The sequence below is a fragment of the Notolepis coatsorum genome (genome assembly GCF_963971535.1).
Source record: "Notolepis coatsorum genome assembly, chromosome: 1".
In the NCBI taxonomy this organism is placed as follows: domain Eukaryota; kingdom Metazoa; phylum Chordata; class Actinopteri; order Aulopiformes; family Paralepididae; genus Notolepis; species Notolepis coatsorum.
In genome coordinates, this window is record NC_140165.1 from 25,173,246 (window position 1) to 25,275,885 (window position 102,640).

The following is a 102,640-nucleotide window of genomic DNA, read 5'->3' on the forward strand; positions in this document are numbered from 1 at the left end:
TCGGTACTTTTGAGGTACCGAACCGAAACACGTCGGTATTACCGAGTATCAATTCTAGTGAGATACAAAAAAAATATAATTTTTTTTTTTTTTTTTTTTTACCTTTTTTTTCATGTCAACGTTCACACAAATAATATATGCTTACCTAGGATTTGACTTGATTCAACAACAAAGCAGTCGGAGCAATGGCAAGCCGAAAACTGTCAAAATTGTAGTTATAAGTTTGGATTTTTTTTTTCACGACTGAGGTAGGGTAAATTACATTTCTTGAGACTAAAGTACCGAAAAAAGGTACCGTTGGGTACCGGTATCGATTCACATCGGTTCAAATGTGAAAGGTACCCATCCCTAGCTCCTATTGATCAACAGTGTCAGTCTGGTTGTACTGGGCGGGCAGCTCCTAGTGGTCAACAGTGTCAGTCTATGGTTGTACTGGGCAGCTCCTAGTGGTCAACAGTGTCAGTCTGGTTGTACTGGGCAACTCCTAGTGGTTAACAGTTTCAGACTGTGGTTGTACTGGGACAGCTACTAGTGTTCAACAGTGTCAGACTGTGGTTCTACTGGGCAGCTCCTAGTGGCCAACAGTGTCAGACTGTGGTTGTACTGGGGCAGCTACTAGTGGCCAACAGTGTCAGACTGTGGTTGTACTGGGGCAGCTACTAGTGGTCAACAGTGTCAGTAATGTATGTGGTTGTACTGGGCAGCTCCTAGTGGTCAACAGTGTCAGTCTGGTTGTACTGAGCAGCTCCTAGTGGTCAACAGTGTCAGTATGTGGTTGTATTGGGCAGCTGCTAGTGGTCAATAGTGTCAGTCTGTGGTTATATTGGGCAGCTCCTAGTGGTCAACGGTGTCAGTCTGTGGTTGTATAAAATATTTGGCAGCTACTAGTGGTCAACAGTGTCAGTCTGTGGTTGTATTGGGCAGCTCCTAGTGGTCAACAGTGTCAGTCTGGTTGTACTGGGCAGCTCCTAGTGGTCAACAGTGTCAGTCTGGTTGTACTGAGCAGCTACTAGTGGTCAACAGTGTCAGTCTGTGGTTGTACTCGGGTACCCATTATCATGTCGAAATACTTCCCAAAGGTCAGTAAATACCACGACCACAACACCAGAGGGAGTTCCACAAATCATGTGCAACCCAGATTCGGCACAAACAAGGGACTAAACACTGTATGCCCTGAAGAAGGCAGATAGAGAGGCCGAAACATGTTGGTGTTTTTTTAATGGTTCTAATATGAACTAAGCTATTTATTAAAGCCTTTTTTATATACAAGAAGAGTGCCTGGAACTTCCTTATTTTTATTCAACTGACTTCCCTCATCCAAGAGCACCTTCAAAAAAAACACTGGATTCACACCACAAAGACGCTGCAGCCCTCCTTCTTGTTCAAGAAGGGACTAAACACGTTTAGAAATTATGCTACAACAATGTGGAACGCCCTACCCACAGCCGTAAAAAAAATTGAATCCCTACCCACATTCAAAACCACTCTCAAAGAGCACCTACGGGAGGCTGCAATTCGAAACTGGCCACCGTAAATGTCCAAACCCCCCCCTCACACCCACCCCCTCCTAATGTACAGTCTCCTCACCATCATATGTATATATTTTCTGTTAGGATCTCTGGGTAACAGTACTGTATATTTGCATATCGTATATGACTGTATGTCATGTATGTCCCTAATGTCATAATTGTCATGATATCATGTATGTTGTGTATACATAAATGTCATTATGAATTGAAAATGGGGGACCCTGATGTAAACAAGACAAATGTCTTTCTCTGGTCTGCATCCCCTTAACAATTGTGTGTATTGAGCCGTACACTATTGTACCCATTCTGCAATCTGTTAAATAAAGTTTTTCATTCATTCATTTCATTCATACTGATACTGGGCAGCTACTAGTGGTCAACAGTGTCAGACTGTGGTTGTACTGGGCAGCTACTAGTGGTCAACAGTGTCAGACTGTGGTTGTACTGGGCAGCTCCTAGTGGTATAGTGTCAGACTGTGGTTGTACTGGGCAGCTACTAGTGGTCAACAGTGTCAGACTGTGGTTGTACTGGGCAGCTTCTAGTGGTCAACAGTGTCAGACTGTGGTTGTACTGGGCAGCTCCTAGTGGTCAACAGTGTCAGACTGTGGTTGTACTGGGCAGCTACTAGTGGTCAACAGTGTCCGACTGTGGTTGTACTGGGCAGCTTCTAGTGGTCAACAGTGTCAGACTGTGGTTGTACTGGGCAGCTTCTAGTGGTCAACAGTGTCAGTCTGTGGTTTTACTGGGACAGCTCCCTGGTGTGAATATGTGGACCTGTGTGGATATTAAACAGGGCACTGGTGAAAAAGAGCATGCATGCGAATTGGCCATTGGTAAGTAATACAAGTAAAAGAATACATAAATGGTCCTCTCCCACAGCCTGCTAGTGCTACACCCTCGTTTCCCCTGCCCTCTTCACAAGCCTCCTCCCAAAATGTCTTCCTGTGAGCACTTCTGCCAATGCCTATAGATCTGGGGCTACTTGCCAGTACTAGTGTAATCCATGCAACATGCAATCAAAGGTTCTTTATACCATTTACTCCTATTTTATACCATTTTATGTCAACAAATCTGAACTATCCCTTTAAGCAGATAGATAGATAGATAGATAGATAGATAGATAGATAGATAGATAGATAGATAGATAGATAGATAGATAGATAGATAGATAGATAGATAGATAGATAGATAGATAGATAGTAAAAACACAGTCATTCTGGACTTTACTATACCAGCACTATGGTGATTACAATTGAACCATCCCCAAATCTTGGACCCATCGGAAATGTGCAGATACAACAGTATTAAAATGATTGCTCCATTCATTTGTAATACTCAAAATCACGATGATTTTCATTTGTGATTGTGAGTAAGTAACTGAGAACATAGCCTATAAGCCTGCTACTCTTTAAATTGAGTAATTTCCATCACAATTACTCTCAGACCACCTCAGGGATATTTCACAGAAGCAACAGTTCTAATGTATTTCAGCACTCTCACCTGCTGTCTAGACTGTCTGCCTCTCGGAGCCAATTAATTATATAGTCAGAGGTCCGTCCTCACATTCAATTAATGTATTTAGAAAGAGACACAGTGAAAAGATGCCAAGAGTATAGGATGTTTGTGGGTTGACGACTTTCACAAGTCAGTAGGCTATTTGGTGTATTAAATAAAAATAAATCGATCTGTCCAAATACTTTTCAGCGCCCAGAAAAAGTCGAGTAGTTATTTTGTTGCTGCTCATTACTGTTACTGTCACTCATTCTACAATTTAAAGGCCCAATCAGTGTTCCAAACGTAAACAAAATTGTAGCCCCCACCACCACAAAATAAATGTATTTAAAAAACGAGACATGTTTTAATTTCCTCATTTCGGGGTAAAGGGTTTATGTTAGTAATGTTTGGGGTAAAAATATATCTATATTCCGATTTATTCTACAATGGGTACAGTTTCAAATAGCATATTTTCCACCTAGATCAAACTCTTTAAGAATGTAAGTGGATATAGCCTACAACACACATTGATAAACACAGATTTGGGCTTTAGTTTAGTCTCATATTTCTATTGTCATTCATTTCAAAGCCACAGCAATACAAGTTGCTCAAGTCAAAACACTTCTGAGCGGAAAGTCAAACGACTTGAAAAAACCACGTCTGAATTTGCCTGTTTCACTAACCTCGTCTTCTATCTTATATGGTCAAATGATCTTGTGCGTTATGTGCTAAATTCACCATCTCCAATCCGACGTGCCAAATCAAGACTATAATATGCTGAAATATTTGGTTTAACGACGCTTACCTTGACAGGGGGGGGAATAACCTATAAGTCGACGAGAAATAGGAAACAAAGTATCTCAAAGCTTTCCACGAGACAAGTCTCTATAGTCTGCGTTTGACAGTAAACTAATAAGTACACTGTACTAATGCAGCGTATTAGACCCAACTGCACTGGAAAAAGAGACGCGAGAGAGAGAGAGAGAGAGAGAGAGAGAGAGAGAGAGAGAGAGAGAGAGAGAGAGAGAGAGAGAGAGAGAGAGAGAGAGAGAGAGAGGTCCTGAATATTGTGGAGCTTTCTATGACACGCCTTTCAGTTGAGTTTGGCACAGCGGGGCGCATCCCAGCGACACTGATGAATAATATCTGTAGTATGATTTAGGAATTAGGATAATATAGGTTAACGTTACAGGATATAATTGTGCGATGAGACTGGAGGCAACAACAATAATAGCATATTGTGTGTATATTTCCGTGGTTAATAATAATAATAATAATAAAGTTCTGGATTGAATCTGGATTTAAATTGTGGATGGAATAAACAGTATGTATGTGCAGGTGAGGGTCTGATACCCTATGGGTCCTAATAATTACTCGGAGCAGGGTTATTTATTAATATTGTATTAATATTATGATATTATGGCGAGGGGGGAAATGCACCTTCGTTTCGTTTGTTTGTCATTCGTTGTTTCTCTTGCCCCCTCAAACGTATTGTACCATATAGCTTTATAAGTTAGACCTTATTTCCCCTCAATTTCAATAATGCTTGTAACCCTACCTGGGTTCCATCCTAGAGGCAAATCTTTCATGTGACAAAATGGCATCCAATGTAATAAAAAAAGTCAACCAACGAACTAGATTCTTGTACCGGATCTCCTCTCTGGTAAACAAGAATACCCTGAAGACTCTGGCAGGAGCACTCATTCAAGGGTACTATGACTATGCGTGCACCTCATGGTACCAAAGCACCTCAAAGGCGCTTAAAACAAAATTACAAACATCACAAAACAAACTGGTCAGACTACTACTTGACCTGAACCCCAGAACCCACCTCACCCCTGCCCACTTTGACAACCTAGGATGGCTTAGAGTAGACGACAGAGTACAGCAACTTGCAATGGGCCTGGTCTACATGATACACTATACGACCAGGGTGCCCATGTACATGTCAAAATACTTCCCAAAGGTCAGTGAATACCACAACCACTACACCAGAGGAAGCTCAACAAATCATGTTAAACCCAGATTCGGCTCAAACAAGGGACTAAACACGTTTCGCAATTATGCCACAACAATGTGGAACGCCCTACCCAAAGCTGTAAAGGAATGTGAATCCCTGCCCACATTCAAAACCGCCCTTAAAGAGCACCTACGGGAGGCTGCAATTCGAAACTGGCCACCGTAAATGCCCAAAACCCCCACCACCTCCTAATAGACAATCCCCTCCCCGCCGTATGTATATTTCTCTCCCACCCACCCACCCCCTCCTAATGTACAGTCCCCTCCCCATCATATGTATATACTCTGTCAAGATCTAGGGGTAACAGTACTGTATATTTGAATACCGTTTATGTCACAAATGTATCAGTACTAAATACCTATATGTCCCTATGCCATAAATGTCATGTATGTTGTGTATGTCATAAATGTCTATATGAATTGAAAATGGGGGACCCTGATGGAAACAAGACTAACGTCTTTCTCAGGTCTGCATCCCCTTAACAATTGTATGTATTGAGCCGTACTGTATTGTACCCATTCTGCAATCTGTTAAATAAAGTGTTCATTCATTCATTCATTCATTCATTCATTCATTCACCCTCTTACCATGTTTCACACTTGTTCCCCCTGTAGGGGAGAACGGGGGACGTTGTCACACTTTTTACTCTAGTGTGAATTGCTCATTATCAAAACATCTTTCAATAGTCCTTCCTACATTAAATTGAAGCTTAAGATGTTGGCTTGAAATGTGTATCCCTCTCATTTTCCAACGTATTGTAACAAAGAGTTAATCACCTATCAAAGACACTCTGACACATTGTGACAACCAACCCCATCATGGGGATGGTTGTCACACTATGGGGTTGGTTGTCACCATTTGTTTTAATGGGAACATCTTAAAAAGAAGACAAGAAGGCAGAACTCAATTTGAAAGTTTAATTGCATTGACAAGTTGACAAATACATAACTTAATGCATCTTAACATGAACATAAACAGGAACACATCTTTAGGCCATCCTAAAGAAAAAATAAGAACACTCATTCACTTGTTACAGTGATGGCAAATGTAGGGTCTGAGCACTCCATGTGACAACAATGCAACCCCAAAGAAAATGTGACGACCAACCCCAATTGGAATGTCTTGATAGCATCAAGGCTAACAGCCATCTAACAACTAGTTAGCTAGCTAACAACAATCTAAACTATAGCTATCCCTTCACACTTTTTAAGGTTAATAATTGTTTCATTATAAAACAATTGTGTAAAAGCCTAGAAGAGAAATACTGAGGAGCGGAATATTTACAAATGGACATGAAAAACACAAAAAGCCCGCTCACCAAATTCAGCTGTTTCACTCCAAAGATGACAATCTAGGTGAACTCTGACCCCAATTCTGGACATTTAAATACCAAAGTATGGGAGACAGGACCCTCTGGTGGTGAAATATAATGAATGTGACAACCTACAAGTGTGACAACGTCCCCGTTCTCCCCTACTAGATTAGATGTAAATGTATTGTCATCATCATACAGTACAAGTACAGTACAACGAAAATAAGTTTGACATCCAACCAGAGTGCATGTGCAATAGAAATATACAATGTACAGGTGAGTATACGGAGTATATGAGTACTACTACTGAGTAATAGTGCTATCTATCTATATAAGTCATTCATAGCCAGTAGTAGACCAGTGGTAGAGTATATAGATATAGTATATACAGGTATGTAAAACGGGTTATATTTTAGGTTTGTACAGAAATATGTGGATACTTAATACATAATAAATAAATATATGGTATATACAGTAAAGCATTATTGTACATGCTATCATAGCAGAGTTAAGGATTATGCTATATACTGTAACCAGGGCCGTTTCTATAGCTTTTTGGGGGCCCTATGCGAATAGTTTTTTGGGGGCCCCTATTTTGTGAAACTATGGTGGGGGGATTCCAAACCCTTTAAGGCTGTCAATCTATTAAAATATTGAATCTGATTAATCGCATGATTGTCCCCGGAAAGTGGTGTTGTTGTCCAGCAGGGGGCACTCTGTCCTCTGGACTTGTCAGTAACAATGCCCCTGTTACGGTGATAGGGACACCGTACAGCTGCGAGCGCCGTCCTTCGGATGAGACGCTAAACAGAGGTCCTGACTGAATTAGTTGAAGTCGTTCAAGAACCCAGGGTGCCTATCGCAAAGAGTAGGGGGTTCCCCCAACGTTCCTGGCCAAATCAGTAACCAATCAGGTCTCTGACATCAAGGCCACCTGTTACTACACAGTTCAGTATATCTGTATGTCTGTATGTCTTGTGTATGTCATAATTAAATGTACTGATGAATTGAAAATGGGGGACCCCGAAGACGAAAGTATTTTTCTGGTCTGCATCCTGTTAGCAATTGTTTTGTATTGAGCCGTACTCTATTGTACCCATTCTGCAATCTGTTAATAAAGTTTTCAATCAATCAATCAATCAATCAAAACCTAATCATCCTGTTGTGTATGGACGTACCACGGTTACGTGGTGACGTCATTGGAGCTGACGCTGCGCGTGCACTCCAGAGTTTGCAGACTGAGAGCAAGCGGCGTGCTGAAGCACGAGAACAGAATATACAATAAAAGACTATTGTTTAAATACTGAGTCGTTCTTAAATGAAGGGATACTAAATATCTAACAATGGCGACGAGGATGAACTCCGAAGAGTAGTTATCACGGCGTTGAGAAGAGAACATGGACAACGTGCCGAAGTTTGAATGCTACAACGAGCCTGCTACACTGGGACCGAGGTGGACCAGGTGGCTAATGGCGTTTGAGCTGTACGCTGATGGAAAAGGGATGATTCTTTCTGTCGGTGTGGACGCCACAGTGAGACAGAGAAGAAGGGCCATGCTCTTACATCATGCAGGTACAGACGTACAAGATATATTCGCTACATTGCCCGACGGGGGAGGACCGACGGACTATGCTAAAGCTGTTAAGGCGCTAAATGACTACTTTGTGCCACAGGTAAATACTGCGTTTGCGCGCCAGGCTTTCTACCAAGTATCACAGAAACCAGGTGAAACTGTACAGCAGTTTGTGACGAGGCTTCGTCAGGCTGCTAGAGACTGTGCATTTGCTGCGGACATTAGCAACCAAATAAGGGATGCGGTGCTGAGCAGGGGCACGTCGGACTATGTACGGAGAAAGTTACTGGAGGAACCACAACTTTTGCTGCCACGTGCGTTAGAAATAGCGTCGCAGTGTGAAAGAGTGGAGCTGCAAATGGCGGCGATGAAGATGAGTGACGGCGCTGAGGGGAGAGAGACGGTGAACCGTGTCTTCAAGAAAGAGGGCCAAGTCCAAAAGTGGAGACCATCGCCTCGTGGAGATCGTGGAGAAGGAAAGGAGAAATCCAAATCGGATAAAGTGTGCTACAGATGTGGACACGGGGATCATCTGGCCAACGATTCTGCATGCCCTGCAAGAGGACAGACATGCAGAAAGTGTAATGGAAAAGGACATTATGCCAAAGTCTGTAAATCCAAAGGTAAAGAAAGACAGACTGTGAGATGTGTTGAAACTGAGGATCAGAACACTGGGAACAGAGACTATGCATTTGTGGTTGAAGATGATTCAAATACTGAAAGGGTCACATTTGACGTAGGGGGAGTAGATTTACTTATGTTAATTGATTCAGGTGCATCAAGTAACATTGTAGATGAGAACACATGGAAAATGCTTAAGAGTAAAAATATTAAGTGTGTTTCTACCAAGGCAGCTAACAAACCGCTGTACACATACTCTTCCAAGGTGCCTCTTCCAGTATTGGGTATATTCAAATGTCATGTTAAGGTGGGAAAGTGTGACACTGAAGCAGAGTTCACTGTAATACAGGGACGGGGGGAGCCGCTGCTAGGCAGGAAGACTGCTATTGAGTTAGGTGTACTGAGGGTGGGCACAAACATAGCAGCAGTGACAGAAGCTAAGTCTGAAATACAGAGGCAATACCCCAAACTGTTTAAAGGTGTTGGTAAACTGAACACAAAGCAAATCAGTTTGCATATTGATGAGAGTGTAACACCAGTGGTACAACCCCTGAGGAGGGTGCCATTTCACCTGAGGGAAGCAGTAGAGAAGAAAGTAAATCAGCTGCTAGACATGGACATTATTGAGAAGGTTGAGGGACCTACACCGTGGGTTAACCCTGTTGTAATTGCACCAAAAGCTAATGAGGACGACATCAGGATGTGTCTAGACATGAGAAGAGCTAATGCAGCTATCATCAGAGGGAGATATCCAATACCCACAGTGGATGAGCTATTACAGGGAATGAACGGGTCTGTCATTTTCAGTAAACTGGATTTGAAATGGGGATACCACCAATTAGAGCTCACACCAGAGTCCAGGGGTATCACTACGTTTGCAGTACACACAGGTACCTACAGGTACAAGAGACTCATATTTGGAGTGTCATCAGCTAGTGAACAGTATCAACATGAGATAGCCACCGCTACAGCGGGCATTGAGGGGGTAGAAAATATATCCGATGACATAATTGTTCATGCCCCAGATCAGGAGACTCATGAAAAATGACTCCATGCAGTTCTGAAGAGACTAGAGGACTGTGGGCTGACTCTAAACAAAGAAAAGTGTCAGTTTAACATGGACAAGTTGATTTTCATGGGCATGTTACTCTCACAGAAGGGCATAGGCCCCACCACAGAGAGGGTGAGAGCAATAGCAGAGGCACGAGAGCCTGAGAACGCCTCTGAGACCCGTAGTTTTCTGGGCCTAGCAGGGTATAGTAGCCGTTTTATACCACAGTTTGCTAGCATATCAGAGCCACTGCGGAGGCTTACCAAGAAAGACACAGCTTTCATATTTGGGCCAGAGCAAAAACAGGCATTTAGAACGCTGAAAGAAAAGCTAGCTGAGGCCGGCACTCTAGCATATTTTGACAAAGATGCGCCTACTAGAGTCATAGCAGACGCAGGACCAGTAGGAATAGGAGCAGTCTTAGTACAGCAACAGCAACAGGAAATGGTGCCAATATGTTATGTGAGTAGGAGCCTGACTGATTGTGAAGATATTCACAAACTGAAAAAGAAGCTCTCGCCTTAGTTTGGGCGTGCGAGAGGCTGCACCCATACATATATGGTAAAAAGTTTGACCTAGTAACAGACCACAAGGCGCTGGAGGCCATATACAGTCCGACCTCTAAGCCATGTGCCCGTATTGAGAGGTGGGTGCTGCGGCTCCAACCATATGAGTTCAGAGTAATCCACATACCTGGAAAGGACAACATTGCAGATCCACTGTCGCGACTACTGGGAGAAAGCACGACAGACGGGAACCACAAGCACGGAGCGGAGGAATACGTTCGGTTCGTAGCCACACACGCTACGCCACGAGCACTGACTACCAGGGAGGTAGAGGAAGCCTCTGCAACCGATGAGGAACTCAGTGACCTGAGAAGGGCAATACAAAGTGGATGTTTTGACAAATGCCAAGTGTATGCACGCATTGCATATGAATTGTGTATAATTGGACAGTTGGTGTTGAGAGGGACACGCATTGTACTGCCACACACACTCAGAGACAGAGCCCTGGAGTTGGCTCATGAGGGACATTTGGGGATTGTTGGTACGAAGCAGCACCTCAGGAGTAAAGTGTGGTGGCCAGGTATAGATAAGGCAGCTGAGAAGTATGTGAGGTCATGTCACGGATGCCAAATAGTGTCGAGGCCTGATGTGCCTGAACCCTTGAGACCTACAACACTTCCAGATGGGCCGTGGCAGGACTTAGCCACTGACCTACTTGGTCCATTACCGACAGGACACTCGATATTAGTTGTAATAGACTACTACAGCCGGTATTACGAGTACGATATCCTGCAGTCGACCACTGCTGAAAAGGTCATTAACAGCCTGGAGAATATCTTCAGCAGACATGGACTACCTATTTCCATACGGTCAGACTGTGGACCACAGTATATGTCTGCCCAGTTTCAAGCATTCTGCCAGGAGAATGGAATTGAGCATGTGAAAACCACACCCAAGTGGGCACAAGCCAATGGGGAGGTGGAGAGACAAAACGCTTCACTGATGAAGAGGATTCGCATCGCACAGTCTGAGGGGCTGGACTGGAAGAAGGAGCTACGCAAGTATGTGACCATCTACCGGTCTATTGATCACTCCACAACAGGGAAAAGTCCTGCAGAGCTCCTGTTCAAGAGAAAGATCAGAGGAAAGCTCCCGGACATCATGACACCAAAAAGAGACCTGGAGGTCAGAGACACTGACGCCGAGAGAAAAGGAAAGTCAAAACTGTACACTGACAACAAGAACAGAGCAAAATACTCTGATGTATCAGTGGGAGACCAAGTCTTACTCAAACAAGACAAAACAGACAAGTTTACAACAGCCTTTGACAAGACACCACACAAGGTCATCAGTAGAGATGGGAACAATGTGGTTGTCCAATCACCAAGTGGAGCGACCTATTCCAGGAACACTACGTTCGTCAAGAGGTACTACACAGAGGATCCTGCTCCACAATCGTCCAGCAAGACTCGATTAACATGGACTGAGGGTGAGGAGAAGGAAAACACACCTGACACAGAGGCCGAAGCAGAGACTCACACTAGGGTGTCCACACCCAAAGCCACACCGCCTATGGCTAGGTATGAGAGACCCCACAGACAGACCAAAATGCCTCAGAGATTGATGGATTTTGTCATTAAGTGAAATGAGCCTGTCTGGCACACACACAAAAAAAAAAAAAAAAAAAAAAGAGTGGGTGCCAGATATTGTTATGTATTATGTGTTATTATTCATGCTCAATGATATTTACATGCATTCACTAATTGAAAGGTGGAGTTTTGTTCATGGTGAACATTTGTTTATTTTTGATAACAGGTAACAGAATTGAAGGGTATCCTGTAAGTGAAAAAAGAAAGTAATTGAATTCACACACATTTCTGTATGGGACCTTGGAGTTTATGTCCTAGTAAGGAGGGGATGTTGTGTATGGACGTACCACGCTGTTACGTGGTGACGTCATTGGAGCTGACGCTGCGCGTGCACTCCAGAGTTTGCAGACTGAGAGCAAGCGGCGTGCTGAAGCACGAGAACAGAATATACAATAAAAGACTATTGTTTAAATACTGAGTCGTTCTTAAATGAAGGGATACTAAATATCTAACACATCCCTCCCCCTTAATTGGCTGATATCAGTCCCTGTCTCCTGAGCCGTTCAACCATTGTGTAGTGTGATGTGTGCCTGGTGCCAGTGTATGGCAGCCATTGAGCCTGCATAGCCCAAGGTTGGGTGCTGCCAGTGGTGGTGAAGGAGGCAATTTCCACCCTACATTGTGGGGAGTGCTTTGAGTGTCTAGAAAAGCGCTAAATAAATATAATGATCATTCATTCATCATTCATTCATAGACACATAAAAACATGTAAAAGTGCCTTTAGCTGAATATCTAGGTTAATTATAGTCCCCTTTGAGCCATGTATTTAGGCTGAACTTGAATCTAACAGCACTGTTCACTAGGATGGCTATTCTGAGGGGTTTGATAAGGATGATGTCATAACCCCTCTACCAGGAAAGAAGACAGGCGTGGCAGCATGCGAGAGAGATCCATGAACATGGCCAACAAACGGAGTCGACCGCTGGGTCAGAAACAACGGTCAACAATGGTCACTGCTTCTCCACGCTACATACTATTAATATCCTTTGGTTAACATATTTTCTCTGTTTGGATTTCTAAGGCCATCTTCTAACATTATACTCTTTAACATCATATTTCGACAGTTGTTTGATGACTCTGCTTCGTTGATCACCATGATCTTAGAAATTGGCATCGTACCTCCTCCTACGTTGACTTTTGAGCCACTTTGTTCGAGCTGGTCGCTGTGTCTCTCCATCTCTCTTTTTTTTTATCTACTTTTTCTCCCCATTTTTCTATTTTTCTCCCATCCCAATTTCATATTGTCCAATTCTACCCACCCCTGTCTCGAATGTTGTTAGGCCATGCCTCCCACAAGCCGGCTGCAATGTGGACGAAGCCTTGCATCACGTGTCCCCTCCGGTACTCGAGGAGGCAGCCGTCGCATCTTTTCACCTGCACAGCGCGATCTCTCAGCGGCGAGGGTCTGCGTGGGAGGGACACGCCGCCCCCGTCGCTTCCTGATTCTGCTGCGCAGGCGCACCAACCGACCTGTAGGAGTCGCTGTCCACAACGTCTGATCCCCACCCATCAGCTTTCCCACCCCTAACACTGCCAATTGTGTTAGTATGAACGACCAGCCAAGCTGATGGCAATGCGGAGAGCTGGGCTCGAACCCAGCGTCTCCTGCATTGGTGGCGAGCGTCTTGCCCAATACACCACCTAGCCGCCCTGAGGGGCTGTATGTTAATACTGATTAAGTACTAGGAACTAATGAGGGGCTGTATGTTAATACTGATTAAGTACCTAGGAACTAATGAGGGGCTGGATGTTAATAATGATCAAGTACCTAGGAACTAATGAGGGGCTGTATGTTAATACTGATTATTACATGGCGTTTTAACATTCGCGAAAATGCTTGATTGTGATTGGTCAATAGCGCTCGGTTGCCCATAGCAGCAGTCAGTTATTTTTCGTCAGTTATTTTTCGATAACTGACCGCTGTCAGGGGCAACCGAGCAATAATGGCCGCTGTTCACAGCCGGAGCAATCAAGCATTTAGATCGCAGTCATGAAAGCTGCTGAGCATATGCACAGCTGCACTCATCAGTGCAAGCTGCCGGCGATGACAGCGCGGAGCCACAGAACAGAACAACTGCGTCTGCATTTGATCTCGTCTTGTCGATGGTGTAAAATGAATTAGGTATATTGTTAGTAAGTGGAGGGTAACTAACCCTGTTTCTACACTTCTACACATACAGCCGTCATTGTCGCAAAATAATTGACCTTCACTGTGTTTAGAACACCTCGGCGAGGCGCCTCGGTATTCTAAACTCTGTGTCGGTCAATTATTTTGCGACAATGACGGCTGTATGTGTAGAAGTGTAGAAACAGGGTTAGTTACCCTCCACACATCCGGCACTGATGCTATATTTCCTCTCTCATTAAGAGTTGTTCCTATGGCGGCTGGGTGGCGCAGCGGTCTAAGCGCTCGTCACCAACGCGAGAGACACCGGTATCGAATCCGGCTGTCAGCGTTGCCTCCGGCTTTGGTCGGCAGTCAGCGGGAGGGAAGTCGATGGGTGGTAATCTGGTCGTTGTAAACAGCGACTCCTACAGGTCGGTAAGGGCGCCTGCACAGCAAGGACAGGAGATGGCGAGGGTAGTATGAGCCTCCCACACGTTACACCTCGCTAATGAGAGTCCACGCTGGCAGGTGAAAAGATGTGGCTGGGGTGCTCCAGTAGCACACCATGTTACCACGCTGCGTCGCGGGACTCCGTGCTGCGTCACGGATCTGGTTGACTCCGAGTTCGATTCCCGGACTCGCCGTCATTTGCCGAATGTCTCCCCCTGCTCTCTCTCCCGTTTCACCCTACAACTGTCGGTCATGCTTGACCAGAAAAGCGATAAACGCTAAAAAATAAAGTTTAAAAAAAAAGAAAAGATGTGGCTGGCTGACTCCGCATGTATCGGAGGGGACATGCGATAGATTCTTCAACCCTCCCTACGACCGGCCAGTGGGGGGCACATGCGAGCAACGACCAAGACAGGGGAGGGGGGAATTGGCACGACTAAATGGGGATGGGAGAAAAACAGAAAAAGAAGGAGAAAAAGTGGATAAAAAAAAAATAGTTGTTCCTGTCATTGAGGAGTCGTTAACAGAGCATGTGCTGGAGTGTCTGCCAGCAGTCAGGGTGAGGCGAGGCCTGCGGGGCGCTGGGCAGAAGTGCAGGGTCTGCCCCCGGAGCTTTGACCTGGGCCAGTGGGTCAGAACCCTACCCTGTCATCACAAGGTAAAGACAGGGTAGAGATAAAGGAGCACAGGTAAATATAGGATAGATATAAAGGAGCACAGGTAAATATAGGATGAGTGATCACCTTTATCCTGCGATGATACATTTCTATCCTGATGGGAGTGGTCTCTTCTGAGGCCTTGGGCGCGGACCGAGCGTCCCTGTGCGTTCCGCAAACAAGACGCCTGGCTCATTAATTCCTAGGTACTTAATCAGTATTAACATACAGCCCCTCATTAGTTGCTAGGTACTTAATCTTTATTAACATACAGCCCCTCATTAGTTCCTAGGTACTTAATCATTATTAGCATACAGCCCCTCATTAGTTCCTAGGTACTTAATCTTTATTAACATACAGCCCCTCATTAGTTCCTAGGTACTTAATCTTTATTAGCATACAGCCCCTCATTAGTTCCTAGGTACTTAATCTTTATTAACATACAGCCCCTCATTAGTTCCTAGGTACTTAATCATTATTAACATACAGCCCCTCATTAGTTCCTAGGTACTTAATCTTTATTAGCGTACAGCCCCTCATTAGTTCCTAGGTACTTAATCTTTATTAGCGTACAGCCCCTCATTAGTTCCTAGGTACTTAATCATTAGTAACATACAGCCCCTCATTAGTTCCTAGGTACAAAGGTATGAACATCATACTACATACTGGTGGACCTTACTGTTCAGTACATGGAGTGCAGTATGTGTGACATACTACCTACAACATACTTGGAGGCTTCTGGCGGAAGTGGGAGAGCAAACACTGGAGGTTCTTTTTGTAGGCTCAGCTTGGCCGGGTCAAACAGCGGGCGAGTTCTCCCACGTGTCCGTTCCAATCTGGCCCGCGGGGCCCCCGGCTGAAGAGAGCTGTGGTAACCGGACCCAGACACCGAGACGAGGCCCCCGGCTGAAGAGAGCTGTGGTAACCGGACCCAGACACCGAGACGAGGCCCCCGGCTGAAGAGAGCTGTGGTAACCGGACCCAGACACCGAGACGAGGCCCCCGGCTGAAGAGAGCTGTGGTAACCGGACCCAGACAACGAGACGAGGCCCCCGGCTGAAGAGAGCTGTGGTAACCGGACCCAGACACCGAGACGAGGCCCCCGGCTGAAGAGAGCTGTGGTAACCGGACCCAGACACCGAGACGAGGCCCCCGGCTGAAGAGAGCTGTGGTAACCGGACCCAGACACCGAGACGAGGCCCCCGGCTGAAGAGAGCTGTGGTAACCGGACCCAGACACCGAGACGAGGCCCCCGGCTGAAGAGAGCTGTGGTAACCGGACCCAGACACAGAGACGAGGCCCCCGGCTGAAGAGAGCTGTGGTAACCGGACCCAGACACAGAGACGAGGCCCCCGGCTGAAGAGAGCTGTGGTAACCGGACCCAGACACAGAGACGAGGCCCCCGGCTGAAGAGAGCTGTGGTAACCGGACCCAGACACAGAGACGAGGTCCCCGGCTGAAGAGAGCTGTGGTAACCGGACCCAGACACAGAGACGAGGCCCCCGGCTGAAGAGAGCTGTGGTAACCGGACCCAGACACCGAGACGAGGCCCCCGGCTGAAGAGAGCTGTGGTAACCGGACCCAGACACAGAGACGAGGTCCCCGGCTGAAGAGAGCTGTGGTAACCGGACCCAGACACAGAGACGAGGCCCCCGGCTGAAGAGAGCTGTGGTAACCGGACCCAGACACCGAGACGAGGCCCCCGGCTGAAGAGAGCTGTGGTAACCGGACCCAGACACACAAACAAGCCTCATAGCTTAGAACGAGCGGCCTGGTAATAAAAAAAAAAACACCCGAGAAAGGAAGACTAATACATCTTTGTTGTGGATATCATCGTTGTTATTGTCGAAGGGAAACACCAAGTTAAGAATTCCCTGTATGTTATTTCCAGGGGGGTAAAGTACTTGCATAATTGTACGTTGTAACTTGTTACAATACTTAAGTACTGTTTTGGGGGATTTGTACTTTACTCAAGTATTATTAGGTTTGTATACTTGTACTTTTACTCAATTACATTTCAGAGAAGAAAAAAACATACTTTTAACTCCTTACATTTAAAATGCAGACATACAAAGTACAAATCTCGCAGGTCCAACCATTTAAATGTTTATTTGTTTCTCTGGCCGAACTATCGTTAACGTTATTAATCCTACAGCCGCGCTTTATTTAAAAACAGCCAATCAAATCCCCATCAACGGAAAATGAACCCGCCCACACCCATGCTGATTGGTCCTTGTGCAAGACTAGAATCTTTGAATTAAACACCTGCTATCAGAAGAATACAGTCAGAAAACAAGTTTTGCTTTTACTTTTTAGTACTTAAGTACATTTAAAAGTAGAAACTTTTACTCAAGTGTGTTTTTAGCCAGATACTCAGACTTTTACTTGAGTAAGATTTTGAGACGGTACCCATACTTTCACTTAAGTATAATTTCTGGGTACTTTTTACACCCCTGGTTATTTCCAAGGCCAAGTCAAGTTTAATACATTTTAATACAAGAGCTACTCTCTCTCTCTAAGCCAAAAAACGGAGAGGTCAGGCGCAGACTTGTGATGTCATCGGCTATAAAGTCTGGAGCTGCTCCATTGACAATGAATGGGAGACTAATTTTGTAGAGGGAATGTTTTTTTTTTTTTGCCTAGCTTAGCACAAATTAATGGAAGCGGATATGCTAGCTGTTGGCCAAAAACACGTCCCAAAAACAAAAAGTTTTAAACTAGGTTAGTGGTCCGTATCCACTTCCCTTAATTTGTGCTGTGCTAGGCTAGCTTGCAGCTGGTTTTCTACTGAAATTGGTTTTGCAGGAACTGAAAGTTGGCCGAAATTTTGGAAAACTGTACCCCATGTCTGAAGTAGATAACACTGAGAAAACTATACTTATTTAACATTAACTCATTCTGCGCCAGTCACGAGAAAAGTCATCGGCAACTGTTCAGCGCCAATCACGAGAAAACTCTGGTTTTAATCGTTATTTTGCTTTTATTAGCTATATCCATAAATTTTTCATCCATCCAGCCTGATGTTATCATTGGAAATGGGTCTGAGCTCGCAAAAGGGCAAATACCGCCGCCTACGCCTCCCAGCCGGTATTGCACTCTTATTAGAAATGGTGTCGTTTATTTTCTGGGCCGATCTGAGCCGTGCGGGCGGGGTTTAAATACTCCGGCAGGACGAGCGTTTACAACTATGCATCTATGCAACTATGCTGCCCCCCCCCCCCCCCCTTATGCAATGCCGGACAATGTGGGACGGACCTCCACGAGCAGTATTTGGAATGGCGATCAGATAATTGGATAATTTTTTTTTCATTACATCAGAGACCAGGGCCCTCATGCATCAACGTGTTCTACGCACAGATCTGTGCGTAACCCGTGCGTACGATCATTTCTAAGCAAAGAGTGGGATTCATCAACTTCAACTTGAACTTGACTTCGTGCTTACATCTACGCACATTTCGGACCTGGCGTACCTCGCGCCCAGTGGTAGAATATATTATTACAACAAGGAAATGAGCTTCTGTGCATAATAACACTGGATGTTCTATGAACCGTAGTTCATTATAGTTCATTGTAAAATAGCAACAGTAGTGTAATTATGGTCAAAACCCTATAAATAGCATTTGGAATAATAGATCTTTCTCTCAGAATGAATGCAGCATGTCATATATGTTACGATTAATTGAAAATGGGGGACCCTGATGTAAACAAGACGAAAGTCTTTCTCTGGTCTGCATCCCCTTAACAATTGTATGTATTGAGCTGTACTGTACTGTACCCATTCTGCAATCTGTTAATAAAGTTCTCATTCATTCATTCATTCATGGTTTATATAGCGTTATCGGAATATACGGGGTGTAGGCTACTGACTGACTGCGCTCCGCGTAGCTTGATTGATTGATTGATTGAAAAGTTTATTAACAGATTGCAGAATGGGTACAGTACAGCTCAGTACATACAATTGTTAATTGGGGATGCAGACCAACTTTCGTCCTGTTTACATCAGGGTCCCCCATTTTCAATTCATCATAAATCATAAAGCTCAACTCGTTATTATTTTGCGCACAGACCGCCGAAACACGGGAACGTTTTGATTATATTTAAAAGGCTTTACGTTAAACGAAACAAGTGGAATTTCGAAGCTGTAAGCAGAATAAGTCATATGAATATAGTGTTCTTCCCCCTTTTTACTGTACAAGAAAGAATAGAAAACGCATTGCAATGACACCATGCAGATAGTGGACAGACTATATGATGGAATTCAAGTTCATGTATTGAAAGGCAGGATACATCATACATGCAGTGAGATTCATTGTTCTTGTATATGCTCTCGTATTATATTGTTTATATAGGCTACCCAATACTGACATCAAAATAGATTGTAGTAGTATGCCTCTAGAAATCATGCAGCAGGTAGAAAATTGACGGGAGATCCATCGCGATTTGGAATAGAATTGAGGAGAACTTTAATCCGTGGGTATTAATCAAACAACACGGGAAAAGGCAGTCATATTCCAGCGCGGTCTTTATTAGCCGACAACAAAATAGATGCCTCTAAAAATCATATAGCCAATCGAACACAACTAATAAAGGCATTCATATTGTACAGCACGGTTATAATGACACACAACACAACCAACGCCAAACAGTGGTCAACGAACGGTCTTTATTAGTATTTTGAGCTGTCCAGGCAGAATTGCAGCAATGGTCTTAGGGAGCCGTTGATATCTGACATCACCGTTTACAAATCCGCCTTTTATTTATCCACCTCCGTTACGAGGACCTCCACCTCGGTGTCTGTGTAGTTTCTCTTTTTCGTTCGCTTTGCCATCCTCCAACATTCCACGCACAGGGATTCCCTCATGGTATTTGAAGGGGAGGGCCTGACCATATTTGGTTGGTCGGGGCGGTTTTGGTATGCAAATACGTGAAAGCGTGCACGAGCTGCGGCGCAGGGCCAAGGTGGGATTCATCATGACAGGTGTGCGTAGAGCCTGCTTACGCACGTGTGATGAATGCCGACTTCCCTGTGCGTGCGCTAGTTCTAAATTCCGTGCTTACGTGTGGAAGTAGGTCAAGGTCAAAGTCCACGTTGATGAATGAGGGCCCAGGTAAGGACTCTATATATCCAATCTTGCGTTGATCTGATATTTCTTTCTACCACGATCGAAGCCGTCTGTGTGGACTGTGTGTGGCTTTTTACCGTTGCCTGCGGTGGGGGCGAGCGCCCTGCTACGAGGGCCATTTCATGTATGCACGAGGAAGGATAATAACGATAATCTAGCGTTGATGTCAGGAAGATTCGATAATCAGGCGAAAAATGACGTGATAAGTGTATTCCACTAAAACGCTATTATCGCGTCTTTTCCTGGGATTACTAAGAATCACCAAAACTATACTCATATTCAAAACGGTATAAAACGGAAATGTACGGATGAAAAAACAATCCATTTTGTGCATGTTGACTGGAAGCAACTCACTGACAATCGACGGGTGTATTAGACCCATAGCTATAATATAAGATATAAACCACTCGCAAATTTCGCAGTCTCCCCATTGATTAAAGCAATGGCGTTCTAGCGCCCCCTGGCGATGATTGAGTTAATATTATTTCTGTTTACAGTTTTATTTATGTTGGAATTTCTTTTTAACGGCGTGCATGTGGAATACACCGGATTGGATAAATGACTCTAGCGTGACATCTAGTGGCCGATTGTTATCTATAGCAGCACCTTTAAGATTGTAGCCTTAAAATTCAACATTACTTACAAGTACAACAGTTTAGAATGAGAACACCTGTGAACCATGCAGTGGTATCAAGTGAGTTTATTCATTTAAGTGCACAAAAAGGCAAGACTAAGAACACTACTCATTACAGAGGTAAAACCAACACCCATTTTGTAAATATGAAAGCCTCGTAACGCTCAATGACTACAAACACACACATTTGAAGAAATATACACTACATCATGTTAAAAGTCAACACAAATACATTCATCGAGACCACTTTATTATGTACCCTTAAATGAGAGGTGGTAAAATAACGCATACCTGTACAGATGTGTTAGAAAACTACGCAACGTGGCTTAAAACTGTTTTGTGTGTGTTTTTTTTCTTTCTTTCAAAACTCCCACAACACACTTGTGTGTATCCGTTTGGTTTGGGATGACACCTCTGGCGTCGTTTCAACAAGTGTGAAAGTAACACCGGGCCTGGCTCTCTTTTGAAAATCACTATTATCGAGCCGACGGGTAGCAAAAAAAAGAAAAGAAAAAAGATGTCCGCAAAAATTTGGGCCTATGGTCCCACAGTACTATGTTCCCGGACGAACCCTCTACTACCAGAAGACAATAGGTTGGGTGTAATTGGCTACCAAATTAAGAGAAAGGAGGATACAATCAGATACAAATTCATAAAAAAATGAAATGTGGGAACATAGGGCTGTGGGAACATGGGGCCTAATTTTTTGCAAAAAAAAAATCTTAGAAATGTGGGAAAATAGGGCTGTATGAACATAAGGCCTAATTCTGAGGAAAAATCATAGAAATGTGGGAACATAGGGCATCATTTTGAGTGAAAACAAATTCTTAGAAATGTGGGAACATAGGGCTGTAGGAACATAGGGCTGTGGGAACATATGGCTGTAGGAACATAGAGCTGTGTGAACATAGGTTAACCGTCTGTAGTGTGGTAGTGAAATGGTTAACCTTCGGTATTGTAGCCGTGAAAGGGTTAACCCTTTGGTAGTGTGGTAGTGAAAGGTTAACCGTCTGTAATGTGGTAGTGAAAGGGTTAAAAGAGCCAGGACTTGATGCTCCTGAGGTGAAACTGTGATCCGATGAGGCAGACTTGCCCCCCCCCCCCCCCCCCCCCTCAATGAAAGATAAAAAATGGTTTAGTCTCAACTGGAACTGTAAAAAAGACTAACACAGACGCTTGGAAAAATGCAAAAAGAAAATAGCATTGAAAGGACAAGCGGTAACTAAAACCTTTGTCGTTGTAGCGTCGACATATTGAAAATGTATACAATTGATAGGCATCTCATCAAACACATGGATGGTGTCCTGTGCTTTGGTGGACTAAGGGCTAGATCCACAAAGAATGGATTGCACGGTGCTAGTTGCACCCTTACTTACAATTCATTATGAATTGAAAATGGGGGACCCTGATGTAAACAAGACGAAAGCCTTTCTCTGGTCTGCATCCCCTTAACAATTGTGTGTATTGAGCCGTACTGTATTGTACCCATTCTGCAATCTGTTAATACAATTTTCATTCAATCAATCACCGCGCAGATTGATTGATTGAATGAAAATTGTATTAACAGATTGCAGAATGGGTACAATACAGTACGGCTCAATACACACAATTGTTAAGGGAATGCAGACCAGAGAAAGACTTTCATCTTGTTTACATCAGGGTCCTCCATTTTAAATTCATAATGAATTGTAAGTAAGGGTGCAACTAGCACCGTGCAATCCATTCTTTGTGGATCTAGCCGTAAGTGTGCTGTTGAAAGACGGACCGAAGGCCTCACAGGCTCATGCGGACATGTTGCACTTCACCACCAAATCCTAGCCAAAGTTGTCATTTACCCTTTCACTGCCACACGACAGCCGGTTAACCCTTTCACTGTGACAATATAGAAGGTTAGCCCTTTACTATCACACAACCGCAGAGCTAATGATGCTAATGATGGAGCATCGCCGTCGGTTGTGTGATAGTAAAGGGTTAACCTTCTGTCGTGTGGCAGTGAAAGGGTTAAAGGAACACGCCCACATTTTTGGAAATTAGCTTACCGTCTTCTCCAGAGAGAGAGACGAAGATAGATACCAGTTTCCTCTCTGTGCGTTCAGTAGAAAGCTATCTGGCTTCACGTTAGCCTAGCTTAGCACAATGAATGGAAGCGGACATGACCGGTTAGCCTAGGCATTGTCCAACTAACACCTCTCCCGAAGGCTAACCGGCACTGTCCACAGAGAGGAAACTGGTATCTATAATTCTTGTCTCTCTCTGGAGAAGACGATAAGCTAATTTCCCAAAATGTTGGTGTGTTCCTTTACGTCCTCTTGACGTCAACACCAGAGGTTCATGTGAATTATCTCCAATTTTCTGTGATGCAGTGAAAGCTGTTACTCAGAGTATATGTACGCTTTCATCTGTATTAATATTCTTTGAAACATGCATAGGAAGGGATCTATCATCTAAGATGAGTATTTTGATAATATTTCAAATATTTTGATAAACGGCGTCCCGGGTGAGAGACCTCATTCCTTAGGCGTGTGATGGCATTCTTAAAAGGGTTATAGCTTATATTAATTAAATAATTACTTAATTTAAAAAGAACAAAACATGTATGCTATTTCTATAGTCTATGTTGGCCTAATCCAGGTTAATTACACAACTCACTGCCAAAGCTCAGAGAATTTGAAAGACTTAATCCACAATCCAAATATAAACAAAAGGGTAGCCACAGCACCAAAATAAAAAAAGGCATAGACATGTATTCATTACATATAAGACTTCAATCTTCCATGGTGAATAAGGATCGTTCAAAACATCAAACTAACAGCTACAAAGAAATACGTCATGTTGTCTCGTTTGACTCCCACAGTAAAAAAAAAAAAAAAAAAAAGAAAGAAAAAACACAAAGGTTCTTTTTGGACACAATAATCACATCCATTTTCATGCATTCTAGAAGAAATGTAGGGTTTCATCCTGACTTGAATAAGGTTTCATGACTTGGCAAAAATGATAGACGAACATTAGAATGTTTTGAATTGTATTGTATGTACTTGTCATCAATGTACTTATTCCCAAATCGCTGACCGGTCCAGGACTATAGTCAACCACGCTTCACCTCAGTCATATCAGTACAAATTCTGTATTAAGCTCAAATCGCAAGATTCTTTATAAATTAGAACTTTTAACTCCCAGAGTGAATGTGAGTAGCATCTTATGCCATGAGTTGTCTCAAATTCTTTTTTAATTGTTACTTTTCTGAATTGACTGGGAGCGCATCCCTGCCACAGTATAATGATATTTCAGGCGGAAACAGATGTTAAGACGGAAGTCAGGTGTGAGAGGCTACGTTCACACTGCAAGCCATAGGCTCAATTGACATTTATTGCTCAGATCAGCTGATCATTGTTTGGCTGTTCACATTATTATTATTATTATTGTTGTTATATATATTTATTTTTAATGTGGCCAATATCAGATTCCAGTGTGAACTGATCACGCTCCTGAACTGACCCACGTGCACAAATGAACAATAACGAAGATGGATGTAAACATGCAGGACAAGGAAGTCACAGTTTATGTTTTAATCTATAAATTGATGTGCAGTGGAGGCCGGCTAATCTGTAAGCAGATAATGGGGGCGAGGAGGAGGTGAAAGAGAGACATGCCTTTCTATGCTTTCAAACACAGACCGGTTATGATACATCCCCTCAAGTTTTGCTCGTACAGAAGTATCACCTCAATTTTAATACTTATAAAGTAAACACTTCAGTGACCACCTCACATCACAGCCGTCTTCCATGTCTGTATTCACCGACTGATTCCCCGCCGGCACAGAATTGTGATGAATGTCAATCTAGAGCAGGGGTCTCAAACTCAATTCACCTGGGGGCCGCTGGAGGTAGAGTCTGGGTGAGGCTGGGCCGCATCAAATATTCCACAAAAAAGGGTTTCAAGTATTTTTTTCCCAAAAAAGTACAACTGATCCAATCTTCTCAATCTTTAGCAATAACATTTCAGAACATGAACAGTTCTTCAGAACATGAACGGTTCTTCAGAACATAGGCTTCTCAGTGGTGTCAGTGGACTCATCCACAGCTATGGAAATGCACTGAATTTTTTTTTTTTTTTATTCTATCACAAAGCTGTTTAATCAAATCACCAGACAGTATTTCAGTTATTCTGGTTGCTGTGCTATCTGAGGGGAATTTGCTTTTGTTTGCCTTCAAACATGGTCTCCATCACTTCAGTCATACATTATTTTATTATGTAAGCATCAGAGAGAGAGAATGGCTTCTTGTGTTTAGCCAAAACCCATGCCACTGAGTGAGGACTTGGTTGCTTTTTCTCATTGTGACATAGATTTAACAATAATTCTGCTTGCAGCTTGATATGATGATTTCATTCCATTTATTTTTCTGGTTCTTAGCACTGAATTTTGAGGAAAGGTTGCATCAAAATAACTGTTTTGTTTCGTAGTAGCGTTTCAAATTGCCACTCTTCACAAGAGCTACCGTTTCTTGGCATATTAGGCTGTAAAGTTTAAACTTTACAGCACTGACAAAGTTGAACAAAGTGCTGTACAAGTCCCACAACATAAAAAAAATAAAATTTTAAACTTTGATGTCAAGTAGGGGGCTGCAAAATATCATCCAGCGGGCCGCAATTGGCCCGCGAGTTTGAGACCCCTGATCTAGAGTGATGTAAAAGTTGCATGAATTCTGACATGACTGTTCAGACTGAGGTCACATTGCAAAAACAAAACAAAAAACCTGTATCTGATTTAGGACCACATAGGAAAGTGGCCCTATCAGAATTGAACAAATGTTGATTCCATGTGATTTGTCCATGTGACATACAGTATGGGCAGAAAATAAATACATCTGATTTGGGCCACTTTTGCCTACAGTCTGAATGTAGAATTCATGTCCAGAGTTAATTATATATATATATATATATATATATATTTTTTTTTTTTTTTTTTTTACTTCTCCACTGTACTATCATTCTGTGACCTGTACCTGTATGTCTTCTACTACCTGTACCTCCCCTCCCCCTCCCCCATGCTGCTATGATGCCTGAATTTCCCCAAGGGGATCAACAAAGGAATATCTTATCTTATTAATTTTCTTTATATCAGGCAGTTATGGTGAGGATAAGTGCACTATACCTGTGACCTGTGTCCATACAGTTAATCAATCCTGCAAGCTGAGCACATTTAGCTCTAGTAAAATACAGAGTCCTATTCTGCAAGCTGTCATCACCATTCATGATTACTGGCAAAAAGAAGGCACCTCTCTGTAGAGAAGCTGTATGCCTTCAATTAGTATTTCTGTCCTATTGGTGTATGGTCTTAATTAAAAACCCTTGTAGAAAATGTATGAAACATTTATAATATAATGTCTGCGCTGAACAGAGGTTTTATATGATGTGCCGTTTTTTTTGTAAGAGGTCAAAGAACCTCAGCTAGTATGGACTTTGTGAAATCCGAAGCCTTAGTTTCCCGCAGTATCGACTGTCGCTAGTGAGACGGTAACCGCTAGGGTCCACCATTTGATGACCAAACAATTCTCTGTGCGTCACAAATTTGGACTTCCAATCCCAAATCCTCAACACATTTGAATTATTTTCACATTACCTCACACCTAATAACTCTTTCGATTACAACATAGTGGTTAAAAACAGAGTCCACTGAATCTACTTCAGTTAAGAGTTGTTTTTTTGTATAAATGGTTGTAGAAACGTCTTTCAAACACTATATGGATGACGTCTTACTACCGTAAAGACCACCGTTCCGGGGAGAGCTGGCTGGAGATCATCGTCCACTTTCCCAATCTTTAGCTTGGTCACTAAAGGCTTCAAATTTGACCACGTTGATATTATTAACTTACGTATTTGAACTCTCATGGGGTGGCAATGCCAGCTTTAGAGCCTAAAAAACTCTAGCCAAATCTAAACATGCTCCCTTGCGCCCCCTGTGGGTTATGTGGTGATATGAGTGCTTCAAATCCAAATCTAAAAAAGGTACTATTTTCAATTGTAGCACAATGTGCGTCAATATCTCTAAAATAAATAAATAATTCACTTGGAAATGCCTAAATACATTTCACTTTACTTGGAAATGCCAATATATCAATTTCCTCTGTACCAGCCTGTCTACCACCATGAGAGAGCTGTGGCTAACTTGTGGCAAGGACCTCTGGGATATTGTGTTGCTCTGTACTGTTGCATTCCACCGGTGATGTGGAATGTTTTAATCTGTCATAGACCTTGCTGTACTTTTGCCAGGGGATATGTTAATTATTTGGCAAAGTCGTGTAATTACATTAATTCAGCAACAACGATGCCTTTTATTTAATTTAATTTCCATCCGTTTCCGTGGCCACTGTAGCTGGTTTGGGGGGGCAGAGCTCAAAAGAGACAAAATGGTTAACTGGATCTAAAATTGCAGTCTCAAGACGGTGGGTGGCTCTTTAACTTGGCTTGTTCAGGAGTCTCCCCTCTCGGACGTGCTTGGTGCTTCTCTTCTCCGCCCTATTCTTCTCTCTCACCTTCCTCAAGCGGCGCGGAGGCGGGGTCGCCGTCTCGCTGTCCTCCTGAGCACTGGACGTGTCCATCCCGTCGCGCTCCTCTGGAATGTTGGGAATGGCCCCGCTGCTGCCGTCCAGGATGTTCCTCAGGTAGGGGGGGTCCTCGGGCGTGCAGGTGGCCGTGGTGCCGCTCTCGCTGCTGCTCAGGTCCTGCTCCTGCTCCCCATAGCGGCCTCCTCTGCCGTGGTGCGGGAGGGAGGAGGCCCTGGCGGAGCGCCTGTCCGCCTCGCCGCGGACGCTCTGCTGGGGCTCGCTCATGTCCACGCCCGAGTCCAGGCTGGTGTCGTTGCTGCTCGGGGGCCCCCGCTGGCGGTGCCGGAGCTCGATGATGGAGTGGCGGCACCGGGCGGCCGGCTTCCCGTCCAGAGACACGAACCATGCCCGGGAGTGGGATGAGGAGGACTTGCTGCCCCGGGTCAGCTCCAGCAAGGTGCGCTCAGAGATCCCCTGGAGCTCTCCCGGCACCCCACGCCCCGTGTTAAAGGCCCCCATGCCCGCCGCCTCGTTCAGAGTCCCAGGGACAGAGACGGAGGACTCCAGGAGGCTATTGTAGCGTTGGCCGTAGTGTAAGCCTTGCCCCTGGGGGGGCGTTTCTAGAGCCAGGGGCTCGTCTTGGCTGCTCTGCTGTGGGTGGCTGCCAACCTGGGAGTGGTGGTGAGGGATTTTGGGGAGGGTCTGGTTGTAGGCGTCATTACCTGGCTCTGAATGAGGGTCATTGCGGGGGAAGGTGGCAGACTTGCAGCCTGACACCTGCTGCTCCTGCGTGCTAAAAAGCTCTGGGGCCTGAATGATGGCCACTGGCTGGTTGTAGATGTGAACCAGCTTGTCTTGGAAGAACTGGTCAGAGGCGAGGTTGGCCCGGTTCTGCTCCGACCTATCCCGTAAGCGAGCCACCTCTTCGTTGTTGATGTAATGCGCCTGGGGACCTTTCATCCGATCCGAAGAGATGTTCTCGTAGAGGGGGGCCGCCGTGCGCCCGCCAGGGTCCTCCACGTAGATGTTGTAGTTGGCTTGATGCCTCGGGGTGGAAGAGGGGTCACACTGGATGCCACGCGACGCCAGGCCGTGGGCCCGATCCGCGGAGTAGAACACCGAGCCCTCTTCCATGTGGGTCGACGTGGTCTGGTCCTTCTTCAGAACCGTGAGTTTGGAAAAGCGTGCTCGCCTCCTCCTCCTCCTCCTGGGCTCCCGACGGGAACCTCTGTGAACGAGAGAAGACTAATTCATTGGCCGCTCTTATATAAACAAAACGTGTCATGGAACGGGAGTGAAAATAACCATTTGAATGTTAAAATAAAGATGACAGCGTCCAGAAAGTTGACATACTGGACCATTTCAACAACTTCGGGGTGAGTGTTTTGCCAAATAAGTGGCCGAAAATGTATATTTAGCTATTACAGAATCAGAATGCGTCCGAGTAAAAGGAAATTATATGACATGGCGTCGCTCGACGGATCTTTCATCTCACATTCATCTCACTATACATTAAATTGAACGGCTGTGATATGTAGCTAGCATAGCGTTACATATCATCACAGCAGGGGACCAGCACATGCATGACTATTTGCAGCTGGTCACTTTAATTTAGTGGAGCTGAAGCTGAATCATCCCTCAGGGTAAAACTTCTAGATATTGAATAATGAATAAAGACAGAAGCATCATGCAGGTCCCCAATGGTTTGATTACCATTTCCCGTTTAATGCCAAGGAAAAGATATCGCTTCATGTTTATCACACCTTGTTCGGAGGCGCGTTGCTGTGAGTGAATGTCTGTTCTATATACCATAAACGTTCATTCATTTGATCTCAGACAGCCCCTTCTCAATCTGGCACCAATCCCTCCTCCCGCACAGGGGGGGGGGGGGGGGGGGCTGGTGTAGGTATGTTGATCCCTTAACATTCCGTTCGCACGTCGCAGCACATTCGCCCTCGTCTGTCGGCGTCACGCTGTATTATTATTGTCTATCAACCAACACATCGGTTGAAAGCTAAAATGGCCAAACAGCCAACGAGCGTCAGTTTAGAAAAAGCCAACTGGTTTTTCTCTGGCATAAGAAGACTCGTTTGACAGCTCCTGTGCGTGCCAATGCATTGGTGCCAATGGCCATTTTGGATAAACATACCTATCTATACATACCATGAGAAAAATGTGTAAAACACTCATTTTCTGTGGTATTGTTATCAACTTTGGACCTGTACTAGATACGACATCAGGCTATGAACCCATTGTGTTTTCCAGCTCCTACCTCTCAGCTGGAACTCTTTTGCAGGCATCGGTTTGCAAAATAATTCAGACGTACCGTAAGTAAAAAATGCTTTTATTTCAGTGTGTTCAAACTAGAGTTGTTCCGATACCGATACCAGTATCGGAAATGCCGCCGATACTGCCTAAAATGCTGGTATCGGTATCGGCGAGTACCCTCTAATTCTGCGCTCCGATACCATATGACGTAATTTATCAACAACACTGCGGTCTGCTGAGTGAGCATTATAAAACAAACGTGTTTTTAACCGACCGTGAATTAAAGTGTCAATGCTGTTTGACATTTTAACAGCAGATACTTTCTTAAATGCCATCCTCCCGACAGAGCGGTGTTGACGGGGAGCTCTGATGGGTTCGCTTGGTGGTGTTATTAGCATTGAACAGCTAACCGAAAGCTAGCGTTTTAGCTTGGCTAAAGTTGGGGCTATTCATAATCCAGCAATAATGGCTGCAGACCTGCAAGCAAAGTACAGCAAGTTGGCAAAGGAGTATTCATTTCACATTTTCACCAGTAACGTTAGTCTTTCCATCTACCGGTAGCTCATGCTAGCTAACCTAGCTCACGTTAACGTCGTCATTGATAGACCACCTCACGTACACAATTAATGACATGTTGCGGACAGCCATATCGGTGACAATGTTTAGCTTTTAGTGCCAAATGATAAGAGTCTGAGGCGGAGTCTCAAAAGAGAATGTTGAATATTTATTGCGCAAAAATCACAACACAGCCTCTGCTACTTAAACGGAGTATACTCGTTATTTGATCGTTATTTCTTTTATTCACTATTTCCATTCATTATCCATCCAGGGAGCCTGGTGTTATCATAGGGAATTAGTCTGAGATCGCAAAAGTCCAATACCGCCGCCTGGTGGGATGCGGCCGGTATTGCACTTCCTTTGAAACTCTGTGTATTGGTGGCCAGCTAATTGGTGCAGTGGGCAAGGCGCTCGCCACTAACGCAGGATATGCTGGGTTCGAGCCCAGCTCTCGGTGTTGCTTCCGGCTTGGCTGGTCGTTCATACTAATACAATTGGCAGTATTAGGGGGTGGGAAAGCCGGTGGGTGGGGATCGGACGTTATGGACAGCGACTCCTACAGGTCGGTTGGTGCGCCTGTACAGCAGAATCAGGAAGTATCTGGGGCAGCATGAGCCTCCCACGCGCTACTCCTCGCCACAGAGATTGCGCTGTACAGGTGAAAAGATGTGACGGCTGCCTCCTCGTGTACCGGAGGGGGCACGTGATGCAAGGCTTCGTCCACATTGCAGCCGACCAGTGGGAGGCATGTACTAACAACGTTCGAGACAGGGGAGGGAAGAATTGGATAATACGAAATTGGGATGGGAGAAAAATAGAAAAATGGGGAGAAAAAGTAGATACAAAAAAAATAAACTCTGTGTATTGGGCTGTGCGTCGATTATATTGGTCCGGGCGGACTTTTCTAATAACGTGAACCTAGGGCTTCACCCGATCGCATTGAATCGTTTTCGGGACCCCCGATTCATTATGCTGTGGTGGCCGGGTTATGTCGTGGGCCAAATGGACATACGATCTACCAGATGGCAATCAAATAATTGGAATATTCTTTTTGGAATCCCACCGGCCACATGTAAGAGCAATTTAACATCAATTTCAGCTTGATTGTGCCTTGTTTTCATAGCCATCACCCTGATCAGCGTATGTTGTTGTACTAACGAATGCCGTTATTGACAACCAATTAACACTTTAACTGCCGGAAGACGCTTTTAGGCGTCCTTCCCCACCATGCTCAAGTTGCCGAAGACGCCGTAACTCGTCTTTGATATCAATATTTCAAAAATCTGTGATCGGAATCATATTTCCTTTCCGGGGCCCTGAGACACAAGTGTGATCTCCTCTCAATCCTCTAGCGGTTCAAGACCGCCATCTGGTGGCCGATCGGCAGATCGAAAAAACGGATGTTACCTTTAACCCGGTAGGACTCACTCCATATGGGGTCCGGGCACTCGCTAGTGTTAGAGAGACTCAGTCTTCACACAGTGAACATCGATCGCTGCAAATAACTCGAAAAAACAACATGATTTGGACGTATATATTATTATACAACCTGGAAATGGACCGGATATTTCTATATCCCATAATAGGAAAATGTCTGTTCCACGCTCATCGCCCAACGGCGCGAGGAAGATACGGTAAGATTCAGCGTTATTTTTCAATGTGTACGATACTAACTGCTATGATGAACATTTGACCCACATTAGATGAATGGTATAACGCTGCCCACGGAATTATAAACGCCCCCTCGGCCATCCGATCAACATCAGATTACGTGTAGTAACTTCCAGAAGTCCGTCCAGTTGGATTTTTTTATATCGCGCCGATTGCTATCAAACTGTATTTGATCATCAATATAATGCATTTGGGGCTATAAATCACGTTCTGGAGAAAGCTGCAGAAAGAGATGAAAACATACTTTAGATCATATTTTAGTATGAATATGTGAATGAAAAAGTTTAACGTTCATACACCCTGAACAATACATATAGGACATTGAATGGGCCCTAATAATGGCAATTTAGCAATAGAATTTAAAAAGTTATAGCCCTGCAAAGAAGGGGAACTTCTACATAGACAAATAGAGCTGGCAACCTATGGTATATCATGAATTTAGCCTTAGGCAATCAAAGTGTTAATCAGAAACGACCCCTCCCCCCCTTTCATGCATTCATGATGAAACATAATTTATACAATGGCATGCAAGTTTCTTGATTCTGATTGGCTGAAACAGTGAAGTTGCCGGTTGTTATTTAGTATAACACACTCCACGTGACCCCAGATCCCTCCCACAACCGAATTACTTTATTTGTTCTGTCTGAATCAATCCGCCATAGATAGAAAAATGGAAGTATGAATAGCTTTTAAACGAATCCTCCAAAAAAGATACTCAACTGGAATATGTTAGTTCGTTGCATACACATGGATTATGTAATTAATTTGTCATGACAAAAATCGCACATTTCCGTTTTATACCGTTTTGAATAAGAGTATAGTTTTGGAGATTTCTAGAAAGAAAAAAAGATTCCGCGATAATAGCCATTTACTGGAATAGACAAAACATGTTGTCATTTTCTGGCTGATTTATGAATCGTTTTCAAATAAACGCTAGATTATCGAGAGTATTTGTGTTCTTATGCACGATACAAAAGCGGGCTGAAAAATAATTTATTCGTGCCGTGCTCAGCGCCTAACGCCACACACACACGTTGTGAACGCTGTGAAAAAAAACTCTGATTAACACAAAACTGGTAACATAGAGTCCTTACCTCAGATCAGATGTTCTGCAAAAAGATGAATCCAATTCCTGATCGCCATTCCAAATATCGATCGCGTTTATTGATCCAATGTTATACTCCGAAACACATAATCCACGCTGCTTCCAGTTCCCTCAATGAATGCACTAGTATCAGGTTGCATGCCCCAGAAGTAAAATGTGGACCGGAGTTCTTTTTTCTGATGCAAGTCGACTCCAATCCAATGATGTGCAATACCATCCGGGAGACGATAGGAGGCGGTATTTGCCCTTTTCGAGCTCAGAGCCATTCCCAATGATAACGTCAGGCTGGATGGATGAAAAATGAATGGATATCGCTAATAAAAGAAATAGCGATTAAATAACGAGAAAACTCGTTATTGGCACACAACGCATGGCGAGTTAGGACAAGAAATCTCGTTGTTGGCAACCAAAGTGTTAAGAAGCACAGTGAAGTTACCGGTTGTTATTTGATTGATTGAACATTTTATTACCAGATTGCAGAATGGGTACAATACAGTACAGCTCAATACACAATTGTTAAGGGATGCAGACCAGAGAAAGACTTTAGTCTAATTTACATCAGGGTCCCCCATTTTCAATGCATCATAACATGACATGCATGACATACAGTTGTTTAAGAAGCACAGCGAAGTTACCGGTTGTTATTTGATTGATTGATTGATTGATTGAACATTTTATTACCAGATTGCAGAATGGGTACAATACAGTACAGCTCAATACACACAATTGTTAAGGGGATGCAGACCAGAGAAAGACTTTCGTCTTGTTTACATCAGGGTCCCCCATTTTCAATGCATCATAACATATATGACATACATGACATACAGATAGACAGTACTGCTACATCTATACATTTATGACATACCAGATTTACAAATACAGTACTGTTTGTGATACAAGAAGAGTCTAAAAAAGAGAGTATATACATTTGACGAAGAAACTGTACATTGGAGGAGGTTGGTAGGTAGGAGATTGGTAGGTGGGGTATTTCGTATAACACACTCCACGTGACCCCAGAACCTCAATGTAAATAAACCATAATCACCCTACAAAAACAGTACTGTATTTGTAAATCTGGTATGTCATAAATGTATAGACGTAGCAGTACTGTCTATCTGGGTTTAACATGGTTTGTGGAGCTCCCTCTGGTGTCTACTAGTGGATCTACTTTCTCTGTGGATGGTTGTGAATAAATCTCCATTATGCTTCAATTACTGTGTGTTTATTCTATAGCAATAAGGTTGGGTGAATTCGGCCATTGTATAAAAGACATTAGACCACTTGTAGTCGTGTGTTATAGGAATTAGATCATGCCTAGGGGGGTCTAACGACCCTCCGCTGCGCGTCGGGCCTAACAACCACCCCTAGGCATGATCTAATTCCTATAACACACTCCTGTGCGTGATGTAATGCTTAAACAGATCATATGCATTTGAATTTTTAATTGTAGCATGTGTAGGGACGAAATGCCAATGGATTTAATATAATACATGTCGCAGGCTATTACTAGCCTCCCAGGAATTACCCTAAACCGCTCTAAAACCATACTTATATTCACCACGGTATAAAATGGGAATGTATGGATGGAAAAATTATTTCTTTTTCACATCTTGAACGATAGATACTTGGTGTCAAATGGGCCATAGTATTGCATCCATAGCTATAATATAGAATATAGTTATAGCCCTGCAAACAAGGTGACTGACTCCATTGGTTTAATGCGTGGCAGCGCATAGCCATATCCCGGAAACAGCGTGGCAGAGAATGAGTTAAGGTGTCATTTATTTTGTTTACATAATGCACAATAATACATATCTAAATGGTTCAAACCTACCTACCTTCTTTTTTTTAAGTAATAGTCAAATGTAATTTTAGGCCAATTTTAACAGCCCTAATTTGCTGAACTATTTGCAGCTGGTCCCCCGCTGTCCATATCACAAAATTCATGACTAGTGATTTTACCACAAGGATTTCTTACCCACAATGGCACAGCAACACAGACAGAAATCCAATCACTATGGCCAACGTTCCTCCCAATATCCCCACCAACAGGTAGGAGTGGTATGATATGAAATCCATAGAGCTTGCATGCCCCATGTAATCTGGTTAGACAAAGACATACAAATAAATATGACATGATTACAAGCCCATACAAGTGAGTAATGATGAATGACATTGGTCACTTGTAATCCTATTATAAGGTATGAATTAGGGATGTCCGATATTATCGGCCGACCGATATTATCGGCCGATATCGGCAGTAAAATGTGATATCGGAAAATATCGGTAAAAAAAAATGTTTTTTTTTTTTTTTTTTTACATTTATTTAACCTTTATTTACCCAGGCAAGCAAGTAAGAACCAATTCTTATTTTATTTATTGTCAAAAGTATGCATGTTGGTTTAATTCAACAACAAGAGATATGTAATGTTAATTTTGACTTTTTTAATTATCATATTTTGCACAGATAATGCTTACATTTAGAAAGCCTTTTGAATGCATCCAGTGAAATTATTAATTACCTGAAATTATTCTGTTTTTTTGGGGGAAAACCCTGCATATATCGGTATCGGTTGATATCGGTATCGGTATCGGTATCGAAATTAAGAGTTGGACAATATCGGAATATCGGTATCGGTAAAAAAGCCAATATCGAGCATCCCTAGTATGAATGCAATGATTATAACAGGGTATCTGCAGGTTTCAACAAGTTCATCTTTTTCACTTAAACCACGACCATACTAGCAAAATAAAAACCACATAGCAACACTGAACTGGGCTGCACTTGCAGCATTTGCATGCCAATTTTTATTATTGCGCGTTCCATACAAGTTCTCGCCAGACGCACCAAGCTCCAGATAGCCCCGCAAAAAACAACAACAACACCAACAACAACAACAACAACAACAACAACAACAACAACAACTTGAATACAAAAACATGTAGTATATTTAATATTATTTAATCTCCAGACAGCCGGGCTGCCCCCCCAAAAATGTAATACCTGTGCAAATGAAATGTAAGACTTTATAATAACTTTTAAGGCCTTAAATTGAGTATTATGAATGTAATACTTTGTAATACCTTTTAATAACCCACAGATACCCTGTATAACATATTATGACAACTGAGTGGCGCAATATTCTATTATGTTTATAGTGTATTATGACTATAGGTAATATAATACACTATGATATTTGCCTGTAATTATAGAGTTATGATACATAATCCAAAGACATCATGATAAACATCATTGGTACCGTTATAAAACAGTATACCAGTCTGCATGATTATTACTCATTATATTGCATATGTGTTATAACTATCTGTACGATTATAATGCTTCATAGAGTGTTTTATCATACCGTTGGGTGAGTGCAGGGGGGCAGCGATCCAGTATCCCAGATGAGATGCTGTGTATGTCCAGACCAGGCGGTCGCCAATCAGCTTCACTATTCCAAGACCCTGATTCTCCCAGGCCCCTACAGGTGTCAAACAGGGAAGAAAGACTGTCAGGTTTTAAACTGTGTAGGTAGCAAGCAGGAAGAAAGATTGCCAGGTTTTAAACTGTGTGACCATCTAACAGGGAAGAAAGACTCAATATTTGTATCGTTATTACCTGCATTTTTTTTATTTAACCTTTATTTAACCAGATAAAAACTCATTGAGATTCAAATCTCTTTTACAAGTGACCTGGCCAAGAAGGACAGCAAAAAAATTAGTTTCAAACAAAAACAAACATTAAAACATTCAGACAAGTGAGCTCATGGTTTTAGACACACAGTTCCAAGGAAAGAAAATATGCTCTGTCAATTAAAACATGTACAGTTTCCTATATGGTCTCAGATTACATGGTCTTCATCATATGATTACATTAATTTAGAGTTACCGTAATGGGCCTCATGCATGAAGCGATATAAGAACAGATTTCGTTCTTAACTAGCATTTCCTCTTACTTTGTTCTTACCTGGGATTCAGCAAAGTTTTCTTATTGTTGCTTTTTTCTCAGGCAAGAACAAATTATAAGAGTGGTCGAGAGCACTCTTACCGAAATAAGAAATTCTTACCCCAAAACAATAAAATTAAAAAAAAAAGCCTACCATTGGTTAATTGCCCCCAAATACGACTTTAAAAATACAGAACTTTTCAATAATAATAATAATTTCTTTTTTTTATTTCTTTATTTTTTTTAATTATCTTTCCCCCCCTCCTTTTTCCGATTTTTCTCCCATCCCACTGTTAGTCGTTATGCCAATTCCCAACCCACTTCCTGATTGTTGCGCGCACCCCCCCCCCCCCCCCCCCCCCTACTGTTGGTCCGAGAGCCCTTAGACTGTCACATGCTTTCCTCCGACGCATGTGCAGCCAGCCGGCAGCGCAGATTCTCACTGGGAGAGTGTAACGTGTGGAAGGTCGCACTACCTCTCTCCAGATCCTACCCTCGCTGTGCAGGCAGCCCCGACCGAACTGTAGGGGTCGCTGTCCACAACGCCCAGGACCCACCCACGGCTTCCCTCCCCCTAACTCAGCCAAACGAGTTAGTATAGCGATCAGCCCAAGCCAAGGCAATGCGGACTCTCCGGGAGTCGAGACCGCAGCCTCTTGCATTGGTGACGAGCACAATCTCCGCTACGCCACCTGAACGCCCAATTCTTATTCTTATTGCGTGCGTTCTGTCTGAAATGGATTATATATTTCTGTTAGAACAGTTATGCTCTGGCCGCCCAGGCCATTGATTGATTGAAGATTTTATTAACAGATTGCAGAATGGGTACAATACAGTACAGCTCAATACACACAATTGTTAAGGGGAGGCAGACCAGAGAAAGACTTTCGTCTTGTTTACATCAGGGTCCCCCATTTTCAATTCAAAATTACATTTATGACATGACATACAGATATGCAGTACTGTATACGTATAACGCATATTTAGAGGTTGTCTATATCAGTGGTTCCCAAACTTCTGTTTTATGCGGACCACTAGATTGTTATCAAGAACATTTGCGGACCACCTCGTATGCAAACAGTAAAACATAAATAAATAAACAACTGACTTAAACCCAGTAATACACAAGACCCTCTTCTTGGACCAAGTAGGTTTAGTCGATAATCCAATGTACAGTTACCCCCACCCCGCCTACCCATCCCCCCCACCCCACCCACCCAACCACCTCCAATGTACAGTTCCCCCCCCCCACCCCACCTACCCAACCCCCCCCCCCCCCCCCCCACCTCCTCCAATGTACAGTTTCTACATCAAATGTATATACTCTGTTTTGTTTTTTTACTCTTTTTGTATCACAAACAGTACTGCATTTGTAGATCTGGTATGTCATAAATGTCTAGATGTAGCAGTACTGTCTATCTGTATGTCATATATGATGAATTGAAAATGGGGGACCCTGATGTAAACAAGACGAAAGTCTTTCTCTGGTCTGCATCCCCTTAACAATTGTGTGTATTGAGCTGTACTGTATTGTACCCATTCTGCAATCTGTTAATACAATTTTCAATCAATCAATCAATCAAGACCCGCGTCGCGGGCACTGCGTTCCGTTCTCAGAATGGATTTGAGAGAGATGCGTCATCCAGTTTGACTTGGAGCACCACTGTACTATGCGCACTGCCAGTCATCAGATCAGGCTATATATGCGGAGATATTCAGACTCTAGATCTATTTGCAGAGCCAGATGAGTGGCAACCTGTGCGATTGGCTCTTGACAACGCACAGTCAAAGCCTACAGTACTTTGCTGGAACGATTCATTTTGCACGTACTGTATACAGTACGTGTGTATGCGCACACTGCGGGAGGTGGCCAGAAGCCGCAACTAGCCAGCAACTACTATTATATTAATACAGTCTATTCCACTCTATAGCTATAGGTGCTGTATGATGACAATACATTTGATTCCTATCTCATTTTGATCCATCGCAAAGCGCTCCAGCACTTGAATACGGCCGGGGGATCCGATGCAGACCCACGGCTCTCGTATTATAATGAGCCCGCGAGGCGTGTCTCTGTATGCAAATGAGTTGCGCGAGAACGCGCATCCAGTTTAGAATGAATGGAATTCACCATTCCAAAAACCTGGGTACACACAGATTTCGAGGTTAAGAACGGCTTTATGAATCTGGCGGTGGCTTTTCTTATTGTTCTCTTAACAGACAGGTAAGCAAGAATATAAGAAAAATAATAAGAGAGTATTGTTGAATGAGGCCCAATGTTTCCTGTAGTTTAAGCTCGTCTTGCAGGCTATTCCATGCAGATGGAGCAGAAACCCAAAAAGCCTGATCTTTCTAAGATCAGAATAAAAATGTGGGACCGTCATTAACAAATGGTCCTGTGATCGTAGCCCATAAGAACTTTGCTTTGGAATCAGAAGGCAAGACAAGTAGCCAGGAAGTTCACCTAAAATGGCTGTAGATAAAACCATACCAATGGCTAAGCCAACGTGTTGACAAAGAAGGCCAGTTCACTTTGGAGTACAATGTACAGTGATGAGTGAGGACTCTACAATTTGTAATGAAACATATAGCTCCATGGTACACTGTATCGAGCATATGAAGACAATGGGCAGATGCATTAATGTATAGCAAATCTCCATAGTCAAGAACGTCACTTCCACAATTTTCCGTCTGACATTATAAGAAAAACAAGACTTGTTCCTTAACACATTGGGTGCCACGCCCCTTTGCCCAGATAACCCCTTGAGTGCCAGCGCTTTAGTCAATGGGAGGTCGGGGATATTTGCAAACGCTTAAACTATATCTTAAATTAGGGCTATGGGTCTAAAACACCCCTCGCTTATCAATGACTTGCAGTCAACATGTACGAAACGCATTGTTTTTTCATTGGTACATTTCCGTTTTATACCGTTTTGAATACGAGTATAGTTTCGCAGAGTTCTAGTAATTTCAGAGAAATTCCGCGATAATAGCCCTTTAGTGGAATACACAAAACACGTTGTAATTTTTCGGCTGGTTATGAATAGTTTTCAAATAAACGCTAGATTATCGATAGTATATGTGTACTTATGCACGCTAGAGAAGCGGGCTGAAAAATCTATTATCCATGACCTGGTCAGCGCTAACGTCATACACGCACACACACACAGACACGTTGTGATCGTTATGAAAAAAACATCTGATTAACCCAATACTGGTAAAATAGAGTCCTTACCTCACATCAGATGTTCTGCAAAAATATTAATCCAATTCCTGTTCGCCATTCCAAATATTGATTGCGTTTATTGATCCAACGTTATAGTCCGAAACACATAATCAACGCTGCTGTGAGGGTCCTCAGTCAATCTGGTAACACGACACTGCTTGCCAGAGATAGGAAAACCCTGGACCGGAATTTTTTTCTGATGCACATGGCCGCGTCTATGCCTTCTACAACGCTGTTCGGTTTCCGGGTTCCTCCGATTGGCCGCTGACCTATGCTAGCACGCCCCCCTTTACACTCTCGCGCTGTGAAGCGCCAGCGGGGCGATGCAGTGGTTTCTCCACGGCTTCCGTGCGCCGCCGCCGGCTTGACTCTGTCCAGCTCCAGCAGCAGCGGCCGTCTTCCGCCGCCTGCGGTATCCTCCCTCCGAGGCGGCTCGTTCTTATTATTATCCCCCATTGTTCAGGTCGACATGGCACAAACACCCGTTGGAGGAGTAGTGGGGGAGAAGAAGAGGAATATTTTTAAATAGCAAGAATTATCGACTGGCAACTCTGTGCTCGTGAATGAATGAATGAATGAATGAATGAAAACTTTATTTAACAGATTGCAGAATGGGTACAATACAGTACGGCTCAATACACACAATTGTTAAGGGGATGCAGACCAGAGAAAGACGTTTGTCTTGTTTACATCAGGGTGACGGTCCCCCTGTTTACATCAGGGTGCAGCTGCAGCTGCTGGTCCTGTATGGAGAGAGGCACACAACAACAGACAGACAGCCGGTTTCAATCACTGAGCTGTCTGTCTGTTGTTGTGTGCCTCTCTCTCCATACAGTACCAGCAGCTGCAGGTATGACGAGCACAGAGTTGCCAGTCGATAATTCTTGCTATTTAAAGTATTATTAAAGTATTTCCACTCCATTCCACGATACCAGCGCCTCACCAGCTAACCACACGTAAGCCAACAAAAATCAGCGATCTTTGTACGCTAACTATTATAATGGTAAATCCCAATCACATTAGCATGTAAGCTAACAGAATCAGTGATCTTTTTGTGAGACTAAACTCTCCGCTCTTGGTGGTAAATTGTGTTGATGTTGGTTGTTTCATCAACAAATGAGGCAGAAGACAGTGAATGTATCCTTTGTTTATTGCACTTTGTTCTTGCTGCAAACAAATAATGAATGCTAATGTTAATGTTCAAGCGAGGTAATTTAAAGATGGCAGGTTTCTGTTTTGTGCAGGACGTTCCCCTGTATAGCAATGATAACGTAGTGACACGTTCAACCCTTCTGATTGGTTGAAATGGCATTCATGTTTGAACTACATCGCCACCTATTGCTTTGGCATTGTACTACATGTATATTACATCACTCGGTAGCGGATTTTACAGTTGCGTGAGTACGCGGTTATTTTTTTAAACCACTCGTGTGTACGGAGGATTATTTTTTTGAAAACCTCTGTCAAAAATACCCGTGATCGTATGGACTGGGCCCAAGCCAAGTAAATCGCTTCATCCGAGCACTTCGAAACACGTTCAGCACACTTGAGGCATATCTTGTGCCACTTCATGTCAGGGACCCGATCGACATCAATACTGGAAATTGCGATCAGATCATTGGAATATTCTTTTTGGAATAACCCCGATCAAAGGTAAGGACTATCTGACGTCAATTCCACCTTGATCATACAATGATTTCATATCGATCCAGCCGATCAACGTATGTAGTATTCAAAACTAATGCCGTTGCTGGCGATCAAAGCATAAAAAACGACCCACCCCCCTTTCATGCATTCATGATGAAACATAATACCTATTATATACCTTTAATTTGGAAATAGTAGCGTGTCCAGGCGAGCAACGTGAACGCTTTTAGCAAAATTCACATATCGCTCCATAACGCAATTACCAGGAATTAGCCAGGATCACTCTGAAACTATACAATATTCACCACGGTATAACACGCGAACGTATACATGACATTTTTTTTTCTTTTTCACATGTTGCTTAAATGCCTCGTTCAGGGAAGCTGCCCAGCAATAAATAATAAGTGTCATCTGCATAAAAATGGAAAGATGCTTTTGGCACATTTCCCCAGGCAATTTATATAAATAGTAAATAAAAGTGGGCCAAGCACTGACCCCTGTGGGACCCCATTTAATACTGTTAGGACATCAGAGGTCAGGACATCAGAGGTCAGACCATCAAACTGGGTAGACTGAGTCCTGTCTTTAAGGTAGTTAGCAAACAACCCCACAGTATGTTGAGAGAAGCCAGTATTAACAAGCCTTTTGATTAAAATAGCGTGGTCCAGTGTCACACACCACACTCCCTTTCTTACTGTTTAAGGCCTTTGAGATGTAATTTACAACTTTCGTAGCGGCCATGACCGCGCTGTGTTCTTTTGCATTGCTTTTACCCTTTTTCTTATTATCTGCATTGCTTTCATTTTTTTTTTAATAATTTTTTCCAAAAGAAAAGAGGCGTGGCTAACGCTAATGGCACGCATACCAGAGGCTAACTGCCTACGAAAACAGGCACAGAGGCACTGAAAGAGGATTTCACCCATCTAATGAACACACTAGACTAGACAAATATCAAGATGTATCCATCAGTGGACCAATTGCATGCTTTTGCAGAGGACAAGAAGCCTTCAGTCGACTCCTTCAAATTTTAAGTCGACCAATAGTCGACTAACGGCACATTTTGGCCAATCCTAGTCGACCATCCAAATCCTTAGTCTGGGACAGCCCTACCTGCCACACACCAGTGTTTAGAACAGGAATGTCCTTCCAGACTGTGAGATCCACAGCCTTGGTTGATGCGTGCATGCGCTTTTCCGTAAGAAAACAGCCGAGATGAATTGTTTGGTTTATAGAAAAGAGTATTTATTGTCATTTACTTGAAGCTTTGTTTAGCATGGATGGGTTCCTACCGGATGACGTGGAGGTGTGCTGGCTTATTCCCATTGCATGGAGTCCTGTTTCCAATTTCTAAGGTTTCAAATCCATAGCGCTTGCGACGGTCAAAAAACGTGTGGGCTGCATGCCTTGCATTCCAGTGTCATGTTTTTTACTAGCGCACAAGTCCATTGATAAAGTGAGTTCACACACTAGGGTGCTGTAATCACCGGTTCAAAATGGGCTGGACCAGACACGCCTCCACGTTGTCGAAGAAACACACATCCAAGTCATAACAAATAAAATATGTTATCAATCAAGTTCATTTCAAATCGTTTTCCAAACAATATTGCTTCATATATTTAACTAAATAAATAAATATTAAGGACTGAATCTGGCTCCAACACAGACATCAGTGTTTAGAACAGAAATGTCCTGCCAGACATCAGTGTTTAGAACAGGAATGTCCTGCCAGACACCAGTGTTTAGAACAGGAATGTCCTGCCAGACACCAGTGTTTAGAACAGGAATGTCCTACCAGACACCAGTGTTTAGAACAGGAATGTCCTGCCAGACACCAGTGTTTAGAACAGGAATGTCCTTCCAGACACCAGTGTTTAGAACAGGAATGTCCTTCCAGACACCAGTGTTTAGAACAGGAATGTCCTGCCAGACACCAGTGTTTAGAACAGGAATGTCCTGCCAGACACCAGTATTTAGAACAGCCAAGAACAGTAAATGTAAAAACATTTATGAACTGGTTATAGGGAGAAGCACTATTGTGTTATATCAGTTGAACTGGTTATAGGTAGAATCACTATTAGGTTCCGTCAGTTTAACTGGTTATAGGTAGAATCACCATTGTGTTATATCAGTTGAACTGGTTATAGGTAGAATCACCATTGTGTTATTTATATCAGTTGAACTGGAAAATGTTCAAGATTATGACTTGTTCCTACCGGTCTTGCTGTTGAAGGCCCAGGCTGGGACCGTGTCGGAGGGTCGGAGGTTGGTGCCGTCAGCCAGGGGCAGGCTCATCTGAACGGGACCCCGGATCTGAAGCTCCTGGCTGCCAGAATACAGCTTAGCACTAATGGCAGCCACCGGCTTCAGCTCAATGCTTCTGGACGCTGTACACACACACACACACACACACACACACACATGTAACATAGAGATAGGAACTGTGAGTGTGAAGCAGGACGTTGCTGAAATGTTCAGCGAACCTCAACCTACCCTAAAAGGTAAACAAATAAATTTATTTAAATTATACTTTTTTTTAAATTAACTGTATTTATGCCTAGATATAACCCAACTAACCACTTGTCAGGGACCCTGAATTGATACATTAAAGGAACATGCCAACATTATGGGAAATGCACTTACTGTCTTTTCCAGAGTCAGACAAGAAGATAGATACCAATTTCCTATCTGTGTGTTCAGTAGAAAACTATCCGGCTGCAAGCTAGCCGAGCTTAGCACAAATGAATGAAAGCGGATAGGGACCACTAGCCTATCTTAAAACTCTGGGAGAGGTGTTTTTGTCCAACAGCTAGGTTAGCTGGTCCGTATCCGCTTCCATTCATTTGTGCTAAGCCAGGCTAGCTTTCAGCCAGATACTTTTCTACTGAACACAGAGAGGAAATTGGTATCTATCCTCTTGTCTGATTTCCAATAATGTTGACATGTTCCTTTAATCATCGATGGCAACCTCTTATGTATGTATGTGTGTGTGTGTGTGTGTGTGTGTGTGTGTGTGTGTGCGTGTCTCAGAATTCAAACAAAATGTTAATTAGAAAAGGTTACCTACTACAGGTTCAAATATCATCATTCAATTCTTTTCTTTTATGAAAAGCTCACCTGCTTTGTTGCTGATGATACCTGGGGTGCAGTTGACACAGTCCTTGGCCAGGTGGCGCTGTGGTATGGTCAAGTAAGCCATCACCGAGGAGATGTTGGTCGCCTCCGAGAGAGTCAGGAGGTTCTTGGGGAATTTAACGCGAGGCTGGGAGGAGATATCTGTCAAACCAACCCAGAGTTAGCAGCTCACATCTGACCCACTTACTGTACAGCTGCTGCATTGACTGTATTCACACAGCGAACAGGGACTGTCCACCAGTTAAGGCATTCTGGAAAGATGTGATCCAGCAATTATCAAAACTCGTATCTTGGAATATACCAGTACACCCCTCTGTATTGCTTTTGAATGATGTTTTTGAGTTTGCAGTAAACCCACAGCTAAAGAGATTGGTTTTATCGGGTATCACAATAGCTAAAAAACTGATCGCATCACGCTGGTTTCAACCGGAAAAAATGTGCCGGAAAGTTTGGTCTCTTACATATCTCGATGTGATTTATCAAGAAATATCTACAGCAAGAATTCTGGGTCTCAACGAATCCAAAATGTCAATGTGGTTAGAAGTGGTGGAGAGAATAAAAGCTAGCTTATAATGGTAGTGTCTGGTTAGGAGTGAGGGATAATGGAGGTACTATCCAAGGAGGGGTCCGGGAGGGGGGGGTTCGAGCTGTAGCATATGTGTGTAGGGTTTTAGAAAATAGGTATTAGGGGTATATCCTGTATAAGGCATTTGTATAATTGTTAATTTCGTTGGATATACACTGTATACGGTAAAATATTATTATAGACTTTTTTTTTTGTCTTGTTTCTGTACTTGCATATAATTTTAGCCACCTTGACTGTTAGTTTCATTATGCAATGTGTGTTGAGTACTGACTTTTAATCATTTTTGTTTTGCAATAAAAAAAAAAAAGAAGAAAAAAAAAATGTATTTCTTGATGAATGAACAACACTTTCAATGCGAATGGTTGATTTGAATTTCAAGGACTTTTTAAGCACCTTATAAAAGAAATTGGCTGTTCAAGGAATTCCAGGCCTCGATAAAAAATTTATTGGTAAAAAATCAAGTACTTTAAGCACTTCAAGGACCTTGTGCGAACCCTGCCATCCTATCCCCAAAGTTCGGACTGAATTCGGCAAGCACTCCTTCATGCACTTTGCACCCGCTGCCTGGAATTCACTACAGAGCACTCTGGACTGAAGGAGCTCATTTATTTTAGAACATTTAAAAACATTGTGGGTAACTTGGACTATCGTTCTTGCTCCTGCTTTATATGAAAGGCCCCATTATCTATTGCTTTGACCAGATTGTATCTCGTTTATCTGTTGTTGATTTGGTATTGTTTTATTGTGTAATACAATTTTGTATTGTCTGTTTTAACTGTCCAAATTCGATGTTTTAAGCTGCTGTCTTGGCCAGGCTTCCCTTGGAAAGTGTCTCAATGGGACTGACCTGGTTAAATAAAAGCTAAATAAATGAAAAATCCTGAGCATGACATACGAGCAAAATGGCCACCATGTGAATATGGAAAATGTTGGGGGCTGTAACAGGTTTGGTTATGCTGGTAATGTTTGTAAAGATTGGAATAAAATAAGAGCTATATTAATGGAAGCGGATATGGACCACTAGCCTAGCTTAAAACTCCGGGAGAAGCTAGTGGTCCATATCTGCTTCCATTAATTTGTGCTAAGCTAGGCTAGCTTGCAGCCAGATAGCTTTCTACTGAACACACAGAGGAAACTGGTATCCATCTTCTTGTCTGACTTGTCTAGCTTTCTAACTTCAAACAGTGAAACAGTAACTTTTCAAGTAGCTCTCTAAGCTTCAAACAGTGCAGTAACCTTTCATGTAGCTTTCTAACTTCAAACAGTGATACAGTGTTTGCGGACGACTCGGCCCTGCTGGTCTGACAAGTTGCAGGTTGAAAAAGCCCTCCGCTCTGAACTCGGCAGAATCTGCACCTGGCTTGCTGATAACAAACTACCATTACACCTGGGTAAAACGGTTACGGAATCCATTCTCTTTGGATCAAATAGCAAACTCAGAAAGGCCAATGCCTTCTCAGTTACAGTGGGTGACAATATTGTCACAAGGAAAGATGAAATTACCTACCTGGGTTCCATCCTAGAGGCAAATCTTTCCTGTGACAAAATGGCAACCAATGTAATCAAAAAAGTCAACCAATGAACAAGATTTTTGTACAGGATCTCCTCTCTGGTAAATAAGAATACCTTGAAGACTCATGAAGAACAGGAGCACTCATTCAAGGGTTCTACAACTATTCTTGCTATCCTAAAAATAAGGCTACAAACATCACAAAACAAACTGGTCAGACTACTGCTTGGCCTTACTCCTAAAACCCACCTCACCCTGCCCACTTTGACAATCTAGGATGGCTTAGAGTAGACGACAGAGTACAGCAACTTGCAATAGGCCTGGTCTACATCTACAAGATACACTACACCACTAAGATACCCATGTATGTACCTGTCGAAATACTTCCTAAAGGTCAGTGAAGTCCACGACCAAAGCACCAGAGGGAGTTCCACAAATCACGTTCAACCCAGATTCGGCACAAACAAGGGACTAAACACGTTTCGCAATTATGCCACAATAATGTGGAACGCACTACCCACAGCCGTAAAATAATGTGAATCCCTACCCTCCTTCAAAGCCGCTCTCAAAGAGCACCTACGGGTGGCTGCAATTAGAAACTGGCCCCGGTAAATGTACAGTTTCTTCCCCTTCGGATGTATATTTTTTATGATCTCTTTTTCTTACGCAGTACCGTATATTTGTATGTCTGGTATGTCATAAATGTCTTTGTTGACAGAGTCACCTGGGGAGCAACAATAATAGGTTCATGACGACAAGGTCCTTCTTTAGCCTTTAAATCGGCGTGGTTTATTTCACATTGTATATGCACCATGAGACCTTGTCCCTCTGTGAGAGGTAGATGAGGAAGAGATAGAGGGAACAACCCCTTATAAACCCTCTTACCTGACGTCAGCTACAATAGCTACGTCTCCTTGCGCCTATAGCGCCTTCTTGTGGAACAGTTAAGCAGTTACATGCAATCATATATAACACATAAACTCAACAGTCTTGATGAATTGAAAATGGAGGAACCTTATGTAAACAAGACGAAAGTATTTTTCTGGTCTGCATCCTCTTAGCAGTTGTTAGTATTGAGCTGTACTGTATTGTACCCATTCTGCAATCTGTTAATAAAGTTTTCAATCAATCAATCAAACAGTAACCTTTCATGTAGCTTTCTAACTTTAAACTGTGAAACTGTATTTTTTCAGGTAGCTTCCTAAGCTTCAAACAACGTTGAGGACAATTTGATTATTCAGTTATGAAAATATAGCATAACATATGTTCACTTCTCTCAAGTTTAACATTTCCCTCCCCAAAACTACATTAAAGAAGGAAAAAGTGAGGTTGATCTTGGTACCTGGTAACTTTCCAGTGATGAGAACAGAGTCTTGGAACACCCAGATGTTGCCCTGGCTGTGTGGCAGCAGCAGTAGTGTCACTGCGGAGTAGACTGGGAAAGGAGACAAAGGACAAACGCTTTTAAAGGTGCTATAGATCAGTGGTTCTCAACTGGTCTAGCCTCGGGACCCAACATTTTCCTTAGTCATTAAGTCGCGACCCAAAATTTTTAACCACTATGATTTATGTAAAAAAAGAAAGTAGTAATACGCAATCTTTCAAAACATGAAATAAACACAAAAAAGTGCAACAAAAGTGCAACTATTGCTAAAAACCCAATGAAATAAAAGAATAATAAATAATATATGCTTCTTAGCAGATTTCTTAGCTTAACATAACAGACCTAAGTTTGGGGGAAGTAATGGGATAACTGGGGTTGCAACAAAAGTGCAACTAGGGCTAAAACCCAATGAAATAAAATAATAATAAATAATATGCTTCTTAGCAGATTTCTTAGCTTAACATAACAGACCTAAGTTTGGGGGAACTAATGGGATAACTGGGGTTGCAACAAAAGTGCAACTAGGGCTAAAAACCCAATGAAATTAAATAATAATAATAAATAATTATGCTTCTTAGCACATTTCTTAGCTTTACATAACAGACCTACGTTTGGGGGAACTAATGGGATAACTGGGGTTGCAACAAAAGTGCAACTAAGGGCTAAAAACACAATGAAATAAAATAATAATAATAATAATAATAATAATAATAATAATAATAATAATAATAATAATAATAATAATAATAATAATAATAATAATAATAATAATAATAATAATAAATATATCCTTCTTAGCAGACTTCTTAGCTTAACATGCAGGGAACTATTGGGATAACTGGGGATGATGTTTGCTCCTGACAAGAGTCTCAAAGTCTGGGGTGATGGTAGACAAAGCAACTCTGAGGTCATGCTCAATGTCCAATCTGTTCCTCCGCTTTGTCTTTAGCTGGACCAGAGCTGAGAAGCCACTTTCACAAAGATATGTAGTAAAAAAAAAAAAAAAAAAAATTTAACACACACATCCACGACCCACTCAAAATGGCCCTGCGACCCACTTTTGGGTCGCGACCCACCAGTTGAGAAACACTGCTATAGATAATTCAGCCGCCAGATGTCGCACTAGAGCACCAGTATGTAATTTATATCCAATCAGGTGCATTCCACTTATGAGGGGTGGAAGTAACAAATTGATAAATTAATGTGTAACCGATTAAATGAATGTGTAACCGATTAAAATGCAATCAAATAAAATAGTCACTTGATGAATTAGCAAATGATTGAATTAATTCAGAACAAAATTCAATTCAGTGCACCTCAATTCCATTCGCCACCACTTTCATAAATTGTCGTTACTTCCACCCCTCATAACAAACCGTTAACACTTTGATTGCCTAAGGCTAAATTCATGATATACCATCTGTTGCCAGCTGGGCGAGGGGGCGTTTATAATTCCGTGGGCAGCGTTATACCATTCATCTAATGTGGGTCATATGTTCATCAGATCAGTTAGTATCGAACACGGTAATATTACACGCTAAAACTCACCCCATTCTCCTCGGGCCGTTGGGCGATCAGCGTGGGGTAGACAGTTTTCCATTATGGGATGTCGAAATACCCGGTCCATTTCCAGGTTGTATAATAGTATATACGTCCAAATCATGTTGTTTATCGAGTTATTGGCAACGGATCGCTATGTATTGTGTCGAGCTCGAGTCCCGGGACCTATAGCGAGTGCCCGGAAGTAATATGGGTGATCACCACTTCATCCACATGACTTCCTGTTTGGCGCTTCTGCCGATCGGCCACCAGATGGCGCTCTTGAACCGCTAGAGGATTGAGAGGAGCTCAGAACTGTGTGTGAAGGCTGCAGAGGGGAAATATGATTCCGATCACAGATTTTTGAAATATTGATATTAAAGACGAGTTAGGGCGTCCTCTGCAACTTTAGCATGGCTAGGAAAGACGCCTAAACACGTTTTCGGCACTTAAAGTGTTAACGAACCGTTCAACAACAAAAGTGTCCTCGATTTGATGAAAGTGGTGGCGAATGGAATGGACCTATCTCAAACCCTGCCCTCTTTTCTTGATCCTCCAATCACAGCTGTCGCTTACCTCGGACTTCCTCGTACAAACAAAGTTAAGCGACAGCTGTGATTGGAGGATCAAGAAAAGGGGCAGGGTTTGTGGTGCACAGAATTGAATTTCAAGGTGATTAGATAAAACCAGTCTAGTTTATTTAAATGATGCGTTTGATTGTTATTTAATTTTATTGATGTTTTATTCAGTTTGGTTCTGAATTAATTAAATCATTTGCTAAAAAAAAGTGACTATTTTGATTTGATTGAATTTTAATCGGTTACACATTCATTTATCAATTTGTGTTACTTCCACCCCTCATATTCCACGTGGGGGAAATGCCAAGTAGGGAGGGGATACATTTACTCAACATTAATTTTGGACCCATATTTTTTTTATTCCAGATATAAAGGATTACTCTACAGAATTTTTTTAATCTATAGCACCTTTAACACCTGACCTCCATTAAAGGCCCTCTTTCATACTGCCGACACAGGTTCAAATGCTGCTGCAGACCCAGGATAAGATTAAAGGGATAGTAGTGATTATTCAAGCCGATATTTGACATTGAGAAAATCGGCAGATAATCAGCATTGGCCAATTCTTGAGACGATTTTTCTCTCCTTGTGTGTGTGTGTGTGTGTGTGTGTGTGTGTCTGTGCTTCAATACACCAAGCTAACTTGACACAATGTTTAATGAGAGATAGCAGTGGATTCACGGGACAGAACACTGTGAGAGTGAACCATTTAAAACAAGTGCCCTGCAGAGACAAGAGTGCACATCTATTTAAGCAAACAGAGACAATGCAGACAGATAATAATATTAATGTTAAACAAATGTACATTTTTAAGTTCAGATATTTTGTGTCTCATTTGTTATTATTATAGGCTAGCTGGTCCGTATCCGCTTCAATTAATTTGGTCTAAGCTAGGCTAGCTTGCAGCTGGATAACTTTCTACTGAACACAGAGGAAATTGGTATTCTTGGATCCTCTGTAATCAGCCAATCTCATCTCGTCATCTCCTTCGTGACTCTCCCCATCTGCGTTGTTTGTTTTCAATACTTCACATTGGCTGTCACACCCACGGTATAAGCCCCTGTTAGTACATCCGTAGTCAGAAGAAACAACACTGCAACGTGATCTCTTTCCTGATGTTTATTTTCATAAACATAGCTTCGTACGAGATGTAACCCATTCTGTAATGTCCTTGACTAAATTCATTATTCTCCACTGTCTCTTCTCTCATTAGTCCAATGGTTCTGAGGCCTTGTCATAGCCAACAACCATTCCCTGTTAGCCGAAGCTAGTGATGATGTGGCACTCCATTCCTCTGTGGTACTCCAAAGTCTCTGTGGTGTCTGCTCGCGTCTGCTCGATTCCACGTCGTGTCTTAATCTAACTTACCCCGGAAGGAACTCATGGCTCATAACGTTCTCCCCCTAGCAACGGGCCCCGCCCCCTCTTCTGGTTACTACGTGACACGCTACCATGGCAACGGCTGGTCACCTTTAACACACTAAACGTCCTCATCTATAGATGTCGAACTCTCCCCACAGCTCTGACCAAACCTTCCCCCACCTGCCTGTTATCTCCTCTGTTGAACAACTGGGCCGACGACGACCTTGGCACTCACACTGGCTGCCGGCTACTTTTAAGATCTATAGATCCGTCTGAGTAGATGCTGTCATCTACAGATATTTATTTACATTATATACACATTGAAAAACAAGGATTCCTTCACTATCTTCTTGTCTGACTCTGGAGAAAGCGGTAAGTGCATTTCCCATAATGTTGCCGTGTTCCTATAAGATGGAGCCTATGTGTCAAGACAGGGGCGAGACATTCCTCCCTGACCACATCCATCTATAAATGCTGCCAGAGCATCAGTGGATGCAAGCTTCCCTCCATCCAGTACCTTATACAACAGACAGTGTTTCAACAAAGCCTGTAGGATTATCACCCCAACCACAAACCGTGTTAGCCAGTGTCTAAGGGCCTGGACCAGCAGGCTCAGGGACAGTCAGGCAGTCTGCCCACTACTCACTGTACTGAGTCACAACAACACTGTGATTATTGTATTATAATCTAGAGCCACTTGATCAATGTTTCTGCTGATCCTTTGTACACACAATACTGTGACAGTTGTATTGTAATTTTGATTTGATTGAAGTTTATTTAAATTATGCAACAAACAACAACAAACAAACATCAAGTACAGATATAGACTTAAGCCGTTCTTAGAACAGGCTGTCATCCCCACCTGTCTGAAGAAGTCCACCATTATCCCTGTACCCAAAAACGACTACCACCCTGTAGCTCTCACCTCCATAGCCATGAAGTGCTTTGAGAAGCTAGTGAAGGGCTACATCTGTTCCTCCCTTGCCATCAACCTGGACCCCCTGCAATTTGCATATCGCCCCAACAGGTCCACGGAGGACGCCATAGCCCATGTGCTGCACACAGCAACATCACACCTGGACAAGAGGCAGGGAAACTATGTGAGAATGCTGTTCATCGACTACAGCTCAGCATTCAATACCATAGTCCCCTCCAAACTCATAGCCAAGCTCAGGGACCTGGGCTTGAACTACGACCTCTGCCCAGTGGGTCTTGGACTTCCTGACGGGTAGACCCCAGGTGGTGAGAGCAGGCAACTGCACCTACTCATCCATCACGCTCAACATAGGGGCCCCCCAGGGCTGTGTTCTGAGTCCCCTCCTCTACTCGCTGTACACACACGACTGTGTGGCACAGTCAGGGAGCGAAATTAACTTTTTGACTCACCGGCCAGTGGCGGGTAGATGGGAAGAGTCTACCCGCCAAGCATATTTCTTACCTGCCAACATTTTTTTGATTAAAAAAAAATATATATATATATATTTTATATAAAAAAAAATTGAAATAAAATATATATTATATAATCATACTTGTAGTTGTATTATCTGCGAGACATCGCCACCACGCAATAAGTCAAAATGCTTGCTATCTGCAAACAGCTCCACTGTCTGTGTGTATACTTGAGTAGCCTCCAGCTCCAGCAAGGATTCTCCGGCCCTGCAGCTAGACCCTATATTCAGCTAGACCCTACATTCAGCATGCAAGGATTCTCCGGCGATGCAGCTGGACCCTATTCATAACGTTACGGTTCCTTTGTCAAATCACATTCAACATGCCCTCAGCTAGAATACTCATTCAATCAATGTTATAAGACATTGATATCAGGAGCTATCTGTAGCTACTGCTAGCCCGGTAGATAACGTTAAGACAATTTAGTTTACTGGGACAGATAAGATCTAACGTGAGCTAGCTAAGCTAGCTAACGAGGGAACGGAGGTATTATGCACTCGAGTCGACTATTGCTGGAGCATTTGTTGATATCAGCAGCTATCAGTAGCTAGCCAGCTAGATACCGTTAGACAATGCCTCGTCATGTATTAAACTAAAAGTGAATAGTTGACTGGGTCATTGTTTAAACAGTAACGGTAGCTCAGCCCGCATATCGCAATGGTGGCGTTTCAGGAAGTAAACAAGCCAAATGAGAGCTTCCGATTGGTCATTTGCTTTCTTTCTCATGAAACCAGTCACGTCACTCTACTGTGATTGGACCGTTGACTTGAGTGCAATGTGGGACTTGTAGTTTTTTAACAATCTCGCGGCGGAGAAAAAAAAAGACGAGAGCGGCTATAATCTGTACTCGCACAATCAAAATAAGAGTATCCTTATGAACTACACGTCTACACGCCACACGGCGGGCAGCCCTCTAAGTGTCAAGCGCCAAAGGTAAAAACTGACCTCCCCTGGCGGGCGGCGGGCTTTAGTTTCGGTCCCTGGGCACAGTGGAAAAACACAATCATCAAATTTGCTGACGACACAGTAGTGGTGGGCCTGATCTCTGCCAACGATGAGAGGGCCTACCTGGAATCTGTCGCAGTGGTGTCAGGAGAACTGTCTCTCCCTGAACGTCAGCAAAACAAAAGAGATGATTGTGGACTTCAGGAGGTCGGGGGTCAGGGACTACAGCCCCCTCAGCATCGACAGGGCACCGGTTGAGAGAGTGAACAGTTTTGAGTACCTCGGAGTCCACATATCCGAGGACTTGACATGGACCACACACATTGACAGTGTTGTGAAGAAGGCACGGCAACGCCTCTACTTCCTTAGGCGCCTAAGGAAGTTCCAAGTCAGTCAGAAGATCCTTAAGAACTTCTACTCATGCACAATAGAGAGCATCCTGACTGGCAATATCACCTCCTGGTTTGGGAATAGCACCGCACAAGACCGTAGCAGACTACAGAGAGTGGCCCGTTCAGCCGAACGCACAATTGGAGGTGGGCTTCCCACTCTCCAAGACATTTACAACAAGCGGTCCATGGGTAAGGCTAAGAGAATAATCAAAGACTCCAGCCACCCAAACAACTGCCTCTTTGAACTGATGCGGTCAGGCAAGCAATACCGGAGTCTAATGGCAAGCACAGAGAGACTCAGAAGAAGCTTCTATCCTCAGGCCATCAGAATGCTAAATGACAATAACACTATGTAACAACCATCAAATGCACTCACAGCACACACACTCACTTTAAACAAACAACTCACTGCAGCACCCACTTTAGACACCTAAACACACTTTATATTTATTGGTAAAGGATTTGCACTACAACCCATACCTCATTACACCTTACTGTAAATTGTACCTAAATTGTACCTCATCCCATTTCTGCATTGTACTGTATATATTTAACAGTACAGTATTTACAGTATTTAGTTAGTATACAATATAGTATATTGTATTGTAACTCAGTTACTTTTCTACTCTGCATTGTATGTATATATTGAACACTTTTGTCTACGTACTTGACTTCTATTTTATACAAGTTACTATACTTATCTATTTTTATCTAGCACAATCTCTGGAGCAAAACAGAAAGAAGCATTTTATATAAAGGTATTCTGTACTTCTGTATGACAACTAATTGAACTAATACATGTATATAAAAAAAAAAACTAAACAAACACAAAAGTCTAACTCTTTTTACTCTCCCTTTTTACTCATCAGATCATACTTTAGTATGTATTGTACCCATTCTGCAATCTGTTAATAAAGTGTTCAATCAATCAATAAAAAAAACGAATGTATACTTTACTAACTGCTCTTTTTATTGTCAGACTTATAATGAAAGAATTTACTTAATAAACTTTTCTTTTTTGAATAATTCCTTATTAATATTTGCCAAAACTGTAGGTTACTCTGTATAGTTTCTCTAGCCATTTTATATGCATATATACAACTACATAGTACCATTACCTACATGCACATAATATACATACATACATACATACATACATACATACATACATACATACATACATACATACATACATACATACATACATACATACATACATACATACATACATACATACATACATACATACATACATACATACATACATACATACATACATACATACATACATACATACATACATAAATACATACATACATACATACATACATACATACATATGTGTGCATAAATAATTGAGTGCTATGCATGCTTATTTCTGTTGTCACTTTGCAGGCACTACATCCATACTGTTCTATTGTATTGTAATTTAGTGTTATTTCTATTTCCTTGTTTCTGATGTGTTTTTATTGAACTCATTGTATCTTGTTCATTGATGTCACTGCTGCAAGACCGAGGAGACGGGATAGGGTCCCTTTTGTGCTTGTAGGAAGTGTCGTGACAATGAAGATCTGAATCTGACGTGTGCCTGAGTCAAGGTACCAGCAGATGGCGCACCTGCCTCAGTCTGTGATCAGGGTACAGTTGCTTGGTTAGATAACACCAAAAGGGAGGTTCCTGGGATGATGCAGACACTTTTTCCTTTTTTCATCCCTCTTTCTCTCCCTCTCCCCCTCTCCCCCTCTCTCTTCCCCCCTCTCCCTCCTGCGTGATTCAGCTCACTGAGACAAGATGGAAACACAAACAATAGGGTCTGCCTACCCAGCAGCATGGGGCTCCCCCATAGGCCCCCCCCCCCCTCACACAGATAAAAACATCAACGTGGTCACAGATGCCCCCCCCCCCCCCCCCCCCCCCCCCACACCCTTTCATCAAGGGATTGATTCGATACGGGACAAAGAAAGCTTGTTGGGACACTATAGGATTAGTTTCAACCCAAACCTGACTCCTTGGCGACACGCACACACACACACACACACACACACACACACACACACACACACAGCATTGGATGTATTAACAGCAGAAATCAATCGATAAAAGGGCTGTAGCGGCCATATTGAATTAGGGTTTACAGCACATTAATACTGTGCATTAATAATTAATTATACATGTGCAACAGTTCTAAAATATTGTGTCTTCTTTTTTCTTTTTAACATTTATTTAAAGGTGCTATAGATAACATTTTATGTAGAGTAATAGTAAAAAAAAGTATTGATTAATGAATTTATCTTTAACACTTTAAGTGCCGAAAACGTGTTTAGGCGTCCTTCCCCGCCATGCTCAAGTTGCCGAGGACGCCGTAACTCGTCTTTAATATCAATTAGAGCTGCCGCGGTATTGATGTTTTCCTTACCGCACACATTTGCAAAATATTTCCTACCGCCGCGGTTATTACCTCACACACACACAAAAAAAAAAGTTTGAATGCATTTTTTTTGTAGTCTACTCTTTATAGCATATAGCCTGCCTCTAGTCTAAATGTCTATCTTTAGAGGATGACTTTGCAGCATGAATATTGTTTGGGATTCGGCATGCACGCATTCGTTATTAAAAGTGAAACACGGATTCGAAGTCTCCCCTCGGTGTCGCGAGCAGGGGTGGTAGCGGCGCGCCCGCCGGTTACCCCCCCGACCCTTTCTTCTTCTTATTATTATAACGTTACTACTTATGATTACAAAGGCATTCGATTTGTGGCATTAACGTTAGTATAGTTACACGTTCGTATTTACCGGACCATAGCAAGGCAAGCGTTACTCAATTAATATCTAAGTTCCTTTCTTTGCTCAGAGCGTGCCGAGTTGAACCCATTCTGCGGTCTGTTAATAAAGTTTTCAATCAGACAAGTGTATAGAACGAAGGGCTTTTATTATAACATTTTGTTGCAGTAAAATCATTATGCCTCGTTCCCTGAGGAGCGACGGCGTCGGTAATCCACTCCGGTCTCCGGTGGGAGCTAACGTACTATTAGCCATGTTGTGATGGCTGAGATTCAGGAAGTAAAAGCACTGCAAGATGCTCCAAGCATGTGACGCGTATCTCTTCTGACCAATCAGTGGTCTGCAGTGTTTCATGTGACTTTTCTGGTACCCAATAGGGTCGCTTGGAATCTCGACAGAGAAGTAGGGTATATCTGCAGAGCCGCAAGCCCAACGAGAGCGTAATAATAATAATAATATAATAAAAAACAGCGGTGATGCCGGTATTCAGCCCAACGCTGCGGTGGGCATGATGTAACAGCGATACCGCGGTAATACCGATACCGCGGCAGCTCTAATATCAATATTTCAAAAATCTGTGATCGGAATCATATTTTCCATCCGCAGCCTTCACACACAGTTCTGAGCTCCTCTCAATCCTCTAGCGGTTCAAGAGCGCCATCTGGTGGCCGATCGGCAGAAGCGCCAAACAGGAAGTTATGTGGATGAAGTGCTGATCACCCATATTACTTCCGGGCACTCGCTATAGGTCCCGGGACTCCATCTTGATACACTGGACATCGATCGGTTGCAAATAACTCGATAAACAACATGATTTGGACGTATATAGTATTATACAACCTGGAAATGGACCGGGTATTTCGACATCCCATAATGGAAAACTGTCTACCCCACGCTGATCGCCCAACGGCCCGCGGAGACTGGGGTGAGTTTTAGCGTGTAATATTACCGTGTTCGACACTAACTGCTATGATGAACATTTGACCCACATTAGATGAATGGTATAACGCTGCCCACGGAATTATAAACGCCCCCTCGCCCATCCGGTCAACATCAGATGACGTGTAGTAACTTCCAGAAGTCCGTCCAGTTGGATTTTTTTATATCGCGCCGATTGCTATCAAACTGTATTTGATCATCAATATAATGCATTTGGGGCTATAAATCACGTTCTGGAGAAAGCTGCAGAAAGAGATGAAAACATACTTATACTTTAGATCATATTTTAGTATGAATATGTGAATGAAAAAGTTTAACGTTCATACACCCTGAACAATACATATAGGACATTGAATGGGCCCTAATAATGGCAATTTAGCAATATAATTTAAAAAGTTATAGCCCTGCAAAGAAGGGGAACTTCTCCATAGACAAATAGAGCTGGCAAGGGATGGTATATCATGAATTTAGCCTTAGGCAATCAAAGTGTTAAAGAAATGTTGGCGGGTCCAAAATATATGTTGTTGTTTACTTCCCATTTACCCACGTGGAATGCACCAGGGCCCTATTCCCCGTACCTGGTTCAACTAAGTCGATCAAAAGTCCTATTATCCAGATTCAATTAACCCGATGTTTGAATCCGGGCTTTCCCTGTTCCTCGAACGCTGATTCAGTCTCGTTAATTCGAACCAGACTTGATACTCAGGATAATTGCGCGCGGCCGCCTCACCTGAAAAGACAGCAGGTGTCGATCGCAAAAATCCTGATTGTTTGCGATTTGGGCAGAATGGGTACAATACAGTACGGGTCAATACTCGCCGACAAGTTAAATGCATAATCTATAGGCTAATTTTAAATCCCTCATTACCCCAATCAATCAGATTATATTTCTTTAAATGTGCCTGCTGGCAGTAGGCTTAATGGAATGTATAATCAAATGAGATCTTGCTAGCGAAAATAATTTGTTCAACTCTTTCAGAATAAGGATAAAAACAAGCCCAAATAGTATATCTAATTGATACGAATTATATTATGAGGATATCTGTACTGTATGTGCTTAGGTATTATGTACTATATAATACATGGTTCCCAAAGAGAGGCTTGGAGGGAGGCTTGCAGTTACACTATTAATCAGGTTTTAAACTGTATCGGACATCAATGTCACATCACCCATACATGCATTGAATTGATTAACCTTTGGTTTATACCAGTGACACCTCATGTTCATCATCAGTGCTTGAAAAGATAAATGCATTTTCTCAAATTCATTCATCAAAAACATCAAAGGCTCATTCAATTTATCAAGTCACGTCATCAAATCCATCAAACAGCGCATCTCCTCATATATTTTAAACCCAGTTACAATATCACAATAACGTGCGACACTGTCACAGTGATACAATTAAACAATCCACAGATTCAGATTCCTCATAATTCATATCCACAATCCATGCATAGACGCTTCAGCTTGAATGAAACACAATCCGGGCGCTCCGTTAAGCAAATACACAGCGAAGAATATTAAATGAATTGTCATAGTCACAGCACGAGCGTACTTCACTCCCCCTCCTTTTCCCCTCCCGTTCACCACACTCCTCTTCATCCCCCTTTCCATCCACCACGCACTCCTCCTCATCCTCTCTTCCTCCTCACACCCTTATACGGCCAGCATCCCTTCACTTCCAGTCACCCAGCCCAGCTGCACCTCATCCCTCTGATTCACACGCTGTCAGGCACCTCACTCCTCACAGCTGTATCCTATCCCCCGTTGATCAGGATCCTACTTCTACCGGACGACGCTGACCAGAAGTCGTCGTGGTGTTAAACATCACTACCTAGGTACGACGTCTCGGCCTGAAGCTCTGCTAACCTGCTCTTGTGTATTCCTTGTTCTAACCCGTTTCTCCTGTGCCCCAGGATCCCCGTTCCAGTGCGCCGTCCTGCCTGGACGTCCCATGCTACGCAAGAAGACCTCTTGCTCTCTCTCCAGACACAGACCTGTGTCCTCTGCCCCAGCTGCAGCCGAAGTACACCTATCCTCACCCCCCCCAAGAACATTCTAACCCCGTTCTATTCCCAATTCCTGTTGTACTGCTGTCTGCTTGGGAATCCAATTAAAACCCCTTGAAACGCTCCATTCTCCTCTCCTGTGTTCAGCGATTGGGCTGTGTTCCTAAAGCCACTTCTCACACTAATCAGAGCCAAATGCCCGATAGGTTTCATTCATTAAAAATATCCCCGCGGGATTCACATTTGCAATGATCCGTTTAGTCCGTTATTAAAATAACTGTGTGTCGCGATCGCGAGCGCCGTATCCGTATAACTATGACGTGCATTATATAGGACAAAGTAAATTCATAGGCTGAATATGATTTATTATCAGCATTTTAGGTAGACCTATTATTTTACCCATTCTTTTACATTTCAAAAGCCCCCTCTAGAAAAACGAAGCACAAAAACATAATTCAGAATGGTATAATGGGATCTAGACTGTGAGAAATATTTCAGGAAGCGAGCTGGCTGAGTTAGCCGGATAATTTTCAGCATAGCTTGACTTAAGCCAGACCTTTCCGTTCCCCGACGTCGGATTGTGTAAATCACCATGGCAACATATCGAAAAGTTTGAACCTGGTCGAGGGCAGGGTTTAGTTCAGTTAGCTCGATAACCTGCATGGCCACACCCTCGCAAAGAAATGCAGCTCGCTTCCTGAAATAATTCCATTATACCATTCTGAATTATGTTTTTGTGCTTCGTTTTTCTAGAGGGGGCTTTTGAAATGTAAAATAATATACATAAAATGCTGATAATAAATCATATTCAGCCTATAGATTTACTTTGTCCTAAATAATGCACGTCATATACGGAATACGGCACTCGCGAGTCGTGACACACACACTATGTGGTTATTTTAATAAAGGAATATTGCAAATGTGAATCCCGCGGGATATTTTTAATGAATTAAACCTATCGGGCGTTTGGCTCTGATTAGTTTCATATTCTCCGCTGTTGATGTATCTGCTTAACGGAGCGCCCGGATTGTGTTTCATTCAAGCATAAATTGAAGCGTCTTCATGCGTGGATTGTGGATTATGAATTTATGACGGATCGGAATATGTGGATTGTTGAATTGTCACTCACACGTTATTGTGATATTGTAACTGGGATTAAAATGTTTGAGGAGATGCGCCGTTTGATTTGATGACGTGGATGTGACTTGAGAAAATGAATGAGCAATTGCAAGCCTTTGACGTTTTGATGAATTTGAAAAAATGCATTTATCTGTTCAAGCACTGTTAGTGTTATCTGATGATGAACAAGAAGGTGATTAACATGACTGGTGTCACTGGTATAAACCAAAGGTTAATCAATTCAATGCATGTATGGATGATGTCCAAAACAGATTAAAACCTGATTAATAGTGAAACTGTATAGCCTCCCTCCAAGCCTCTCTGACACGTTATTTCGGGGGTTGCGCCTTGAAAACTTTGGGAACCATGTATTTATATATTATATATATAGTATCTATTAATTCGTATCAATTAGATACTCTTTGGGCTTGTTTTTGTCTACTTATTCTGAAATAGTTTAACTAATTATTTTCGCTAGCAAGATCTCATTCGATTATTCATTCCATTAAGCCTACTGCCAGCAGGCACATTTAAAGAAATATAATCTGATTGATTGGGGTAATGAGGGACTTAAAATTAGCCTATAGATTATGCATTTAACTTGTCGGCGAGACTATTGAGCTGTACTGTACCCATTCTGCAATCTGTTAATAACGTTTTCAATCAATCAATCAATCAATCAATCAATGCCGTTAGAAAATCAGGATTTCTGCGATCGACACCTGCTGTCTTTTCAGGTGATGCGGCCACACGCAATTATCCTGAGTATCAAGTCTGGTTCGAATTAACGAGACTGAATCAGCGTTCGAGGAACAGGGAAAGCCCGGATTCAAACATCGGGTTGCTAAAACGTTGCTGCTTGGTAGAACTTTGATTTTAGTGTCTCAATTAGGCTTGGGTGATATTGAAATTTCCCTACTAAGGATATTGCTTTAAGAAAAACAATGATATATTATATTATCATCCAGAAAAAAGCTGAAAAGACTAGCTTGACACAGGCCTTTGCTAAAACATTAACATTACAATCTTGGGGAAGATTCAAGCATTTTGATTCCATCTTCCAATCAGAATTGATCAAGTGGGCTGTGATGGACATATAAACTGAAACATGTAAATGAAGATGTAAATGAACACTTGACAACATGTCTGTGGTCAGTACATAGAACTACAGTGTCCCTGACCGCCTTTTTCACATCGGAAACAACGTAACATTATCTTCAATTTGGTAAGTCATTATTGCGAATCCAATGTGTTGTGTTTACTTAATTATCATCTGGGACACATGGGGGCCATTACTGTGGCCATGTGCACGATATGTAAACGATAATATCGTCCTATCACCCCCAAGCCTAGTCTCAAGATTAGTTTTCTTTGCACCTTTCATTCACTGATAAAATGACTTAAATCATGACAACAGCAGAAAGGTAGCAAACAACAAACATCTGGTTTAGCTTATGCATGCATATCAATACAAAAGTAAGATAAATCCAACGCCTGCGACCCCTAAACTGCAACGCATTGGCAATCATGCGTCCACGACGGATTCTTGTTAAAAAATAATTCACTTCTGTTGGAGTCAAGGAGCTCTGTGATGAGGCGAGGCACAGTGTCAAACCGATTCACGTCCAGGATTCAAGACAAGGACATCCCATGCATCACCTGCAACCCCGGCACGTGCCTGGACAAATGGTGCGCTGCAATCCTGACTGATGAATAGACCATGAATCGCTTGCGACACCTCCTCAAGAACGATAAGTCCGGGCTCCCTGGGAAAGTCCAGGCCTGGGTTTACCAGCAGTATCTTCTGTCTCAAATAGCACTGACCCTGTACCAAGTCACCAACCCTAACCCTGTACCAAGTCACTAACCCTAACCCTGTACCAAGTCACTAACCCTAACCCTGTACCAAGTCACTAACCCTAACCCTGTACCAAGTCACTAACCCTAACCCTGTACCAAGTCACTTACCCTGTACCAAGTCACTTACCCTGTACCAAGTCACCAACCCTAACCTTGTACCAAGTCACTAACCCTCTACCAAGTCACTTACCCTGTACCAAGTCACCAACCCTAACCTTGTACCAAGTCACTAACCCTAACCATGTACCAAGTCACCAACCCTAACCCTGCACCAACCTGATCACCACCACACTCAACCAGCTGCGTGCTTCGGGTCTCGAGTTACATGACGATATATCCGGCAAGTGTCATTCGACAGGCCGCCTTGTCAAATTACCACATCTGGTTCTGAACGGTCTAGAACTGACCAATCACCGCTGATGGCGAAAATAATTGATCACCATTGTAGCCAACGAGCGTCCGCTCCGAAAGAGACTGCCTGGAGAACCACAGGTTTCCCAGAAACCACAGGTTTCTCCAGGTCAACAGCTCCAAAACAGAAGCTGGTCGGTACCACACATCAGGTCCGGTCATCCACCATCACCACCATCTCCTTCTCCGGCCAGGACATTCCTCTCTCCACCCTTGTCACCAACTTGGGCGTGAAAATGGACCCCCACCTCACATACGAGACTCACATCAAACACCTCTGCAAGACCTCTTTCTTTCACCTCAGAAACATCACTAAACTCTGTTCCTCACTCACTTTGGCAGATTCTGAGAAACTCATCCACGCCTTCGTCTCCTCCAGGCTGGACTATTGCAATGCAGTCCTCATCGGGATCCCTAGTAAAAGCATTCAAAAACGGCAAACCATCCAGCATAGCGCTGCTAGGATCCTGATGAGGGTGCGCAAACATGACCACATCACCCCCACCCTCAGATCACTTCACTGGCTCCCTGTGGAACACAGGATCAGAGTACAAGGTCTCCCTCCTCACTCACCAGTACGTACACGGTGGTGCCCCTGCCTACCTCAAGGAACTCCTCACCCCCCAGTCCTCCTCACGCTCCCTCCACTCCGGCACAGCCTACCTCCTCAAAGCCCCCAGGACTAAGCTGCACACCATGGGCGATCGAGCCTTCTGCTCTGCCGCACCCAGACTGTGGAATGCTCTCCCCAACCACCTGAGCACCACAAACTGTTGACACTTTTAAACGTGGACTCAAGACCTACCTTTTTAGAAAGGCCTTTTATTAGTTTTTATGTCTTATCTGCCATACCCTCATTATGTCTTATGTCTTATCATATGTTATCTTATCTTCTTTTTTATATATCTATTTTTATTTTATTCTCTTTAACTATGTAGCACTGTGAGATTCTCAGGAAGGTAGGGTGTGTTACAAATTAAATGTATTATTATTATTATTATTATTATTATTATTATTATTACTGCAGCCGAGCGGGTGAGAGTGGGCGAAGGCGGTTAAAGTTGACGAAGAAGTCCGTTGTTGTAACTCGAGGGTCAGAATGAATTGAAGTGGAAGGCCATCTTGGATAATCATGCTGTTTTTTTCCGGTACACAATTTATTGAATTTACCAAAACCTCTCAAGCACTTGTTTTTTTTCAAATATTTTGACCTGTACTACATAAGACTTCAGGCTATGGAACTGCTGTGTTTTCCAGCTACTACCTCTATGCTGGAACCCAAAAACAGGAATCTGGCAACAAGTCAACACAGAAGTAAGGAGAAAATATTTTATTTCAGTGTGTCCAAACCTGTTTCTCTAATACATTAGCACTCAAAGTGATTTTTCTTTATTGACTTCAGAATGTTACCTTTCAAAAGAGACCAGACTCATGCATGTGCTATAAGTATAAAGCTAAGCTTTGCAAAAAAGGCATGCAAATTGCTTTAGTTTTCTGCAAAATGGGGGGTATACTTAACACTTTGAGTGCCAACGACGAGAAACCTCGTTATTTCATGCCATGCGTTGAGTGCCAAAAACGAGAAATCTCGTTATTTAATCGTTATTTTTTTTTATTATCAATTTCCATAAATGCTTCATCAATCTAGCCTCACGTTACCAGTGGGGATCTGTCTGAGCTCGAACAGGGAAAATACCACCCCCTATCGTCTCTCCGGATGGTACTGCACCCATTGGATTGGACTGAATGAAATGGATGGGAAAAAAAAGAGTCCGGATTTCACATTTTACTTGTCAGGCATGTAACCGGAGACGATCCCACTCATTGCCGACCATCAGAACAGCGTGGAATGTGTTACCAGTACCCAGCGTTGGATCAATAAACGCGATCGATATTTGGAATGGCGATCAGGAATTGGAATAATCTTTTTGGAGAACATCTGATCTGAGGTAAGGAATCTATTTTAGCAGTCTTGGGATAATCAGAGCTCTTTTCACCTATATATCAGCGTGTCCCATATGTGTGTGTGTGGCTGTGAGTGCTGATCAGGAAATAAGATAATCGATTTTTCAGCCCGCTTCTCTAGCGTGCATAAGTACACATATACTATCGATAATCTAGCGTTTATTTGAAAACGATTCATAAATAGGCCGAAAAATGACAACGTGTTTTGTGTATTCCAGTAAAGCGCGATTCCTGCAGAATCTTTTATTTTTCTGGAAGTTTCAAAAAACGAGCGTTTTTCAAAATGGTATAAAACGGAAATGAACAGATTAAAAAACAATCCGTTTCGACAATGTTGACTGGAAACAAGTCATTGATAAGCGACGCGCGTATTAGACACATAGCCATAATTTAAGATATAGTTTATGCGTTCGCAAATATGATCGCCCTCCATTGATTACAGCGTTGGCATTCAAGTGCCTATTTCTGGCTCCCCCTGCTGGCACTCAAAGTGTTAAGAGGTTAATAATGTGTGAAAAATATACACCTAAAATGTATCAAATTATATGCTCAAAACATTTTCTTCTAGTTAATTTGTGTGTTTCATTTCATTCTGCTAGTAAATCATTGAATGAGACTCAGGATATCTGTTTACGCTGATGATACAACAACAAAAATAAATATCGGCATTGCTACGATCTAAAGAAAATCAAAAGCAGGACTTACTGGGTCTCTTGGTGGTCCTCCAGGGCAGTGGGCTGGGGACGTAGCCTTCCATGTTGGCCAGCAGCATCAGACCGAGTCCTGGACCGTAGGGGACTCTCAGCAGGACCTCACCTCTCTCCCCGGTCCGGGCGGAGCTCTGGAGGGTGTGATTAACATACAAGTCCACCGACGCCCCGCTCAGCGGCCGACGTGTCGCCGCATCCTTCACCAGCACCTTCAGGACAAACGGGGGATCTGGAAGGAGGCGACAGGAGGAAAGACACGTGGAGCGGTAGACTAAGGGTTAGAGACTTGTGGATGCTTTGAATCTGCAGACCGACCAGGCTGGGAAGTGAACCAGTAACAGCTCTAGGGGCTGCTTGATTATGGCAAAAATCATTAATCACGTTTGTTTTGATTGATATTGAAATCACGATGATTAAACCCGATTTGAGAATATCATATGATAACGACTGAATTTGTTTTACCTTTCTTCTCGACCAAAGGCTGTCTTTCTGTCATCTTCTACAAGTTTATCAAAGACGTTTCAAGATAACTGGAGAAACGTGCCGTGGCTCCCTCCTCCCTCTCAACACGAGCTGAAAATACTGTTTGGGCTTTGGGGGAGGGGAGGGCCGGGGTGCACTGCTGTGATCATAATTGAAATTGAAACTCAATTAAATGCCCAGCCCTGGTTTGAATGTGCAGGAAGTGAACCAGTAACACTCCCTCCACTCTCAACACCCACTGCTGAAGTGCCCCTTCGAGCAAGGCACTTAAGTTAACACCCAACTTCAACCTCTCTCATCTTCTCCTGGCCAACTCTCCTTTCCAAATTGCCACCCAACACTGAGCTCAGATTTCAATTGATTTGACCTTTGACCTTGGTTGTCACTGACCTTGCAAAGTACTACCAAAGAGAATACAGCGTCATGTGACGTCAGCAAAAGCACCTTCCAAACAAGAGTGGACCACTCTTTAAGATTTTCAACAGATTTTAGAGATGCACTAAATATGATTTTCAATTAAGACGGTTTAGACTAAACCACATAGCCTACAATAATGTGGAATAAGCAGGTAATTTTAGTGGTACAGTCTACATGGCCCTCATTCCACCAGGGTGGCTATGAGAACTCTGAGGACTCAACCAATAATAATTCATGAATAATTACTGAGACAATACCGCAAAGATAATCACCTCTACCGCGTGTGCTTATTCCACGTAATTGTATGAGGTTGAGTCCACTCATTTGTATGGCCTATGGCAGGGGTTCCCAACCTTTTTTCCCCCAGGGACCCCCAAACATCTCTGATGAAATTCCTGGACCCCCCTCCTAATAAAATATCATAAAATACTATTTTTTTGTCATTTTAATACTTTTTTTTGTCATTTTAATAACAAACTGCTTATACACAGGCATATGCATCATAATTAGACCCACTATGCTTCTTTGACTTGTGCCTTCAATCAACAAATCTCATCTTGCACCATATGTATTTCAAAATGTTGGCCAATATTCAAATCCTGTATTCATCCTCTCAAATCAGGCCCTAATGGTGAACGGTTTGCATTTATGTTGAATGAAGTAAGAATCCACTGCAGTAAAAATATCCTCACCTCGAGTGGTGGTAGTAAGGTTGACTGACATGAGAATGTCCTGCTTCAGATCCTCATTTTCGATATACTGCACATAAACGATGAGCACAGCCTCGTCTGTGACAGTTGTAGTTTCATCAAGTTGTATGGCAAATGGACCCTTTCTAAGCTTTTCTGACAGCTGCTGCTCGCAATCACTTGACATCTTATCAATTCGGTCTTTCACTACATTGTTCCGAGAGTGGTACTGATTAGTTTATCCGCCACCTGTGGGCCGCACAGTTTCTAAACCATTTTGATGCAGGCTGGTTTGATGAGCTGCTCGCCAATATTGTGCGGTTTCTTTGCTTTTGCAATTAAAAGCGAACACTCAAAGGAGGCTTCGGTAGCCTTCTGTAAATCACTGCCACCCCTGCTCCACGCTACTCTAACATCAACGGGCTTGTTCGCCTTGAGAGACTGTTCTTTCCTCCGAAAAAAGTCTGGATCCTTCCCAACGGTTTCTGGGTGCTTAGACGCCTGATGTCTCTTCAGCTTGCTGGGCTTCAGGCTCGAGTTTGCCAACTTTTCTCCACAAATCACACACTCAGGTCGTTTGTCTGGTCCCTCAGTGAAGCCCATGGTGATGTAATTTTCGCGATTGCTGTAGGTCCTAACTTTTTTTGCAGATGAGCTGCCGTCATCTCCTTTTCGTTTGTCACACATTTTCGCCTCTGGCGGCTGACTGCAGACGAGCCGAGAAAGTTAACTAGCATGCTAGGCTAGCTACGGAAAGTGATACAGTCAACTGATTCACGTTTTAGCGGCTACCCGGTAGCCTACTGTTAACGTTCAAAAATCATGTCTAGATGTTTATTTATTTATCTTTATTTTTTATTGTAGTGGAGCTTCTGATGATAAAAATATGCTAATTAAATATTTCTCTGAAAGGGGAAAAAAAAAAAGGACCTCAAATCATCTGTGGTCTGGCGGACCCCCTGCGCCCCCTGGCGGACACCCAGGGGGTCCGCGGACCCCAGGTTGGGAATCACTGGCCTATGGGTTAAAAATATCGAAAATATTACTTTGAATCTGTAAACAGCTACCTCTAGGCAAAAGAGCCTATCTTAGTATTGCACTTTGTTTCAATTATTTCATTTTGGTCTGATGTGTGGTTTGGATTTGAATAACTTATACTGTGCATTTCTCCAGACCTCTCTTGGCAGAGCATATGATAGCATTACAGATTCTACCTTTAAATAATGATATAGGTAATAAAGTAATCACATATCACCGATATACTGGCATTGGCATACAAATTGTCCGATAGGAAAAACTATTTTCTTTTACAGAATATAATGCAGAGAAGAATTACTACTAAAATTACTATTACCTAAATATAAAGATGAATCATTAGTGAAGATTAAGCCATTTAGAATAGAATACAGAATAGAACATGCAATGCAAACGTACAGAGTACCGACCCAGGCCAGGTATCTTTTCCCCTCCAACAGACTTTTAAACACAAGTACATGTGCCATGATTGAGGAAACACTCCGAAATACTTGACTTTAGTACCCCAGATGGAATAGGTCTCTGTAAAAGACAGAAGGTTAGGCTACTTGATATCAGATGTTGCCAGCAGTGAAATCTAGTTCCAGCCTAATGCCATAACGTGTGAGGATGTAATTGGAGCATAACTGGGCCATGCATCAGCTAGCCGATCCGTATCCACTTCCATTAATTTGTGCTAAGCTAGGCTAGCTTGCAGTCGGATAGCTTTCTACTGAATGCACAGAGAGGAAACTGGTATGTTATCTTTGTGTCTGACTCTGGAGAAGGGAGTAAGCACATTTCCCATAACACACCCATGGTTTCTTTAACCTTTTAAAGGTCAGTGGATCAAGAGTCGAATGGTCCCAAGCCCTGAAACACAAGAACGTAATACTTTTTCCTTTTGATACTGAAGTAAATTCAATATCAAATACTTTTACTTAAAGCTGCTGCGGGTAATTTACACACAAATACATCATTGTTGACACTGAAGCTGTCAGTATTGTAGTATGTCTGAGAATAAGCTGTTTACAATTCATACCTAATGATGTCACTCTGCCGGGCGTCTCTCTGCTGTAGCCTCTCACATGACTCATGAGTGACAACCGCAGCGGCCAATGAGGCGCAGGCCTTTCCGTGACAGCTTCCCTGGTTGTCCAGAAGCCAGAGCCACGGTATTTGGTTGTTAAGTCGTGACGTACCGACCTTCCAATAAACAGTTTCCGGGGCCAAGCTTCCTGCGTTGGCTGAGGCTCTTGTCTTTTCAACACGACTCAGTGCCGTGTCCCTTGTTGTTTTAATAGATCGGAGTCATAAAAAAACTATTTGGGGTCTGTGCTCCTAGTATCTCCCGCTGTCTGAAGCGGAGTGTTTGGCCCCGTAGAATTACATGTGGACTTGAACTTCCAGAAGGCCTCAGTTACTCAGTATCGGGTAGGGATGTCCCGAGATCGACAAAAAAGAAAAAAAAAATCAGCAATTTTTTTTTTTTATTCAACAAACATGACCATGTTCACGTCTTAAACTCATACTGAGGCCTTAGTTTTGGTTTTAAATTGTATATCATCATTCATTTATTTATTGTCACACAGAACAGAAGAATTTTGCCAAAACAAACCAATAGTATCCAGCTGCAGAACGGCAGACCAGCCACACTCTCGGACCCAAAATATATTTTTTTTTAATCCCAATTTCTCACATTACATTCACCCTGAATGTCGACGTTATCCAGGTGAAAAGTTAACTTCATAAATCATTTGATGTATAATTAAATCAAAGGAAATGCGTTTGGGTCTGAGAGTGTGGCTGGTCTGCCGTTCTGCAGCTGGATACTATTGGTTTGTTTTGGCAAAATTCTTCTGCTCTGTGTGACAATAAATAAATGAATGATGATATGCAATTTAAAACCAAAACTAAGGCCTCAGTATGAGTTTAAGACGTGAACATGGTCATGTTTGTTGAATAAAAAAATATATATATATTTGATCGGATTGGGAAATATCGGTATCGGTAGATACTCAAAATGACATGATCGGGATCGGATCGGGAGCAAAAAAACGTGATTGGGACATCCCTAGTATCGGGGCTAGGGCTGCACAATTAATCGGAAAAAAATTGCGATCTTGATTCATATAGACCTATGCAATCTCATTTCTAGTAAATTATGACAATTTTGTATTAAAGAATTTGTACACAACATATTTTTTTTAATATATATATTTAACTTTTTACTTCACTTTTTTAAATGATGACGAAAAATAATAACCGTGTGAGAGAATCGTGATCTCAATTCTTAGAGAGAAAAATCGTGATTCACATTTTAGCAAGAATTGTGCAGCCCTAAGGGGCTACGGTTTATGATTAAAAAAAGCATTTCACATTATCCTGCTGGACAACCTTTAAGATTGTTTGTTGTTGTTGTCAGGATTCAAACAAAAGGTTAGAATAAGTCACCTACTGCAGGGCTTAACCTCTTCCACCCGGAGCCTATTTTCTGAAAATCCGCCTAAAATAAATGGAAAAGTAAATGGAATATTGCTCCACTTCTACAAGGGCCATTAGCATATTCTTGGTATCTAGGGACATCTATGGACCTCAGTGAATGTAAACTTTTCATTCATTCATTCATTCATTCATACATATTCCCAGTGTCAGAAATATTGTGTCTATTACTAGGCTTGCTTAAATTGTGATGAAACAAAGGAGAATATGAATTATGATTTTTCTTTGCATCTTTGACAGTGAATAACACCATGCTAATAATGACCAAACATTAAAAACTGCTACTGATCTCGTTCAGTACCTTCTTGAGATCATGTGTACAAAAAATCAAAGGAAATGAATAAACGGAAGATGATTAAACAGAAGGTTCTGTAGATACAGTACTGAATTCTCCCATCCGGACCAATGCAATTTGAAATATTATTATAGAATATAGAATAGCAGGCTTATAAATTACCTTATTATAGCCAATTCGCACATTTATATATATACATATATTATCTTTCAAATGCCCGAGTTCAATTAGGATTTAGTATCACCAGGCGTGCATAAGAACAGATAATGAAATCTACTGTAAATACAGTTGCTTTTTTATTTTGATTAGGGTGCAACCGTTTTGAAACAAATTTCAGATCTAATTGTTGCTACATGCTAACAATAGGGAAGAGAAACTAACTATGTTTCAATATTTGTCATAAACGTTACCTTTTGTGGTAGAATTATCCCGAATAATAGCAGTTATTGAAATAATTCATACAGTACTATGAACCTTGAACCAAATAGAATCTTCCAGGAAGTGTAGTTTTGAAAAATGTCAACGCAGAACCAGACCTGTGGAAGGCCGCTACAAAATGGCAGCAAAAAAACTACAATTTCCATTCCCCCGGTTTTCTCGCGGAATATAGACATTCCAAAGAGGAAAATCTATCTATATAACACTTTAACCTATTCCTAAACTAACGTATTGATGATAATATACATTATAAATGCTGTTGTGACATGTTCATGATGTTTATACTTGAATATGTTTGAAATAAAAATCGCTAGTTTTATAGAACAGTCTGGAAATATTGATTTATGACCATTATGTCATTTGCGGTCCGCCGAGAGTAGAATGTTGGACTTTTACTAAAATATTTAGTAAATTTTTTATACAGAATTGTATGCGGGTATTTGTATTTTTACTTGAGCAACGGGACTATGTCAAAGAGACCATTGCAACACTAGTATCACTGACATCTAAGAAGGGAGGCATGCCCCCTTGAACGGCCCTTCTAAGGTTTCTCTCCTCCACATTGCCTGTGGTGCATTTTTTCCTATTGCTAGGTTTTTGTGAGTTTTTCCTTACCTTCGCGTGGTCTGGGAGTGTTGCATTCATTTATTTAAAATGTTTTGGACTTATAATAATAATAATAATAATTTAGGACCTGCTCCGAGGTCACCATTTGGCACACATGCGAACCATGCATACAATGCGACTTCATGGTGTTTTTGTTTTGTTGAAAGGGTTAACCTTCTGTAGTGTGGTAGTGAAAGGGCTAAACCTTTGTTGTGTGGTAGTGAAAGGGATAAATGTGATATAGATACATTTTCTATGTCGAGTAATTTGTATCTAATATATTTGACCACATAGGTGTATTTAGGAAGCCTTCATTTTACACAGGCTGTGATGGAGCAGAGTACCTAGGAAAGGCACATTGTTGCTGGACTTTTTATTTTATTCTTTTATTATTATTATTATTATTATTATTATTATTATTATTATTATTATTGACTTCTTAGTTAAAAGTGGAAATAAAATCATAGCATGTGTAATCACTCCTGTATCAATGCAAATGTTGCCAGGTTTGAAAAGATACAATCCCACAAGTTAATGAACTACTACGTTTGCTCTGAATTACTGTACCTATAGGCCATTTATTTTAAATGAGAGCCAGTTTGATAAGAGGAGAAATCATCTTTGCATGTCCAGGTAATTAATGTGCCCTTTAGCTAGGAGCACATTGAGCCAGAGGAGGACCACTATTTTTTTCCCCCAAGATGTCCTATTTTCATACTCCTTTCATGTTGATGCCTTCTGATGATTTCAATTTGTAGTAAACATCCTAAAATGTAGATGTAGCTAGATGGTTTACTTGCCTAATTTTTCCTCGCCGTGAGGTCATTTTATGTAAATAATATTGCCTCATCTTACCCCACTCTCCCCTAATGACAGCTGGGCAGATGGCGTGATGCTTATAATATTAGTATCGTTATATATATATTTTTTTAATAAGATAGCATATTATTGATAGCCTCTCTTGGTCAATTCAATAACAACATCAGTAGGCTTCACTTCGCGAGTAGCTCAACGCTTTCACATCCCATTTTTCTCAATAGCTAATTAGCTTAATTTAATTTGTGCAACAACAAAGAGCAGCCTTGCCCTTGAGTCCCCTACCTGCTGTCGGGCCCGCCGGGGTGTGATCTGGAGCGAGGGCTGGCCGGCCAGCAGCATTGTCCTCGGCCAGGGAGGGTAGGCCCTCCTCCGCCGCTAGGCTCACCGTCGCATCCCCGCCGCGCGAACTCAGAAACACCCATAGGAGCAGGCAGCGTTCCGCGAGCATGGCGAGAGGGAGCGCAGACCCGCAGACATAACTGCGCGAAACGAGCTTCGGCGAGGAGGAATGAGGTCGTCTCACGGGTTCTTCTCGGGGTTTTTATTATCCAGGCCTCATTGCTACACTGGACTGGTCCACTCCTCACACAATCCAAAACAGTGTGGCGGAGAGACCTCTTGGAGGCAGGCTGCTGCACTGGTGGTGCTGAGGTTGGGTGTGTGTGGAGCAGCCATCACAGAGCTCTACTATGCCCTCTGTCGGGAGGTTGAAATTCCCCATGATTTCTCCAAATTTTAAAGGGGCACTTGACCCCATACTGGCCATACACACACAAATTCACTGCTGATTTATTTGGCAGTGGCACATAATATCACACACATCCAAAAACTGTTTTGCACACATTAATTTAGTTTGACAGTTATTGAGAGTAAATACGTTCGAATATGGCCACCAGTGATGTCATCCAGGACTTTGATTCCTGTTAATAGTTTTTATACCTGTATCACGGTACATATTAATACAACTCTGAACATATCTGATTAGCACCATTACTCAATAGTACTCATTTATATACGTTTAATTACCTACATATTGTATATTAATATTGCACTTACTGTTACATTTGCACTCTGGTTGGACGTTGGATGCCAAACCTAATTTCAATAATTGTCAAACTAAATGAATGTGCAAAAGTTTAGTTTTTGGATGTGAGATTATGTGCAAAATAAATCTTTAATGTTTTGGGTGAAGTGCCCCTTTAATCCCCTTGCATGATATAACCTGTGTGTGGTCTACTCCATGTGTTATTCATTCATTTGGCACAAAAAAACATTTGTAGCTAAATTTGTATTGGTATCACATGCATTGCTTTTACCCTTTTTCTTATTCACTGCATTGCTTTTATTCTGTCATGCTCATTTTGTGTCCGTTTTTACCACTGTAATTCTTGAATGAAAGGTGCTATACAAATAAAGCTTATTATCATCATTTCATTCTGCTATACTAAACACAATTGGCGAGACTATTATACAGTATAGATTATATATACTGTATCCAATACCATTTATCAGTGATAACAAGGCGTATGAGCAATTTCTGGGGGAAATAGAAGATTTTGCACAATATGTAACAAGTATGTAGAAGAATCATAATCAACTACAATTTAAAATGTCTTTAATCCTCTTTAACTGAACAATGACAGTGCAGTGCAGAACAATGTGGCCCCCTGTAAAAAGTGCCTGTTTAAAATAAATATAAGGCACGTTCATAATCTCAATCTGTGCCTTTAATATTATTTATTACACAAAGTGTAACAAGCTGATGTGTTTAAAAAAAAAAGAAAAAAAAGGAAAAACACCTCTTTATTGAAAGTGCTTAGGAATGTACACTTCAAGAGAAAGCAACACCCTCTAGAGGAAGAAATCATACTTGTTCCCTCTTCTTCCAAAACTCCTCTCACAACAGGGTATTCCAGTAAACCGGACTAGTAGGGACACACCAAATCAACTTTTTCAGTCCCGATACCGATACCTGAGCTTTACGGAGTACCGATCCGATCCATTACTTTTAATGAACAGTATAGACTTGGACCGTAATTTTGGGGTAATTTGACAACGTTTATTGAGAGATACTACATTTGTCTCCATTAGAGAGGATTAATGTGTCAAAATGCAGCAAATCGAGTCACTTTGCTTTGATCGTGCGTTCTGGTATCGGATTTTAGTATCGTGGGAAATTACCGATATTCTATTTTATGCCGTATCGGTGCATCCCTAACTAATGATGATCATAAAATCGCTTCTCAAAAGTGTCGTCAATAATGAGACCGCCGATAATGAGAGACCGTCGATTGGCGTAGTTGCGGCGCGTCTGTAAAATAATTTATATGCAGGTTCGAGGACAAACTATTGAAAAGATCCGAGAACCACATTAGAGTTCTTTCTCGCGCTTCTCTGGCTTCGCGGGCCTTCTCGAAACACCCCTCCGTTCCCACGACAACGTGGATTTGAAAACCTCTTCCACAAATCTTCTCAAAGAAACTCCAGACGGAAATACAAAGGTGAGATTTTCCTCTTCGGAAATAGTCCACGGTACGTATATATATATATAATGTATGTTACAACCAGTTCAAATAGAATACTATTTACAAATCGTACAAAATGTATTCCGCATCTGCATCCGTGTCCTTGTTTCCAAACGGCGCCCGTCGTTCCATTGAGTTCGCAGGTCCAGCTCAGACTGGAGGCCATCAGAGAGTTGACTGGCCAGTCAGACGGTTACTGGAGGTGAACCAGTAGACAGCAGAGAATCAAACCAGAATAAATCAAGATTCCAGCTGGTGTGTGGGAGCAGCTTAAAAAGGGGCAATTCACCAAAAAAACTATTTATTTTGCACATAATCTCACCCACATGCAAATACTCCACCAGTGATGTCATCGGGGACACTGAATCCTTGTGTTGTGTTAATTACAGCCCAATGACATGATGAGGTAGCAGTCACCTGTTTGCCGTTTACAAAACATACCGTGTTCGAGCCAATCAGCAATACCAACTGAGTCACGTGACTAAGTTGCCCTGGAACTGGGCAAGCTGTTGCGTCAAAAGAAGTATAACGGGGCTCAACACTCCCCTGACTAAAAGTTGTTTCAAACTAAAACGGCTGGATGTCATTTTTCCAAATCAGCATGGCTGTGGGTCTGCTTGCGCATATTTGTCATGACGTCGTCGGCGAACAGGTCTATAAGACAAGGTATTGCTATTTTTTGATCTACATAATTTCATGGTGCTGTAATTAACGCAACACAAGGATTCAATGCCCCCAGTGACATCACTGGTGGTCCTATTCAAAAACGCATTCACTCTCAATAACTGTCAAACTAAAAAACAAAAGGTGTGCAAAACTGAGTTTTTGGATGTGTGCGATTATGTGCAAAATAAATCTGCATTGTTTTTTCGTTGAAGTTGAGCAGGTCAAACATGTATTTATAAAAAATTTAAATAAAAGTTACGTGTGAGACTGTGGGAACCTTCTATTGTGGATGAATGAATGAATTGACGTACTGTGTGACCAAACGAGGCTTAGGGATCGGTGTTTAGGTCATCTCAAGTAGCGGTCTCACGTGAACACTGGAACTCAAGCGCGCGCGGGGGGGGGGGGGGGGCATGAACAGCTGGTGTGGGCTGCTCTCTGAAAGCCAGCAGGAGGCGGTGTAGGTTAGTGGCACGTTTCTTTCCAACCGGGGCGGGAAGCAAAGAGACCAAATGTAGCGAACAACTCAATAATGAACTTTGGGGGGGGGGGGGGGGGGGGGGGGGCGTGCATGTGTCAGTTGCATTAGAGTCGACTCCCGACTGTCTTTAAGAGTCGGGGGGGGGGGCGACTCCTGGTTAGTGACTCTGAGAGTCAAGGAGCACTAGAATCGCATATTAGACCACAAACATGTAAAATTCCAACACAAATCCGTGGCTAAAACCTGGTGGAATTGTTTAGGGAATCCAGAACCATCACAACGGCGAGGCTTGTGATGAGTTGTAGCCCTTTCCTAACGCATCAACAGTCAGCAGCAGCTCAGATACCAAAACACACCCAAATTTGAACACAGGAGTCTAAGAGTCAATTCCACTCGACTCCAGTCGTAGGAGACAGAGTTGGGGGTTGACTCCGGAGTTGCGCACCACTAGGTTGCATGCTTTGCGATGGTTTTGAAATCATTGCCAAACACCCGCCTCCTCCTTGTAGGAGGCTTTGCGTCACTAACTGAAAAAAAAAAAAAAAAAAAAAAAGTATCCTCCCCTTTTTAAAAACACAAAAACTCGATACTGCGAGTGGGGAAAAAGCCTGGACGGAGGCTAGCGTTTAGGCAGCTCTCTAAACTGTCTAGACTGGCCTCTTATAGACACAACAAAAAACCTCAAGTCCTGAAGAAAGAAATAACAAGTAAAAAAAATTATTAAAAAAATAATCACATCTCTTCAAGAGTCAACTATCAACCATCCACGAGTCAAGTGAGAAGAGCCGATTCCGAGTCAAGTTCGGAATCGACTAGAAATCCACTAGGAGTCCACGAGAGTTCGACTGGAGGTTTCGACAGGGTAGGGGCCACCGGATGGAGCGGCGAGAGAGAGCCTTTTACTTGACTCTGTACTTGTAGAAGGAGCAGAGTCCCCGCGTGAAGTTCCAGCCCAGAGAGATGGACAGAACGTAGACGAGCGCCAGGAGAGCGAAGGGGTAGAGGAGCACCACCGTGTTCTTCAGGAAGGGCAGTGCTGTGTGGAGGAGAGGAGGGGGATGGAGGAAGGAGAAAATAAAGTTTTAAAAAGGCACTATAGATAACATTCAGCCACTATAATAATAATAATAATTCATTTATTTTGTAAAGCGCTTTTCAAAGACCCAAAGTCGCTGACAGTACGCAAAAAGAAAAGAAACAAAGAAAAACAAAGAAACAGAAACACAGGGAAACGGAGGACAATAAGAATACACAGGAAACATAAAACCACGAGTAACGGATAACAAATACGGGAGTGAGTAGGGGAGACAGTCGGGAGGAGAGTAAGGGAAAACCAAGGGGGGTGGGGGGGGGGGCAGGAGAGGAGAGAACGTGGGGCAGGGGGAAATGGTGGCGAGTTGGAGGAGGGTGGTTATGGGTAAGGAAGGTTGAATGCTTGGGAGAACAGGTAGGTTTTGAGTCTGGATTTGAAGGTGGAGAGTGAGGGAGAGTCTCTGATGGTCTGAGGGAGGGAGTTCCAGAGTCGGGGTGCAGCTCGTGAGAATGCCCGGTCACCGAACTTTTGAGTTTGGATGACGAGACAGTGAGGGAAAGAGTGGAAGAGGACCGGAGGGAACGGGTGGGGCGGTAGGGGAGAAGGAGGTCAGTCAGGTAGGGGGGGGGCAGGCTATGGAGGGCTTTGAAGGTGAGGAGTAGTGTTTTGAAGATAATTCGTTCCTTGATCGGGAGCCAGTGGAGGACAGGAGTGATGTGTTCGCGGGACCGGGTGTTAGTGAGGAGGCGGGCGGCTGAGTTTTGGACCATCTGCAGTTTATGGAGGGAGCGGGAGGTGATACCAGTGAGGAGGGAGTTACAGTAGTCCAGGCTATGTGTCGCACTAGAGCACCGGTGTGTCATTTATCCAATCAGGTGCGTTCCACGTGGGGGAAACGGGAAGTAGGGAGGGGATACATGCAACATGTAAACAACATAAATTTTGGACCTGGAAAAAAGGTTTGAAATGATAAATTCATTCATCAATCGTTCTTTAGAGGGAAAAGCAATACTTTTATTCCACACCTTTCTAAAAGCTCTGTGGATGTTTTTCTTTTTTTTAATGATTACTCTAAAGATCCGTATCTACCTATTCACTGTTAGTACTCACTGTTAGACCGTAAGAATGTGATGTAGATAGTAGGGTTGGGTACCGTTCACATTTTAACCGATACCGGTACCCGACTGTACCTTTTTCCGGTATTTTCATTATAGCTAAATGTTTATTTCTGTTGTAAAATGAAACTAAAGTCTAAACTTCTCAATTTAAACATTGTTATCACACCACACAAACTAAAACCCCTCCCTACCTCCCTCTCCCAAACCGTTCCTACAAAGATTTTTTAATGTTGCATGATCATGTAAACATTTATTATGTATAATTATTTTTTAAGTTTAAATATCAACATTATCTGGCCATCCTCAGTAAATACTATCAAACTCCTCTGACCTCATCTGGTCTTTCCAAAGAGAAGAGATGGGACGTGCGCACACACACACACACACAAAGGGAGAATGGATCATAGCAGACTTAATGATTTTAGAATATTTCAGATAATGAAATTAAATGTTTATATCATGAACTAGCCAGTTAGTATTTATAGTGTAACGTTTGGCTACTTTAAATCATTGAACGTAGAGAGAGAGAGCGAGAGAGAGGGAGGGAGAGAGGCTTAGCCACCACCGCTGTGATGTATTAGGTTGGAGTTTGAGCCTCTCGGATGCCGTAGATGACTTGAGTGATGTCACATCACAGTCACTAGGAAGTCAAGTAGTCAACACACAGTTGTATGGAGCGCGATGCATGAAGCGATATATATGAATGAACAGCGAATAAAAGTGAAGTTATCTTTGAACCTCGGTTGTCAAGCCTTGTCAATATAACACCCACCCCCTTTCCTCACTAATGGAACTGGTGTCGTGGAGTCACTCTAGTTTACATTTACATTTAGCTGACGCTTTTATCCATAGCGACTTACATGTTCTGTACGACAAGTCATCAGGAAGGGCACAACTCTATCAGCTGAGTAACAATGTTCATCAAAGTGTTGAGTGCTACAGTGTAGGTTAGTATATTAAGACAAGTAAGGTTAGTTAGGGTTAGACATTTCTTTTCTTTTTTTCCTCATTTCAGATAATAGTAGTTAGCTTAGCTTAGTTAACTAAGACATGGCAAGGATGCAAAGCATGTTAGACACATTGGCCATTGCTCACGCTGGTCTGTGTCTATTATGAAATGACAATTGCGTGTCATTTAAGGTCCACGCTGGTCTGTGTCTATAATGAAATGACAATTGCGCATAATTGGAATTCAGATTATTTTCTAACTGGGTGGGTCTTAGGTATCGAAATGTGGCACCGTTTGATCTAACGTGAATCGATACTCGGTAGTACCGACGTAATTCGGTCGATACCCTTAAAAGTACAGAGTTCGGTACCCATCCCTAGTAGATAGTGTTCATCGTTAAACCCTAAGAGTGTGATGTAGATAGTACTCAGTGTTAGACCCTAATAATGTGATGTAAAGATAATACTCACCATTATATCCTAAGAATGTGATGTAAAGGTAGTAACCAATGGCGACGAGCCACAGAGTGTTTCCTACAAAGTAACCCAGGAACCAATCCTCTCTTATCATCACAATATCTGCAATATACAACAAAACAACAGTCAAATCACACATACCAGTATCAGTGGGTCATAATTAGGGATGCAAACATATATTTCCCGATTACTTGCTAAATAAATCAAACACGTCGACAACCAAAACAAAATAAAAAATCAATTAGTAGGATTCAGATTCAGAGGTGGATTCGCGAGATGTGTGCACAACATGTCGCCTACTTCGCGTAACTTTCATTAGACAATTGATATGAACTTGACAGAGTTAAGTTGTGGCTAATGGAATACTCAAAAAATTATAATAACGCACATGCTCCTTTCCTTGGTGCTGAGCCAAACTGTAGAAACAGTAGTACATAAAACAAAGCGGGGCTCGCAACTCACTTTTGATGCTCCAAGGTGTTTTAATTGTGACAAATAATAGCAGCAGATACAACGTTTCGACCCTTCCGGTCTTTTTTAAGTATAAACACAACACAAAATTACATCTTTTTATACAGGAAATGTATAAAAATGTCCTGTATAAAAAAGATGTAATTTTGTGTTGCGTTTATACTTGAAAAAGACCGGAAGGGTCAAAACGTTGTATCTGCTGCTATTATTTGTCCCAATTAAAACACCTTGGAGCATCAAAAGTGAGTTGCGAGCCAATTTCCCAAAATGTAGGCGTGTTCTTTTAAGTATCGGGTAAAACGTTATTACACTAAGCTCAATAAACACAGATAATATGACCTGAATTTATCCCATTTGTCCGGTACATTGAAATCTTACAGAACACGTGGACCGGCACCAATCTTTTCCTAGCGGAAACCCTGGCATGATCACTCACGGTTTATGAAGAAGAGCTGTAGGAAGTGCAGGATGAGCAGGAGAGGGTAGAAGGCGTTGAGGTGGACGTCAAAAGCGTAGCCCCACTCCACATCGTAGTCCTTGTTGGGGTGCTTCAACAGGTACTTATTCGTGATCACCCTGGTAAGCATAAAATCAAGATCTTTTAAATTGATCATCATCACGCGGCACATTGTCTCCATAATGCATCTTAGCACTGTGCCAGTGCAGGAGAAATGCTTGGAAGACATTTTCTGGGTTTGTTTGTATTTTCTCAAACCAAATCACAATCATCTAGGGCCGCACTAAGCCCAAAATGCGTTGGCGTGGGTATCTGATTATAGAATATAAAATATCAGGCCTAAAATGGTTATGCGATTAAAATGCGATTAATTAGATTAATTAATTACAAATCCTGTCATTAATTAGATACATTTTTTTAAACGCCCGACAGCACTAGTTAATAGTATTAATAGTTTATGCAACCATTTTTACAGACACCTGTGTAGTGTATTGAGAGGGGACCCCTATTAACTGTTAGACTGCTGAACGGCATGCTGGGTACAGCTCGCTAACTACCCAGGTAGCACAACAGGATAGAAAGATGGAGGATGATGACCGGAGATGTTACATGGTAGCAACGTTTTGTATGTTTGCCATGTTGTTTCACTAAAGCTCAACATTATTTCAAGCATCAGTGAACTTTCAGAATGGATGCTTTTGTTCACGGATAACGTTTAGTAGGTAGGTGATATTAGGTATGTACTAGTTCAAGTTTCAAGTTCAAGTTTGTTTATTATTTATCACAATAAAATACAGGTAGTTTACGATGAAATGCTTGTTTCTGTATGAGCCCCTGAGAATGTGCTTCATACAGTAAAAAAAAGTAAGTAAAAAAAAAAGTTAAAAGTAAGTAAAGAGGAATATTCAATATATACAATAATACAATACAGAGTAAAATGAGTAACAGTGAGGTGCAATGCAGAGGTACAAAATGTTAGGGTAAGGTGCAAATGCAAATGAGGTATGAATGTAGTGCATATAAATATGAATAAATATAACGTAGTGTTAAAGTGTCTAAAGTGAGTGTTAAGGTGAGTGTTTGTTTAAAGTGAGTGTGTACATGTGGAGTGGGTGTAGATGATGATACTACTCACCACATCAGTGTCGATATGAGCAGGCCCACCCCAATGCAGTCGATAAAGACGACCCAGAGTAGCAGCTTCAGAGTCTCCACGAAGCCCATGTCCAAGACCAGCCCAAAGCCCACCGTGGACACTACACAGACGGGATAAGAATTGTGAATCAAGCAGATTACTATGAACCAACAAACGCACTCTTAGTCTTTATTAAATCAAATACCTTAAATTGGAAGATCTTGTTGATCTTAGCACTGCAATAATAATGTACAAAGCACATAACCCCTCACTTCCAAGTTGCATTCAGTTGTTCCAAACTAGAGAGAACCGGTATAAAATTAGGGGAACTTGTGTCTTCAATATCGCAAAGGCAAGGACAAATATAAAAAGTCGATGTATTAACACTATGATCGCCGTGGACGAGTTTACACGTCATTCCTAGCCATGCTCATTCTGCCGAAGACGCCGTAACTCGTCTTTGATGTCAATATTTCAAAAATCTGTCATCGAAATCATATTTCCTTTCCGGAGCCCTGAGACACACTGCAAAGATCCACTCAACTCTCTAGCGGTTCAAGAGCGCCATCTGGTGGCAGATCACCAGCCGGAAATTAACCTTTGAACCGGTAGTGCTCATCCATATGTGGTCCGGGCACTCGCTATCGTTAGAGAGACTCCGTATTGACACAGTGAACATCGATCGGTGCAAATAACTCGAAAAAACAACATGATTTGGACGTATATACTATTATACAACCTGGAAATGGGCATTTCTCCATCCCATAATAGAAAAAAATTCTGTTCCAGGGCGGCTACGTGGCGTAGTGGGCAAGGGGCTCGCCACGAATGACGGAGACGCTGAGCTTGCCTGTTCGAGCCCAGCGCTCCTCATTGCTTTCAGTTTAGCTGGTCGTCCGTACTAATACACATTGGCCGTATTAGGGGGTGGGAAACTGATGGGTGGGGATCGGGCGTTGTAGACAGCGACTCCTACAGGTCGGTTGGTGCGCCTGCGCAGTGGAATCAGGAAGTGTCGGGGGCAGCGTGAGCCTCCCACGCGTTACTCCTCGCCACTGAGAGATCGAGCTGCGCAGGTGAAAAGATGAGACTGCTGTTACCTCAAGTACCGGAGGGGACTTGTGCTATGTATGACTTAGTCCACATTGCAGCCGGCTTGTGGGAGGCAAGAAACAGCGTTCGTGACAGGGGGGGGTTGAATTGGATGATGGGATGGGAGAAAATATAGAAAATGGGAGAAAAAGTGGATCAAAAAAAAAAGATAAAAATCTGTTCCACGCTCATCTGCCAGCGGCGCGAGGAAGCCACGGTAAGATTCAGCGTTATATTCTAACGTCTTCTATACTAACTGATCTGATGAACATATGACCCACACTAGATGAATCATCTAACGCTGCCCACGGAATTATAACAGTTGGTAAGCATGCACTCAAGTGTGTAGTGAAACACAGATGAGTGCATGCAATAGCAACTGAACATTTTGAAAGATTAAAGATAGAGCTAATAGCGATAGCAACTGACGATAGCAACTTTCGTCTGTTTACATCAGGGTCCCCCATTTTCAATTCATCAAGACATTTATGACATACATGACATACAGATATACAGTACCGTTTCATCCAGACATTTATGACATACAAGATATACAAATATACAGTACTGTAGAAAGAGATCATAAAAAATATATATACATTTGAGGGGGAAGAAACTGTACATTGGAGGGGGTGGGTTGGACATTTGTAGGGCCAGTTTCGAATTGCAGCCACCCGTAGGTGCTCTTTGAGAGTGGTTTTGAAGGAGTTCACATTATTTTACGGATGTGGGTAGGGCGTTCCACATTGTTGTGGCATAATTGCAAAACATGTTTAGTCCCTTGTTTGAGCCGAATCTGGGTTGAACATGATTTGTGGAACTCCCTCTGGTGTTGTGGTCGTGGAATTCACTGACCTTTGGGAAGTATTTCGACATGTACATGGGTATCTTAGTGGTGTAGTGTATCTTGTAGACCAGGCCCATTGCAAGTTGTTGTACTCTGTCCTCTACTCTAAGCCATCCTAGGTTGTCAAAATGGGCAGGGGTGAGGTGGGTTTTAGGAGTAAGGTCAAGCAGTAGTCTGACCAGTTTGTTTTGTGATGTTTGTAGTCTTGTTTTAGGGCCTTAATTGGGGTGCTTTGGTACCATGAGGCAGGGTACAAAATAGTTACACGCCCAGCGCCACTGGCTTGTAGATTTTATGTTTGGCAGTCATAAATTAAGGTCTGGGCGCCATCTGGCGGCCAACAAAATCCACTGCATGGGTCGGCATTAATATGATGCGGGAGTGGCGAGTTGAAACGAAAGTGAAACTGTGTGTGTGTGTGTGTGTGTGTGTGTGTGTGTGTGTCTTTAAATGTAAATGAGATGCGCTCTGCTCGAGGTCATGGTGAGTTGAAAGTGTGTGTGTGTGTGTGTGTGTGTGTGTGTGTGTGTGACTTTAAATGTAAATGAGATGCGCTCTGCTCACGATGTCAAGTTTGTAACATGAGACGCACATGAGGTCTTACATCACCCTTTAGCCTACAAGAAAACGCTGCAATCGCGTTTTTGATTGTGCTCTGATATTTTACTATTTCGCATTTGACCAAATATGTGGAGAGGCATATTCCCTGCAACAGGTTCAAAGATAACTTCACATTTATTGGCAATTCGTTTCCTTATATCGCTTCCTCCAGGGTTCCTTCCAACTTGTGTTGACAAAACACCTGGGCTGCTCAGCTACGGGGAATCAGCGCTCTCTCTCTAGACTAGAAAGGTGCACTCAGTAAAGCACAGATGTCCGCCAGGGCGGCAGCCACACATAATAATAATAATAATAGATTGGATTTGTAATGCACTTTTGTGCTACACTACATGGTTAAAACAGTTAAAAAAATAGAAATAAAATTATTATTAGTAAAACAAATAAAATAATTAGGAACAGTAACGGTCCTAGTATGCTTCCTTGTGGAACACCACAGCTCACTGGGAGGGGGACACTGTACCGTTTACCTCCACCATCTGTTCTCTCCCCTCCAGGTAGGATTGTATCCAGCTCACTGATGAACTATCAAAACCAATTGCTTTTAGCTTGTCAATCAGAATGGAATGATTGACAGTGTCGAAAGCCTTTTGGAGGTCCAGCATGACCATGCCACAGTATTTGCCCACGTCCACCTCTTGTTTGATGTGGTCCTTCAAATACACAAATACAGTTCGATACATATGTAACGGGGAAGCCCGTGGGTATGTCCACAGTCACGGAAACAGGGGTGTTGACGAGTGACTGTGGCATTGCGGGCTGGTAAGTTAAACTCACTTCCTCATAACAGGGTTAACAGACGCATAGGTACGGTAGTTAGGAGTGGATCCACTTCTTAGTGCAGCGGCCTGTGTCTCAATTGGCAGAGTTAGCGGGTGGAAGTCGATGGGTGGTAATCTGGACGTTGTGGACAGCGACTCCTACAGGTCGGTTGGGGACGCCTGCACAGCAGAGACAGGAAATGGCAGGGGTAGTGTGAGCCTCCCACACGTTACACCTCGCTAATGAGAGTCCGCGCTGGCAGGTGGAAAGATGTGACAGGCTGCCTCCTCGTGTATCGGAGGGGACACTTGATGCAAGGCTTCTATCCTCCCTACAACCGGCCAGTGGGGGGCATTTGCTAGCAACGTTCAAGACAGGGGAGGGGAGAATTGGCACAGTGAAATTGGGATGAGAGAAAAATAGTGTTGTGATAACATTGTATCATAACTCTAGTATCGCGATAATACCGTATTATTGGGGGATATCTGGTGATTCCCACTCCTACTGTTCGGATACTTTTCAACATTAACTACCGTAATTCCTCTAATAATAACCCCGGCTTGTATTTGTTTCAACTGTAGAGGGTACCAGGCTTGTATTAGGAGGAGGCCTGTATAAGAGGGAGGCCTATATTTCAAATTTTCAAACGGATCATAATGAATAAATCAACATTTTGTGTCAGTTTGAACCCAGTAAAATGTACTGGGTTCATTTATTGAAACCAAGTACTGTATGAAATAGTAAACAGTGCAATTACAGGTGGTCACTGGTCATTTCAACGTTTTCAAAGTGAAATCAAGTAACTAGCTCAGTATGCAGCTCAGTATATTAGTAACCCGGCTTGTATTAGGAGGCCGGCTTATAATTGCTTAGCTCAAGAGCGCACCCGGCCATTAATAGAGACCCGGCTTGTATTTGAGACCCGGTTACTATTAGAGGAATTACGGTATTTACAGCAATTCACAGCTTTTTCTCACCTAATTCTTGCTGCCAGCCACCCAGCTGCACTCAGGGCAGACCAGCTCAATCATGTCGTGTCGCACAGTTGCTGAAATATATCCTTGGCTGCGTTATGGTGATACAAGGCCTAATAATTTTTGTCTGTGCTCTTGTCGAGAGCCACAGAATATTCACTGAAACTCTCGGCTTTGGCTATTATAAATGTCACCCGACAGCGTAGTAATTTGCTCCAAGTAGCCTGAATAGGGCTCTTCTTTAAATAGTTGCCAGTGCCACCTGCAGCAAACACTCTTTTAGAACATCTTTCCCCACTTTGGCCGTCATCTCACTCGCCACATAACTTGCTACAACTACTGCATCGCCTTTCTTTCTTTCTGGAAGAGATTTTTCTGTATGGATAGTAGGGGTGGGGGATAACGGCAATATCGCAATAATTATTGCAGATGTTAAAGTTTACCATGGAGACATAATTTGCCGTTGAAAAAAAGTTATAAATGGCAATACATTGCAATATCATGATATTACAATATCATGACTAGTAGTGATAATATCGTATTGTGGGGCCTCCCATGTAATGAGAGGCCTTTGGCGATCCCCACCCCTAATGGAGAGGCCTTTGGTGATTCTACCCCTAATGGAGAGACCTTTGGTGATTCTACCCCTAATGGAGAGACCTTTGGTGATGCCCACCCCTAACCTCTCCCTGCTAGCTAGACTAGCCTGCATCCGGATAGCTTTCTACTGAACATACAGAGAAGAAATTGGTATCTATCTTCCATAATTTTTTTTAAAGATTATAAATCGACAGAGCTTTTAGAAAGGTGTGGAATTAAAGTATTGCCCCACCACCCCCCCAAAAAAGATTGATAAATTTATTTATTTAAAGAATGATGGCGGGTCCAAAATTAATGTTGTTGTTAACATGTTGTGTACGCGTAGCCGCAGTTTGCGAAGACGCTCTCTGATTGGTTTAGCTCCGAAGGGCTGTGGGATAGAAATGTCCGCCTTGTACATATATATTCTCTGCTTCGAAGTGGTTATGCTTTGGCCCTCTTTCGAAGTGGGTTATGCTTAAGAGTTTGGAATGAGGGCTGGTGGTCCATCGCCCTGCTCTAAAGATAAACTCTAACCCACTTCGAAGCAGAGAATATATATATGTACAAGGCGGAAGAGCCCTTCGGGGCTAAACCAATCAGAGAGGGTCTTCGCTGTACGCGGGCTAGCCAATCAGAGAGCGTCTTTGCAAACTGCGGCTACGAAAAAAATCACGCGTTGTGTACATGTACCCCACCCTACTTCCCACTTCCCCACATGGAATGCACCTGATTGGATAAATGACATGCTGGCACTCTAGTGCGACAAGACCTACCACACAGCCATATGCTTAGCAGTACCAGGAAGGCCGGGTCGTCTCTGGCCCACTGGTCCTTCGTCTGCTTCCTGTAGTGGAAGTTCCTGTACACCTTCTGCGGTGAGGTGAACAGGTAGAGCATCTGCCAGAGGGCGAAGTCAAAGTCCATCGCCTTGAAATGTAGCAGCCGCCGCAGGTACTTGTAGCGCTTGGCGCCCGCCGTGTGGCGCACTGCGTCCCGCGAGGTCTGGGTGCCGTTGCCCTGAGGCGAGGTGGTCGGCAACATGGTCGCTGTGGCGATTAGATGATGAAGAGAGAGGGGGAGAGATAGAGACAGGGAAGCAGAGAGGTGAGAAGGAGGGGGGTTTGAAAGAGAGAGGAGAGAGGATCAACACACTTATATTTTACACTCAGAGCCTTTCAAACAGCCAAAGTGGTGAAATAACTAAATATAAATATTGACACAGAGGCTTCTCTGCTAAAATTGTGTGACCAGCACCAACCTTCTGTCCACAACTGCTGGACTATAAAAAGGTATTACACCTAAACATGTCCACTTCTGGGCAAAAATATTGGCTTCTGCTTGAAAACAGATGTCTCTCTAGTACTACAGGTCAGCGGATTTGACAACACCAGCCATTCTATTGAGAGTAGCCAAGCGATGATACCAAGATGTCCATCTTCATGCCAATTCAACTATTATACACCTCCACGTCCTGAGACCTCTAGACAGGACCCAAGATGGGTTCCAGCCAGGCCTCCCATGGTTGATTTCACAACACACATCAGTCAGCAAGAGCTTCAACCTGGGTCCCAGTTTAATTCCCAACCCTCTTGACCTAAGCAGCTACAACATTTGTGATGACATATGGGGGGGGGGTGCTGAAAGGCACACAGCTAGCTAGACAGCTCACAAATAATGTTGACAAGATTAATGACAAGCTGTTTGATTGATAACTTTATTAACAGATTGCAGAATGGGTACAATACAGTACGGCTCAATACACACAATTGTTAAGGGGATGCAGACCAGAGAAATACTTTCGTCTTGTTTACATCAGGGTCCCGCATTTGCAATTAATCAGGACATAATGAATATGACATACAGATAGACAGATGTACTTAGCAACTGCCTGGGCTTCGTGTCAAAGCTGAATTTAAAGCTTTCTATAAGAACTAAGTAGTTAACGTTAGCTGGTTTCGTCGCCATAAAAATGAAGCGGTAACGCTAGCTTACAAATGTATTTAGGCTAACTCTTCTAGTTAGTTGGCTACAGTAATTCGCTATCAAGCTAGTCGGCTAGCACACACAATAGAGGCCTTGCTACGTAACTCTGGGTAACATAAGTGGATATGATGGCCAGAAAAGACTACAGCCATGACTAGTAAAAATGAAATTAATTTCGTTATTGTGTAACGTATTTACCTGCTGGATTCAACTATTTTCTCCGTAGAATAAGTACACTCTGCTTCTTGTTTATAAATCCTGGAAACGCTTCTTCCGGCTTCCGGTGTCTACTGTCTCAAACCGTGAACACGTAGCAACTTCCGGTAACATCGCACCTTTTATCATGGGAAATGTAGTCTTCTTCTTCTTCTTCTTCTTCTTCTTCTTCTTCTTCTTCTTCTTCTTCTTCTTCTTCTTCTTCTTCTTCTTCTTCTTCTTCTTCTTCTTCTTCTTCAATGGTTTAATGGCGGGTCTATCTATACCGCCACCTACTGTACAATCGGAAATGTAGGGAAATTGGTTACCCATTATATTTCAATGATAACTAGTATTCTATATAAATTCTCTTGCGGTTTTTGCAGGTGTAGCATGTCTATCGATTTATGTATGTTAGATGAACAAGTGTCTCTCTCTGTGTCATGGCCCCAGTATTCACATAAACAAGACTAATAATTACACGGGTTGAGGCCTACGTCATTAATGTTAAAGGGGCACTTCACCTCAATAAAAAACAATGCTAATTTATTTGGCACATAATCTCACACACAGAAAGTTAGTTTGAATATGATCACCATGTCATTGTGGGGACTGGGGACATTGAATCCTTGTGTTGTGTTAATAACATTTTCAACACTGTTGAGTGTACATATTATAAAATAAGATTCATAGTATAGTATCTAGGTGTTTCGGTTTATGTATCACATGATTCCTCATCTCCAGGGATTGATTCTTCACCTCCAGGGCTTGATTCTTCATCTCCGGGGCTAGATTCTTCATCTCCGGGGCTAGATTGTACCACAGGGTTTTTATTTTCTTATTCAGTTCTTCAGCCTACTTGTTTCCAGAAACACATCATAACTGATTGAATTCTCATGGAGCTCCCGTCATGCAGTGTTCTGTTTCATTAGGGGCTCTGCTTGGCATCACTACTGCACTATCTCGCGTACGTGCACGCGTACTGAATAAACCACAAATGTACCTCTAATACCAGTATTAGTCTGACCACACCCCTCATCAGCTTACCTTCATAAGCAGGTGTGTGGTCACCTGCTCTCCTCCTTCTCGCTTTCACCACAAGGAAGAAGTGCCTCGGTAGATTCCCACACTTGACACCATGATGGAAGAAAGGTTTAGGAGCAGCTTTGGGAAACAAGGATACGTTGACATCATATCTTTATTTTCTCTCTCACTATTTTCGAGAAAATACGGCGATATTGTCTTCGTACTGGAGTGTCTGGAAGATGATGATCATTCTAAAAACCCTCCACCGGTTTTCGTATTGGGAGCACGCCGCTGCATGCTTCTCAACTGCAGTTCCTTGCTGTGTTTGTTGGGGTGAAACCTGTCAGGCCACAGCTGAACTGTCGGACATGCCGCTGTTGTGAGAAGCGGTGCGTTCCAGGTTGGGTGAGTAGTGTTTGCTGGCGGGCTCCACTTGTCTGTTAGTGCTATGGGGGCTACTTGACAAAGTTTATGGAAACCGGCCCCAGGCTAGGGTCCTTTGTTCAGCCACCTAGGCGACAGAAGACCTTGGTCTGAAGACCATTATAGTTTTAACTAGTGGGCCGCGACCATTGACACTGGTGATCCCTGTGTGTTCTGGACGAGTGGATTCTCTCTGTCACCGTGTTAAGGCCCCATCTTTCATATCCAAATGAGAGTATTCCTTCACGAGGGGATATGTGCATGTAATGTGCGATAGCGGCAGATTCATGTTCAAAGTCAGCTACACAGGCCAGTTGGTACTGTGCTGATTCCGTCGGATGTGGTAAAGTCACCGTTGTGAAGCGGTGTTGACATCTTGTTTTCTCTTTTCTCTTAAAAAGTGAGGAGAGGTTCAGAACGGCGGCCTGTCTGGGTGAGTGTTATGTCATTGTTTACATGTTCATAGCTTACGGTTAGCCAGTCAGCTGTTAACTGCTGCGTTAGCCTGCTGGATCGCTGCATGGCCTGCTTAGGGCCTACTATTAGCCAGTCAGCTGTTAGCTGCGGGGCTAGCATGTCGTGGTCGCTAGGTAACGTTAGCTTGCTGCTATGGCCATGGCCTGGCGCGGGGTAGCTTAGCTTCTCGCGCGCCGCCGTGAGCTCGCTTCTGATCGCGTGCGTCGTTAGATCGGCGTCTCGCGAGCGGAAGCAGTAGCACCCGAACGGTTGGAGCGGCCGTTAGCTTGATAGCTTTTCTGTTGAACGTGCTTTGATTTTAACATGTTTTACACTCTTGACTACGACGTCATCCTTGACAGGGGATGTTTCGTCGACCCTGCCCTGAGCCAGGACGGCAAGGTTGCATCAACAGAGGACTGTAGTGCGGGTTGGAGCGGTGACGCTGCCCAGTTCGGACAACACAGGAGCGGCTGTGTTTCCTACGGTGTCTGTGACTGCACTTCGCTGATCTGCGTTCCGGGTAGGAACGGGGTTGACCAGACCTCATAACACGTCTTCTGGTTTTACTTTGCTAAATGTATTGTGAATAACGGTGTTTTTCCCAAAACGTGTGTTGCTACAATGCATTTAGGATACGTTGCGGGTTATGTGTGAGCTGTTTTTGTCACTGGCAGTTAGCTTCTCCGTGCAAACGGGATGTAATGATCTGGTTGTTGTGTGAGAAACACGGCCGTGTACTCACAACTGAGGTAACTAACCTATGAAGCTATGCTTGGTGACAAGTGAGTAAAAGAATGTTCTTTCTCAGACTGTAATGACAATGAACAGTGTGTTCACACATTAACAGGTTTTCCTGTTTTAACTGGCCGTATTGAGGGTAAAATAGGAGGATTGTGTTTTCCCCCCCGGTTCCCTGGGGACTTTTTCATCCTCCTGTCAGACATGTGTGCATTAATTGTGTCTTTTGTGTGGTAGGGATACGATGTAACTCTTAGCTTGATTGCTGAGGTTGTGCTAAATCTGCTGGAGAAACTTATTTCCTAAAGGGAAATTGGTTTGGTTGCTGTCATGTGTGCTTAGCAAGGCCTGTGGTCGATACTAATCAAGAATGATGTATTCTCTCATTGTGAAAAAAACGGCGTTCCTCTGTTGAGTGTTTTTGCCATTTTTTGTAGGTGATGATGGGTTGTGTGTGTCATGTGACCTACAACTGGGTTGTACTGGCCACAGAAGCACATGTGTATGTTGGACCGGGGTTCTTAGAGCCCTCTCTATTCTGTGTTTTTCCTTAGTAAAAATCAGATAGCAGGTTAGCTCATGCGCTGTGTGGAGCTGTGAAACGCTTCATAGAGCTGACTATGACTGTGTCATATTCTCTTTTTGTCGTTACATCGTATCATGGGTGTGGGGTCGTAAAGGGGTGAACTGGTAACCTTTCCTCTCCCCATTGTTCTGTCGGTCAGGGGTACACCCCCTGTCCTTCAAGGTTCCCGTCACGTGGCGGTTCGGCACGTTACGGGGGGGGGGGGGGGGGAGGGAGTTCCTGGTCCCACGGCCTGGTATATTGGGCGTGTGCACCGCAGGAATTCCCCCGCCATAGAGTACGTCACCGTGCGCGTCTCTGTTGGTAGGACTTCCGTGTGCTGTTCAGGTCCATGTGATGGATCTGTTTTCAGGGGGGGTGGTCAGGGCTCCTCCTCACCAAGCGCCTATTCAGGCCTTCTGTGAGTTCGGACTCCTTCTTCCATGTGAGGAAGCCTCCATCAGAGTACAGAGCCTTCCTCCTCAGATTGTCAAAGTGAGTGGACCCTCTAGAAGGGTCCTTTTCTATTGTATGTATATTCGATTCAATTCGTTTATTGAGTGTGTATGGGTTCGGTGCCTCTTCCCCGGAGGCCCTAAAACCAGTTTTTTACATGGCTCAAGGTGCAATATATTCTTTTCAATCTGTACAGCTCGCGTGGGAAGTCTCTCTGGGGATCCCCGTCTCTTTCCTATGGGAGGGTGGTGGGATGTAAAAATGTGAAATTTTTTTACCCCGGCTGTGTAGACTGGGATACATACTGTTGATGCTTCCTTCTTTCTATTCCAGAAGTGTTGGAGTTAGGGAGTGTCACACCCCTCTTGTCGTTCCCCTGGGCGCCTTGGGGATTCAATGACAGGTCTAAATAGCCTGTTCATTGATGGGGGTGTGTCCCGACGCACGTATAGTGCTAGCTCGCTGTAAACAGGCGATTGACTGGCACGCCTTGGTTGCTTGTGGTTGAAACAGCGTTTTTATAAAGCAACTGAGATGGGGGTTTTTCCTCTTCCGACGACCACATCCCATGACCTGGGTGGGTTGTCGACGGATTCTCGTTCATGTCTGGGGGATGATGACGGGATGGATCTGAACATATGTGGTGGGGTCTCACGCCCTTGGGGTGGGCCACCAGGCGCGGTTCGTCCGAACGTCTGGGTGGCGCCTTCTTTTCATGTTAAGATCAACACGCATATCTGCCCTTCTCCTGGAGTAGGCATGTCGGCGTGGTTAGGGCACGGGACTGGTTCTGGTCACGCTGGTCCAGATCAGTTGAACCCGTTGTCCGCCGGGGATGCAGATCTGCTGTTCTGGTACCCTGAGGGACTTGGGCTTTTTTCAGGGGGAAAAATGCCAGGTCGGTCTGGGTGTCACAGGGTTAAGCGCTATGGAGACCCTGGTTGGGTATGTTTTTACTCAGCACTGTCGTCATGGCTTACAGCCATGCCATTCTGTACGCGCTCGATCTCATCGGATCTCGGCCGCTACACAGGTTGGTCCTGGTTAGTACTTGGTTGGGAGACCGCCTGGGAATACCAAGTACGGTGTGCTTAGGGGCTGGTTCTCCATTATTTTTCGCTCCTCTCTCACGCATGGCGGAGAGGGGCCTGTGGGGGTGGTTTTTTGACCTCCTCTGGTGACCCTGTGCTTCCCGTACCGCCAGGCCCGGTCCGAAGTGATGTTTGCGACCCGTAGGCCTGGGTTAACCCTTTTTTGAAAACTGAAACACTTGTACTGCGGTATAGCCGGTGTATACCCGCAGGTGTGTTTTGGAGTTTTTTCTTGAGGGGTTATAGGAACAACCACCGCATTGGGTAACACCGAGGTGGTTGATTCCCTGGTGTGTTGGAGCAGTGTCAACTCCCGGGTTCACCGTTTGAGGGTGCCCCTGCACGTTCATGACGTCTGCCAATCGTGTCAGCCTTCTCTGCCTCGACCCCTCTGGGTGGGGGTTTTTAAATGGAGGCTTGGTCATGCAACACCGCCAGCTTCCGCTCCTTCCGCCGGGGCGGCTGTGTTCAGCTGTCCCCTCTGGCGCCTGTCTCGTCCGCAGTCTCCAGGCTAGGGTTAACAGCCTGTTGCCTGGTTTTTCCCCGGTGCGCTGCCTGCTTCCGTTGGTTAACCTTTTTTGTGTGCTTACGGCCATGCTGACTGCCTGTTCTGCAGGGTCAGTGTGCCAGGCGGTGTACTATTGGGGGGACAGGGCCCGCTCGGCTTACGGCCATCCCAACCTGAACACGCCCGATCTCGTCCGATCTCGGAAGCTAAGCAGGTTCTGGCCTGGTTAGTACTTGGTTGGGATACCGCCTGGGATTACCAGGTGCAGTAACTGGGGGGCCTTTGTCCGAATACGCTGGCGATGTGGGGGGCGGGGCACTACGTGCCCACCTGGTGGGGTCTTGATGCTGGCATCATGGACTTCTCCGGGCCCCCATTCCAGGGAGTCCAGTCCTTTTGGTGGGTCTGGGTCTTCCTTCGCGCTCCGCTGCTACGGCCTTGCCACGGGGTTGGGTTTGCCCTTGACCCCGTGATTCTGGGGGCAGTGACGAGGTTGTTCCTCCGTTCGTTCCCGGGTGGCATGCGGGTTGTGCGTGTGTGTAGTCGTGGGGTCAAGCCACGGTCTGCTCACCCTGTGCGTTAAGTTGCTTGAGTGCCTCTTCGCACGGTCGGGTCCGTCGCCTTCCCGTGAAGCCTCTAATAGGGGGGATACCCTCCATTAGGGGGGGTCGGGGGGGCTCGGCCCTCCCTGTTCTGATGGTTTTGGGGGGCTGTCAGCGGGGTGTATTTGTCAGCCAGCGGCTCCGCTTGGCCTCCCTTTGTGCAGTAGTGATGCCAAGCAGAGCCCCTAATGAAACAGAACGTTAGGTTATGACTATAACCAAGTTCTGTTAATTAGGGGTGACGCTTGGCATCAGACGGCCGCTGCAGCCCTTGACCTCACCTTGTGGTGAAAGCTTGGGAAGGAGGAGAGCAGGTGACCACACACCTGCTTATGAAGGTAAGCTGATGAGGGGTGTGGTCAGACTAATACTGGTATTAGAGGTACATTTGTGGTTTATTCAGTACGCGTGCACGTACGCGAGATAGTGCAGTAGTGATGCCAAGCGTCACCCCTAATTAACAGAACTTGGTTATAGTCATAACCTAACGTTTACAGTATATATACCGTATAGCCACTAGAGGGCAGTATATACCCGTATAGCCACTAGAGGGCAGTTGAGTTTGATTGATTTATTGATTGAAAATTGTATTAACAGATTGCAGAATGGGTACAATACAGTACGGCTCAATACACACAATTGTTAAGGGGATGCAGACCAGAGAAAGTCTTGTTTACATCAGGGTCCCCCATTTTCAATTCATCATGACATTTATGACATACACAACATACAGTACAGATATACAGATATATAGCATGACATTTATGACATACACAACATACAAATAAATATACAATACTGTTTAAGAGACAGAGATCCTAAAAGAAAATATATACATTCGGGGGGGAAGAAACTGTACATTAGCAGGGGGTTGGGTGGGTTGTGGGGAGGGGGGGGGTTGGACATTTACGGGGGCCAGTTTCGAATTGCAGCCTCCCGTAGGTGCTCTTTGAGGGCGGTTTTGGAGGTGGGTAGGGATTCACATTATTTTATGGCTGTGGGTAGGGCATTGTTGTGGCATAATTGCTAAACGTGTTTAGTCCCTTGTTTGAGCCGAATCTGGATTGAACATGATTTGTGGAACTCCCTCTGGTGCTGTGGTTGTGGAATTCACTGACCTTTGGGAAGTATTTCGACATGTACATGGGTATCTTCGTGGTATAGTGTATCTTATAGACCAGGCCCATTGCAAGTTGCTGTACTCTGTCGTCTACTCTAAGCCACCCTAGGATGTCAAAATGGGCAGGGGTGAGGTGGGTTTTAGGAGTAAGGTCAAGCAGTAGTCTGACCAGTTTGTTTCGTGATGTTTGTAGTCTTGTTTTTTGTTTTTACATGATAAAATGATAACATGACAGAAAGCGAAGGTGCCATGACTAGGAGGTATGACCCTGCATTCCATTGGAAGTCTGAGGGAGATATGTAAAATATGTTGGTGAGAAGCTGGTATTTGTGTGGCTGGTTTCTGAGCACATGTATGTGTAGAAACTAGGGATTGATAGATAGATAGATAGATAGATAGATAGATAGATAGATAGATAGATAGATAGATAGATAGATAGATAGATAGATAGATAGATAGATAGATAGATAGATAGATAGATAGATAGATAGATAGATAGATAGATAGATAGATAGATAGATAGATAGATAGATAGATAGATAGATAGATAGATAGATAGATAGATAGATAGATAGATAGATAGATAGATAGATAGATAGATAGATAGATAGATAGATAGATAGATAGATAGATAGATAGATAGATAGATAGATAGATAGATAGATAGATAGATAGATAGATAGATAGATAGATAGATAGATAGATAGATAGATAGATAGATAGATAGATAGATAGATAGATAGATAGATAGATAGATAGATAGATAGATAGATAGATAGATAGATAGATAGATAGATAGATAGATAGATAGATAGATAGATAGATAGATAGATAGATAGATAGATAGATAGATAGATAGATAGATAGATAGATAGATAGATAGATAGATAGATAGATAGATAGATAGATAGATAGATAGATAGATAGATAGATAGATAGATAGATAGATAGATAGATAGATAGATAGATAGATAGATAGATAACCATAACCATAATGTCTACCTGTATGTCATGTATGTCATATATGTTATGATTAATTGAAAATGGGGGACCCTGGTGTAAACAAGACGAAAGTCTTTCTCTGGTCTGCATCCCCTTAACAATTGTGTGTATTGAGCTGTACTGCATCAAAATAGACCAAATATTATAATATTATATAGATAATAAATATTATGTCAACCTTTGAAGTGGCAGCCCAGTAAAATAGCAGCAAAAAAATTGCTTTTAAAAATGGCAGGATCTAGTAATCTGGTTTTGTTTTCCTCTGTGTTTGTCTCCATTGTTGCTGTTTCTGTGGTTAAATGCCCGTGCCGCTAAATCCTTTTGGGAGGTGTTCATGTTTTCTGTTAATATTTTAGATTAGAGGTGGTTAAAGCCGCAAAGAACACATGTCAGGGCCAAGCTAAGCCCAAGTCAATTAACACTTGTGCATAACAGAAAAATAGGCAATGGCCAAAACGTCACAGGGCTCACTATGTCATCAACAATAACAGAGAACAATACTGATTAGACACCATCCAAGATTAATCTTGATCTGTTGAGGGGGGGGGGGGGTGCTGTGTGTTGGACACTGCCTATGCTCATTAAGAAGGGATGAGGATTGGGGCACCCCCCCCCCCCCACACACACACACACACACAGACACACTCACACAATCTAATCTATATTAACACCTCAATGAGAACTGTCTAATCTTCTTTTACAAGGATTATTAAAAAAATAAAAGAATCTTAAATGTTGAGGCTTGCTATGACCGGTGCAGAGGTGGCATAGAAGATCACCAGGGCGGGGTGGTGGGGGTATTAACGACGTGTAATTGCCAAGATAATCTGATGAGACAGATGTTCCCGAGCCCTGTGGTCACCTCACATAATAATCGTCAGACATTGTCAGACAAATAGGCAACAGCTGCTGAAAACAGAGGTGTTTGGCTCTTTTCATTAAAGTGCATGTTTGTCTCTCCAAGTGGGACGAAACCCCACACGGAACACCGCCCCGATCAAGGATTCAAAAGATATTATTTACACTGCCCATAAAGTGCAAACAATATTTTGTGAACATGAGCTACTCTCTCTCTCCCAAAACCAGAAACCAAAAACCGGAATTGTCAATCAAATTGTATGTGTTTTAATTGATTAGATATCCTTGCTTTTTGCCTCAACTTGTTGTCTTATTGTTGTGATTTTATATGCTGTGTGATTTTGTACGCTTTTATTCTTATTTATGTGCACACTTTATGGGACTGTAAATGAGGGAATCCTCAGTTGTTTTTCAAGTTCAATTTTTTTTTTTTTTTTCATACAGTCAACATATTCTTAAATAATAGCGCTGCCCGAGGCTGGGCATGATACAGTCAACATATAGCAAGAGAGAGAGCGAGAGAGCGAGAGAGAGCTCCCGTTCTACAGTCAATATACAGTGTTATCGCTGCACAGACCCGGCAATGCCCCTGATCCTCCACCAGAGCAAGGCCAGAGAGAGAGAGAGAGAGACACATTGGAAAGAAACAACCCAAAACCAGAGCAAATTGAAATGCTATTTGGCCCTAAACAGAGAGTACACAGTGGCAGAATACCTGAGCACTGTGACTGTGTTAGGGTTTGAAACCGACCTCAAACGCACGGCACAGACAGGTAGTTCAGAGTTAACCAAATACTAGGGCGTATTTATTTTCAGAGTCAAAAAGGAGCAAGTTACAATCTTGAAACAAAGGGAGACTGCCTTCAGCAGAGTTATCTGCGGCTCTGCAGATCCTCTTGGTGTTCGAGGTGGGGAAACGGTGTTGACGCCGAAGCGGCTCTGCAGATACTCCCAGCTTCAACTCGAGGTGGAAAAGAGAGAGAGAGAGATCAATAACAGTCCACATCACACAGAGGCAGTGCGGTCTCCTCCTCCCTTAGCTGAGTCCAGAACAAACAAAACGATATCTTCAGTGTTCACCACAACACACAATTTAGCTGAGGGTCAGTGCAAAACAAAAACGATAATCTTCAGTGTCTCTTCTAAACACACACCCCAGCTGAGTCCAGTGCAAGCAAAATGATAATCTTCAGTGTCTCCTTTAACACACAACTTAGCTGAGTCAAGTGTAAGCAAAAATAGAACTCTTCAGTGTTCTTCAAAACACACAAAACAGAATAGTCCAAAAAGGGGTTTGGTTCAAACTCACCAAAGCGCAAGAGTAAAGTGGGTAAACGAGGCGCAGCTCAAAACGGGGGGACAAGGTCTTCACCAGCGGCAATCCACAGATGTCCTGGAGGGAGAGTAGACGAGGCACAGCAACGGGGAACAACAGGCAGAAACAGAAGTATTCAAAACGACCCGACATCGATTGAAGGGAAGTCCCAGTATAAAAAGCCTCTGGGGCGCTAATCAAAAACGATGACAGGTGCGTGCTGGAATTGATACTTGCTCCAAAAGCGTGTGGCGGGGAATGCACCAATCAACACAGTACCTTAAAGGAGCGGAGCGTGTGGCGGGGAATGCACCAATCAACACAGTACCTTAAAGGAGCGGAGCGTGTGGCGGGGAATGAACCAATCCTCACAGTACCCTAAGAAGCGTGTGGCGGGGAATGAACCAATCCTCACAGACTGACCCAATACTAAGAAGATCCTTGACTAGGTACAGACTCAGCGAGCATAGCCTAGCCATCGAGAAAGGCCGCCATAGGCAGACCTGGCTCCCAAGCGAAGACAGACCCACTGCACACAAGATGAGGTGGAAACCGAGCTCCACTTCTTAACAAACTGCCCACTATACCAAGATATATACTTCCCACATCATCATCATCATCAAACCTTTATTTGAATAGGCAGGTTAATTAAGAACAAGTTCTTATTTTCAATAACGGCCTATTTGGGGGTAAAAAGCCCCCTAGGGGAAAGGGGATGGGGGATAAAATCAAATAAATAAAAATAAAACACAAAGGAACATTATTAAAAAGGCAGGACATACATACAGAGCAACAACTGAACTGAACAACAACTGGCGGACAACAGAACAATAGTGGCAGCATGGTGTTAGCACATGGAGAAACATCTACATGAGTGCTCTAGGGAGTTTGTTAAAGTTTCCTTAAACAATCTAATTGAAATAAACGTTTCCATATTTAAGGTTTTTTGTAGTGTGTTCCAGCTATCAGCTGCTGCGTACTGAAAGGAGGAACGGCCTTGTGAGGAGTTGGCATGGGGGGCGTTTACCAGGATATGTGTGGCTGACCGGGTGTGGTAATTTGGGAGTGGACGAGGGTGGACTAGGCGAGTAAGGTAAGGGGGATTACGGCCTAGAAGTGTTTTATATACAAAGGTGGATGTTGCGTCTAATCTCCAGGGAGGGCCAGTTTACTAGGGAGTATAGCTCGCAGTGGTGGGTCCTGTAGGGGGCATTGGTAGCGAAGCGAATGGCGGAGTGATATAGGATATCTAAGCGCTCTAGATCACCTTTACGGGCCAAGCGGTAGATTACATCGCTAAAATCAAATAGCGGCAGGACAGTCATCTGGACCAGGGTGAGTTTAGCAGATCTAGTGAAGGAGGAACGGTTCCTATACAGAAAGCTAAGCCTTGCTTTGACTTTGGCCTGCAGTTTAATTAGGTGTTCAGAGAAGGAGAGTTTGGTGTCGATCCACACTCCCAGGTATTTATAAGAGGTGACCAGTTCAAGCTTTTTGCCATCGGCGGCTACAATGGTGCCAGTCTGGGAGGTACCCTTGTGGCCGAACCACATAACTTTGGTTTTGCTGGTGTTTAGGACCAGGCAAAGGGCGGAGAAACCAGCTTGGATTTTTAGAAAGCTCTCCTGGAGAGTTTTCAGGACAGCATCCGGGGAGGGACCAGAGGTGTACAGGACTGTGTCATCAGCATAGAGGTGAATTAAGGAGTTTCCAGCGAACTGGCCTATGTTGTTTATATAGATGGAGAAGAGGATTGGAGCTAGTAAGGAGCCTTGGGGGACCCCCTTAGAGATGGATAGGGACTGGGTTAATAGGTTGTCGGTTTTTATTGACTGAGTGCGATCAGAGAGGTAGTTCTCGAACCATGCTACACTGTGATTAGTGACACCAATGTCTCTCAGCCGCTCCAAAAGCTGTTCATGATCCACAGTGTCAAAGGCCTTGGCCAGATCTATAAAGGCAGCAGCACAGTAGAGTTTGCAGTCAAGGGCATTGAGGACATCATTGAGGACTTTCATTGTAGCAGTCTCACATCCATGCCCTGAGCGGAAGCCAGATTGGTTTTCCGGAAGCCAGATTGGTTTTCCGAAAGTATGTTGCAAATTGCAAACACCCAAAGAGACTTTGAAAACATGGACAATAACTCAAAACTCCCATACCTACTGGGAGAAATACAAGAATGTGAAATAAAGCCCATTTGAATTGAAGAGAGAGAGATAGATAGAGCATGTCTGTGTGTGTTAGAAAGAGAGAGATAGAGAGAGAGCATGTCTGTTTGTGTGTGTGTGTTAGAGAGAGAGCATGTATATGTGTGTTAGAAAGAGAGAGAAATAATGAGAGAGAGCATGTCATTTTGTGTGTTAGAGAGAGATATAGAGCATGTCTGTGTGTGTTAGAAAGAGAGAGAGAGAGAGAGAGAGAGAGAGAGAGAGAGAGAGAGAGAGAGAGAGAGTGAGAGAGAGAGAGAGAGAGAGAGAGAGAGAGAGA

The 102,640-nt window shown here is 43.1% G+C and overlaps 3 protein-coding genes across 3 annotated transcripts in view; all 3 read right to left on the minus strand.

The window, feature by feature from the left end:
* LOC311227348 (calcitonin gene-related peptide type 1 receptor-like) overlaps window positions 1-3,937 on the minus strand; it is a 97,588-nt gene extending 93,651 nt beyond the window's left edge. Inside the window, exon 1 of the mRNA XM_084312959.1 lies at window positions 3,830-3,937. The gene's annotated coding sequence lies outside the window, so the exon portion shown is untranslated. The remainder of the gene's footprint in view (window positions 1-3,829) is intronic.
* A 22,582-nt stretch (window positions 3,938-26,519) lies between these two features.
* fam171b (family with sequence similarity 171 member B) lies at window positions 26,520-74,192 on the minus strand. The gene is made up of 8 exons (XM_084336072.1): window positions 73,909-74,192; window positions 66,359-66,592; window positions 48,263-48,355; window positions 44,807-44,965; window positions 43,906-44,076; window positions 36,239-36,355; window positions 34,852-34,975; window positions 26,520-28,499 (listed from the first exon to the last, which is right to left on the minus strand). Exons 1-8 carry the CDS (start codon window positions 74,072-74,074, stop codon window positions 27,182-27,184), a joined length of 2,382 nt encoding a protein of 793 aa, XP_084192198.1. The 5' UTR covers window positions 74,075-74,192; the 3' UTR covers window positions 26,520-27,181.
* Window positions 74,193-77,400: 3,208 nt separating this feature from the next.
* On the minus strand, window positions 77,401-90,072 carry unc50 (unc-50 homolog (C. elegans)). Its single transcript, XM_084325011.1, has 6 exons — window positions 89,994-90,072; window positions 88,586-88,858; window positions 82,938-83,058; window positions 81,782-81,921; window positions 80,869-80,976; window positions 77,401-78,334 (listed from the first exon to the last, which is right to left on the minus strand). Exons 2-6 carry the CDS (start codon window positions 88,851-88,853, stop codon window positions 78,198-78,200), a joined length of 774 nt encoding a protein of 257 aa, XP_084181137.1. The 5' UTR covers window positions 88,854-88,858; window positions 89,994-90,072; the 3' UTR covers window positions 77,401-78,197.
* Between the last annotated feature and the right edge of the window lie 12,568 nt (window positions 90,073-102,640).

Coding starts and splice junctions, on each gene's coding strand:
- fam171b (XM_084336072.1), bottom strand. CDS start 74,074: ATGCTCGCGGAACGCTGCCTGCTCCTATGGGTGTTTCTGAGTTCGCGC. Junction 66,593..73,908: donor CCCGGCGGGCCCGACAGCAG/GTAGGGGACTCA, acceptor GCCTCCTTCCAG/ATCCCCCGTTTGTCCTGAAG. Junction 28,500..34,851: donor GTGTTGCTGTGCCATTGTGG/GTAAGAAATCCT, acceptor TCTCGTTCACAG/AGGTTCCCGTCGGGAGCCCA.
- unc50 (XM_084325011.1), bottom strand. CDS start 88,853: ATGTTGCCGACCACCTCGCCTCAGGGCAACGGCACCCAGACCTCGCGG. Junction 81,922..82,937: donor CTCATATCGACACTGATGTG/GTGAGTAGTATC, acceptor TATGCTTACCAG/GGTGATCACGAATAAGTACC. Junction 80,977..81,781: donor ACAGCTCTTCTTCATAAACC/GTGAGTGATCAT, acceptor TGTATATTGCAG/ATATTGTGATGATAAGAGAG.